At 35.1% G+C, this 140,378-nt stretch overlaps 14 protein-coding genes, 1 long non-coding RNA gene and 1 pseudogene across 33 annotated transcripts in view; 9 read left to right on the top strand and 7 right to left on the bottom strand.

Moving 5' to 3' along the window:
• The window catches only part of LOC122305409, a 4,109-nt gene extending 2,272 nt beyond the window's left edge, over positions 1-1,837 (bottom strand). The window contains exons 1-2 of one of the 3 annotated variants that reach the window (XM_043117938.1): positions 1,029-1,837; positions 58-144 (exon numbers count right to left, since the gene is read on the bottom strand). In XM_043117938.1, coding sequence (XP_042973872.1) covers positions 58-144; positions 1,029-1,358 — 417 coding nt within the window. In that variant the 5' untranslated portion in view covers positions 1,359-1,837. The remainder of the gene's footprint in view (positions 1-57; positions 145-1,028) is intronic. The other 2 variants (XM_043117940.1, XM_043117939.1) reach the window with 2 other exon arrangements.
• Positions 1,838-15,985: 14,148 nt separating this feature from the next.
• LOC122305407 lies at positions 15,986-29,915 on the top strand. 4 transcript variants are annotated; one of them, XM_043117936.1, is made up of 19 exons: positions 15,989-16,199; positions 16,452-17,135; positions 19,049-19,249; positions 19,418-19,501; positions 19,656-19,715; positions 20,341-20,385; positions 21,361-21,560; positions 21,648-22,151; positions 22,516-22,612; positions 22,720-22,899; positions 24,266-24,355; positions 25,085-25,147; positions 25,315-25,389; positions 26,331-26,381; positions 26,787-26,864; positions 27,189-27,323; positions 27,946-28,053; positions 28,182-28,247; positions 29,468-29,915. In XM_043117936.1, exons 2-19 carry the CDS (start codon positions 16,779-16,781, stop codon positions 29,540-29,542), a joined length of 2,469 nt encoding a protein of 822 aa, XP_042973870.1. In that variant the 5' UTR covers positions 15,989-16,199; positions 16,452-16,778; the 3' UTR covers positions 29,543-29,915. The 4 variants fall into 4 exon arrangements, 2 of the variants coding, with proteins under 2 accessions (XP_042973870.1, XP_042973869.1); XM_043117935.1 differs by having other exon boundaries at positions 15,989-16,257; XR_006241136.1 differs by lacking the exon at positions 29,468-29,915 and having other exon boundaries at positions 15,987-16,257; positions 27,189-27,307.
• Positions 29,916-30,238: 323 nt separating this feature from the next.
• Positions 30,239-31,220, bottom strand: LOC122305408. Its single transcript, XR_006241138.1, has 2 exons — positions 31,000-31,220; positions 30,239-30,684 (listed from the first exon to the last, which is right to left on the bottom strand). It is a non-coding gene; the product is annotated as an uncharacterized LOC122305408 (long non-coding RNA).
• Positions 31,221-33,209: 1,989 nt separating this feature from the next.
• LOC122305406 (tyrosine decarboxylase 2-like) lies at positions 33,210-42,002 on the top strand. 3 transcript variants are annotated; one of them, XM_043117932.1, is made up of 13 exons: positions 33,210-33,384; positions 33,608-33,728; positions 34,006-34,078; positions 34,283-34,513; positions 35,122-35,285; positions 36,485-36,625; positions 37,447-37,506; positions 38,363-38,527; positions 39,603-39,659; positions 40,278-40,342; positions 41,082-41,205; positions 41,404-41,541; positions 41,649-42,002. In XM_043117932.1, coding segments are annotated over exons 1-13 (1,464 nt in total). In that variant the 5' UTR covers positions 33,210-33,382; the 3' UTR covers positions 41,772-42,002. The 3 variants fall into 3 exon arrangements, 2 of the variants coding, with proteins under 2 accessions (XP_042973866.1, XP_042973867.1); XR_006241135.1 differs by lacking the exon at positions 41,649-42,002 and having other exon boundaries at positions 40,505-41,205; positions 41,404-41,454; XM_043117933.1 differs by lacking the exons at positions 33,210-33,384; positions 33,608-33,728 and adding an exon at positions 33,811-33,874.
• Positions 42,003-53,537: 11,535 nt separating this feature from the next.
• LOC122305404 (ABC transporter C family member 5) lies at positions 53,538-64,618 on the top strand. 2 transcript variants are annotated; one of them, XM_043117931.1, is made up of 13 exons: positions 53,538-53,693; positions 53,983-54,037; positions 54,239-56,500; positions 56,617-56,937; positions 57,040-57,126; positions 58,247-58,942; positions 59,077-59,241; positions 60,397-60,691; positions 61,343-61,557; positions 61,711-62,016; positions 62,505-62,568; positions 62,677-62,916; positions 63,842-64,618. In XM_043117931.1, the coding sequence occupies exons 3-13, from the start codon at positions 54,383-54,385 to the stop codon at positions 63,952-63,954; spliced, it is 4,620 nt and encodes a 1,539-aa protein (XP_042973865.1). In that variant the 5' UTR covers positions 53,538-53,693; positions 53,983-54,037; positions 54,239-54,382; the 3' UTR covers positions 63,955-64,618. The 2 variants fall into 2 exon arrangements, with proteins under 2 accessions (XP_042973865.1, XP_042973864.1); XM_043117930.1 differs by lacking the exon at positions 53,538-53,693 and having other exon boundaries at positions 53,749-54,037.
• Positions 64,619-66,359: 1,741 nt separating this feature from the next.
• LOC122305403 (NADH dehydrogenase [ubiquinone] 1 alpha subcomplex subunit 9, mitochondrial-like) lies at positions 66,360-73,115 on the top strand. The gene is made up of 12 exons (XM_043117929.1): positions 66,360-66,593; positions 66,699-66,795; positions 67,233-67,297; positions 67,508-67,593; positions 67,786-67,870; positions 67,978-68,048; positions 69,462-69,593; positions 70,622-70,737; positions 70,879-71,002; positions 71,131-71,199; positions 72,014-72,134; positions 72,777-73,115. Exons 1-12 carry the CDS (start codon positions 66,497-66,499, stop codon positions 72,914-72,916), a joined length of 1,203 nt encoding a protein of 400 aa, XP_042973863.1. The 5' UTR covers positions 66,360-66,496; the 3' UTR covers positions 72,917-73,115.
• A 4,539-nt stretch (positions 73,116-77,654) lies between these two features.
• On the top strand, positions 77,655-80,512 carry LOC122305401 (xyloglucan galactosyltransferase MUR3). Its single transcript, XM_043117926.1, has 2 exons — positions 77,655-77,812; positions 78,004-80,512. Exon 2 carries the CDS (start codon positions 78,228-78,230, stop codon positions 80,025-80,027), a length of 1,800 nt encoding a protein of 599 aa, XP_042973860.1. The 5' UTR covers positions 77,655-77,812; positions 78,004-78,227; the 3' UTR covers positions 80,028-80,512.
• Positions 80,513-86,096: 5,584 nt separating this feature from the next.
• Positions 86,097-90,529, top strand: LOC122304976 (annotated as a pseudogene).
• Positions 90,530-93,914: 3,385 nt separating this feature from the next.
• On the bottom strand, positions 93,915-96,183 carry LOC122305402 (photosystem II reaction center PSB28 protein, chloroplastic). 2 transcript variants are annotated; one of them, XM_043117928.1, is made up of 3 exons: positions 96,021-96,183; positions 94,713-95,177; positions 93,915-94,273 (listed from the first exon to the last, which is right to left on the bottom strand). In XM_043117928.1, the coding sequence occupies exons 1-2, from the start codon at positions 96,091-96,093 to the stop codon at positions 94,714-94,716; spliced, it is 537 nt and encodes a 178-aa protein (XP_042973862.1). In that variant the 5' UTR covers positions 96,094-96,183; the 3' UTR covers positions 93,915-94,273; position 94,713. The 2 variants fall into 2 exon arrangements, with proteins under 2 accessions (XP_042973862.1, XP_042973861.1); XM_043117927.1 differs by lacking the exon at positions 93,915-94,273 and having other exon boundaries at positions 94,364-95,177.
• A 5,012-nt stretch (positions 96,184-101,195) lies between these two features.
• LOC122305399 (bifunctional TH2 protein, mitochondrial-like) lies at positions 101,196-107,367 on the top strand. 2 transcript variants are annotated; one of them, XM_043117921.1, is made up of 7 exons: positions 101,196-101,656; positions 101,731-101,839; positions 103,521-103,811; positions 103,919-104,333; positions 104,443-104,709; positions 104,967-105,375; positions 105,530-107,367. In XM_043117921.1, exons 1-7 carry the CDS (start codon positions 101,454-101,456, stop codon positions 105,819-105,821), a joined length of 1,986 nt encoding a protein of 661 aa, XP_042973855.1. In that variant the 5' UTR covers positions 101,196-101,453; the 3' UTR covers positions 105,822-107,367. The 2 variants fall into 2 exon arrangements, with proteins under 2 accessions (XP_042973855.1, XP_042973857.1); XM_043117923.1 differs by having other exon boundaries at positions 101,201-101,656; positions 104,967-105,748.
• Positions 107,368-107,578: 211 nt separating this feature from the next.
• Positions 107,579-111,361, top strand: LOC122305398 (MDIS1-interacting receptor like kinase 1). The gene is made up of 2 exons (XM_043117920.1): positions 107,579-110,614; positions 110,849-111,361. The coding sequence occupies exons 1-2, from the start codon at positions 107,950-107,952 to the stop codon at positions 111,253-111,255; spliced, it is 3,072 nt and encodes a 1,023-aa protein (XP_042973854.1). The 5' UTR covers positions 107,579-107,949; the 3' UTR covers positions 111,256-111,361.
• A 132-nt stretch (positions 111,362-111,493) lies between these two features.
• On the bottom strand, positions 111,494-116,285 carry LOC122305400 (auxin-responsive protein IAA11-like). Of its 2 annotated transcripts, none has more exons than XM_043117924.1 (5): positions 115,486-116,285; positions 113,471-113,808; positions 112,756-112,891; positions 111,858-111,919; positions 111,494-111,768 (listed from the first exon to the last, which is right to left on the bottom strand). In XM_043117924.1, exons 1-5 carry the CDS (start codon positions 115,851-115,853, stop codon positions 111,722-111,724), a joined length of 951 nt encoding a protein of 316 aa, XP_042973858.1. In that variant the 5' UTR covers positions 115,854-116,285; the 3' UTR covers positions 111,494-111,721. The 2 variants fall into 2 exon arrangements, with proteins under 2 accessions (XP_042973858.1, XP_042973859.1); XM_043117925.1 differs by having other exon boundaries at positions 113,471-113,805; positions 115,486-116,284.
• Positions 116,286-118,546: 2,261 nt separating this feature from the next.
• LOC122305397 lies at positions 118,547-123,121 on the bottom strand. The gene is made up of 4 exons (XM_043117919.1): positions 122,962-123,121; positions 122,335-122,469; positions 119,233-119,420; positions 118,547-119,027 (listed from the first exon to the last, which is right to left on the bottom strand). The coding sequence occupies exons 1-4, from the start codon at positions 123,117-123,119 to the stop codon at positions 118,819-118,821; spliced, it is 690 nt and encodes a 229-aa protein (XP_042973853.1). The 5' UTR covers positions 123,120-123,121; the 3' UTR covers positions 118,547-118,818.
• Positions 123,122-124,299: 1,178 nt separating this feature from the next.
• On the bottom strand, positions 124,300-128,151 carry LOC122305396. Of its 3 annotated transcripts, none has more exons than XM_043117917.1 (3): positions 127,498-127,805; positions 126,802-126,887; positions 124,300-126,311 (listed from the first exon to the last, which is right to left on the bottom strand). In XM_043117917.1, exons 2-3 carry the CDS (start codon positions 126,854-126,856, stop codon positions 124,708-124,710), a joined length of 1,659 nt encoding a protein of 552 aa, XP_042973851.1. In that variant the 5' UTR covers positions 126,857-126,887; positions 127,498-127,805; the 3' UTR covers positions 124,300-124,707. The 3 variants fall into 3 exon arrangements, with proteins under 3 accessions (XP_042973851.1, XP_042973852.1, XP_042973850.1); XM_043117918.1 differs by having other exon boundaries at positions 127,664-127,801; XM_043117916.1 differs by lacking the exon at positions 126,802-126,887 and having other exon boundaries at positions 127,664-128,151.
• Positions 128,152-129,617: 1,466 nt separating this feature from the next.
• On the top strand, positions 129,618-131,714 carry LOC122305395. Its single transcript, XM_043117915.1, has 4 exons — positions 129,618-129,883; positions 130,023-130,861; positions 131,109-131,281; positions 131,395-131,714. The coding sequence occupies exons 2-4, from the start codon at positions 130,082-130,084 to the stop codon at positions 131,522-131,524; spliced, it is 1,083 nt and encodes a 360-aa protein (XP_042973849.1). The 5' UTR covers positions 129,618-129,883; positions 130,023-130,081; the 3' UTR covers positions 131,525-131,714.
• A 577-nt stretch (positions 131,715-132,291) lies between these two features.
• LOC122305394 (nuclear transport factor 2-like) lies at positions 132,292-140,104 on the bottom strand. 6 transcript variants are annotated; one of them, XM_043117910.1, is made up of 9 exons: positions 139,654-140,104; positions 139,448-139,582; positions 137,613-137,925; positions 136,745-136,995; positions 134,849-135,752; positions 134,565-134,686; positions 134,409-134,483; positions 133,451-133,526; positions 132,292-132,687 (listed from the first exon to the last, which is right to left on the bottom strand). In XM_043117910.1, the coding sequence occupies exons 1-9, from the start codon at positions 139,690-139,692 to the stop codon at positions 132,596-132,598; spliced, it is 2,007 nt and encodes a 668-aa protein (XP_042973844.1). In that variant the 5' UTR covers positions 139,693-140,104; the 3' UTR covers positions 132,292-132,595. The 6 variants fall into 6 exon arrangements, 5 of the variants coding, with proteins under 5 accessions (XP_042973844.1, XP_042973843.1, XP_042973845.1 ...); XM_043117909.1 differs by having other exon boundaries at positions 133,445-133,526; positions 139,654-140,078; XM_043117911.1 differs by having other exon boundaries at positions 133,445-133,526; positions 134,409-134,468; positions 139,654-140,075.
• Positions 140,105-140,378: the final 274 nt, after the last annotated feature.

Raw genomic sequence — 140,378 nt, 5'->3', positions numbered from 1 at the left:
ATTGGACTAAACAAGCACTGTCTTTTCTAGGTGCCAAAGCTTAAAGAGTGAGCTAACCTGTTCACAGTGCCTTTCATGGGGTGTAGAACTAAAAGGATATTTGGCACAATGATGACGTGGATGAGGGTAGTCTCTGCATGCAATCTGCCACAGAAGGAAATAAAATTTAGTTGGCATCAGAGACATGGTGCATGGCTTTGCCTAACTATTTTTTCTTTTAATGCTGAACCTTACTGGAAGTAGGGAACAATACTATGAAGTAACAAGGTCATGGGAATGCAAATATAAAGAACTAAAAAAACACACTATACACAATTAAAGATAATATGGCCCAACAAACATGTGCCCCAAAGACAACCAAAACCTTCACAAATTCCTAATCTGACTATTAATTCAGTCACAGGCATAAATATTAATCAATGGCATAAGAATCAGGTAGTTACCGTCCGTTAAATATTCGAAATAAAAATATATATTCCCAATCTTAGCATGTTGGGGGGTTAATAGAAATACAGGTAGAAACTACAACTTTCAGAAATATATCAAATCATTTTCAAAAGCATTTATCTTGAGCAGTCTAAATTGCACCCAGATATGCGCGCATGTAAGGAAGTTCGTTTAAAATGAATTCAACTTGCCCTCGTTTTTCATCCTATTCCTCGATTTGTTAAGTAATTAAAATAACTCTTCGCCCAAGTAGGAAATTAGTAAACGAAATGGAAAAAAGAAACGACAAAAGATTAGTGGACCTCTGATAGAGTCCATTGTTACAAATCTAAAAGTTACCCATTACAACAATTTTAATAAAACCTAATTAAAACAGAAACAGAAACTCTGTAATTTGAAGAGCTCATGCTAAGACTCAATTACTACAAAGAAGCAGGTAAACAAAGAAAACAGGAAATTCCCTTTCTCAGAATTAAATAAACCCCACAAATAATCAATTGTTAGTCTAGTAAATGAATTTAGAAAAAGAAAGCATGTAATTTTCTTTTACACTCCCATGACGTTTCCAGGCAACCAGTTACCTGCCCCTTCTCCCCAACTACATGCAATTCATCAGACCCTCCCACCGCATCGTCCACCACCGATACCGGATTTTCCGGGTCACCCTCCAAAATCACACAATCATCGTCCGTATCCCCCGCCGCCGATTTGGAAGACTTTGACTTTCGGTTGGGGTTGATGGACTCCCCCAGCACCACAACATCATCGGAATCATCGCCAGGCTCTTTATCATCAGCGCCGTCCAAGAGCTTCGATATCCAATCGAAGTCGTCGCCCTCACCGCCCTGGGGCTCACTCAAACCAGTCTCGTCGTCGGAGCTTATGTCCAATATCACGGGCATGGAATCCATTGAAAATATTCTTTCCCAAAAACAAAATCGCCACCTAGGGTTTCCTAAACAGAATCGAATTTCTCATGCGCTTTCTTGGGTGGATGAAGATTTCCCGAGAAAATCTCACAGTACCAAAAAGAATAAACATGAAAAAACCAAATTGTGCACGAAAAATTTGGAAGAAAAAATCTAGAGTTTCGAGGGGCTTAGGGCCATTCTGGTGGACAGATTTTAGGCTTGGTTTTCGATTTGGACGAAAGGGCAAAGGGTGGACTGAGCAAGTGTTGTGTGAGACGAGAAAATCGAAACGAAAAAACGAAAAAACGAAAGTTAAACAAGAAGACTGGCAATGCTCACTTTATCAAACTTGGGTTCCTAGATGGGCCTTATCTGTTCTATTTGAGCCCCAGTTTGTACAGAATGCAGCCCATCTCCCAGCCGTAAAAACCACGTTTTCTTCTCAACTTCGTCGTCTTTTCTTCGGAAACTTTCGTCGTTGATTTATTTCCTTTGATAAGCTATTGACTTCAACCACCATATAACGCGGACGTTCCTTCTGAGCTCTCGTGGATTTTGATTTTTGATTACCCTCAATTATGAGACATGAATAACTTGTACAGGGGTTACAAAGAGAGAAGTAAAAGGCCCAGACCCAAGTTCCGTTAAAATAAAAAAGAAAAAATAAACACCTTATAGAAATATTATAAGAAAATAAAGAACAACCTATAAAGTTTATAGAAATTAACTAAGTGATTCAAATGACGCATAGTAACTTTGTTAGCAACACCACGCACATTCCAAATTAGAAAAGCATTCATCAATCTCTTATCTGAGTTTTTGTGATAGAGATTTCGTCAGTTATATGGTTAATCTTTTTACCTTTATTCTTGATGTTTTCCACAAGTTTAGAATCAGAGTGAGTTGTTTTATATTAAATCGAAAGTTTCAACTTTCGTATAATTATATATTTATATATAGATTTTGATGATAATAAATAAATTTAAAAAATAAAGGAATATTAAGTTTAAGTTATCTACACAATAAAGTCAAATACATTAAAAAATCAACCATGAGCAAGAAAATAATAAGGTCACATTAAAACTCATAGAATAATATTGTAAATCTCTTAAAAATTTAAAATTATGATTAAGACTTAAAATTAATATTTTATGATAAATCATAAAAATACATTTTTCACATATGTATGAATATTTTGAAAATTAAATTTGAAAATTTTGAAAGATGATTGATTGTCATCTTTCACATCTATATACTTTATTTGAATATTTTCAAAAGTGATTTATACTCTTTTTGACTTATGCAAAAGATAGATGATTTTGTTTAAAAATTTTAAAAAGTAAATAGTATTCATTTTGACATATGTAAAAAGTAAAAAGATTAAATTTGAAATTTCTGAAAAGTAAATGATATTGTATTTGACAAATAAAAAAGAAGAAATTTTTATTTGAATTTTTTTAAAAATGAATGATGTTATTGAAAAAGAAGAAGTTTTTATTTGATTTTTTTGAAAAAGTAAATGATGTTATCTTTGACATGTTAATCTTTTTAAATTTGAATATGAAATCTCATATGCCTATAAATAGATCATTTGAGAGTTTCAAATTTACAATACCAAGAGCATACAACATTAATTTAACGTTTTTATTCTCTTTTCTCTAAGTATTGAGTTTTAATTCTTATTCATTTTAAAAGAGATATAGTTAACACTATATTGTTTTTATTTTACTCATTGAGAAGTGTTCTCTGATAACTTACCCACTATCAGCTCTTAAATCAGTAAAATGATATATATAACCCTTGTGCGTGTAGAAAGTATTCTACACAGGGAATAATTGAATCATCACGTGTAAAGTGATTGTAAGTGTAGAGGGTGTTCTACAAAGATCCTTTGTAGCGGTGTTGTTCAGATGTATAATAGATTTCTATCTCCACATGAAAAAAGTTGAATAATAAATTTGAGAATCCTCAAGTGGTAGCTTGAGATTAGGACGTAGGCAGTGGAGCCGAACCTTATTAACATACTGAATTTGCTTCTCTCTTACCCTTACTCTTTATATTTATTGATGTTTTGTATTTTGTTTATATTCCACTTTTTTGGAGAAACAATTACTCATTTTGGAAAGTTAAAATGAGAATATTTTTTCAGGCTCAAAATCGAGAAATCTGGAAATGCATTATAAATGGATCTTATATTCTAACAAAAGTGGTTGATTGAGTAAATGTCAAAAAGGAAGAAGAAAAGTTTGATCGTGAAGACGATAGATTTTATACATTGAATTTAATTGTTACGAATTTATTATATAATGCTCTCAATGAAAATGAGTTTAAAAGAATAATGATTTGCGCTAATGTAAATAAAATTTTGGATAACTTGAAAATTACTTATGAAGGAATTTCACAAGTCAATGAATCAAAAATTTATATTCTTACTCATGAATATGAAATGTTTAAGATGAATCTATTTCTAATATGTATATTCATTTTATTAAAATCATAAATAACTTGACAGATCTTTGTAAAATTTATTTCAAGATGGAGATAGTAAAAAAAATTTTCAACTCTCTACCAAAATATTGGGAATTAAAAGTGACAACGATTCTTGAAACTAGAGACCTCAAGAAGCTCGAAGTAAATGAACTCATTAGGTCACTTACCACCTATGAGTACACATTGAAAATAGGAGAAGAAGAAGGAAAACCAAAAAAGAGTTTGGCACTTAAAGCTATTCCTCATGAAAGTGAAAGTAATGAAAATAAGAAAAATGACAACAAAGATGAAAAAGTTGCGATGATAACAAGAAAAATTAAGAGGTTCTTAAAGAAAAATAAAACTCTTCTGAGAAAATCTTTCAAAAAATTTTCTAAAAAAGATTAAGGTAAAAATGATTATTTAATTTGTTATAAATGCAATAAGCCTGAACATATCAAGTCAGATTGTCCTCTACTAAAGAAAGATCGAAACAAGGGCAATAAAGTAATGAAAGTTACATGAGATGATGATTCAAGTGGCTCAGATGGTGAAGCAAGTAATGAAGAATTAGTAAATTTTTGTCTTATAGCTAAATATAACTTTAAGTTAACAAATCCTGATAATATTGAAAACCCTTCATATGAAAAACTTGAAAAATTGGGTATCAAGTATACTATTTTAAAAAAGAAAAATTATGTTTTAACAAACGAAACTGATGTTTTAAGAAAAGAATATATCATTTTAAAAGATGAAAATCTTGAATTGAAAAAGAAAATAACTGATTTAGAAAATATCGTTAAAAACTTTACGAACGGTAAAAGAAATTTTGAAAAACTTCTTGGTAGTTAAAGATATGTTTTTAAAAAGGCAAACTTGGTATATATGACAAAAAAAAAAATACAAATCTTATAAAAAAAATTTTAATAATCATTCTACATTAAATTTCAATATTTTAAATTTTTTCATAAAAATAATTTTATCAAAAAAAAAATACTATTATAATTACTTAAGTTTTTCATATATGCCAAATGCTATTTGTAATTTTTGTAATAGAAATTGTCATAATTATCATACTTGTCATATTAGAAGAAAATATACAATAACTATTAGGGTCATATAGATATATAAAAATCTTATTTCTTCTAATACTAATAAATGAAGGACCCAAAGAATTTGGGTATTAAGAAAAATCATTTTAATTGTTTTTATAAGTATGCATGAAGTTCTCCATAAGTAAAAACAAATGGTTTTTAGATAATGGATATTCAAGACACATGACATGAGACAAAACTAAATGTTTTGATCTTAGATAAAGAAAAAGGATATGCAGCATTTGGAAACAACTCGAAAAAGAAGATTGTGGGAATAAGTAAAATTGGTAATGAATCTTCTCTCATAATTGAAGATGTTCTACTTATTGAAGGTCCAAAACATAATCTTTTGAGTATAAGTCAATTACGGGATAAATAATTTACAGTTATTTTCAAAATGGATAAGTGCATTATTTTGAATAATCACGATTGCAATGTTTGTTTTATTACTTTTAGAAGCAACAATGTTTATACAATCTATTTTGAAGAAATTGCCTTATAAGATACTATTTATTTTTCAACTCAAAATGAAACTAGTTGGTCATGACATAGAAGACTAGGTTATGCCAACATTGAACTTATTTCCAAACTTTTAAAAAATGATCTTATGAGAGGTTTACCAAAGGTAAATTTTCTTAAAGACAAAATTTGTTATGCATACCAATTTGGTAAACAAAATTTTCTTTTAAAACTAAAAAACATATTTCTACTACTAAACCACTGCAATTGATATACATTGATCTTTTTTAACCAAATAGAGTTGCAAGTTTAGGAGGAAAATATTATACATTTATTTTAGTTGATGATTTCTCTAGATATACTTGGGTCATAAAGATGAGGTACATAATGTCTTTACCAAGTTATGCAAGAGAATTCAAAATGAAAATGGTTATACTATTTCAAGTATCCAATGTGATAGGGGAAAATAATTTGTTAATAAAAATATTGAAACTTTTTGTGATGAAAATGATTTTGTGTGTAATTTATCTGCTTCTCGAACTCCTCAATAAAAGGTGGTAGAAGAGAGGAAAAATAGATATCTTTAAAAGATGGCAAGAATAATACTCAATGAAAACAATTTATCTAGTTACTTTTGGGCCAAAGTATTAAATACTGTATGTTATACTATAAATAAAGTTAATCTAAGGTCTAAACTAGATAAAACCCCCTATGAGCTTTAGAATGAGAAAAAATTTTACATTGGTTACTTTCATGTATTTGGATGCAAATGTTTTATTTTGAATGATAGGGATAATTTAAGTAAGTTTGATGAAAAATCTAATGAATGTATCTTTTTCGAGTATTCAACTAATAGTAAAGCTTATGAAGTATTCAATAAAAAGACTTTGACTGTATAAGAATCTATGCATGTAGTATTTGATAAATCTAATTATCTACTTTTCAAGAAATCTGTTGATGAAGAACAAGAGGTATAAATAATACGAAAAGTCTCAATCTCAACAAAGAGAATACAATAGATGAAGTCCAACATGGAGACATGAGGAAAGATTCTCAAAATTTAATACAAGATGCAACCAAACAGTGAAAATTTATGAAAGATCATCCAATGAAACAAATTCTGGAAGAACCTTCACGAGATGTAAGTACTCTGTCATATTTTAGAAATATTTATAATCATATTGCTTTTCTATCTTAAATTGAACCCAAAAATATTAATAAAACATTTCTTGATGAACCTTAGATTCTAGTTATGTAAAAAGAGCTAAATCAATTTGAAAAAAATGATATTTGGACACTTGTTCCTAAACCTAAAAATCATACTATTGTTGAAACAAAATAGGTTTTTAGAAACAAGAAATATGAGTTTGGAGTCATTATTAGAAATAGGGCTCAACTTGTACCCCAATATTTCAATCAAGAAGAATGAATTGATTATGATGAAACATATGCACCAGTTACAAGATTAGCTATTCAAATGCTACTTGCATATGCTTGTAATAAATATTTTAAGTTTTTTCAAATGGATGTTACAAGTGCTTTTTTAAATGGTTTTATAAATGAAGATGTATATGTTGAGAAACCTCCAGAGTCAATAAAAATAAAGAAAGAATTTTTATAAATACTTTTACATAAACTTGATGTTCTTAGTCTCATAATTGAGACGCTCATTCTTTTTATACAATATCATGTCATCCCTATCCATGAGAACTGGCAAGTGAAATGAAGAATCTAATAGAAATTTTAACTGTTTATTCTTCTGCTGAATGATTCATTTCCTTGTATGAGACTCTTGAATAATTTCCTAAAATATAATAATTTATTTTTTAAACTTTTTAATCTCATGGTTTCTGACTTGTAGCTGTTGGGAAAAAACAACAATAGAGGAGGAGTAGCGAGTCTCGAGACTCACAAAGTCGTAGATAGTATCGGAATTTGACTTATTAACCAAATTATTATTTTCTTACTGCATTATGACACTAATGGTAGCTACAGAAAGGACATGAGATTGCGGTGTAGAATATCTCATGGATGGATTTAAAGGAATGTTAGAAAAATGAGTTATTGAGAAAAGAATTGAAAGCTTAAAGTGAGAATATTGAAAGAATGCAAATAAGTTATAGAGATAAGAATAAGATTTGATGCGAATTGAATGAACTTTAAAACTGATTTTATATGGTATCAGATGAGTGAAAATGATTATTTTTTTTTTATAGAAACTCATAAACCTCAATCTTGTTTGTCAATAACATCAGGTGATTGTTCAAATCTCCAACTACACTTGTTGGGTCATGTGCGGCTCTAATTTTTCAACTATCTACAATTTCTACTAACACACCATTTTTTCTTCAGTCCATTTACTTGTTGTGGATCCTTTTAATGATGCCAAAAGTAGGAGAAGTTTTAGACTAGAATATTAATATTGTCTGATTTGCTAAACTTGTTATATATGATTGGAATTATATTTATACTTTTGCTTGAAAAATTAATGCACATTCTCAGAGGAAGCTTAAGTATTAATATAGGTTTTAGATTCTATCGAATATTTGTTATCATAAAAAAGGGGGAGATTGTTGAATTCAAGATTTCAAGTTTCATGTAATTATATATCTACACTTGAATTTTGATGATAATAAATGAATTCAAAAAATAAATGAGTCTCAAATTCAAGTTGTCTACAAAATAGAATCAAGTACATCAAGGAACCAAACATGAGCAAGAAGAGAACAAGTTCACATTAAAACTCATAGAGTAATATTGTAAATCTCTTAAAAATTCAAAATTATGATTAAGGTTTAAAATTAATATTTTATGATAAATCATTAAAATACATTTTTCACATGTGTATGAATATTTTGAAAATTAAATTAAAAATTTTGAAAGATGATCGATTGTCATTTTTCACATGTGCATGACGTGATTAAAGGTTTGAATTTTGAAAATATTAAAGATGATTGATTATCATCTTTCACATGTGCATGCTTTATTTGAATTTCTTATAAATGATTGATACTCTTTTTGACTTATATAAAAAGTAGATGATTTTGTTTGAAAATTTTAAAAATACTAAAAATAATTGATTGTCATCTTTCATATGTGCATGCTTTATTTAAATATTTTTAAAAGTGATTGATACTCTTTTTTACTTATGTAAAAGGTAGATGATTTTATTTGAAAATTTTAAAAAGTAAATAGTATTCCCTTTGGCATATGCGAAAAGTAAAAAGATTAGATTTGAAATTTATGCAAAGTGATAATGTTGTGTTTGACAAATAAAAAAAAGAAACTTTTATTTGAATTTTTTGAAAAATGAATGATGTTGTCTTTGACAATTGAAAAGAAGAAGTTTTTATTTGAATTTTTTGAAAAAATGAATGATGTTATCTTTGACATGCGAATTCTTTTAAATTTGAATTTGAAATCTCATATGCGTATAAATAAATCATTTGAGAGTTTCAAATTTACAACACTAAGAGCATATAACATTCATTCAAAGTTTTCATTCTCTTTTCCCTAAGTATTGAGTCTTAATCCATATTCATTTCAAGAGAGATATAGTTTGCGCTGTATTGTTCGTATTTCACTAATTAAGGAGTGTTCTCTGATAACCTACCCACTATCGGCTCTTGTATCAATAAAATGGTATGTATAACTCTTGTGCTTGTAGAAAGTGTTCTACATAGGGAATAATTGGATCACCATGTGTAAGATAATTGTAAGTGTAGAGGGTGTTCTACACGGATCTTTTTGTAGCAGTATTGTTCAAATGTGTAATAGGTTTATATCTCCACCTGAAAGGAGGTTGAATAGTAAATTTGGGGATCCTATAGGGATAGCTTGAGGTAAGGATGTAGGCAATGGAGCTAAATTTCGTTAACATACTGAGTTTACTTCTCTTTTATCCTTACTCTTTATATTTATTGTTGTTTCATATTTTGTTTATATTTTATATTGTATATTTAATTTATAATTGTTAATTTTTAAATACAACTCAATTTATCTCCCCTCTTGTGTTAGTCATCTAGGCAACACTTTCGTTGAGTGTTTTCCTTCATCTGGTATAGCTATGGAGGGGTCCAAATTCAATTCATTAGCAACCATAGAGAAGAATTAAAAATAGGCACAACATCCGATAAATGATCATTATTAATGGAGTCGAGTCTAAAACTTTGATTCTTATTAGTATCATTTGATTTGGCCTCAAGAGTTTCAATCTCAGTTTCATACTGAGGACATGGATGCTCAACCATGAGAATTGCTTTCTCTTTCTTACTATTTCCTGGGGTAACGAGGGGTTGTAAAACCCCTAGTGTAGGGTCATCCTCCTTATCAAAGGTGATAGATTCTAAGGCATGGTTATTTGTAGGTAAAGCATTATGGTTCTGATTAGCAACCATTTTATCTTCAGAGGTTTTTTGGAGCTCATTTCTTCTCAACAATGGAAGCAACTTGTTTAGAGTTATCTAAAGTCGATTTGGAAATTTTGGATAGCACCTTTCTACATTCAAAGAGAGCGTGTCTTTGGAGTTTGCAATTAATTACTGTAATAACTAAGATATCTCTCGTATTCATTTTGTTGCCAAAAACCATCATCCCCCACACCTATCCATATGGCATTTTCCTTATGAACAAAGAGATCAATTTCAATACAAACCCTAGCAGCTGAGGGGCGTGTGTGATTGAGTGTGGGTAAATCGGCAGTTAAGAATTTTCCTAGTGTATTGACAATGGCTTTCTAGAAAGAGTTGATATAAAAATTCAAAGGAAGTAGAGGTAATCGTACCCAAACATGTGCAATAGGCAATTCTGCTATGGGATTGAAGTCCTTAGACTATTTGAATAGTCTGAACATTGCCCCTTCCATTGAGTGTGTGTCTCTAGCCTAGGCTTTTGCTAGATCATTGGCAGTTTGCATCTTAATCAAAATGTGCCATAAGTCAATCAAGCCAACAATCGGTCGATGTGAGAGGCCCCATTTGTTAATAATGTGATTTCGTATGGAGGCCTTCTTGTGGAGAATTTTGCAACCAGTGGATACTGTAAGGGTGCTTTTGAACGTTGGACTTCCATAGGAGTGAAAAGCACAGTTGGCTTGCCATGTTTGGTTTAGGCTTGCTTCAAAGGCAGTTCAGTGTCAGATATTGAGATAGAGGATGGTTCAATATCTTATGGAGGATATACAGCTAGGTTTGGCCAAACCTAACTAGAAGGCAACCTCCTCCAACGGTACTTGCATTGGTCTTTCAACCTAACACCCTTTCTTCCAAGTTTTGGGATCAGATCGAATTAATGCATGTCATATGGCATTTATAGTATTTACTCATGCTATGGCCCATTTTGTATTGATCATCTAGCTTTAAGCCCCAATCCTATGTAGGGATGTTCAACCGGGTATCCGGGTATACTCGGGCCGGAACCGGGTTGAAAATCTAGACCAGGTTCTGACCCAGTTATATTCGGGTTATGATTAAGTCTGAAATCTTGATTAACCTGGGTTTATACAACCTGAAAATCTGGGTTCCAGATAAAAATTGATTTTTTATTTATTTATTTATTTTTTATATATATATACTGAAATCATTCCGTTCTTAATTATTTTATGATGAAAAAATGTTTATAAAAACCCAATATTTATTGCAATTTTTTTCAAAAAATGTTGTTGAAATGCAGAATTTTTTTTGTTATATAAAAGCTTATATTTTTTGTATCATTGTCCATGATGATAAAAATATCAACTAATTATAATTAATACATAAATATAAGCTAACGCTATAAACAACTAAATATTCATATATGCATGCATCATAATGCAATCCACTACATATTCCATTATTTGCTATTTATACATTAGAAAATACAAAATTACAATATATAAATTATAAAATCATATGCATTTCCATCAATGATTTAATTTCTATACCAAATAGCAACTTCAAGTGATTGGACCGAAAGAGATCCTGCAAAAAACAAAAACTTAAAGAGTAGATCTATGGGAAGACTAAGATATGGTTGGCTGAACAAGCATAATTTATGAGTGAAATAAAACAAAGTTGGCTTCTTTCTTTTACAATCCATCTAATCCTCTAACATGCTCTTGTATTGAAGAAAGTTATCGCCTAGACTTTGGATTCTTTGATAGATGACATCCAAGTAGAAAGAATCAACCAAATTAAGATCATCTTCATGTCAAAAATTCTTTTTTTATTTTTTTGTTAAGGTACTGGCGGTGATTTTAGACTACCAAGTTTGATTGATTGTGGTTGGTTTGTTGCCATAGCTACTTTATTCCAAGTTATTTTTTTTTTAACCTCATTAAGCTACCCCTTACACAAAAACCAACCATTTGAATATGAATAGAAAACATAACAAGTCACCCTTTGAATTTGAATATAAAACATAATAAGTCACATAAAAATCAATTCCAAAAAATGCAATTTTCACAATAAAGTTTCCTTGTTAGAAATTTAGCTATGGGACAATTTACTTTGATCGATTCCCAGATTTTATTCTAAGTCTACAAAATTTCCATATCTTGAAAGCCCGAAGACTAAATATCAAAACATAATGTTAGAGGGTTGTAAGCCTTTAACATTAATATATAGAATATATTAAAAGTGCATAAAAACAAATCTAAATATTCTTATATTAGTTGAAATGCAACTCTATTTGATATGACACTCACGAGGCATGAAGTTTTTGTGTGTAACGCCAAAGCAAAGTGATTAACTTTGATTTGATGGAGATGGGCATCTTGATCATCAAAAGCATGACCAGGCAAGGCAAGTCACATGAAAAAAAGTAAAATAATGAAACATTTACAAGGCAATGAGGTAGCGCAATTAGGAGACACTGAGAGCAAACTGCATGATTAGTTATTACTGGACAAACATCAATTTCTCAGGATTAGGGTTGCAGATGGTATGGATCATATCTAAACATTTATGTTGTCTTTATATACCTTCAAAGATTGCAGAAATTTCCATGCAAAGATTGCAGAAATTGTTTCCATACATAAGGCAATCTGTCACCTTAAACACGTAAATATTTTTTTTAAAACATCAGTTTTGCCCAAACTCAATATAAGATATATTCTAAAACCCAAATCAACATAGATCTATATAAGATATACTCTAATACCCAATGCACAAAAAGGAAAAAAAAATCAAAATCAACAAATAGAGAACAAAAGAAACAAAGAGAGGAAAACATACCCAAGGATGAAGATGACGGCACGAGGATCTAACCCATAAACTGACTAAAGGAGTTCTTCTTAGATCTGGGCAGAGTAGGAAAAAATGACCCATGTTAAAGGGAAAAAAAAAAACGGATTGCAGATCTGCGAGAGAAAACGAAAGAAAATGAGAGAGAAAGATTGGGGGATTAACCTGTTGGGAGTCTTGGGTGAAGGAAATTGCATCAACTGGTTGAGCTGGCACACGTGTGTCTAGAGAGATATGGTAGTAGGTCGAGAGAGATCGAGAGATATGGCTTTGTGTTTTATTATCTAATTTTTTCGCACTTTCTTGGGGAGTTTCTCTGGCTTTCTCTCCGAGGCTGGGTGGGGTGGGGGAAAGAGGGTGTCTGCTTGTCACCATGGCGGCAGCGACTACGGTTTCGTAGCTAGGGTTGAGAGAGAGAGAGAGAGAGTGAGTGAATTGGGGGGGAGGGGAAGGACCGAAGGAAACTAGGGTTTTTTTTTTGTCTTTATATACAAACCCGGTTAATCGGATTAAAAATATGGAACCGGATTGTCTACCCGGATCCGGACTGGTTAAATTCAGTTTTAATGATGCGGGTTCCCATTCGGATTTAATTCGGGCCGGAATCCGAAACCAAAATCTGGGTATACGGGTTTTGGATCGGGCTAGACAAAAATCCGATTCGGATAAATAGTTTTAATCCCATGCAAGCTGTTGAAACGCAGACTAAAAGAGCTTTAATTCTAACAAATTCATTGACGTGCAAACAACATACATATGGTTAATGATTTATATATATAAATATATATGACATGTTGGCTAGCACGTACATGTGGGAGTTGGTGCATGCAGTACTTCGACAGAATCTTTCTCGTGAAGTTACTGCATGCATGCGAGGGAGGCTGGAGCCACTTTGCAGAAGATTTAAGATTAGTTAACGTTTAGACAAAAGGAAAAATAAAGGAGGAGAAGGAACAGCCGCGGCGGAGGAGGAGTGAACGTACGACGAGTGGCTAGCAAGCATGCATGCATGCATGTGCACAAGCGAATTCCCGCAAGCCATGCTTGAAGATTCAGCTCCCTTGCATCAAGTAAATGTCAACACAACACACGTAGAAAATTAAAAATATATATATTTTTTCGTCTTCTGATGTTTTTTTTTTTAATTATTTTTTAAAAAAATTCTGTAGTACTCGATCGAAGGCCAGAGACAAGGTGTGATGATCATCATGTGCACCGCCAATTTCTTTATCATTAGTAAATGACATGCGCAGATTGATTGATTAATTAATTAATTGGTATATATATATATATATATATATAGTACTCTAGCTAGGTTGATCATGACATTAACATGAACTTTCAATCTTTGTTTTTTTTTTTTTTATACGTTTTTAAATGTCCATATATATGATGTTGGGTCAGCTGATCATTGTGAGGATCATGGGTATAACTTTGTTATAAGGACATTCTGTCGGATGATTTTTCTTCAAATCCTAACATTTCTAATAATTTTAATATTTAATCTTAAAAATAGAATAAATGATTTTTCAACATCACTTGCATTTCTACAGTGTTTTTTGGGGATTGAGGTAACTTTTCATAGTCGTTACGCTTTTAATTGTAGAGTTTTATTAAAAATATTTATTATTAAAAAGTTATTTATTATTTGGTAAACTTGTAACTAAAAAGTTAAATAAAATATTAATTGTTAGAATACTATTTTTTAATATTATTATTATTTTAAAATTTAAAAAAATTAAATTACTTATTATAATAATTTATATAATAATTTTAAAAAATTATAATGATGAAATAAAATGAGATGATTTCTCAATCAAACGGTCAGTGGCTATAAAAAAAATTTCGAAAAGATATAGTGTAAATATTATAATATTTATCGATGCTTTTAATATATATGCATGCGTAGAAAATCATTTCCAATGTAATTGCCTCATAAGCACGTAAAGCGATTGTATAGTTAATACAAAAGCTTGAGCAAACTTATAATATAAGTATGCTGTTCAAATCTCGATGTCATTTATTACTTTTTGTAAGGTACTGGTCAATGATATCTCTATGAATTTAGCAACAATAATGCTAAGGTAACCGACTTGGGTCTCGAAAGTGTCTATTGATATTTTTTTACTTATTGACTAAGTAAATATTTTTAATAATATTATAATTTTTTTTAAATATTTAAAGATATAAAAAAAAGGTATAAAAAATAAAATAAAAAAGGTATTATGCCTTATGGGTAGAATTTGTGGTGCTAGGATTATGATATAAATATTAGTGTTTAATTATTTTTAAATCCATATCTAATAATAATGGTTCAAAAACTTCGAATTGAAAGTTTGAGATTTTATTTACATTCTTGATGTGTTGATGAGTAAGAATTAGATGTGATTTAAAAAGTAATGAAATGTTCTTTTATAAGCAACGAGGTTCTTTTTTGGTAATTAATTTGTGTATGGAATTTGATTGTTTTAAGTGAAGATTATAAGAACAGCTTGGCTCAACGTATTTTGGGGTTTAAGGCGAGTACTAAGAGAAGATAATTCATTTAATCATTGAAAGATTTCATAATAATAAAATAAAAAAATAATATAGTTTGATATGATACGTTAGATTGTAAAATTATTTTTATTATTAAATAAATCTAGAGCAGTGCTACATGTTACATCTAGCACGAGCTTGGTCTCGAGAAAGAATAATTTTTTTTTTATTTTTTTGTGATTTTTTCATTCATTTTTGTTATATTCTTAAATATTTTTTTAAAAAATTCACAATATCACTAAAAAAATATTTCCTTAATTATTAAGTGAAAAAAATAAAAAATTTGATTGGTACACATAATCGGGACAAATAATCACGCCAAATTATAAATTTATTTTTATGATATATTTTATAAATTTATTGCATTTTTGCTAACACTTTGGATACATACGCTTTTTTATTAAAATTCAATCAAGTTCAATTTCTTGAATGAGTGAAATAAATAGTTTTACGATTTTACATATTCTTTTCTCAAAACTTTCTGTGGATGCCTTTCCCTTTTCTGGGAGCTTTTCTCCATGAAGATCTTAGGAGAGAAAAAATCTTCACAACTTTTCAACACTCTAAACTCTATATTTTTTTTAATTTTTATTATTTTATCTTTTATCAAATATTTAATATATAAATAATAAATAAAATAATTAAATTAATTTAAAAGGAATAAATTTAAAAAAATATTGAAAAAAATTAAAAAATTAAAAAAAAGTGAACTATCGAGATATTGGGAGGTTGTGTAGCAAATTCCTATAGGAGAATACCTTTAAGCTTTAAACAGCACCATAAAAGTTCTTTAGTTGGTATTAATTTGGGAGAATAATAATTAATGGTCTTAATTAGTTCGACGAAGAGGAAAGTTAGAAAAGAAAGGTTAATTTTATCAGGAACACGGGGAGGTCACGTCCCTCGAATCTCTATCTCACTGCTCTATTTCATCACCTACCTCAGTTGTCTTCTCCTTTCTTCTTTCAAAGCCATACTGCGCTCACCGTTTTTTCTCCTCCTCTCATCTCTTTAACTTCCCTCTTCTCTTTGGGAGAACCCTTCTCTCTCTCTCTCAAGCGGTAGTCAGAATTTTTCAAATATATTGTTGTTCTTATTTTGGTCTATATTCAGATTCTGGTATTTAATCTCTTTATGCGTATTTTAATCTTTATTCTACGTCATTAGTGTTCCTTCAGTTATATATTTTATATCTTTCACACGTTATGATAGAATATAGATAGTGAACTTTTAATGTTTGGATTTTCTCTGTTAATGTCTGTATTATTGTGTTTGTATTGAAACTTCCCCTGTTTTTGTTTTTGTGCTAACAGGCTTTCGACTACCTGTATCAACTAGTTTGAGTCCACATATGTCCCGTGTCAAAGTGACGACTTTCTGGATATCTTGAGCGTTTCCGAATATTTTCTGGATTTGGGTAGTCATTTAGTTGACGATCACGAAGAAATAACGCGTACCCATGTGAAATTTGGCCTTTTTTCTCATTTGGGTCTGCTTAATTTGGTCGATATCTCGTGGAATCAGTCAAGTTCGATGAACTGATGCTAGTGTTACGCTGGTCTTTGGGTTGTCTATTGCAATGGATTGAAGGGTGATATATTCCTGGAATGAGCGTAACAAGTTGAGCTAGGTGTTTAAAAATGGATACGAAGTCAGATGCCGAAGTGCAAGATGAGCTGCCTTCATCGCCGATGTTGGTATTGCAGAGTATTTCCGAGGAGGCTTTTACAGTGGCAGGTGAACCGCTGCATAATGTGTACTCAGGTAATTCGAGCTTCCCACCACCTGTGCTGGGGCAGGGATATCGACGCAGTCAAAGTGAAAATGTGACCACAGCTCCCAGACGTAATAATAGCTTTCAGAGATTGAAGAGCCATATGCAGAAGGCTTGGAAATGGGGTAGCAATTCTCGTGAACAAGATTGCAAGCAGAGTTTCAATCCTGAAATCTTGGCGTACCAAAAACGCCAGTGGTATCAGTTTCATACAAAATCTCAGGTATTTTGTCTTAATAATCCGCATTAAGTATTATCAATTTACTTGGTCGGTTACTTACTTTATATGCTGTCCGGGGTTGTGACAAATTTTAAACCAATATGGGGTTCGATTATCGGGGAACGTCAACTGTTAACACATGCACGGGACTAGGAATTGGTAAAAGTTTTCACATGTGCTTGCCGTGTGTTCTTAGTCATTTGCAACTAAAGTTGCTTTTGTTTATTTATTTATTCTGGAATGGGAACTTTGATCACTGCCACAATTTTGCTGTTCTTATTGTCTGCGCGACGTGTAATAAAGCAGGAATTTCTAAGTTATGATTGAGACACTGCCTTGTAATTATAAGTTTAATTCTTTTGGCTTATAAGATACTAAATTTGTGTGGGAGACCTTTGGTGTAGGAAGTTGATTGCCTATCTTGTGTTACAGATGCGCAGTAATACTTTGCTAGTAAAATCGAAAAAATCCTAGCCGAGTAATGGACAAGACTGCAAAGCATGGAACATTTTATCTCCATTCGTTTTCCTTGAAAGCATCAAGAGTAATGATAATAACGTACACAGTCCTCATTGCATACAATTATAACGTCAATATATAATAAATTTTCTATGCCAACTCAAAGGCATGAGAAATACTTTCTCGTTTATAACTGGAAGTTTTTAATATTGCGTGTGTTTTTTCTCTGTTTTTTTCCTTAGCTTTGGCTGGTAACCTCCTCGATCAAATATAGAATCTCAAAAACCCTTTAAATTGAGCAGTTTCCTGTCCATCTTCATCTTTAGTTCTGGGATATGCTTTATCTTTTTTGTCTTCTTTCTTTCTTCGTTTTTTGGTTTTGCTGTGACATTGGTGGAATATTCACCTAGATCAATGATGAATCTGATGGCTGGCTAGAGAGGGAGGCCTCGAAGTGGTAATGCCAGGAAAGCTATTCGTGTTTAGTTGTTATGGTATTTTCAGAAGAGGAAGAACAACTAAGCATATTGAGGGCATGGATCTTCCTTTTGTACATATTTAAGATGATGATTCAAAGGGTCTCTCATTTAGTGGCTTTATGCCACTCCTGGCTTCTCTATATCTGTAATTTCTGTTTCTTTGATTGGAAAAAAATCACTAACAATGTTATTTTCTTACTCAAAGAATAATGCCTTTAAAGGAAAATAAATGAGTTGGCAAAAGCCATGTTCATCAGATTTATATGATGACATACCCAAAGCAACATGCAGAACATAACTTGAGCTTTACTATAATCCCTCGTGGTCTACAACTAATTTTTGCGGAAGCTAAAACATATCTTAATGTAACAACCTTTTCATCTTTTATTAAATTTTTTCTTCCATTTTTTTAGTTGTACCGATAGATTTTAACTTTTGTTGCTTACATTTCAGTTAATTTTCCAAAATTTGTAGGGTCTTAGAATTATTACTGTTTTAGCAAAAATTTTAACGTTGGAAACACCACTTTATATTGTTGTTTATTATGAATTACTTAGTTTGATTATTTCTATTTAAAGTTAATGCCACATTCAATTCCCCAACTCTTCCAACCTTTCCCTGTTTTCACAAAAATGCAAAATTATTCTTTTGAATTCAAAGGAAATGCAGTAAAGAGCATCTTAACTATTGTTATTCTGAATTTTTGTTGAGCATTTCTGGACAGTGGACCATTTGTATTTCTCTTTCTCGTTTCAATCACATTCTCACTTTTTTTAGTTGTTCCTTTAATGAAAGCCTGATGCTTTTATGTTCATAATATCACTAAGTTGATCTTTGCTATCCTATGTCATGTTGGGACATTTATGTTTCAGAGGTGGCCATGCTGCTGGCTTTATTTATGTCTTTTAATCTGTTCTCATGCCAAAAATTTCATTTTTTTTAATCTGGCTAATTAATGTACCGAGGATATTATTTCAGGACCATAAAAAATATAAGGAGCCTATGTCATTATTTGAAAACTTCATTATTGTGGGGCTTCATCCAGATGCTAATCTTGAGGTTGTGGAGGATGCATTTGCTAAAAAGAAGAAATGGAAGTCAGAACTGGCAAAATCTGAAATATTAGATTTTAAAATGCTGCAGCATCAGGAGCCTTCAATTCCAACGTTGGAACCTCAGGTTGACTGCATGTCTAAATTCTTTCCTCAAAATTTTTTAATATCCTTAAAAATATTTGATCTGATATGTATGTGGTCATGCTATTTCTTGCCCCCTCCCCCCCCCCCCAAAAAAAAAAAAAAAAACACTCTGCACGGCTCCTTTTTAAAATTTTCTCGGTATCTATAGGTACTTTTCAATTATCCTCCTGGAAAGAATCCAGCATTGCATCTGAAGGATCTAGCTACCTTCTGTTTTCCTGGAGGGGTTAAGGTATGAGCTTGCTGATTTTCTATGATGTTATGCACATTTACCCTAGGGAGATTGTAACACTTAATGTTATTGTTTTTTCTTCAGTTTCTTGGTTTTGTGCTGGCATTTATTTATCACTCAAAACTTTTCTCATTCAAGGATTGTCATAATACAGGCAAGTTTGATAGAGAGGACTCCATCGCTAAGTGAGCTAAATGAACTCGTTTATGGACAGGTATGCCAAATATGTTTCCACCTTTGTGACATGTTTCTAATTATCTTCTGTCAGTTAGCATATATATGTTCTTTTCAAAGAGCACAATGTTAGCTGTCAGAATGTATACCATGGAGAAACCCTGCAGCTCTTCTTCTTCCTCTTCCTCTTCCTCTTCCTTCATTAATTTTTTCTCTACTCATATACCAGCAACTCAAGTTGGTCTTAAAGCTGAAGAAATCTTTTGTAGTTTAAAATATGATATTAGGATGAAATGAGGTTTTTCTTTGCTGGTGTTGTTATGTGGTCTTATTGTAATGAATTTCATGTGCCCGTGACTACATCAGATTTTGCTTCAAAAGATCCTTGAGGTGTTTTGGTTTGCAAGGTTATACGATCTCATCAGAGGCTCAAGAAAGTTTTCTCGTCCTGTTTTTTTTTTTTTTTCTATAAGTTGTTTGCATGGTAAAAATTTTAGATAAGCAGGACAGTTTATACAGAGGGTGCTGAAAACTAAAGAAACAATATAGTCTTTGACGTTTATTTTTAATCACCAACATATATGAGTATTTAAACCTTTTCTTTTTAAGGTATTAACACCTTTTACCAAATAAATGATGCCTTTGTTACTGTGAATTCTCAACAGGAGCAGTTAAACAGAGATGATTTAGCGTTTATTTTTTCACTTAAGGTAAGTATTGCTCTTTTTTGTTTTGTTTTGTGCTTTTTTTTTGGGGGGGGGGGGGGGGGGGGGTTTTCCCTCCCTGTCATTTATATATGTGAGCTGTTCTCTTACTTTTACAGTATGCTATTGATGTGGCTTTGTTAATTCATTTCTTTAGATCAATTTACATGATTTGGATTTATGACATTGTGCTGCCAGCATTTTATCATTTTTGAGTTAGGTCTTGTCTTGTCTTGAACAAGGGGAGTGAGTTCTTGTCTTGAATGAGGGTTGTATCCTTGTTTTGGCATTTAACATATCTTTCTTTGAGTTTGGTTATACTTTGTCTGTGGAAACATTTTGTCTTTTATTGCTTCTCCCTTTGTTTGAGGAAATCCCAAGTCTTCTTGTACTTCTTGTTACTTATCAACTTAAATCAACCATCTCTTCGTCCCAACTAGCTGGGGTTGACTACTGGGATCCTTGCATGTCACTTGGCCATGTTTAGGGCAATGTATTTACCTCCCTCACAACCAAGTCTTTCACCATTACTTCTAACCATATCAGTTTTGGCTGCTTGTTACTTATCAAGAATAATACAAGCCATTAGGTGCGTGGATTTTCCAGCAAAAAACATATATATTGCTTTGAACTTTCAATTATTTGAAAGAAGCTTGAAATAATGTGTGCCATATATGCTGCTTGTGTGTTGGAATTTTTAAAAGAATCTATGATCTGTCTATCTTTTGCGAAAAGGGGAAAAAAGAAAATGATCTTCTTTTGCATATCATAATGTGTATGTTTTTTTCCTAGTGTGAACCCATTTGTTGTTTTTAGCTTAATGGTTTATGCAAGAAGCAAGGGTGTGCGGTGGTTAAAAGTTTCTATGTGCCCTTTGCACTTGTATATGTCCTGTGTACTTCGGCTATGCCTATTTCTATCAATAAAACTTGCTTACTGATCCAAAAAAAAAAAAAAAAAAATCTATGTGCCCTTTATCAGGTGGCAGACAATGCAACATTATATGGTGTTTGTTTACATGTTCCTGAAATTGTTCAGAGGCCACCTGGTATCTTAGGCATCTCATCACCTCTTTCTCATCCAACTGGAGGATGCAGGCGTTTTTTGGTGTCTGCTCCTCGTTGCTATTGCGTGCTTACAAGAGTTCCTTTCTTTGAGTTACATTATGAGATGTTGAACAGGTTAGCTGAAATTTGTTCAAAACTTAAAATCATTTGCTGTTCCTGAATTTTCAGAGTTAACTTATGATTGTTTCTTTCTGGATGCAGTATCATTGCACAGGAGAGACTGAATCGAATAACAAAGTTTGTTAGTGAACTGACTCTTGCTGATTATGTTCCTTCGATAACCAAATTAAATGATAAAATGAATGGGAATGATGATTCCCCTGAGAGGGAGTCCTTTAATGATTGGATGGCTTCTGCCATTCCTGTTGACAGTGCACTGGCCCTCACTGCTGCTGCTGCAGGAATTATACCTGATGATGAGATCCCACCCTCTTCTTTGAAAATGTGGGAACTTCATTCCCCTGAAAGTTTTACCATCAGTGAGGCTTCAGATTCTAGCCAAGTTAGGGAAATGGACAAAGATGGTATTAAGAATTCGCCGTATCTTTATGAGTGTGCTTTGGAGGCCTCGGAAACTCATTCAGAACCTTTGGAAAGAACATTTGGATACCATGAAAATGGTCAAACTTCTCCGGAGGTAGAGACATCATTCTCCTGTAGGAATCCTGCACTGGAGCGTCTTGGGAGTTCTGAATCCTTGTTCAGGTGGTAGAGTTATTGTTATCTTACTAGTTATCAAGTGGGAAAAAAAAAATTATTCGTTTTCTTGCTATTAGCTGTTCTATTTCATTATACATAAGACTAAAATCAGTGGAATATTGTACACTGTGTTGTGTTCAGATGTGATTCTCACATGGCTAGTATCTGATAAATCTATACAATTTTTATTTAAGTAAATGTTTTATGATCTTTGTCCTAGTTCTTCTGTTTTCTCAGCCTTAGTCTTTTTTTTTTTTTTTGTGTGTGTGTCAGCTAACTTGAAAGTCCTCATCTTTGCTAGCATGTAAAGAACATTTTTTCCCCTTGAATCTCTGGTATAATTTCGGTAATTTATTGCTAATTTTGGCAGTCCAGTTAGAAGCATCACATCAGAGAATAATGATGATGAAACTTTTGCGAATGGTGATAAAGATTTTGGGGATGACTTAATAATGGAATGGGCCAAGGTTAGTTTAACATAGTTGCCCATTTTTACGCGTTTAGTCAATATAGGTGGTGGTATGACGGCCACTGATCATTCTTATTGTTGCTTTTTTCCCTCTCCATGTGACAGGATAATAAGAATGATTTGCTACAGATAGTTTGTGGATATCACACTCTTCCTCTTCCTGCACGAGGAAGTGAATTAGTTTTCCAGCCTCTTGAGCATTTACAGGCCATTGAGTATCGGCGACCTCCAGTTGCTGCCCTTGGCTTGCATGAAAACAATTTAGTTTCACTTGAAGCTGCTGAGGTATTGCTTTTGTTGATGATCATGTTGGAAGCACAAACACAAACACAATTTCTCACCGGCTGAAAGAACTTGAGTAAAAGTGTCTTCAATTCCTAATTTATTATTTAAAACAAAAGTGAAAGCTGAGGTTGAGTCTTGGTGTTAAGGCCCCCCCCCCCTTCTCTCTCTCTCTCTCTCTCTCTCTCTCTCTCTCTCTCTCTCTCTCTCTCTCTCTCTCTCTCTCCACGCACACACACCCCTATGTTGTAAATGAAAACAATGAACTGAATTGCATTTTTGCCTTTTCTGTTAAGCAACCCTCACCTATAGTAACGACTCAAAGGAGGCGCAAGTTACATTTAAGTTCGTACCCCAAAAGGACTAGTACTTACAATTGATGCCCTTGGAATCATTATAAAGGGCTTGAACTTCCTTTTTCCTCTCAAGTAATGTGGAATCCTATTCATCAATGTCCTATACACAATCACAATATGGGGTATTATGATCCCCCTTAGATCCTTGATATCCTTGTTGGGCCAAGTCCATCATAGGTGGCATGGCTCGAGTTCCATACGTCTGGTTGGAATTGACTCTGATACCATTTGTAACAACTCAAAAGAGGGCTTACAATTGATGCCCTTGGAATCATTATAAAGGGCTTGAACTTCCTTTTTCCTCTCAAGTAATGTGGAATCCTATTCATCAATGTCCTATACACAATCACAATATGGGGTATTATGATCCCCCTTAGATCCTTGATATCCTTGTTGGGCCAAGTCCATCATAGGTGGCATGGCTCGAGTTCCATACGTCTGGTTGTAATTGACTCTGATACCATTTGTAACAACTCAAAAGAGGCCTAAGCCACATCTAGATATGTGATCCAAAAAGACTAGTCTAGGTTTCAATTGGAGCCCCTTAGAATCATTATAAAGGACTTGAACTGTAATGACCCAAGTAAAGCCCAAGCCACATCTGGGTCATACTCCAAAAGGACCAGTCAATAGTACAATTGAAGCCTATTGAAATCATTATAAAGAGCAATTTCTCCCTCCCAAGAAATGTGGCAACCCATTTGCCACATTCCAATACACAATCATACAATGTGAGATATTACACTTGTATTAATTAGTACCAAATTGAAAGATACATAATGATTTCAATGTGTTGAAATTGAGTCCAATGCATATTCTAGAAGGGTCCAATAAGCTATTGATGAGATTCTTTTATTTAATATATGTGTGAATATGAGTCCGTCATGAGCTGGGAATATGTCTAATGCCTGTTTTTTCAGGAACCCTAGGTGTTTCAGTGCTTTCTAGCTAGTTATTCTTAGGCTTTGCTCCTTCATAATTTACTTACCAAATATTACTGAACTTAATAAAAGGTTGATGCAAAGTTGGCGGCTGCTGAGGAAGTTCTTGCACTATCAATATGGACAACTGCAACTATTTGTCGAGTGCTCTCCCTTGAAAGTGTAAGTGTGCATATCTTGGCTTGAGTTAAGAAGTGAGATTTCTTTTAGAACCTGCTCTAAGAAGTATTTTTGGTAAAATTTGTAAAACTTCATGGACTTGTCACCGTGTGAATTTTGTTTGTTATATTTTCTTCAGATCAATATTCTTTCTGATTTTATATTTCTTGGGGGATAGGGAAGATAAGCTGACAATTTTCGATTCACTATGCAATTTGATGTAAAAGGTGGAAAGCCTTAAAAAAACACAGATATCACTTGACAACCTATAAAAGTTGTTGAAACGATGCGTCGATGTCCCATGTACTCGGGCATTACCTAAATTTCTTTTGATAAAAGTTTTACTTGTGAAAAAAGGTTGTTGAAATGATATCAAGTGCAGCCCTTCAACATTTTGATTTATCATCATTGTTACAATGCAAAAATTGCTATCAAGAATGAGAAATCTACTAAAAATTGCAAAAGTTAAGAGGTGCAAGTGCAACCCTACTTGATGGCAAAAAACATGGAGTTGTCATCTACAAAATATGCGCTTCTTAATAAAATGAGAGAAGAAGAAAAATCTACAAAATATCAAGCTTTTGATGACATTGATATTATATGAAAAGTAATAAACTTTTTCAGCATTAAATCCTGACCAACATTTTCTTTAACTAACTTTATGTTCTTCACCAGTTGCTGCACTGTCCATTTTCATGGTGTCAAGAATCTAATAAATGGTATTTCTTTCAGATTTTGGCATTGATTGCAGGAGTATTATTGGAAAAACAAGTGGTAATTGTTAGCCCAAATCTGGTAAGTTGATTTGTTATTGGAATCCATTGTCAGCCAACATATCAAGAATTTGCTTTTGACTATGTTTTGTGCTTAGTTGTTTATTTGCAGCTATTTTCTATTCTGGATAATCAGGATGGGATCTTCTCATTTGATTTAGGTTTTGACGCAAAATTCAAATGGTGCAGGGTGTTCTATCAGCTATAGTATTGTCTATTATTCCCATGATTTGGCCATTTCAGTGGCAGAGTTTATTGCTTCCTGTAAGTTCGATGCACTTCATTCAGCACTGTTGTCTGTTATGGAGCAATTGTAGCAAATGGAAAGCACATTGGATTTAGCTAAAACCTTGAAATTGGACATAACATACCATTGTTCACTTCTTTCTCAAACAAAACGGTTTAGATCTTAAGCTTTGATGGGGGAAGTGTTTTGATACTTTTTAGCTCGGCATTGTTGTTGTTATCACACTGCAATAACACATTTCATTTGATGGGGATCAACATCCAAAGAGTTACACCTTGTTTTGATGTGTAAGAGTTGTTGATATGTCAATTTTCTTTTGTTCAGTTTCTATTTTTCACTCTGAGAAAAAGTCTCAAATGAAGATGTAAAGGTTCGGTTTTTGGTTTCAAAAAATTAGAAAGAGGCATGAAATTTCGGAGAAAGAAAGGAAGAATTTTTCATTTTCATGAAAAAATGTGAAGGGTTGTGACACCATTCAGGAGAAGCACCACCACCACCTAACACTGTTATTGGGTCTGCTACCACAATTACCGCTATCTTCATAAATATCAACAAAGTACACTGCCAACAAAAGTTGCCATTGTGGCCACCCATGCTACCACCATTTTACCAACCCTGCTGTTCAGTCTTTGTCTCCCTGAACATATCCAAGCCTCCCTCCATGCTTTGAATGAAAAAATACTTTCTAACTTCTGAAAATTGGAAATAAGATTATAATTAGAGACTGTTTCCTGTTTTTAGAAACAAAAACTTGGCTATATAAAGAAATGATCCTTAACTTCTTGATTTGTTCGTTCCTCAGTTAAATTACTTATCATTTCTCCTTCTTTTTGTATGTTTTGAAAATGCTTTTAGAATAGTGGGACATTATACTTTAAAATGTATTTTTTCACAGGCTTAGGTATATACGATTCTGTTTTGTTTACTCTTAACACTGAGCTTCTACTGATTTTTCTAGGTTCTACCAGGAAGGATGCTTGAATTTCTTGATGCTCCAGTTCCTTATATTGTGAGTATTTTATCTAAAATGAACGACACCTAGTTAGAATTACTCGTGTTGTCTATTTTTTTTGTGAGTTTTAAAGCTAGTTTGATTCCTGTGTTGGTGAGATTCTATCTCATGTTTTATGTTTTAATGGTGTAAATTAATGATAAAGTCCTTGAATTTCTTTATAATATCGAGTAAAATTGGGATTTGGGGTGGGTATTATGTGTAGTATCTTCCAAGAACCTGTGTGCTTTAGTATCTTGGATTATGATAGTGCTTTTGTTGTGTGAATTTCTTCTATTTCATGTAGGAAATTAAGATATACTGGAAGTTTTTACAGATTTTTGAAATTGGGGGTTCCAATTCCAAGTTTATTAGATAACAATAACCCTATTTCAATGTGGTCTTTTGGTGTTATATTTGCAGGTTGGCATACAACATAAACCTGATGATTTGAAGATGAAAACATCAAATCTTGTTCATGTTAATGTGCTCAAGGATCAGGTTGGTTAGGACCTTGGAGCATTCTGTTGTTTTAAATTATAAATCACTGATTGTGAAGTCTAATCTTCTCAGCAGCACAGTGGGAAAGTGCCTTTGAATTTTGTCATGATAGAATTAGAATCCAGCCCCATACCTAATTATTCTAATGTCCAGAAAATCTGAGGCTGATTATGCTTTGTAGTGAACAATTATATTTGTTTGCTTCCTAGTGCCCCAGCTTTGATAGGACTGTATGACTTGTGTTCATCATCTAAATGGTTGTTGGAAGTTTTACAAACATGTTAGGCTTAATGTAATCTTCATGCTACTTTGATTTCTGAGCAGGTGAAAATGTGTCATTTGCCAACACTTCCCCGGCATAAGGAGCTTGTTTCTGAACTGGGGCCCATCCATGCCAGACTTTCACACGAAAGTGCAATTGCTACAAGGCATCCCGTATATAGGTGCAATGAAGTACAGGTTATTCTGATCTTCCATGCTTAAAGAATTTGATGTTTCATCTTCAGACTCTGTTTTTATGGTTAGAAACTGCATCCTCAGGTGACATTACTAGACATAGAGGCAAGACATTTCTGATGATGGAAAACCTGGTTAAATTATCCTGAAGACCAAGGAACTCGCATTATTAGTTAAACCATGTTTGAAATTTAACCGCATTGCTCACTTAAGTCTGCTATTGAGAACTTATCATGTATGTTACATGTTTGAAGTGATGTTTTGACTTCAAAGTTCAAACCTGACATGGTCAGGACCACATTAGGTGCACCCCGGGGCTTACGCACCCGGGGTCATTCTATAGAATTTTTCTTTCATTTAATCATTACAACTTTCCTAAACTTCCAAACAAAACACACAAAAATAATTTCAACTTTTTCAAATCTCAAAACAAAAATTATATCCTGATAATATTTTAATTTTATAATATTTTTATTCAACTTTCTCTCTCATTTCCCAAAATCTCATAAAACATCTTAACTCAAACTATTTCACTACTATTTATAAACTATCTCATTACTATTAAATAGTTTGCTCTTCTTGCTTTATGCTACAGGCAGTATACTTATTTATATTACTGATGTAGGCTGAAGCTGCAGCTGAGTTTTTGAATGTCATGAGGCACTATATGGAGTCACTTTGCTCAGATCTGAGGTCTTATACAATAACTAGCGTACAATCAAACAATGACAGGGTTAGAGTAACTAAGCTCATTATCCACTTTTGTATTTGTAAACTTCCATTATCAGAACATTGCAAATACCATGGAGTGCCCAGCTTATTATACTTCTTTGACATGTATATCTTTGGTTGTCTTTTTAGGTTTCTTTACTTCTTAAAGACAGCTTTATTGATTCCTTTCCTAGTAGGGACAGACCATTTATCAAGGTAATTTTGCGTTCTTCATTTTATTTGCAATTTTTTTCTATTGTGGGAAGCAGTTTAGTCCTTTTCTTTGATGGAACGATGAATTTTGACCAAATGAGGCACAAATACATACCTTTATTTAGCTCAAGTGAAGTAATATGATATTATCAGCATCATGAGTATGGAACATAGGTAGGTTAAACTGAGACTTTTATAAGATGACAGGCAGTGCCTGTGAAGAGCAACAAGGTGTGGGCTAGAGAGTATCCATAGCCATTTTTATTTCATGCATCCACACGAACTTGGAATCTACTGTGAATAGAAATCAAGAAAACAAAAACAATTGCAGAGGCCTCAGTACTGAAACAATCAACAAATAATCAAATCACATGCAAAGCTATTTACATGGTTCAGCCTTTGGCCTACTTCCTTGGGGAAAAACTGCAAGAAAACTTGATATTTACATTGGCTACCTATTTCTAACACGTCCTATCTCTCTGACACACGCACATGTGTGGCTAATCTGTTGTTTTTTTACTCAAGAAAAGGTTGGGTCAGGCCAATCCAGGTCACTTCAGATGCTTGGAAGCAGAACCCCATCATATGGGGCTTATTTGCATGCATAGGGTCAATTGAGTGGGTTGCGTTGAAGACGTACAGTCATAATTTGTTCCAACTTCTTGGGCATTGTTTCTATTGGGTTGAGTTGAGGATGTACAGTCCTAATTTGCTTCAACTTCTTGGGCATTGTTTCTAGTCATTAAGAGGTGGGATGGGATTTGGGTAGGTCTCAGCAAGTGATAGATCATTGTTGTAAAATTATTGCAATACTTGACTGAGGGAGGACTGAGATTTGGGTTGGCTTAAGAATTTAGATAATGGTGTGTTGAAGGATGAAAGTACACTTTATCTGTGATGCCTCTTAAAATGTTGCAGGAACGACTAAATGAGTACTAGGTTTGCCTCACGCCAGGATGGGTCCTTCCCATCCCCTTTCATCTATATGGACTGTTGAACTGTTGGGATTGTTATATTACTCTTTTTAGTAGTTGTGGGCAGCATGTGTGTACTTTCTTATGCAAATTATTTCTGGATCAGTGATATCTGTCGGACTCAACACTTGTACAAGTACAGTTCATTTTAACCAAATTATTTAAATGTTGGATCTTCATATTTAGGTTAGTATCAAGTTATAAAGTTAATTATTTTTATTGCTTATGGATTTGGTTTGAATTTTGCAGCTATTTGTAGACACACAATTGTTCACTGTCCCATTGGACTCTCATTTGTCCAGCTTTGAGAGTGGGTACCTTTAGCTTAATCATGTGAGGTTTGCAATGAATCCATCGGTTCAAAATCCATAGGTCCAAATGAAGGTTCCATCAGTCCTCATGACTAATTGAAGGTTAATTTTTCTCTTACCGTTTGAGATGAACCCACGACAAGTTTTGGAGCCGTTGACTCTGAACTGCCATATAGCTGAAGCTTGTAACGATGAGTTGTAGCATAAATGGTTAAAACTATAGTTTCAAATACCATACATCAGTGTCCGTTGTACTGCCTAGCAAGAAAGGATCATAATCCCAATCCTTATGGTGTATCTTATGTAGTGCTTACCATCGGTTTGCCTTACACCAAATCTTTGTAAATAACGTAATAAAACAATCTATGAAGAGATAGTTTACCTGATACAACTATCTTTGGTTTATTTCTGAGAAGATTTCAATTTATGTGGAAAATGATGCTGCTTCTCTCTCTCTCTCTTCCCCCACCCCTCTTGAATGGATTCAAGACGAAGTTGATGTAACTGATTTGAAAAGTCTTACCTTATTTTCATATATATGGCTTCAGCACGTTATCACACACTTGCTCGCACAGCTTCACCATGATCTCATTTTACCAGTGCATTTGTTTTTGTATCGTATGTTATGACTGATATATGTATGCGCAGGCCACGGTCTAATGCCAATTTATGAGACAGCTTTGAAATATGCTAGGTTTGACACCGAAACACTGAAATCTGAGAGATGCTCTTCAATATATAACTACATCTAATTTTGGCTTTCAAAATCTGTCGTAGGGATAAAATTTTAATGAGCTATACGTTTACAAGTTGCCGAATCTCAAATCTTGAAATCTAAGCTGCAATATTAGCCGAGATCACAAGGAAAAGATACTTTACATTGTGACTGTTTCTCCTCCTATACCTATCAGAGTTTGGCTTTAGTGTAGCATCTCTTGGATCTTCCTCCATTCATGTCTCACCGCCTTGCTGCAATGGAACTCAAATAGGTTTCTAACAATAGCCAACTCTTTCGCGGTTTCGCCAAAGCCTTGTCTGGCCTGTTAGGCTTGTGGGACTTGTTTGAATCCTTCAATTCTTTCTCTTGCTGACACTTTTGACTTGGCTGATCTCTTAATAAAGGTGAAGCATGAGGTTGAGAATAACAGGTTTTGCCTGAAAATCATTAACAGATTTTTACCTTGGTACGCAAGAGACAAACACCATACAAGAGCCCCCCCTCTCGCCGAGGGTTGGGTCACATAATATCTTCAGCAGCAAAGAAAAGCATGCATGTAATCAATAAGTTTTCTCAATTCATACTTCGCAACCTACACAAAATAGCTTGGAAACGGAAGTTTTATTACTTTAAGAGACCCATAGGGCCATAAGACTGATCTGCTACCATTCTATTGTTGTACTTCATGCAAGAACTAGGATGATTGAACAATGATTTTCAGATTCTATAAAAGCATGTTATCTCATGTTTACCTGATGTGGTTTAGCTTTGGGTGCCAAGCACACTGCACAACACTACAAGAGGAGATATTAATCCGATTAGAAGTGGAGATAACATCCTGTTGGCACAGGAGTTGTTGAGGAACTACCACGGGAATACAGGCACTCCCCGCATTCCCTCCTCTCCCCGGTATCATGCCACACAGAAAGAAAGAGAGCATAGCCCCGGCCTGACTTGTGGTAGAGCTTTCTTATTAATATTCCTGATCTTCAAGTGTTAGAGCAAATTCAGTTTAGTCTAATTTTAAACTGAGTTTTTTCAGTCCCGTTTGATTGTTGGAATGCATTGAGATAAAATTAGTTCAGTTTAATTTTAAGCTGAGTCTAACATTTAAATACACAACTTTCAAATCATTAAATTCATCTAAGTTCAAAACCTTTTTTACCTATGAGACCCACAACCTTTTTCAACACAAAACATCTTTATATGCGGGATCTACAACATTTTTCAATTTTTTATAAATAAATCTAAACTCATATTAACATCCAAACACAAACTTTTTTTAGGTGGGCTCCTCAAAAATTATTTCATCATTTCAACTCATTACTATTCATAAAAAATTCAACTCGTTTCAACTCAACTCGGAAGCAAGCACACTGTTTGGTTAAATCTTAAAAGCATATAAACTCTCTAGTTCTACTCTGCCTTTCAACAAATGTCGTAGTTAAGAGAAATTAGCTCCAAAAAGTAAAGTTTTGGCTTGCTGTGATGCATCAAATTGTAAACATATTTTTACTATAGAGTAGGTTTAACCTATACACCTAACCAATCCTATGTGTGGAGTCTCCCATATTTCCCATGCAAGCTCAATGTCTCCTGCTGAATCTAGAACCTCATCTAATGCTAAATGGGAGTGTAAATTCCCTAGTTCTGAGGTTTCTTTCAATTCTGTGAAGAAGTAAATATTTGGATTCATAGCCATTGGATACCTTATTTTCCAGTAACCTCCACCAATCCTTTAGGGCATCTTACCCGTTTAGATAGTAAAAGTATTTCATCTCATCTAATTTTATTTCATCTCATCATTACAATTTTTTTAAATTTTTATATAAAATATAATAAACAATTTAACTATTTCAAATCTTAAAACAATAATAATATTAAAAAATAATATTCTAGAAATATTTTATTTAATTTTCATTTAAAACTATCACATCTCATTTTACTGTCTAAATTGCACCTTAAGAATTCTAATTTCATCTCCCTCTTCAAAAGAGGGAGGAAGGATGCCACTATTCTCCCAATGGCTGTATTTCGCTTTTTTAGTTGGAGCAATTGGTTGAAAAAGTGTGGAATTCTTGTAAAATAAAATTACATATTAATAAAAAAATAAAAATAAAAATAATAGTTTGAGATATTAAGTAATCAAATATTAATATTAATATTACATAAAAATAATAAAAATATGTATATAAAACTAAACATTTATAAAATTTAAAAATAGGATTTATTCATTATATATGGATTTAATGAGCTTATACGCAATTGATTTGTTTATTAATCGTGACATAGTGGATTCATCTGCTTTGACTCAAATTCATCTATATCAAATCCGAACTTGCTTATTTAATAGATTGTGTTATATATTGTCAAACATAATCGGGACCATTTGGCCTTTAACAATCTCAATTTTTATATATTGTTACAAAATATATTATGATTATTAAAAATAATTCGACATAAAACATTAAATTTACTTTAAAGTAAAAATATCATTTAATTTGATATATCCAATCCATATAAATTTAGGTGATGCTACACCACAGATAAAAGTCTTTGAAATTCTTTATCGATTGTGTAAATTTTTTTCAAATATTTTTTTTTAAATTCCTTAAATAGTTTGAAAAACTAAATAAAAATTACAAGCTCCTCAGAAAAATACATCCTTAACGATTAACTTAAAAAAAATAGGGCAATCTGTTAAAAAAAAAAAAAAGAAAAAAAAAGTGACTCCCCTAGGTGGGAGTAGAGTTTTCGAAAAATTTTTCTTGTCATTCTCACACTTCACATACTATATTTATTTTATTTTATTTTTTTATTTATTTTTATAATAAATATATAGTGTGTAGATGATAAATAGAATAATTTAATTAATTTAATAAGAATAAAATAAAATAAATAATAATATTTTAATATATAAAATATATAATGTGAAATGATACGTAGCATTCTCGCCCCTAATTTATCTGCACATCAAGTATATCTGCACAACATTTATAAACTCGCCGGTCGCCACCACTGGCATGCTATCTTCTCACGATTAGCATATGGCCAACTAAACCTGCCTTGGCCTTCAACCCCACTCTTCATCTTCATCATTTGTTTCCAAAACTCCGAGCTTCACCTCCAAAAACAATGTAAGTCACGATTATGTCTACTGTTTATGTTGGTTTGCTCACTTTTTGAAAAATTTTACCTTTGTGGACATGACTAATGGCTATTTCATTCGTGGGGTTATTGTTTGAGCGTGCTTATTTCATTTTTGTTTTTTTCTTTTGTGGGTATCTGTTACTGCATTTCTCATGTTTGTTTATGTTATGTTTATCCGATCACTTCATTTTGTCGGTGGATTGAGCATAGGGATGGTGGGCTAAGGCCAATGGATGCTGATCAACTCAGAGAGCATGCACATAAGATGGTGGATTTCATTGCTGATTACTACAAAAGCATTGAGAATTTCCCAGTTCTCAGCCAAGTTGAGGTCTTCTACAGTCCCCTTCTCGTTCTCTCTCATTTTTCTTTAGGTGCATATATATGAATTGATAACCAGTTGCTGCTATGAGGAAAGCCAGCATCTCTGATAGTAATGATGATCTCTCTTCCTTTGTGTGCAAGTATCCGAAATAGGTGCCAAAACTTAAAGATGTGAATGATTTGCCTCGTTTATGTATAATCTTTTGTATTTTTTGGCCTACCTTGTTTTTGTTGTTTGATAGAAACTTCTTCCTTTGTAACAACAATTTGGTCCTTCCATGCAGCCTGGTTATCTTAGTAGAATGTTACCAGATTCTGCGCCTAATCACCCAGAGTCATTGGAAGATATATTTAATGGTGAAGTTTCTCGACTTAATTTTTTCATTTTTATAATTAAGGCATGATTATGTACGTCACTTATTCTTCTAATACGTTTGGATAAATACAATGTGGGTTTTACTAGCGTTGTCAGATATCTAATGTGATTTTTACTTCCCTCTCACAATCCCTCAAAGAAATGGTAAAGACATTTTCATGGACAAATTCTTTCTGTGGTTGTAGACATTTCAGCAAAGATACTACCCGGAGTAACCCATTGGCAAAGCCCAAACTATTTTGCATATTTTCCATCTAACAGCAGCATTGCCGGATTCTTAGGAGAAATGCTCAGTGCTGGCCTTAACATTGTGGGCTTCAGTTGGATAACTTCCCCTGCAGCAACAGAGCTTGAAATGATAGTTTTGGATTGGCTTGCTAAATTGCTTAAACTGCCTGATGATTTCCTTTCAGGAGGTACGAGTTAATACAGTGTAAAGATAGAGCTCCTTCTCTCTCCCAATTCTTATTCTTCTTCTTCATTTCTCTAGTCAAATTTCTGTATCTATTCTGCTTGATATAGACAAGTAAGAGAAGGCGAGTTCTCCCATTGTTGACGGGGAGGTTGGATATTTTTTCCGTAAAAATGCATTAAGATTGAACAGTCGGGATTGCTGGAGTGGATAGAATGGTATGCAGTTTATTAAATTTAAAATTATGAAGATTGCTGAAAGGATCCACTGTCTGTCTTCTAAGAAAATTTTAGGGTAATTCAATGGCTGTGGACAAGATCATATTTCATAATTAATAACTCTCAAAACTTAGTGAATGAACCAAGTTAAGGGTCTTTAGATATTCGATTTTTATTTTTGAAGCAACTCAACATCAATGAGAAGCGATATGGTCTCCAAATAAATTAATAAGGTGGAATGAGGTTTACAACTCTATTTTATGATTGCATGTAGACTGCTTTTTAAAGTTAATTTTAAACCTAAACTAATGCATACAAGGATCTTGATTTTTTTTTTTTGGAAATTACTTTGCAGTGTATGAAGCTTAGAATTATGTGGTGAATCTTGTTGTAGGAAAAGGTGGTGGGGTGATACAGGGCACGGCAAGTGAAGCTGTTTTAGTTGTGCTATTGGCTGCTCGAGACAAGATGTTAAGGACTGTTGGCAAAAATGCTCTTGAAAAGCTTGTGGTATACGCATCTAATCAAACACATTCTGCACTACAAAAAGCTTGCCAGGTATCTCTATAAATGTCCAGAGCTGTTGATTTTAATGGCCTTGGTATCCATGACTTTCTTGTTTCCTTTTCTTCTTCCTAGATGGGCGTTACCTCATTTATACCGTCTTGTGTACTTGGGCTATGCCTATTCTTATTAATACTATCGTTTACTTATTAAGAAAAAAAAATGTCCACAGATATCTACATGATCTTTTTTCGTTTACATTCTTTTTACAAAGTTTTTATTATGTTTATGAGGGATGCTTCCTAACAATCATTCATGATCATGAATCCATATGCTAAAATCTTTAACAGACATAATAAATAAAATTTGCAGGATGGCATATAACCAAGTCTATGTTGTATTTCTTGGGATGGATGCATCTGCTAGTAAAATATCTCCATTTTTTGTTTTCTGAAATGATGCATAATCCTTAGCTGTCACTCCATTCTTCCTTTTGTTCTGTCTCTTTCACCAGGAAGGGTAGTTTAGTTATCTGTTGTGCATCCACAGAGCAGAATGCTCTCTCCGCTTCTCATTGCCATAAAGTCTTCTTTGGGATCTTAAAATACTTGGTTATGATACTACAAAAACAGATGGAGATAGCTCAAAGTTTGGGGGATTTGGCTATTGCCACATGACTACAATCATTATCTCTCTCTCTCTCTCTCTCTCTCTCTCTCTCTCTCTCTCTCTCTCTCTCTCTCTCTCTCTCTCTCTCTCTCTCCTGAATGGTTATTCCCAAATTCTTTCATTTCATCTCTTTGGATTCTTCCCATGTCAGGTCACTCTGAGCAAAACCCCTTCTTTTCCAAAGTGCTGCTACCCCTTTCATCCTCTCCTTACATACAGGCTGACATATTTGGTAGAATAGATATGAAAGGAATAATACTTGTTTTGGGGGTATGAAAATTGATAGAAAACTTAAACAAGTTGTCTTCTCCTGTATGATAGCATTAAGCACATGATGGAAACCACTATAGTGAGTTGTTTTATCTTTTTTCTGAGAACTGCTCGAGGCATAAACTGTGGGAAATTCTCAAGGGAGTTATAACTTTTGAGTTGCTATATAGCAGGAAACAATGAAAAGTTGCAATTATGATGGCTGTCTATATTAGTAATTTCTTCTTCCGTTGCTTGGTTATGGTTTGATGTTTATGTAGATTCTAATAATTTTATTTCATTTTTTTATGATTGTAATGTTTCTTTAATGACAGATAGGAGGAATCCAGCCAGAAAATTGCAGGTTGCTAGAAACGGATTCTACTTCCAACTATGCCCTGTCACCTGATGTACTTTGTGAAGCAATTGCACATGACATTGCCATTGGTTTAATCCCCTTTTTCTTGTGTGCTACAGTAAGAATCAGTACACTCGAATGTTACTTTCTTTATGTTTTTATAATTTTTCTTTTCTTTTCAGCTCTGCTCTATTTTTCTTAACGCCATATTTTGAAATCCCTCCCTTCCTCTTGGCACCTTCAACATGATTTTAATTGTTACTCCATTAAGAATTAAGTGTTTCTTTTACCAATACAAAAGAAAAAAATAATTCTCTTTTATTGTTGTTCAATTCTGTGCTGCCGCGAATGGTGTTATAATTTTGTGCCATTATTTACTTATTTGAAAAAAAATTATACCGTTACTTGTGACAACATTCATGACACTGCTATTCTTGCAAATCTTGATTGACTACTAGTATTTCATCATGCATTAGACTGGGGAATTTTTGGAGGCTGGAGATGAAAGGAAAAGATTGTTTTTGTCACAATCGTGAGTTGAGAAATTTTATGAGTTGGTACTTAAATCAAACAATGATCTGTTTACTATATCTTTGATTGTAGGTGAACATATTCCTTGTTAGGTTTTTTTATTTTCTCAGTTCTTTTTATACTTGTAACAAAAGATGTACCACCCACATCCAGGACAATAATTGTTATTCGTGTTATTTGCCGAGGATAGAAGGTTCATCGGAGCGTTGAATACTTGGATTTCGTTTGTGTTCTGTGTGTGTGTGTGTGTGTGTGTGTCTAAGAGAAACATTCTTAGGTAAGTGGAAGAAATATTGATTTCAATTTGTGTTAATAATAAATTCATTACTATAGCATTATAGTGTAGTTGTTAAATGATTATTAACATGGTAAACTCTGAAAGTTTGAGCTTTCTATTTATACTTGCAGGTTGGTACTACTTCATCAACAGCTGTTGATCCTTTGCTTCCACTTGGAAAGATTGCTAAGGTAAACTGTTTAACGAGCTGATGAGAAAATGAGGAAATCCTCTTTGCTCACTATATCAGTTTCTAACAAGAATAGTAGGAAACTTAAGAAAGCCGACAACAAGAACAGATAAATCTCCTTAGGCCAACTGAATGTGGATAAATAAATGGTCTAAAGAAACTTCAAATGTCAAATGCTTAAACTTGTGGTTTAGTTTGTCATTGGAAAGTCTCACGGCCAAGAAAAGTGATCCAGATTCTGAATCGAAGACAAAGTCGCTAGTTGCCAATTGTTATTAGTCTCAAGGTTTACAGTAATAAATTCTGTTACCTATCTTAAGCTGGATTTCATTTAGGAATAATCCAGTTCGAGATTTGGTATGCAGTAAGCACGAAGTAAGGAAACATGGTCAAAGCACTGTAACTTCGTATATTATACAAACTATTGTTTTGGATTCAAATCCTTCAACTTTTACTTGATAATTGAAGGGATTTATGGCCGCCGATCTGATGTGCTTTATCCACTTACTCTGGACTACGTAATTGAATTTCCAATGCATTTTGAAATAGGAGAAAATATAGATGTTATTTCAAACATTTCCTCTGTTGATTTTTATACAACTTGGGTGTAGTAGTAACCATGGTGCTGTGGGCTTAAAAAGTGTGTGACTCAACGATGTAATGCATGGGCTATGCTAATATTTTGGCATGAACTGGAATCAAAATGGATGAGGTGTGAAGAGAAAGTTGAGATTACAAGGAAAAAGTTATTTATATTCTCGTTAAAAAAACAGATATTCTTATGTGCAATAAAATGCAATTAATAGTCATTGAAATCAAAACATTTAACCATTGCAATGCATGTCCTTTTGACACAGAGCAAAGGAATGTGGTTTCACGTGGATGCTGCATATGCTGGAAGTGCCTGTATATGTCCAGAGTACCGCCACTACATTGATGGTGTTGAAGAAGCTGACTCATTTAACATGAATGCTCATAAATGGTTTCTAACAAATTTTGATTGTTCTGCACTTTGGATTAAGGTATGGCATCAGAGACTTGTACATACCATTAAAAGTTTCATGTACATACTGGGCTAGGCCTTTTCTTTAATTAATACAATTTTGATTACTTATCAAAAAAAAAACATAGCATTAAAAGCTGAAGTCCATGCCCCCATTTCTAATTGTGCTCATTATGCTGTCTGTATATGTGGACATTCTTTCATTATCCAAATTTTCTTATTGGTACTTACTTCTGTAATTCTTCGGTGACAAATCCTGAATGTTACTCTGTGTGTGTGTGTGAAACAGATACATGTTTGCATTGTGAGACATGGTTGAATCCTTCATTGGTGGTTACCAGTCCCTTCTTTGGAAGGCTAGGTCTGCAGTTGGTGTTTGCTTTGAAAGTCGCTTGATTTTTACAATAACAGTGAAAAAGAAAGATATGAGGGAAAAATGAACAACCTATGGGTAACTGAGTCAATACTTCCTTGGAGTAGGATGTTATTTTTTTTTTTGAAAATGTTTTGAAAATCCTACTTCCTTGGAGTAGGATGTTATGAAGCCAATTTTGTTTGAACAATGTATATATGCATTTAAAATATGTAGTTCTTCTCCATTTGCTAGCTACCAGTATTTTTTAGAGTAGAGATGATTAATCTTTCTCTTGTAGGTTTTTTAGCAGGAACTTTGTGGAAGTATATTGGGAGTTCGCCTAAAGATTTTAGAAGTCATCCATGTATATAAGCACGTTATTGTCACCAATGGCACTTATCTTTCCCACAAAAAAGAAATCTTTCCAAAAAATAAAATCATAAAACATTCAGTGCACAACATTTGGTTTCATAATGTCATAATTAAACTGATTGTAATAAAAATTACAATAATCATTGACAACGATCTACATCTCAGTTATTCCAGTAATCCTCCATTAAATGTTTACTGTTTCTAAACCCTTTCTAACTAGAATGTATTAGTCTCATGAAATTTGTTATAAACTGCCAGATGTAATTGCCTACCTTTTTTTTTTCTTTTTTCTTTTTCTTTTTTTGTGATTTTCAATCTGATTTGTTATATATGAAAATAATAGATTGTGTCCATTACATGACAACAGGACAGAAATGCCTTGGCTCAGTCACTGTCTACAAATCCAGAGTTTCTGAAGAACAAAGTAATATGCTTCTTTCATGGCCTTGATATGTTTTCCTTTAGTGTTTAATTAAATGTGGTCCTTGGCATATGAGTTGCCATCTAAAATTTGAATTGCTCATCTAATGATGCCAAGGTTTTTGACATGCCTACAGGCTAAGGGTGGCAACTTTCCAGTTGTCCCTAAAGAAAAGGATTTTCTAGAAGCCTTTTCTTAATTCATCTTATCGTGCCATCAAATCCACTGGGTCTTGTTTTATTTCCTGAAATCTTCAGTTCCCTTTATTTTAAATTTTAAGGCATCTGAGCCAAAGTTTAAACTACATGTCAATTAAATGACCCTGGAAAATTTTGTGGCATATTTAAATGTACGTTTTATAAATTTATCTTTGTTAGCTTGTTGTCTCAGTTTATGGAAGAGCCTTACTTTTTTTCTTTTCTATTCGGGAGTTGGGGGAGGGAATTAATTTTAGATGGTGCAAACGGAAACTTGGAAAGACCCTATGTATGGCACTACCGTTTTGAAATTGAAACTTCTAATTGGGTTTGGGATTGCCACATGATTTAAAATTATATTTCAATATGGTAAATTTGTTTATCTATTAACTTCTACCTTTGATGCTGCAAAATGATATTCCAGGCCTCTCAGGCGAACATGGTTGTGGATTACAAAGATTGGCAAATTCCTCTCGGACGTCGGTTTAGGTGTGAACATTTTGCCTCAAAATAGACGTTTTATGTTTTTCTTAAATTGCTATCCATCTTGTATGATCATATTCGATATAGTTCTGGCTTATTACCCTGCTTTGGTGACAACACCACTGAATAATAACCCTTGTATTCACATATTTTTGTGCCTGTGGATAGGTTGAGAAAGGGAGAAATGAAAATGTTGTGTCGTCTACTCTGGACTCTTTTAAGAGGCAGCATATGAAACTCTGACCCTTTCGTTTTCAATGTGGCACTATTTATAGGTTCTATTTATCTAAGCTTAACATAATGGAATTAGTGGACTATTAACTATTTAGTTCTTTGTTTAACTGCTCTTAAATGATTTAAACATTTGTGAGTTACAGGGAAAGAAGATATAAAATATTTAAACCTGACCTTTTATCTATTTTCCTCTTTAATGCATTTTCCTGTTTTCATTTCTAATATACTTAACTATATTTTTTTAAAATAAAATTGGAAAAGAATCTCATGTTTGATAGCTGATGATTTTTTTCATGCAACTCTTGGTACTGCTATTTTAATTGCCCTCTTACCTATTACTTAATATTACAACTGTCAAGAAATTATCCTCATTTGGCTTATAATTTTTAGCCCAAACTCTTTCAAGCAATTCATACATTTAACAAAAGCGTGTGCATGCGCGAACACAAAACCTTTGTGGTTTCAATCATTTTTATGATGCCAACTTAGCAATCTATATACCGGCTCCCAGATCATTGAAACTGTGGATGGTGTTGCGACTATACGGTATAGAAAACCTGCAATGCTACATAAGAAACCACATCAAGTTGGCTCAGCAATTTGAAGTGCTTGTTGCTCAAGACCCAAGATTTGAGGTGATCATGTTCTTTGCAAACTTGTTTGATTTGATATACTCCCTTCATCCCATTATAGATTATATGCTTTTCTTTTGCACTGTCCCAATATATTCTTCATTAGTATTTCAACGTTAATTTATGCAATTTTCTATTATACATCTCACCTGATTTTTGCATACATTGTTATGAATTAGTAGACAAAATTGACGTGTGCAGGTTGTTAACCCTCGGATATTTTCGTTAGTTTGTTTCCGCCTTCTACCTTCTCAAAACAGTAAAGACCATGGGAATGAACTGAACCATCACCTATTAGACACAGTAAACTCGACTGGGAAAGTTTTCCTTTCTCACACTGTAAGCTTATTCTTCTTCCTTGGACATTCAATTTGTTTTTTAACATCCGTCTGATGATTGCAGGAGTTGAGTTCATTGGTTGTGTTGTGTACATCCATTATATGCAGGTTCTTTCAGGTAAATACATACTACGTTTTGCGGTAGGAGCTCCATTGACTGAAGAGAGACACGTCACTGCAGCTTGGAAGGTTTTGCAAGATGAGGCCTCTGCCCTGCTTCGAAGTTTGTAGGAGAGGGTTATCCATTGTAATCCATTATTTGAGGCGCTTGATGACATCAATTTTTATGATTTTTTTTTTTTTTTTTTTTTTTAAATACAGTTTGCAATTAACTGGGCTTCAGCTTGAGGGTAACGGAGGATAGTGGTTGGGCCCTTTTAAGTGAGCAAAAGCCTACGCAATGGGCCTTTTTTTGTTGGATATGTCTAGTTAAAAAGTGAACGAACCAGATTTACTCGTTTATTCACTTTAATCAATCTCGTCCGTTCATTTGCATATAACATGACGCATCTAGTGAGAAAGAGAAAATCACTAAATGTAAGTCAAACCAAAATTTATGATAGTCATCAACCGTTACTTTAAAAGTGATGTTGCTTTTCATTCTAAATCTTGTTATCTCAAATTACATTTATCGAAGTGACACAACATTTTAAGTAACTATGTGTCAAACTATTTAAATAGTGAAATAATATTTACAGTCATGGAATGTGCAATCTTCTAATTTATTAAAAAAAAGTAAGTAAATACAAAATCACATGGAAAAACACTAAGTTTTTAATAGTAAAGCCTATTCGTTTTCAAAAGGGTTGCACGAAGCTAGTGCTTATGCACTCCACGACTATATCTACTATTACTCATTTAAATAACAACTACTTAAAATATACAATATACTACACTTAGTGTGATATAAGATGATAAAACCTGAAGAATAACAGTTATATATCTTCATTTTATTATATATCAGTATTACTCACCCTCCACAAAATGCTATTACATTTTTATTGGACTAATGAGAAATCACATTTATAAATAAGCCATGTGATATGGCAATTATTTTTTTACAAATTAAATTGCATGAATATATGCAAGGTGTCATTGCGTGCTAACCATCCAATGTGTATATGTATGTATGTGTATATATATATAGGGTCGTGCTACATCCACCGAAGGATATAGCCCGAGAATCCACCAAATAGGCTAGTTTTTTTTTTTTTTCATTCATTTTTTTATATTCTTAAATATTTTAAAAAAAAATCACAACATCACTAAAAAAATACATACTTAATCACTAAGTAAAAAAAAAAAAAAAACGCATCTTTCGGGTCACACTTTGGGTCCCAAAGCATTTCCCATATATATATATATATATATCTATACCTATTATATAAGTGGGAATCGCTGAGCTACAGTAATCTACAGTAACTTTCCCATGCTCCGTTTTTCCTTCCGTGTCTTGTTTTGTGTCTTTTTTGCCCTTCGGTTCTTATACCTTTGTGTCCGTGCAGTTGGGGGTATATTTGTCTTTTGGTGCGGTTGGGTCAGATATTACATAAGTTTCTTTGGTTGTTGGCCTTCCACAGTCTTCTCTTTTATTTTGTGCGTCCCTTCTCTTTCATATTCTTTCTCGGTTTCTTTATATGTATATATATTGGCTCTAATTCCCAGGATGCTTCGCTAATTCATTATTCGCAGTACTGCAATTTTCTTTATTCGGACAAATTGTATTAATGCATGCACAAGTGTCCCATATATGCATGGAAATCAGCAACCATAGATGACAGATGTCTGAAGATTGTGACTCATATCTGATAAAAAGCATCCATGCAAAGGGAACGTATCGTTCATGCAGCATGTAATTATCCCTAAGGGACCCCATCTCATGTCATTCTCCAAAAGGATAATTCTTTTTGTGCCAAAACCAAAAAGACCAATAGTCATAATTTATTGTGATCATTGATATATGCTTGACCACGACCAGATAGAAACAAAGCATCGAGGAGGAGGCCGATCGAGGATTAAAAAAAAAAAAAAGGAATAAACAAACAAAAACATTCATGATGCATGTATCATGATCACATTAAAATAAAGAGAAATCAGAAATTAAGATATATAGTGATTGAATATTACAAAGATATTGTCTCTTGGCATGATGTCATATAACGCGGGGAACAAAAACCCGAATATTCAATTTTGAGTAAGGATGAATTTTTCTATTTTGGACATATTCCAATGGATCTGCTAGCTATCGATATCTGCTAGCTTATCTGCATCTCATTTCTTGAATATATATATCTATATATACACTTGACTAGGATTAATAAAATGTTGTCGTTAATTAGCTATGATCGAGGAAGAGCTTTGCTATTTGCATGTGTCCGTCCATGCTTGCCTGCATACAAATACAAAGGGCTGCAGGAAAATCATATTTATGTACGTAGGACGCGGCATATGTATGGATGTTTTTATACATGTTTTCCATAAGGCTGCAACGGTAATATTAATATTACGTTGTAATAACTACGAACGTACACGCACAGTATAATTAATATTGTTTGGTTTTTGACAGTCTCGATCTGCTTGTTATTTATTGATATATACACATGAGTTCGAGTTTTTGTGTTGAAGACTTGGGCGCCTCATGACTTTTACCGGATCATCCGATGCTTGAAATTAACATACACTATTGACCAAAGCAAAACACTAATTATATATTATATTAATTGAAAGAAAAAGAAAATATCTACAAAAGAATTTAGAATATTGAACACAAAGCTAATGCATATATATCCCTTTGGCATATATGTGACGGCCAAGGAGACACATGTCCTAATTAAAGACTTGGGGGACCATATTTCATCAATTAAAGTACGTACGTAGGTCATGATCCAAATTGGTCGTGTTGAATACAAAGATATAATGTCCCTTTGGCATGTCTCAATTTGATCCCAACTTTCGAAATAGCAGCCCGTTAATTTCGTGAAAATGAAGGTACAACAAAAGTCCATATTCTTCGTTCAGACTATTCAATTTTTTGAGAAAATTAAGAGGATTTTTTGTTGGAAATATTCCTAAGACTCGATCTTTTATATATACATATATATATCCCTTTATATTATATCTTTGACATGATCAAGCTAGCATGATTCGAATTATGCATCGCCACAAGAAAATTACGTTCTAGAAACATGCAAAAAAAATCCTCGCAACTATATATAAAGTTTGGCTGATTCGGTCGGGAATTCAAAGATCAGACAGCTAGCTAGCACATGCAAGAGGAAAAAGAGGTTCTGGACCTTCTGGTGGAATTAATCAAGGACCATATATGTCACTAATTACATCAGCTACAGAACGTACATATAATTCAAGATTAACACATTACAAATTATGTGGTCTCCCAAAGCAAACATTCTTGAAGCTCACTGCACTCTTTGCCGCAAATGTTTCTACAGAATTTGATTCTTTAGATCGCTAGCTGTCTCTTCATCATGAGAAGTATACCCAAATAATGATCTGATATATATGAAATAACATGACTACATCATGCGCAGTACGTAATTTCTTTTGGCAGCTTGGGGGGCAAGGAAAAGTAGTATTTGCACAACTTGGGATCGATGCATATATATATATATATATAAGGTGCTTCTTATGTCATTGTTCCACTAATAACATTGCGGCATATCTAGTCAGTCATGCATAGTGGACATGCAAAGCAAATCAAATCAAAAAATCCAGTGGTATATATGCATGCACGTAACCCATGCATCTATCCTCAATCTTCCTAGGCTAGCTAGGCCCGGCCCTCTAGGCTATATATTATATGTTTCTTTTTTTTTTTTTTTGGATCATAAGCATTTTTGTTTGTTTTTCTATGGTATTTTCATCGGTGAAATCCACATTAATTAGTTTTCTTCCAACAAAAAAAAAAAAAAAGTCAATATATAAATATATTATTGTAGTCCGTACTGTCCTTGATTAATATAAACTCGTGTACGTTGTCCCTAGATCTCTCTCTCATGATCTCCGGCCAGCTTCCAAGAGGCAGTTTGGACATGTGGAAGATGCATATATACGAATATTATAAGTTGTCATTTTTTACCAAATTAATATTTGGGAATCTGTCACAACATGGCTGGACTTGGTTCTGCAGTTGAAAGGAACCTCTCCCAAGTCCCATGTCTTTTAGCAAAAACGAATACAGAGAAAACGTCAAATATGATGACTAGCTTGTTGATCTTTATGCTAGCAACTTGGATCTCAGTACTCATGATCATGATGAGTATCCTCATGATCATCAATTTGACACCATGCATGCATGCCAATATATATACTATATACTGATCGATAATGTTTTCCAAGTCATCTATCATGTCACTTTGTTGGAGGTGGCTGGATGTACCAGAATACACACACACATATATATATAGCAGTACGTAGGTACTACTAATATTGCCAACGACAAAGTTCATAAAGGGTCTATGCACTATATATATTATACATATGCCGACATGCCTGCGTGGAAAAGAACAAGAACAAGAAGTCAATATCCTCAGTACTGCACGAAAAATATACTTGGTTAATTTTGAGTCTTAGCTAGAGATTAGGTAACGTGCGTACGTAATAAGCGTCAATATATATATCTATATAAGTAGTCCTGTATCGATCGAGAAAATGCCAAAGAGTAATGTCATGCATATGATCTTAACTCTTTGATATTGCACCCAGAAGAAGTCCGTACAAGCTGATCGGCCTTCTACATTGTATAAATATATATAGAGAGAGATATATGGCCAGTTTGTTTAACTAAGATCACTGAAAATCAAGAGAGCGGCCGGTGCTACGTACGGGGCATGATCAGAAAGTCACGAGCAAATATATATGATGAAGATCAGGACAAAAATAGATCGATCGGTACCACTGCTTGATCGATCTGCAGAATACATGTGATGGAAAAACTCATGTGACTCAGATCACGATTTTTTTTTTTTTTTTTGTTGAATTAATTAATTATATATAGCTGTTTGGCTCGGAAGATCAATATCAATATTTGCGTGTTGCAGAGATAGTTGAAAAACCAGGCCACCTGTCAGAAACAGTACCAATAATTGAGATCGATGCCTACTTTTCATACTGAGAAAAAAAAAAAAAAAAACACAGAAATTAAGATGCATGTAGCTGAAATAACGATGATGAGATCATGAGCTGTCCTCCTTTCGTCCAAGTTTATGTGTCTCAAAGGTATTTGGTATTCAAAGTGCTTTCAAATTAAAGTTTGTATTCAAAATAAATCATTGATGCTACATTTGGTTATGCATGCATCGTACGTAAATATACTTATTTTGAAAAAAAAAAAATAGATTTTATTAATCTAAATATTGTATTTATTCATTTAAAAAAATACATGACGCTTAGTTACGTATTTTATGATTATAAATATTATTTTTTATTTTTATATCCGTTAGTCAATTAGTTCTTATAAAATAAAATAAAATAAGCTGATCAGATCGGTGAGAAATATCATAATTATGAAATAGAGATTTTTTTTTCCAATGTATTTTTTTTTATATTTTATTTTTCCAATGGGCTGAGATCATGTCATGTTTGAAATTATTGCCAAAATACTCAATATTTTATACTAAATAAATTATATATTATATGTAAAAATAATATTTAAAACAACATATAATATATATATATATATATATATATATGCGTGTGTAAGTCGGACTCTTGATCTTTGTGATCAGCATGATGTTTCCACTCAATGATCCACTGTTTATATATATTATCACCTTTGTTCAGAGAAGAATTAATATGACTAATTTATAACTTTTGTCGTTGGTCAGCAGTAGTCTAATTGATCAGAACCTCATGAGTTGCTGCACGCCACATGTAATAATACATTATAAATAATATTTATAGTCGTTGATATATAACTATTATATAATCTATTTAAAAATAATGAATTAATATAAGATTCACATGAAAAAAAATTAATTTTTTAATCGTAGACCTTACTCTTTTTTAAAATGATTACGCGACATTTACACGCTCTATAACTGTATATAACATTACTCAATAATATATACTTAAACTATATATACATGTGTGTCATAGATTCCCATCATAAAAATGCATTGATAGGTGCCAATTAATTGTGAAAATCCCAGTTAAGAATCTAATTAATTAGATCCAAATATACGTACACTATCTAGAATATTAATTTTGTTATATGCAGTTATTTTTATATATTATTTATGTATTCAACTGATATGATTGGTAAAAATAATTATTTTATATTAAAAAAATAATATAATTAATCACATTAATAAAATATATAAAAAATATATAAAAATGACTATACATATCATTTTTATAATAATAACAATACTGTTGTGGCGGCCAGGTTGCATTAAATAATAAGTAAATAAATAAATAAAACTAGCTCAAGCTGCGGCAGCACCTTATAAAATTAAAAAATGTAAAAGTCTTAGACGTTTCATGACGTACCACGTACGTCCAGTTACTTTATATTTGTGCTACAAAATTATTGGTTGAATCCTATTTAATTATCTCAGTGATTTAGACATATATTAATCATACAGTACTTTAAGAACTTTTTCAACGTATCATAATTGACCTTTTAATTAAAAAAATAATAATTTAATAAATTAATATAATTTAATATTATACGTTAACTTTTAAAATAAATTTTATTATAAAATATTAGATTTAATGTATTATATAAAATTATATTAATTTAATTTATAAATTTATTTAAAAAAAAATCTTTATTATTATAACACTTTCCATAATAAAATACATAGAGAGAGAGAGTTATCCTTTTTCTTTATGCAAAAGCATTTCTATTTTTAATATTATAGAAATTGGGACATGACGAGCATGAACTGGTAAATGCAGAGTGCCTGTGGGTGGGTGCATGCGACTACTAAATAAAAGGCTACGTACACGTACTCTCCATGTTGATTTATCACTTTTGCTAATGTTTTATAAAGCATTGACGTATGTACTCTCTGTATAGCACTAGTTTCATTTTCTTTTTTTCCTTTCTTTTTTATAAGCTTGTCTCAAAGGAAAAAGTTAGTTATACATAATTATGTATTAATATATGTATTAATTTAATATGATTGATCAAAATATATATTTTATTAAAAATAATATTAATTTAAATTTTTAATATAAAAAAATAATATTGACATATAGATTAATATACAATTTTACTTATACGTAATAAAACTTAACTTTAAAAAACAAAAAACTCTTTCTTTTGGTAAGTTCTTTGTTTCGTTGATGTGTGAGATACGTCAATACCTACGTACAACTTTAATTAAAAGTATCACAATAGAAATGTTTTCTCTTTTTATCAAATTTTTCGTTTTAAAATAATCATTTTTATGGTGAAAATAATCATTTTAGGAGAAGAAATTTCACAAAAAAAAGTAAAAATACATATAATGAAAGAGATCGCATAGACATGATATGATAATATTTTCTATGAGTAAATTAGAAGTGACCATTTTAAAAAGAGTAATACTATATATAATAATGGAATATGTAAGTACCGTGCAATCATTTAGAAAAAGAATGAAATCCATTATTAAAAAAATTAATATGGATCCCTTATTTATGAAATTTTTTCAAAATATGATTATACGGCACTTATGCACTCGCAAATGTAACTATTATTTCTCTTTGAAAAAACTGTGCTTCAAGAACATGATTGCCTCTACATATATATATATATATATATATATATATATATATATATATACACACACACACACTCACACTCTATTAATGTTCTTTTTAATGCTCAAGGAAATGTCTTTAAATGCCATAATTTATTCTAAATAAGAATTTAGATCACTCTAATATTCAATTTCCAGTCATTTAAAATGTTATAATATTTTTTCCCTTCCAATTTATTATCTAGCCTGTGTGGTGATAATATGTCGTAAAGAGTAACGATATACCTACAACTCTTTTTATTATTAAATATAATTATATAAATAATTGTAAAAAAGACTGAAATGTCTATCATTTTCTATGTCATAAGATGCCCCGGGAGCCAAATCACATTGAATTGGATTTCATCAAATATATATATATATATATATATATATATATATATATATATATATATATGTATGTATATAAAGACTCTTTTTGTAAATATAGTTCATCAAATATAAAAACACTAATAATTGAGTTTTATTCCTTTTAGATAAGCATCTTTAAGATTCAAATTTTTATGTATACATCAAATAATTGAGAATATTAAAAGAAAAAAGTACAAAAGAATTGAATCTGCTGCGTATATTCCACTAAGTGTCTTCATGAAGCTTCATTTTTCTTTTTTTATTTTAAAAAAAATGATTTTAGAGAAATGATATTTATGGTCATAAATCGAATGTATAAGTATCAGTCACTCTTTTTTAAAATAGTAAATAAATATGAGATTTATATAAAAAATTAATTTGTTAATAAACTTCATGCTTTTTTAAAAAGAGTATACGTGCGTGTTTTATTTCTCAGTTAATTGAGAATTTTTATTTTAATTTTTTTAATATGATACTTTTCATAATATGATAGACACAAATTAATGATTTCATCATATAAATAGTAATTCAAAGTACATGAGTTGGTGAGGATTGGGGCCGGATGATCCTTACAATCATCCCAAAATTTCCTAACTTAGATTCTAAGCAGTTAAATTAGGTGTCGAGATGAAAGTATGCTTTAAGATAAGACCATTAACCATGAAGAGGACGTTTCCAACACTGCAACTGTGATACACTGCACCCGTTTTGGATTAATTGTTAAGATTGAAAGAGATATTCGCCTCATACATCACATATTTGAATAAGAGTTGACTCTAAATTTTAAGGAAAACAGTAAGACAGGCAAGAATAATGAATTAATTTGATTGTTGATGTAGTTTCATTTGATCTGTTAGATTTGCTTTATAATAAAAGTAATTTTATAATATGACAAATCACATTAAGTCACGTCAGTTTGTAAAATTACTTTTATGTAATCCCTTTGTGACTAGAGTATTTCTCAATTCGATTACAACTTTGTTACGTCTAAAAAAGCACACAAATCTTGATCGTGGCCGGGACTCATGCGCTAGCTATGGAGGGTCGTGGATAATTGGATAGATCTTAAAGACATGAGACCGGCCATGAATCTAATATCGTGACGCGTGACATGTGTGGCGTTTGGAACTCTGATGGTGAGAAATACAGTATTATGGTCGTAGACCAACAATGTTCAATATAATAAAATTTTTTACATACTGTAAATCTATAATTATAGAAATGATATATATAATTTTAAAATATGTAAGTCCGTATATTCATTTTAAAACACTTGTTTAGCTAACATGGAGTGCTAAGTATTGAAGCATTAGTTTAGGAAGAAAGAAAAAGAAATTTTGGATTGTCACACCTACCATGTGGGGGTGGAGTGAATGTATGCACAGTCATGCTGGTCCAAGTCCAAGCAACGTTGAAAGCGACCGGTCTTTGCGGTCCAAGCTAGGTGGCTCGCTCGTGAGCAAACACATTGACACGGCGCTAATAATTATTATATAAAGAAAATATGGTACTACTGTACTGTTTTAGGTCGGCACTTGCGCGGTCGGCGCCACCAATCAGAGTTGAACAAAGAAAAAGATAAAAAGGGTTGATATCTGTTTAATCACGACCACGTATGCAACTACGAAGTCTTGAACATGTTTTTGAAGACTTTTGCATATGAATAATATTAGGTCTGACTTGTAGTTGTAGCTAAATTAATCATATATAAACTGATCGATCTTGATGTTATCTTATTTTTCATTGATTTTAATAGATGAATGAATCCCATTATTTGAACAGGACATTTATTGATGTTTCGATCAATAATATCAGTAAAGTACATAAAAAAATACGTAAAAATAATTATATTTAATAAAATTTTATTGTAATAAGAGTATTGCGTTTGTACTGTCTCAGTTATATTTTTCACTTTGTCTCGTTGAAAAATAAAAAAAATATATTAAAAATAAAATGACATTAAAAAACACAAGAAGAGAAAAATTGAAACCTTAAATTCCTTTTTTGTTTTGTATTCTTAATTTTTTTTAATAAGTCAGGTCAATGCCGCATAGTAACATTTCTCATGTAACAAAATAAAAAATAATTTTGTCACAATACTTTTACGAGCAATGATATATACAGTCGTGGAATTGTAAATGCCGCGCAATCGCTTTGAAAAAGAGTGGGATCCACGATTAAAAAGTTAGTTTTTTTTTTTTCCTGTGGTTCCCATATTAATTCATTTTTTTCAAAGCGAGTGTACGCCGCTTGCACAACCACGACTGCAAATATCATTTCTCTACTTTTATTGAATAAAATCAGCTAGTTTTAGCTTGTTGGTGTGCAATGGAACTTCTTACAATAACTATTGGATATTGTGTCTAAAGCATTTAGAAAAAAAAAAAAATGATCATATCCCAAATGAAGAGATCAAGTCTACATGATATTGACTATCTGATGCAGAAATTCATTTGATAGGAAAATTAAACCATCATGGCCATGGGGACATAACTTTTTCAGATGAAGCAAGGGATATATGGTAATTTACACCAATTTTGTGTTAAAAGTACTCAAGTCAAGCCTCGACAGGTAGCTAGGATATTTGAATTCATTTATGATAGGAATCCTTTCGTAATATTGGCCATTCTGATCTGATCTGTCTATAGGGTTAACTCCCACAGTCTGGGAAATGTTGATTATTAGAATTTATGAGGGTTCTATCTGAGGGAGAAGTGCATCTTGATGATCGATTGGCAGGCCGGGAAGGAATGATTACCTACCATGCATGTTTCAATAATGTGAAAATGCAAAGTTCCTTTCTAGAATTTATGGTGTTGAAATTATTGATATTTCTGGCTGTCTGCCATGTGTTACTTCCTTCAAAATTTAGTTACCTGATGATGTGCCGAGAAAAAATAAAACAAGAGAAGAAATATCAGTTACCTAATGGCTAACATCGTGACTTTTCATGAAAATTTGCATCAGCAGATCAATGGTCAACAAAAGCCGCCCCACAGCCACATGTGCATTGGAGGAGTAGTAATCGGGATTTTACAAATATATATAAATATATTATATAAAAAATATTACAGATCAATTCATGCATGCATGGTCAAATAAATAAATCTGGCCTAGTCATGATCAATATGTTTACCCTAGCTAGCTGCATATATACCCACAAAAGTATGGTGGGAGTATGGTGGGGATATGGTGATAAATATATGTTTACCCTAGCTAGCAGAAGGAGCCAAGGCAGGGATGATAAGTGGGGTAGCTGATACGTACTCATCAGCATGCATACAACAAATCCAACTGACATGGGGGGGCATACTCCCAACAGACTTTTACAGATTGAACACTGAGGTGACACACCACTTTTTTTTTCTGCAAAAGACCAGATGGCAGGAATATGGGGTTCTCATGCAATCTTTTAAGGTGCCCTCATGTTCATAAATCTCGTGTGAGTGCCCTCAAATCATGAATGAATCCAGGTATAATAATCAATTAAACCCAGAAAAAAAGGTTACCATTATGGCATCAGACTCATAACCCAACATCACATCCATAACACACTGGAAAGTGTATACAAACAAAATCCCATCTCTCTCTCTCTCTCTCTCTCTCTCTCCCTCACACAATGAACAGTGGAAAGTCTTCATATATTCTAATATTTCTTTATAAAAACATCTTGAGATTCCTATCATGATATCATTAATAAGGGCATCGACATATGTTAATAATATTCTGTTTGATTACCCATAATATTCTTTACTACTCTCTCAAAAACATAGACATAAGGATGCAGAAATAAAGCACTACTACTCTTATATTTGTCTATATATATATATATTAGTAAATCAAGCAACCGATATAAAAGAACACCAAAATCTGAGAAAACCCAAGTAAACCCACAAAAGAAAGCCACCCCCCATTCTCTGTCTTTACCTTGCATTCACCAGAAGGTCCAGAACTCTACCCTATTTTCCATTTTGGCCCCCCACATCCCTCTCTTCCTCTCTCACACGGTTCTGCCACCAACTAACAAAACAATGAGGTAGAAAAGTTTGATAAGTTTATCAAAACGCGCACACAACAAAATATATAGATATTTATTATATATACACCGATGAAAGAGAGAGAACACTCTTTTTTCTTTGGTGTGAGCTTTTCTCTTTCTCTCTCTAGATTTCTCAACATTAAAGCCTACAACTCATTCATCATTACCGTTCTTGTGGATTGCTAGTGAATTGTTGCCGTGTGCTTTCTTTCTGTGTCTGTGTGTGTTGGTGTCATTGAGGGGCAGAGCTTCTTGTGCCAATTTTTTTCCTCTCTATTATTCACAGGCTTGCCTCGGCAATCTGCACCGGCTAACCAAACGATTGTCGAGGACACAACCAGGTCAGTCTTTTGTTTTGTTATTTTTCCTAATGGGTTTCGCTTAGATTTTGATTCATCGTCCTTCTCTTTGTCCCTATCTATTCTCCCTATATATCACACACAGAAGTTCAATCATCTCTCTCTCTCTCTCTCTCTCTCTCTCTCTCTCTCCGTTTTCCATGTGGGTAAGAATTCATTTGTTTTTATGTGCAATGTGTCCAGAGATTCCTTCTCCAAATACACATTTTACTGCTTCGCACAACCCAGATGGTGAAATGCCCTTCTTCACAATAGAATACGATCGCTTAGCTCAACAACAACAGCAACAACACCGACTCACTGTTCTCAATCGCTTCCATCGCCCACATGCCAAATTCAATAATGGGCATGTCTCTTTTGCTCAACAAAATCCCAGCGTTATCATCAGCAGCACAATCGTCGAATATCCTTTTTAGTGCTATTAAAGGTTTGCCCATATTGGAACTCTCTTCAATTTGCATAAATTTGACACTCTTTCTCGTGTTCCTCTTCATCGTCTCGGCAAGGCAGATATTTGTGTGTGTTGGTAGGATAAGAATTATTAAGGACGATTCAGCTGCGAATGCGAACCCAATTCGGCATGGTATCGACGGAGAAATCCGCGATGTTAATGTTGGTGCGGGGTATAAAGCTACAGTCTTTTGTTGTTTCTATGTGTTGTTTGTGCAAGTTTTTCTATTGGGGTTCGATGGAGTTGGTTTGATAAGAGAGGGCATTAACGGGAAGTTTGTGGATTGGGCTGACCTGTTATTGCCAGCTGCACAAAGTTTAGCTTGGTTCGTGTTGAGCTTTTCAGCTCTGCATTGTAAATTCAAGGTGTCTGAGAAATTCCCGTTGTTGTTGCGGGTGTGGTGGGTTGTTTCATTTTCAATTTGTGTGTGTACTCTTTATGTCGACGGGAGAGAATTCTCCGTTGAAGGTTCAAAGCACTTGTGTTCTCGTGTTGTGGCAAATTTTGCAGTGACACCTGCTCTCGCTTTCCTTTGCTTTGTTGCAATTAGGGGTGTTACCGGCATACAAGTTTGTAGGAACTCTGATCTTCAAGAACCTTTGCTTCTTGAAGAAGAACCAGGGTGTCTTAAGGTTACCCCTTATAGTGATGCGGGGCTTTTTACCTTAGTCACACTCTCTTGGCTGAACCCACTTCTTTCAATTGGTGCAAAGAGACCCCTTGAGCTTAAGGATATTCCCCTTCTTGCACCAAAAGATAGAGCCAAGACCAATTATAAGGTTTTGAAGTCGAATTGGGAGAAATTGAAGGCTGAAACCCCATCAAAACAACCTTCTTTAGCTTGGGCACTTCTCAAGTCATTTTGGAAAGAAGCAGCTTGTAATGGTATATTTGCCGGTTTGAGTACTCTTGTTTCATATGTGGGGCCATACATGATTAGCTACTTTGTCGATTACTTGGGAGGTAAAAATACTTTCCCCCATGAGGGGTATATTCTTGCCGGAATATTCTTTTCAGCAAAGCTCGTGGAGACATTAACAACAAGGCAGTGGTATGTTGGGGTAGACATTTTGGGTATGCATGCGAGATCAGCTTTAACAGCAATGGTGTATCAAAAGGGGCTCAAGCTCTCGAGCTTGGCGAAGCAAAGTCACACCAGTGGAGAAATTGTTAACTACATGGCAATTGATGTACAAAGAGTGGGGGACTACTCTTGGTACCTCCACGATATATGGATGCTTCCCCTGCAAATAATTCTTGCCCTTGCAATTTTGTATAAGAATGTTGGAATTGCTTCAGTTGCAACATTGGTTGCCACAATTATCTCCATTGTCGTTACTGTTCCTGTGGCAAAGATACAAGAAGATTTTCAGGACAAGTTAATGGCTGCGAAGGATGAAAGAATGAGGAAAACGTCCGAATGTCTAAGGAACATGAGAATTCTCAAATTGCAAGCTTGGGAAGATAGGTATCGAGTTAAGTTGGAGGACATGCGGGGTGTGGAGTTCAAGTGGCTAAGGAAAGCCCTTTATTCTCAAGCTTTTATTACATTCATTTTCTGGAGCTCCCCCATATTTGTTTCAGCTGTCACTTTCGGTACTTCCATTTTGTTGGGTGGTCAGCTCACTGCAGGGAGTGTTCTTTCTGCTCTTGCCACTTTTAGGATCCTCCAAGAACCGCTCAGGAATTTTCCTGATTTGGTGTCTATGATGGCTCAGACAAAAGTTTCTCTTGATCGAATTTCCGGATTCCTGCAAGAGGAAGAGTTGCAAGAAGAGGCCACCATTGTCCTGCCGCGAGGCATTACTAATGTGACCATAGAAATTAAAGACGGTGTGTTCAGCTGGGACCCTTCCTCTCCTGCACCAACATTATCGGGAATCGAAATGAAAGTTGTGAGAGGCATGCGAGTTGCTGTTTGCGGTATGGTTGGTTCTGGAAAATCAAGCTTGCTTTCTTGCATCCTTGGCGAGATTCCCAAAATCTCTGGTGAAGTAAGTTGATTCATTAAAAGTTTCTGTTTCCTGCCTCTTGGCTGTTGGTTTTGTAAATTCTACCAGTAGTAGCAGTTGAAGATTTATAATTCTTTTTCGGTTGATTTTTTTTTCAGGTAAAAGTATGTGGTACTGCTGCTTATGTATCTCAGTCAGCATGGATACAGTCCGGCAATATAGAAGAGAACATTCTTTTTGGCAGCCCTATGGATAAAGCAAAGTATAAAAGTGTTTTACATGCTTGTTCACTGAAAAAGGATTTGGAACTCCTTTCACATGGAGATCAGACCATTATTGGTGATAGAGGTATAAATTTGAGTGGTGGCCAGAAGCAAAGAGTGCAGCTTGCCAGAGCACTGTATCAAGATGCTGATATTTATTTACTGGATGACCCTTTCAGTGCACTTGATGCACACACTAGTTCTGAATTATTTAAGGTTAGGCTTCTAATTTATTCATATGTATTGCAGTTCATATGAATGAACCATGCATGGGGAAGAAAAGAAGAATGGATGATAATATGTGATATGAAACTGCAGGAATACATATTGGCAGCACTAGCTAGTAAAACCGTGATTTTTGTGACCCATCAAGTTGAATTACTCCCTGCTGCAGATCTGATTCTGGTATGGAATTTGTCTTCCCACTTCATTTAAATATTTTGCTTATGTAGTCAGAGTTCTATGTTGCCATATAGGCTTTTTGGGGTCTTTTGTACTCAATTTTTTATAGGTTTCAGGCATGTCAAGCCACACCGGTAGTACATGAATTGGTTGATTTTAATGCATCATGGCCAAGTTGCTTCTTCAATTGCTATCCTTGTAGTACATGAATTGGTTGATTTTAATGCATCATGGCCAAGTTGCTTCTTCAATTGCTATCCTTGTTTCTTTGTTTGATTTACTTTTATGGTGATGACTAGCATTCCTTTCTTTTGAGGTTTATGTGATGTGGTGAGTTTTGAACCCATGGATATTTATCTTTGAGAGAAATCTAAGTAATTCATTAGTTCAGGAAGCTGAAGTTTTCTTGAACTGATGGTTGTTCTGTCTGTTTAAAACTTCCATTATTCCAATGAATCGTGATGTGAATGGAGTTTATTAGAAATCTTGGCAGGTAATAATAATTCAATTTGAACTAAATGACTAAAGAAAAAACTGAGTCACATTACAATTGGTCACAAACTTGCGAGAAGATTGCTGACTGGATGTATGTTTATAAGCTAGATTTTCTATATTTATTAGAATAAAAAATAATACATTCATAAAACAGTGACTATGTCCTCTGGTGTATAGATCCAATGCGAAGTTGGAGTTGAATAATTATACTTATTACAGATACAATTTTATCAGTAATTTTTTCTGCAATAGATTTTAGTAAAGCATGTAAACTAATTGGGCATTCCAACAGTCATCTGATAGAAATTCCAAGTGTTCTCTGCTTATTTGATTCTTTGACTGAAAACTCCAGTGCTCAGTTAAAGTTGAAATTTTAGTATCTTGCTAATAACATCAGACTATGGTCTAGCTCAAAGACTTAAATTATTATCGGCAAGTAAGTAGTCTACCTTTGTGAGTCACCTGGTCTTTGGGGTGCTTGACTAATTAGTGAAAGTATTTTTGTTTTTGATATGTAAATTAACCCATTCGCAATTTCATTTATATTGTAAATTTAGAAAGCCACATCAGCGACTGAGAATGTGGTGCTCGTCCTGCAAGGCTAACAAATGTATTTTCATATTTGTAGGTTCTTAAAGCAGGCCAAATAATACAAGCAGGGCAATATGATGATCTTTTACAAGCTGGAACTGATTTTAAAACTTTGGTCTCAGCTCACCATGACGCAATTGAAGCTATGGATATTCCCTGTCACTCATCAGAAGATTCAGATGAAAATTTGTCTCTTGATGGAACACTTATGCCTGGTAAAACATGCATGGCCACTGGAAATGGTATTGACGGTTTGGGAAAGGAAGTACAAGAAGTTGTATCGCCTTCGTGCCAGAAAGCAATTAAAGAGAAAAAGAAAGCAAAACGCTCAAGGAAAAAGCAGCTTGTTCAGGAAGAGGAAAGGGTAAGAGGAAGGGTCAGCATGAAAGTGTACTTGTCATATATGGCTGCGGCATATAAGGGCTTATTGATTCCACTAATAATTGTTGCCCAAGCACTGTTTCAGTTCCTTCAAATTGCTAGTAATTGGTGGATGGCTTGGGCTAATCCCCAAACAGAAGGAGATCAACCTAAAGTGAGTCCTATGGTCCTTCTGGGTGTTTATATGGCCTTTGCTTTTGGAAGTTCTTGGTTTGTCTTTGTTAGGGCTGCTTTGGTTGCTACATTTGGTCTAGCAGCTGCACAGAAATTGTTTCTGAATATGCTTAGAAGTGTGTTTCGGGCACCGATGTCATTCTTTGATTCTACACCAGCTGGACGGATCTTGAATCGTGTAGGTTCTTTTATTGCAAGGGAAAAATATATGTGCAACTTCCATTTCTTTTGCTATATACATATATAATTTTGTTTGTTTTCCTTTTTTTTTTTTTTCATGATCTAATGTCATGGATGACTGTGACCTTCCAGGTGTCAGTTGATCAAAGTGTTGTGGATCTTGATATTCCTTTTAGACTTGGTGGGTTTGCTTCAACAACAATTCAACTTATTGGCATTGTTGGTGTCATGTCAAAAGTTACATGGCAAGTGTTGCTTCTTGTTGTTCCTATGGCCATTGCCTGCTTGTGGATGCAGGTGAATTTTTGATTTTTTGCTCAGATTTTGTAATGTAAGGCTCTTAACTTTTTTGTCAAAATGGATCAGAAGGAAACAGCTAAATTTTTGCTTCCTTCTCAAGCACTGACCCCTTCTCCTTAGTATTTTTGGTGAACACAGTGTAATTAAACTTATTGTTAAACTTTAAACACTCAATTTTTTGTACAAAGATATTATAGCCTTGCTACGTGATCCTTGCTGATTCATATGGGATTCCTTGTGCCTACATCAATGCCTATTGAATATCATAAGCATGCTATTGCTGCAGTATGTTTTTTTTCAGCTATATACTTCTCTGATGAATTTGATCACTTTGAACAGGTTAATTCTTATGTTTTTGTCCTTGTTTACTTGTGTATATTGTTTCTATTGTCCTTAATTACATACAATATTTACCTGGTTCATGCCTTGTTTCTCCGTTAGTTTTCCCCCGCCCGGTTAATAATGTATATCAGTTGAACTTTGAGTCTTGAAGAATGGCTATTAGGCCCTCTGGAAAAATTAAAAAATAAAAAAATAAAAAATAAAAACCAAAAAAAGCACATTTGGAATAAGGCAAGTTTATACATCACCTATAAAAAAAGAAAAAGATATGGACGTTACCCCTTCAAGCATTTTGTTTCTTTATTTGTACTTTTTAGATGAAACACTGTAAGGTTTGAGTTCATAGCTATGCTTTTTGCTATTGTACAGAAACTGGAAACAAGTTTTGTCCTATGTGTTGCCTTCTGAACACACCACTTGCATCTCCCCAGCATTTGAAAAAAAACTAAATTTCAAGCAATTTTTCAAAACTTTCATTCCTTTTTTGGGTGTGATCCCATGAAAAGAAAAAATCAAATATCGCCTGCGAAAGAAAGAATTCCACTTCATTGTTAGATAAGAGCATCTACTATTTAAATTCTCTGTCAGTATTAACAGTAATTTCTTTTGACTTGAAGTTCTTATTAAAAGATTATATATTTTTTAACTGCCATTGCTAGAAAGGTTTGAAGGATATCTCCGTGTACTTGGGCCTTGCCTATTTCTATTAAGAAAATTTATTGTTTACTGATAGGGAAAAAAAAAAGAAGAAAAAAAACAGAAGAGAAAGGTTTGAAGGATATCACTTAAATTTATCATACCCTCTCGCAGAAATACTACATGGCTTCATCAAGGGAATTGGTTCGCATTGTCAGCATCCAGAAATCTCCAATTATCAATCTTTTTGGTGAATCTATTGCTGGAGCAGCAACGATAAGAGGCTTTGGACAAGAAAAAAGATTCATGAAGAGGAATCTTTACCTTCTTGATTGTTTTGCTCGCCCATTCTTCTGCAGTCTTGCAGCCATTGAATGGCTCTGTCTACGCATGGAGTTGCTCTCAACCCTTGTATTTGCTTTCTGCATGATTTTGCTCGTTAGCTTTCCACATGGGACTATCGATCCAAGTAAGTTCTCCAATGCCTGAATTTCTCCACCTATTCCCAGGAGAAATTCTATATGAGCAATGGGGTGATGTGTTTTGTGAAATGATAAGGAAAACATGTTTTGATGTGCCATTTTCTTAGAAGTAGTTACTGGAGCTGACCCTTTTGAATGAATGAATTGGTGCCTTCACCTGCATTAAGGAATATACTCACAGAAAAAAGACAAAAAAAATAATAGAAAAAAATCCTTGATAAATGCTGTAATGGGACTATTAATTTATGCACTGCGGTATCTTTACTGTGGGGAATTTACTCTGTTATCCTAATTTAGAGCCCTCAATTATTAGCACCTATATTCATCACATCATATTACACATTTACTTATGTATTCAGTTTATGTCACGCATTCATTAGGCATACCGTTTCAAATGAGTTTTAGAGCATAAATGTTCTTTTGTGCATGTCTATGGTATCGTAAGAGAACCAATGTGTCTTCACCATATTCAACTTCAGCCTTCAGACGAGGCTTAAGTGATGAATAACTTCTTCGATATGTAAATAATATTTGAAGAATAACATTCATGAAGTGGAAGTTCCAAGGTAGGCTTCTGATCATATTTCTTAGTTTTTGATAATATAAGTTGCTAATCGTGGTTGCTTCTTTCTATCTAGGCATGGCAGGCCTTGCTGTGACATATGGCCTTAATTTGAATGCACGCCTATCACGGTGGATACTTAGCTTTTGTAAGCTTGAAAACAAAATAATTTCCATAGAGAGGATGTACCAGTATAGCCAAATTCCTGGAGAAGCCCCACCCATTGTTGAGGAATCTCGCCCTCCAGCTTCATGGCCTGAGAATGGAACAATTGAAATGATTGATTTAAAGGTACGCAGTTCAGTTTAACAATACCATGTGTGTGCTTTTTTCTGATTGAGGATAAAGAGTTTAATTGGCTTTGGAATTTTGTTTGTATATAGTTTGGTTAATTTATTGTTGAAGCCACCTTCTAATTTTCATTATTTGTCTCTCACCTTCAAGGTTCGTTACAAAGAGAATCTTCCTACTGTGCTTCATGGGATAACCTGCACATTTCCGGGTGGGAAGAATATTGGAATTGTTGGGCGAACCGGAAGTGGTAAATCCACTTTGATCCAGGCTTTGTTTCGACTAATTGAACCAGCAGGTGGGAGGATCCTGATAGACAATATTGATATTTCAACAATTGGCCTTCACGACCTTCGTAGCCGCCTTAGTATCATACCTCAGGATCCTATCTTATTTGAAGGAACCATCAGGGGCAATCTTGATCCTCTTGAAGAGCATGAAGATCATGAAATTTGGCAGGTTTGTATCAGCAAAAATATAAGAATGGTCATATTTTTCAACACTCAAAAGTCAAATTCACCTTTGTTACTTGATGGATATTGAATGACAATGGAATTGTTTATTGTAGAAATTTTTTTTGGTTCAAATGGAAGCTTATTCAGTGTACCTCCTCTGTAACTTGTGGGTGTCCTAATAACCATTTTATTTATTAAAAAATTGTAAATCTGCAACTCAGTAAAATTACTGTAACGATGCATTTTAATAAACTTTGTGGTTAATGCCTGGCTTTCCAGAGTTTTCAACAACATTTTGCTAATTCATTCCTTAAAAAAGAAAATCTTACTGAATCCCTAGGGTTTTTGAATGTTGAAATTATTTGTATTTCATATATGTGATGATAGGCCTATATTATTTATTGGGTTTTCCTATATTTTTATTTTTTGCATTTTTAATAAAACCTTGACTACTTATAAAAAAATTAATTATTGGATTTTAATCTGGTACAGGCACTTGATAAGTCTCAGCTTGGACAGATAATTCGTGACAAAGAGCTAAAGCTTGATACACCTGGTATGTAGCTAATACATCACCCACTATAATTCGATTACCAATTCTTCCATTTTGCTGCACCTTTGTATTGTGGCTAACTAATTGATTGTACTTCTTATCAAATTGCAGTGCTTGAAAATGGAGATAATTGGAGTGTGGGTCAACGGCAACTTGTTTCCTTGGGTCGGGCTTTGCTTAAGCAGGCAAGAATACTAGTGCTTGATGAAGCAACAGCATCAGTTGATTCAACCACTGATAGTATCATCCAGAAAATTATTCGAACTGAGTTTAAGGGCTGTACTGTATGCACAATTGCACATCGTATTCCAACTGTTATTGACAGCGACGCGGTTCTGGTCCTCAGTGATGGTATGTAAAGTTACACTCATAATTCATTATTTAATTGCAACCTATAGATCTGGCATCAATTTGGTGCGGGCGATCCACACTCAAGAGCTTGTAGTATATCATTTGGGAAATGATATGATATCTAAAATTCGGGTTTCCATCTTGGGTTATGGACAATTCAGTTTTTTTTAATAGGTAAAACAAATTTTTATTAATGTGGAAAATAGGTATAGCCTGAGTACACTTGGTAATTTAATTTGTAGAGGTATACCGTATCTGTTAAGGAAGGATTATGAATGTTACATGGAAAATGAGGCTGGAAACGTGTAATGTAGTCCTGACAGTTTCAGTCATGAGAACATAATTGGAAATGTTTCAAAATCATGGAAAGTTGAAACCGTATCCATTGCATTTGTTTCATTTTACTATGATATTCCCATTTTGGTGTGTGCTTTTTTCTTTTCTTATGAGCTGTCTATACGTACAATTTTTTTTTTACAAGTCTGTCTATACATACAAATGAAAATGATTTTAGTCAGATGAGTATAGATTACACCCCACAAAGTCCCCCTCCCCTAATTGTGTCTGCTGGTCGCACTATTCACTATGAGCAATTAGGGTCAACTATAGTTCACATAGATTAGGTGACTAAGATTTTATTCGGGTATCTATAAGAATCTAGAATCATCTACATACTGGTAGGAGCTCAATTTTCATGAAGTTTTTCACGTGTTTAAGGTCTTTCGAAGATTTGGCTGTCCTGTGCACTGGATGCAGTTGATTGCTCCTATTACTCTAGATTAAAAGAGGCATGACTATATTGTTTGTTTGCCAAATTCATACAGGAAAGTGAAAGTAATTTGCATTCCTTGTTACTCTTCAGAATAAAACTGTAGGGAAATGTGCATGTGCTGTGCTCATGAGACTTGGTTTGATATTTTTGCAGGTCGAGTTGCAGAGTTTGATACTCCAGCACGACTATTAGAGGATAAGTCATCCATGTTCTTAAAGTTGGTAATTGAGTATTCATCACGGTCAAGCGGCATACCAGATTTTTGAATTGGATGCCATGCTTGAGAAACCCCTAGTCAAGGCAGCAAGAGCAGAGGACACCCAAGCTGAACCAGCCAAGGCTGTTTTACTTGTTGCTGCTGCATCCGGCAAACTGAAAGTCAAATGGGAGGAGCAAAGGTGCGTGTTGTGTTATTAAACCAGAACCCATTGGAGGAAATTAGCTAGCGGTTCAAAGTGACCATGAGTTCATTCACTCCCTTAAGCAGGGCTGGGGAATTTATGCACAGTTGGCATATTTTGTAATCGAGAATAAGTTGAGTTGGTAGAGGTAATAATAATTACACACAGGAGAAAATGGGCGGGTAATTTGTATTTAAGGAGGTGCAGTGAAGTAGTGTTTAGACTGAAGCGACAGTTTCTGATTTTGTTAGGGACTTTTTAGAGCTGAACTAGGCAAAATCTATCCCACAAAATTTCTAGCAAAAAATGCAGCTTAGACTATGGTTTTAGACTCCACATTCAATTTCATTTTTTTAATAATGTAATCGTTTTTTTAGTTTCTTATTTGCATATGTAACTTACTCCGAATCACACGTAATCCTCTCTAGAGGGGCGATGCTCATTGTGGAGTTCAACGGAGTGAATCCCCTTATCATATTTGTAATGATTCATATGGTGCAGCTTACTCTGAGGCACTTTGGCCAACAAACTCTTCAGTACCTCCCCCCTCTCCCGCTTGCCACTTTTTTTGAGCTTGTAATTTTTGGTTGTGCTTTAGAGGCAACCGTAGACCCTTTTTTTTTTTTTCCCTTTCTGTTAAATGGTCAGAGAGATAGTGCAGTGACCTCTAAAAGTGTTAACTTGAATCTCATTCTTCTATTTCATGGAAGCTGCAAAAGCTTCCAGGAATCACTTCCAAGGATGACTTCTTGTAAGTGATTCATGAAAGGCTTTGCAGCTTCCTTGCAATAGAAGATTGGACCTCCAGTGCCTTACTTTTTTCTTTTTAATTATTATTATTGTATTTTTGTGATTACATTCTTGTATTTTTTTTTTTACTTTCTCGAAAACAATGGAAAGATGGTGAGCAATTTTAAATGTATAAATGGAATATGGAACTCATTGTTGGTTGGTAATTCAGAGCCAGTTTTGGTAGCTAATATTCTACTAGGATGTTCCTTCTATAAACTTTGGCTGACTACTCTTTTCTGCCTTCCAACAACTTATGAGTACCTATCTCAAATACGAGATGCCTATACTTTCAGTTTGAGGCTGCGATATGTTTGAGATTATGCTTAAATTAATTTTCATGCTGGAGCATAACAATTAGAAGTTCTGTTTTGACTTGCTTGTATTTCCCACCTTTGCCTGGAGAGCATCACTTAAGTCCCAGAATTCCTTAGTTTGTTTGAGGGACAGAGAGCTTAAGACCTCCATTAGTTTCAGAATTCTCTTCTGCAACACCATTTCCCATTCCAAGCATCTGAAATTGAATTTAAAAACTACACAATCAGTATCGAGCACAAACAGATGTAAAGCAAAATAATAATAATAATAATAATTACAAGTTTTAGCATTGAAGTTGAAAGAGAGAACAAATCTTCTGGATACTGATCTTAAAGCATGATCTGCTTGATGTAGTGACTACAGAAAACCATGCTCTATTTGTTGAAATTTTTCAAGAAAATATGTCATGACAGAAAAGTAAAATTCAAGCATACAGCATCACAAAGTGAATAACTGATAATTGATGGGGAAGCATAAACAGCAAAGCTACCATTTTCCAATGACTCAAATATGGGGTGCCACTCACAGGAATTTTGAGCAGACATGTTGGTCCCATAGCCTTTTTTTATACATTTGGGGAGGGGGATTTCGAACTTCAAAGCTCCATTTTGGAGGCTGGGGGTAATACTAATCAGGCTACGGTTCTTTGACTTCTATCATTATAGAGTAACCTGAACCAAAAAGCCATCCGTATACTATGATTGAATATTGCACTCCCGAGGACGATGATAGCATATAAACGAGAAAGCGTAATACTACGTCCTATATCTTCATTCCAAACATTTAAAAAAAAAAGGCTAGAACTCATTTAATTTATTGCAATGAAAAACTCAAGCTAGAACTTGGGAGATTGAACTTTTATTACAAGAATCCATTTCCTTTTTATTCCATGATTTATCTTCATTTAAAAAAAAATAAAAATATAATATTCTTGACACAAATTCAATATGGAAGAATGAAGTGCGTGTCCAATTATTTTGTCCTACAATAAAAATCTAAAAATATCTCTCTCTGAGTCACTTAGAGAGAGAGAGCCCATTAAAAGCAACAAAAAGCCCATTAAAAGCCGGTTTACTGGGCCGAAATTTTTGCTCAAGCCCAGCCCAGCCCGTGGTCACCCTCAGGGCCTCAGGGACCCAAATCGAACTACACACCTTGTGTATGTTAGCACTTTCGACCATCTCCGCTCTCTGCCTATTCTTCTCCTCCTCCTCCTCCTCCTCTTCTGACTCTGAGCATCTATCTCTCTCGCTCGCTCGCTCGCTTTCTCGCTGTGGGTTTGTAGCTGAGGACGCAAGCGATGCAGGCTATTTCGAGGCGTTTAGGGGGCCAATCCCTCAAGACCTCTTCGCCTTCAACCTTGTCACTCAAGTCCATCTACCCTGTCTCCGACCACTGTAAAAATCGCACTCCATTTCCTCGAATTTCTCTCTGGATATTTTATGATCGTAATTTTTTCTAAGTAATGAGATCAAATTTGGGTGTTAATTATTGTTTTGAAGGCTACGGAGCTGATCATCCGCGCTACGGATCTAGTTTGGCCACTAAGGGTGTGGGGCACCTCATTCGCAAGGGCACGGGTGGAAGATCATCTGTTAGGTACATAGTTATCGTTTAATTTAATTGGTTGTTCGGAAAATGAGAGAAAATCGTGGTTGTGATTCTGAGAAATGTAGAATGTCAGAGATGAGTTCTCTCTCTCTCTCTCTCTCTCTCTCTCTCTCTCTCTCACACACACACACACACACACACACACACTTTCTCATATATATATATATATATATATATCTATCTAGAGAGCGTGAGAGAGAGAGTTTCACCAATGTGTGTTCGTTTTCTTTTTCCTGATATATCTCAGAAACAAAGCATAAGTTTTTGTTTTCTAACGACAAAAAGAAACAAAAAACTTTCATTTCGTTTTTTGGTATTGGGTTGAAACAATGCTAGATTAGATAACGCAGTGAACGAATTGGTTCATACTGCTCTTCATGCGATTGCTTATATAATTCTGAAAGGAAGAATGCTGCGTTTTGCAGTGGCCTTGTTGCTACGGTCTTTGGAGCTACAGGCTTCCTTGGTCGCTATGTTGTGCAACAACTTGGTGAGTTGAGTGTACTGTTGATATTAGCATATGGAATGCATGGAACTTGCTTATGTGTGTTTTCGCCATAGAAATTTTCTTATATTTGGGCACATTTCTAATTTGAGTTTTCCTGAAAATGATTTTTCAAAAAAGACATGCAAGCACTTGTGTGAGTGAGTGAGAGTGGTGCGGTCAGTGGTTTGTGCTGATACTTCACTTTTCATTCAGCTAAAATGGGATCTCAAGTATTAGTTCCTTTCCGAGGTTCTGAGGATTCCCATCGCCACCTCAAGTTGATGGGTGATTTGGGACAGGTAGAGTAGTTGATAATGTTTTCATATGTCTTTAAGTTTTATATTTTATGCTTATAGTATTTTTTGAAATTCACTCTTTTATTTTGGATGATGCTTATCAAAAAGTATTTTTTCAAAGTTCGAATTATGCGTTGAGCATTCATATACTCAGTCTACTACATATCTTGTTTATCTTGTTGTTCACTTGCTCAGATTGTACCAATGAAATACAACCCAAGGGATGAAAATTCCATCAAGGCTGTAATGGCGAAGGCTAATGTTGTTCTCAATCTGATTGGTAGAGTATTTTTGTGTGTGGTTTTCTGTGATGTAGCTTTCTGTTAAAGTTCTCTCAATCTTGGAGGTTGTGAATGAACTTATAAGAGTAACTACCCTTGTTGACAGGAAGGGAGTACGAGACAAGAAACTTCAGCTTTGAGGAAGTGAACTATTCCATGGCTGAACAACTTGCAACGGTAGGTTCCTGCACATATGTTGTCTTTATTTTATAGCTCCTATGCACTTCAAAAACTATTGCTCACATTGGCCACACTAGCTTCCATAATCAGTAGAAAGTATTGATATCAGGCCAATAAGCCAAGTGAAAGGAATAGCTGTTGGTTGTAGATTAAGCAGGGTTTGATACTGGAGCATCAATAACAAGAGAGAAAAATGTAATCTGGGATATTCTAGAATATGCTTGAAGAATGTGAACCGCTTCCTTGGGTAAGATCCTCACAACAAATAACTTGAGGAAAAGAAGGGTGATTATCACAGATTGGTGTTGCATGTGTAGGAATGGGGGTGAATCTGTAGACCATCTTTTTTTACACTGTGAGGTAGCTTGAGGGTTATGGAATGAGATATTTAGTAGACTAGACTTGGGCTGGGTTATGCCTGATACAGTAGGGGTGGTTTTGGCTAGTTGGACAAATCTGAGAGGCATTCAACAGATCAAAGCTATATGGAAGATGATCCCGATTTGCATCATGTGGTGTGTGGCAAGAGCGTAATAAACGGACTTTCGAGGACAAAGAGAGATCTTTGGAGGAACTAAAAGCATTCTTTTTTAGAACTCTTTGTACTTGGGCCATTGCTGTTAATTTTAATGGCCAAGATTTTCATGATTTTCTTGTATCTATTGATCCTACGTAGTAGGGCATTCATTGTACTGAAAATGGCTTTTGCCTATTCTCTTCATTAATATACTTTGATTTACTTATCCAAAAAAAAGAAAAAGAAAAAAAGAATGTAGCCTTCTTAAACTGGGTCTACGTTTTACTGTGGATATGATTTTTCTACTTCTTGATGAGTTAAGTAGTTGAACCAAATCCAAAGTAAAGGTATGATTTAACTACTAGCTGTTTACTGTGGTTGAGAAGAGTGAATCAAAGAGAAAAAATAAAAATCCTGTAAGGGTTCTTTCCCCGGAGAAAGAGGGGGTTGTGATATTGGCTTTCTTTGATGCTTTAACATGTCAACACCCCTTCACAAGAATTTCATGATAAATTACGTGTAATTTGAGTGTCATTTATGTTTGTGCAGCTTCATAGGGACTAATTATTAGTGATAGGATCTGGATTAGTTCCTATAATATGCTCTAAAAGTGATGCCCTGTTTGCAATTAGTAGAAAGTGGAAATTAAATTCAGAAACTGGGTCGAAGATTGCATTAGCAGTTAAATTATCAGCCAAAAAACCCTCCATTGCTGGGGGCACGCGGCACCCACCTTCAGGAAAAAAGAGTAGGCACGATGCTTATTTCTATATGTACCTGAATAGTGGATTTGTTAGAGAACTTTTGCAGATTGGGTGTTTGATGATATTTCTTTTTTCTGTGGGACATAGATTTTCTGTCCTTTTCATTCTCATCCATATTAACTTGTGCAGATTGCCAAAGAACATGGTGGTATCATGAGATTCATTCAAGTTTCTTGCTTAGGGGCATCTCCATCTTCTCCATCTAGATTGCTAAAAGCTAAAGCTGCAGCAGAGGAAGCTGTTTTGAGGGAATTACCAGAGGTAAAACTTATTTTTACAGAAGTTAAACTTTATTAATAATCGAGAGTTTTATGAAAATTCTTGTAAACCAGAGGAATAGTAACTGATAAGCCTATGTGTTGGGCAAGCTAAGAACAGAATGGGCTTCATCTTTATATTGCACTTTTAATTCTCAAGGTGGGTTTGCGATGAGGCATAGTAGTATATCAATTGTATTGGGTTCAGAGGAAAAGGGGGCCTGGGAGCAAGCTGCTTACTTCAAATTTCATGTCAGAGCCCAAACATAATATTTGAGCATTTAATCTGCAAGATTATAACATTTTTCATGTCATCCATCTTTGTAATATGCACTCTTTTTCAATGTGCTTATGGGCTTAAAGTCCTTGCAAAACTTCTTATCACTCTCTCTCTCTCTCTCTCTCTCTCTCTCTCTCCTGATTCTAATAATATTTTATGGTTATCGTATACTAAGAAATATAATACCTGATGATCATTGCAAAAAAGTTTGACAAGATAATTTATGCAATGAATTTATATCAACTGCAAGCAAAAATGTAATATATTTGTGGTTTAATGGTGGTAGAATCTATATGTATAATATTACTTGCAAAGATAGTTGAAAGAGAGAAAGAAAAAGATACGAGAAAATGTTTGACTGGAAGAGAACACCAAAATTAGGGTTTTCCTACTACTCAAGTATTATTTAAGAAAATTTTACACATTTATATTTTGGGACATACTCTAGCCACAAAGTGATTACACAAAAGTAATTCCACAAACTAACGTGGCTTAATATGGTTCGTCAGATTGTAAAGTTACTTTTATTAAAAACAGATCTAATGGATTAGATGAAGCAACATCATTTTGTGGGATTGTTTTTGTGTGATTCCTTTGTGGATGTAGTAGTACTCTTATAATTTTTACTCATTCGGTTGAACCTTTACTCCTTGGGTTTGAAAGGAAATATGCTCACATGGCATGCCACGTGGATAATATTGGATGTCGCATGCTACATGTCTAAGAATTTTTGACGTGCAATTCCTGTACAGGCCACAATTATGAGACCTGCTGCAATGATTGGTACTGAGGATAGGCTTTTGAATCAATGGTCATTCTTTGTAAAAAAATATGGCTTCCTTCCACTCATTGGGGATGGATCTACCAAGTATGTCTTGTATCTATCATTTACAATCTGGTGATGAATTATTTTAGTTAAAGTTTAAAACTTTATCATTACCACTCATGGCAGCTGTGTATTATTTTTAAATTTTTTTATCGACATTTTCCTGGCAATGCTTTTTTGCAGAATCCAACCTGTATATGTTGTTGATGTTGCTGGTGCAATTGTTGCGGCCTTGAAAGATGATGGCACGAGCATGGGAAAAATTTATGAGCTTGGTGGACCTGAGGTCCTTACTACACATGAATTGGTAAAATTCTCTTCCTCATTGGTCTGGCTTTTTTTATAGGTAAAATAAAGTTTTTATTAATAAAATAAATTGTTCTGGCTGTTGCATTGGTATGATCTGATTTTTACCGAGATTTTGTCACGCTGTAGGCAGAACTTATGTACGACATGATTCGGGAATGGCCTCGCTATGTCAAAGTTCCTTTCCCTCTTGCCAAGGTACATAGCCAATATATTAGGGCTATTGGAAATGAATCTTTTGAATGCTGTCGTTCAGTGACACTGATTTGCTCATTTTTAGTTTCTGTTGCTTTAAATGTGGGTTTGTTGACCTTTATTGAGAATATCTGTGAGTGATTGAGTTATCAAACATGAAAAGTTTGTGCTGAACATCTTGACGTATCATGATGTACAAGTAACCCTTCTTTTGTTTTGTTTTTTTTTTTCCCTGAGCAAGTAATCCTTCTTGATTATTGGTATAAACACCTTTTCTAAAATTCAATAATTTCGTTAAATTTATCTTCTTCTTCTTTTTTTTTCCTGGAAGCTAGGAATCTATTGGATCATCTACTTCCTGGGTAAAGACTGCTTCCATTGTGCTAGCAGATGACATGGCCAAAAATCTACATGACGTGTCCCAAAATTTATTTTCTGCTTGGGATTTCACTTGTAACAAAGAGGCAATACTGTTTTCCTTAGAAGACATATACCGGATATCCAGTGGCAGTCCAGATTTTCCTTGTTGTGGCCCTAATTATGAAAATATACAAGGCTAACACACGTTTGAAATCATCTGTGTTAACTATAATTTTTGTGCAGTTTTTATCTGTGTCTGGTGGCTGTTGCTTAGTCATGGGTGCTATTTGCCAATCAGCCATGATTAACCTTTTTTGCTGTCATATATTTTGAGGCATGGGAAATGTCTGTTTCTGATTGTGTGCGCGTATTATTCAGTCTTAGATGCAGGAGTGGGTTTACCATGTGTTTTATATGCTAACTTTCTTAATTACTTGATGTGAATAAATGTTTTCAGGCTCTTGCAATGCCACGAGAAATACTTCTTAACAAAGTTCCCTTTCCATTACCCAATCCTGAAATTTTCAACCTGGATCAGATCCTTGCATTAACTGCAGATACAGTCGTGTCAGAGAATGGTGAGTTCAAATATTGTTTTCAAATAAGTGTTATCTCATGCAATGTTTTGAATACCGTTTTGCTTACGGCACTAGAACGAAATATTTCGGTACCTGTACCGTTTCGGGATAGTCTATATATAATAAATTAATTATATATGTATAAATTATATTTCAAATAATATCAATGCCAGTCTTAAAAAATTAAAACACATTTATAAAACTCAATAATATTTCTAAGTTAAGAAAATAGTCTTCAGATGTGAGAATTGGAGTGAAAATTATGAAAAAATAGAATTTTTACATTAATTATAAAAATTAATTAATTTCGGCCGGTATAGGTACGGCTGGTACACCAAAAACCAGCCGGTATTAACCGAAACAGGCCTGTACGGATGGTATTTGACCCGGTACGAAACAAATGATTTTTTGTACTGGACGCTATTCTGGTATGATAAATACCGGCCATACCAGTTGGTATGGTCTGAAATTTAAAATATTGATCTCATGGCCTTTCATTCTTCTTTTCGTGCCTTCTTGTCTTATGATATTTTTTTTTTTTTTGGTTAAATAGTCTTCCCCCCTTTTTTTAATAAGTTAAATAGTCTTTCCTTTTGGTTGCCTTATTCTGTTATCTCTTGATTTCTATGATTGGATCTACAGCTTTGACTTTCAATGATCTTGGGATTGTGCCTCATAAGCTGAAAGGGTACCCTGTTGAGTACCTTATCCAGTATCGTAAGGGCGGCCCCCAATTTGGCTCTACGGTCAGTGAAAAAGTCTCTCCTGATGCATGGCCATGAGGTTCTATGGGTTTCTATCCTAAATGTTTTTAGTTCGTCTGGTTGAAAACATTGAGACAGGCTTGTAGTGCCTCCAATTTCGTTTAGCAAATTGAAAGAGATTTTTGATTGAATGACTGCTGTATCTTTCATTCAGGATGTAGAATTCACATCTGAGATAAAAATTATGATTAATAAAAGTCAAGATACTTCGTCTCTACACATGGCATGTACTACAAGAGTTTTCCTATAGTCAAACTCAGAACTCCTTCATAAGGAGAAGGTACAATAGACTTTGGCAGTCAGTTTCTTTTTCCCTCTTTTGCTTATAATAAGAAAATGAAAATTTTATGTGAAGAGTGCTTCTTTTGCTTATAATAAAATGATCTTTGGACTTATTTTCTGTCTATTTGTTGACAATGATAAAGGTGAATTGCCATTACGTCATGTTAATTACGTATTGTTGTGTTTGCAACATGGAAGGAAGCATTATTTCTAGTTCTGTTGATGCAATTTTTTTTATCTCAACCAATTCATTATTTGATTGCATGTGCCAGAGTTAAATTTGTGGACTACCTATCATCAATGGAATGTCATTAAAGTTAATGAGAATTTAATAACATGTCATTCCATGAGAGGATGAGAAGCGCTTGTCTATATTCAAAGACTACTTGATAATTACTTGTTATCGGCTAGGATCAGATCAGTGAGTGATGGTCAAGGTAGAATAGTTTCAATGATGGGTTTTCTTTTTGTGACAACACTCTGACAACATCCTATGTTGGAAAGCTTGTGGCACAAACTGTTAGTGGAAATTGGCTTTCCTTCTAGTTGGAGGAAAGACCTTTGCTCATAATACAAGCAAGGAATAGAACAGGATAAAAGAGGAAAAATTAGTCCTTCAGAAGTTTCATTTTAAACCCAGAAGAAGGAAATGCAAATCTCAAAATACCAATAGGCCATAGATCGATCAAACTTTATGGCTCCGGAAGCCATGCATAGCTCCTTTGAGCATGTCAACTTGAAGGGAAGGAACATTGGGGCAGCAATGTTCATGCCCAATGGTGACACTAGAGGCGAGTCCCATGATTGTTGCTGCATTAACATCTACATAAACAACAATATTCAAGGCGTAAACAACTCCATTTTGCATGGGAGCGAAGTGAAATTGAGAGATCCTGGAGTCAGCTTGTTTTTTGGAGACGTCAAGCTGGATAGAGGATCTAAAACAAACAAGAAGAGAGTGTGCCAAGAGAACAACATATTGGGTGTCGGACTTGGGTTTTGTTTAAGGTTTTTATTTGTAATTTTCTCGCTGTTTTTATTGATTTCTTTGCTATAAAACTTGGGGATTCGAAACACAATCTAACCGTTTCTTAGAACCTCCTCTTTTTTCCTTTTCCTTTCATTTGCTCAAATCTTATTGTTTTATATATAATTTGAAGATTGATATCATTGAGAACATTCAGGTCCTACGTGCTGAAACACAAACGTGCACGTCCCTTTCCCACATGCAGATGTAATACCAAGTCCAAGAGTTCTCTTATTCCTTGACAAACTATCACCACAAGTTATAAACATCAATACAGCAATCCCACAAATAACGTTTATGTCGACTTAAAACATGTTAGTGGCTTCCCACTCTCACAACCTCTTAAATGCTTGATGCCCAACTCCCAGGCAGAAAGGAGCTCCACAACACAGGGTGGTTGGCAGGTAGCATCTCCAGTACATAAACTTCCTAATTTCTGCCAATTTAATGGCCATCTTTGCCCTTTGGGTTCTTTTTCTCAGACCCAATTAGGTTCTAAATCTTGCAGCCCATATTAGTGAAAAGATTTGTCTTTTTTCTTTGGCATGACTTTGCATCTTCATATTTTTGCTAGTATAATTGAGTTCAAGGTATAGAAATTGAATTGTGAATGAAGAATAAAGGCCTTTTTTGGTCGTTTATCAATGATACTGTAGCCTAATTTGTCTATCTGTGATGCAAAGTGGCAAACACTCTGTTTTTGTGCTCAAGGAAATAAATAAGTACATATATCCATGGCATATACAAGCACTGCTTGATCACTAATAGCCAAAATATATGAGTTTTTGAAGTTAAACAATAATTATTATTGAAGTTACTCGATCTGATGCAAAAGGCTTCATTCTCAGCCGGACCCTGTTGAGCTTGTCACGATGGACGGCTAGGGTGTTGGTTGCAATTGGCTGTTCTAATTTTTTTAATTTTTTTTTCTCTCTCAATGATTATCAGCATATTCACAGTTCCCTAAAGTAACAAAAGTTTGACTAAAATAGTGCTGATTGCGCATATGATTGTGGACAAACCATACCATACAGAGAGCATAATTATGGGGCAAAAGCATTCTAAACTAGTGGGTTAGCTATCTGAGCTTTAGGTGATATAAAGGGTCGAACTTTCCATTCAAAAAAACAAAAAAAGTAATCAAAGAGAGGAGAGAAAAAGAAAATAAAGGAATTAAGTGGAAGACGCTTTTTGTAATGACACTTCTATATATGCATAAAGGCATGGCATTTGCCTGACCTCTTTTAGAACATAGAAAGCACTAAGCCTCCAATTAACTCAATCAGTGTAGACTTTGCGGCATTGTGCTTATCCAAAGCTCTATGCATCACATTGGATTGGCATCCTTCATTCTTCTCTAGAGATATATTTATTCACCTGGTTAACTACTAAAACTAAAGGTTTTTTAAATTTTTGGTGAAAGTTTTGCTAAGCTTCACGTTATTGTAGGTGAAGAAAGTTTGCCTCTTACTTGAATGGAATTTGAAAATTGCCATTATAAGTCATCAATATTTTCGATTTCTTCTCTAAAATAATACAAATTGAAACCAATGCATGTCATTTAGTCAATGATTTGGTTTTAGTCCAATTTTGATGAGAACCTGATGAAAGTTGAATCTCACCATACATACATATATTTATCACAAAGACACAAAATGATCTAAAAGGTCGATGATTTTATATCCGAATGTACATAAAATTTAAGATTTAAGATTCAGGTAAGAGAGGGCGATCAGAGTAGAGAAAATGATGAGATTAGTCTTAGAACAGACAAGTGGCTTGTACTCCTCACCCAACCCAAGTTGATTACCACTGACTCTGTCTAATTGCATAATCAAGAGAGAATGATCTCCAAACAATCTAACTCGACTTGTCATTGTTCCATATAAAAAGTTTATCTGAGATTCTTGGACCCCCCACATTTGAGGTTAATTTTTTATGAATAGTTCGCTTTTTACAGTGAATGAACAAGACAGCGATCAATAATCAAACACATAATGTAGTTTCATCTCCCACTTGTGGCTCCACCTACTACCTATGGAACATATATTAATTCCTTTGTCTGTATGTAGACCTGAAAGGTATGGTGTGGCTAAACTACTCCTTACTGTAAGGATCCTGCTGCTCTCATGCCAGTTATATACAGTAGTCACAAACCTGAAGAAATTAAGTTCCATATACATTCTCTCATTACTTAGTTTGATACAATCGCTTTATGACAAAACTTAAGAGTTTCCAAATATTATTCTTCAAAAGCCTTCTTTTGCAGGCTTTTGATGCTTTGGTGACTTCAACAGTTTTGAACCCACTACCGCCTTGGCTTTTTGGATTGTTTTGAGTATTAAAGATGCTTTGTAAAGTAAAAGTTGATTTAATCTGGGGTGAGATGCTTTTTTGGATTAGGACTTAATTAAAAGAGGACTTTGATATGTTTTATGTAATGTTTTAAGAGGGCAGGTAATTGAGAAGAGGTCAGAAAACTCTGGATTTTACCGAGTCCTTTTATATTTATTTAAGTGATGAGAATGACCAACTCATCTCATTTTATTCTTTTTGAATGAATCATTCAATTGTTTGTATGATGCATCTAAACATTCACCTGGGATTTTTTTTTTTTTTATCTTCTCTCTTGTCATCTACTTCTTTTTCATTCCTTATCATTTTCCATGTATTAATAAATGACAAAGACACTCTTTTTGTAACTCATAATTTATTTCTAACAAAAGAAAAATTTTCAATTTCTCAAAGATTATATTTTTTATATTAAGAAAAATGAACCGTATAGTAACTTTTATGTATTTTTTATATATCTTTTTAATATAATTTATTAAAATAAATATTTTATATTAAAAAAATTTATAAAATTAATTATATTAATAGAGTGCATAAAAAATATGAAAAATAATAATAATACATATTTACTCTCGAAAATATGAAACTAATATTATCCTTAGAGCTATCTTAAAGAAAAATTATGTCTTTTTTTTTTTAAGGAAGAAAAATTATGATTGGTAGAACCATTCTAGTGTATAAATACAAGTTCGTTTTGAAACGGCTGGAATTAACCCTTGCGGGTGTCGTATCCCTCACCTCCATGCACCGTCCGTCCTCCCCGTGTACTACCGTGAATGGCAACAGCCTATTTATTTTGAAAGTTTTATTACATATAAATAAAATCGTATATTAATTTATATATTAATATTAATTTATTTATATTTAAAATTTAAATTAATATTATTTTTAATAAAATTTATTTTTAACTAATCATATTAAATTAATACACCCATTAATTCACGGTTACGTTGTAAATAGATTTTTCCTTATTTTGGCTTTTTTCCAACTCATGCAACGCAATTTCAGGAAGGAAGCATCGTCAGTTTCCTCACACCGACACGTCAACTCCTACAAAGTCCACGCGGCGCAATCTAAACGGCTACCGACATCGGACAAACTCCCAGCGCACGTCGCTAACCTGCGCACCTCTCCTTCCCTGTTATAATCCAGCAGACAGCCTTCCACCCTCCCTCCCCGTCTCTCTCTCTCTCTCTCTCTCAAAACGAGGTTACTTCCGAAAGTCATCATCTTTCTCATCGTATCGAATCTCAGTAAGTCTTTCTTTCTTTTTCTTTTTGAATCTTTCTCCCTTACTTTTGTTTCGTTAATTCTGTCCGTTTCGATCTTGTTAAAAATCTTCAATTTTAGCTCCAGAAGAGTTGTAACCGATCGAACCGACTTGGCCATTCGTCATGATTCGTACTGATTTGTTTGCTAAAATTTTTCTTTCATTTTGTGCTAGATTTGTTCGTGTATTTCCGCTATTTTCTGTGAGAATCTTCTTGATCCGGTCCTCGCTGGCTTAGCTCCAACAGTTGACAAGGCTTTGTTCCTCTCTGGAGCTCATTTTTCACCCAAAACTAGGGTTGAGGTCAAGTGCTGAGTTATTTAATTTGGGAGTTGAATTTGCTTGAAACTTTGATGCAATGTGTAGTTCTTAATCGTTTGATTGGGATTGGGAGATAAATGCGACGCCGTCCGGCGTCGAATGTTCCCTCGGAGCAAATGGAGAAGGGAGCGGGAAAGCATCACAATACCCGGATTTGTTTCTTGGCGTCTTTGTCTGCGATGTTTTGGATTCTGTTGTTGTACTTTCATTTTGTTGTGCTTGGAAGTAGTACTGTGAATGAACCAGTGACATTACAACTCGATCCTGTTAACGCCGATTCGATCCCTACCCATGCGACCGATGCCCATCAAAGTGAATCCCATTTGAAAACTCCTCCATATCGTAGAATTGAGAACCACCCGAAATCGATCCCTGACCATGAAACTAATGGTTCTCAAATGAACCCCAGTTTGACCTCTACACCCAGTCGCGTGGAGGAGAATTACCCGTTTATTAGAGCCTTGAGAACCGTGGAAAACAAGAGTGATCCCTGTGGTGGGAGGTATATCTATGTTCACGACCTTCCTTCCCGGTTTAATGAGGATATGCTAAAGGAGTGTAGGAGTTTGAGCCTTTGGACGAATATGTGTAAGTTTACGACTAATTCAGGGCTTGGCCCGCCGCTTGAGAATGTCGAAGGGGTATTCTCTGATACTGGCTGGCATGCCACGAATCAGTTTGCGGTTGATGTGATATTCAATAATCGGATGAAGCAGTATGAGTGCTTGACACGTGACTCTTCTATTGCTGCCGCAGTTTTTGTACCCTTTTATGCAGGATTTGATATTGCCCGCTATCTTTGGGGATATAATATCTCGAGGAGGGATGCAGCTTCGCTTGATCTGGTTGATTGGCTTATGAAGAGGCCAGAATGGGGCATCATGGGTGGCAGAGACCATTTTCTTGTTGCTGGGAGGATCACATGGGATTTTAGGAGACTAACGGAGGAAGAATACGATTGGGGTAACAAGCTTCTGTTTTTGCCTGCTGCAAAGAATATGTCCATGCTTGTGGTGGAATCGAGCCCATGGAATGCTAATGATTTCGGTATTCCGTATCCAACGTACTTCCATCCGGCAAAGGATGCTGATGTGTTCATTTGGCAGGACCGGATGAGGAAATTGGAAAGGAAGTGGCTTTTCTCTTTTGCCGGTGCCCCACGCCCTGATAATCCCAAGTCAATTAGAGGGCAGATCATTGATCAATGCAAGAAATCCAACGTGGGCAAGTTGTTAGAATGTGATTTTGGAGAGAGCAAGTGTCATTCTCCAAGCAGTATAATGCAGATGTTCCAAAGCTCTCTTTTCTGCCTGCAACCTCAGGGCGATTCATACACAAGAAGATCTGCTTTTGACTCTATGTTGGCTGGTTGCATACCGGTCTTCTTTCATCCAGGGTCAGCATACACGCAGTATACTTGGCATCTTCCAAAGAACTATACTAAGTATTCTGTATTCATTCCAGAGGATGATATCCGCAAGAGGAATGTTAGCATAGAGGAAAGGTTGCTTCAAATTTCTCCTGAGCAGGTGAAGATTATGAGGGAGGAGGTTATAAGTCTCATTCCTAGGTTGGTATATGCTGATCCTCGCTCTAAGCTGGAGACTCTTGAAGACGCCTTCGATGTTGCTGTAGGAGCAATTATCGATAAAGTTACAAAGTTGAGGAGGGACATCATTGAAGGTCAAACTGATGAAAATTTTATTGAGGAGAACAGTTGGAAATATGCTTTATTGGATGAGGGGCAGCGTGAGGTGGGAGCTCATGAATGGGATCCTTTCTTCTCAAAACCAAAGGATGGCAGTGGGGATTCTGGTGATTCATCTGCAGAAGCTGCTAAAAAATCTTGGAAGAATGAGCGGAGAGATCGATCATGACCGAGAGGTAATGATACGTCGATATAATTTCTGGTGATGTCTAGAGCACGGAGATCACAGCTTAGAACAACACCGCCACCTTGAATCTTGAAGAGTGCTGGTGTGAACCCTGGTAGAGTTTATCATCAAGTGTACCGACCCATATCCTTGTTCAAAGCTAAAAATTAGACGTAGTCGATGCTTCTTATATATTTTTATAGAGGTCGTTTTACTTTCTGCATTTTTGAATCAGTTTATTGATTCTTTATATGGTAGCTGAGGTTTTACCATATCGTCAACTTTATGTTATTTTCCAATCAAGCGGCATACAGGAAATAAAAATGGATGATCAATAACCATCCTAAAGCTTTAGTTTTAGGAAGTAAGGTTTGATTGTAACTTTACTCGTTTACATGAGTTTTATTTTGCTGGTGTTTGGAGGATCAAAATTGGAAAAAAAATGCTTTTAAGTCCTGCATAATTAAAGTGTTGCTCCAGTTCTTCCACTGTGCTTTATGCACTGGTTCATATTTTCTGTAGGCGGTAGTACGGTTAAACAAAAATCTGCTAGGCATTTTGTTAGTTCTGCTTTGATGGGAACTTCTTGGACAAAAAAAGTTAACCACTGCACAGCTTAAATGGAAATGAATGGAAGGAGCGATTCAATCCAGTGGATTTCCTTGCACAAGATCACCATTCATATCGAAATTTGCTCTGTTTTCTCATCTCTAGATGTGCATCATCTACTGCAAAGATTAGCTAGTTATTACCTGGCTTATTTGTTCCATAGGAAGGATTGTTTAATTTTCTGGAGTGTTGAGTGCTGAAATGGTCGTTATATGTGGGTGTAGATGGATTTTCTGCCCCGGTATGGAAATCTCCCTGTTCCATTTTCGTTTTGTTTGTGATAGGTTTTGACTTTTGTCACTGCTATTCTTGCTATGCTGAAGCTTATTTACTGCTTCTTAGTCGCACATCCATGGTGTTCTTAGTCCCAGAAAGTTATTACTTATCCCTCTGCAATACATTCTATTCATACAATTTGCTTCACAGAGTTATTAACAGTTAATCATTTGCGCCAAAATGTCCCATTTGTAATGCTAGCAACACCTTGAATCTGAAGGAAGTGTCCTAATTTTTTTATTGGGCTCCAAAATTGGACCCAGCTTTTTTTTTTTTTTTGAAATAAACATTGCTAGTTTATTAATCTTCAAACAGAGTTACATCATCTCACTGAGAACAGTGGATAAAATACAGTTAGGAATTTCTTCCAACTCACATAGATCTTCATACAACGCAAGAGCATTTTTAGCTAATGAACTAGCTACTATGTTGGCCTCCTTGTTGACTAAGTTGACAGACCACGGCAGACATGAATTGAGGATGCCCCTTGCTTCTTCAACAAGAAGTACCCCTTGACTCTAATATGTGGCTGCACCTCTTAAGATGTTTAACACTCTCTGAGATTCCCCCTCCACTGTCACTGTTGAGGTACCTACTTCTTTGCAGAATGTTGTAGCTATCAATAAAGTATATGATTTTGCAATGAAATGGTCATATTTTAAGGTTCTTGTAGCTCGCAGAGTTCCAATTACCTGACCACATGAATCTCTTATAATAGTTCCAATTTCCACTTTTGTTGCATCTTTTCCTGTGGCTGTACCTCGGTTAAGTTTATAGGACCTCTCTGGTGGTTTCTTCCATAAACTGAGTGTTGGATCTGAGTTGCAGACAGAGTTGGTCTGAGCCTTACCCGTGGCTTCCTTGAAATTCTTCATTTTCATTTTGGCTGCTTGAACAATTAGTCCTGGAGGGGTGAAGGAGTTTTCATAAATCTAGTTGTTTCTTCTGAACCAAATTAATCTGACTATGATTGCTACTTCTGCTAGTTCTTCTTTGCTTAAGCTCTTTATCATTTGTTTCCAGACCTTACTGAAGAAGGTTTCATTTCCTGCCATTTTCTGAACTTTAATACAGCCCTGTCCCCACACATTCTTGGCTGCTTCACAATTCCATAGCACATGGATTCATGTTTCAGGTGTCTGCTTGCATATTAGGCACTCCATACTCTCAACTACTTTCCTTTTGTACAGATTTTCCAACGTGGGAAGGGCATCTTGGCATGCTTTCCAGATGAACATTTTGATTGAGTTTGTGGCTTTTAGTTGCCATATGGCTTTCCATTCGAGAGTGTATTCCATGCTCTTTGAGGATTCACCTTCCTTTTGACTGATCATCTCCTTATGTAGGAGGTAAGCACTTCTAACATTGAAGAGACTATTCGATGAGCTTGCTCACACCTGCTGATCTTCCCTGTTTCCTAGGCTGATGGGAATTGCTTTAATCTTCTCAATCTCCTCTGAACTAAAAAGGGATCTAAGGGAGTTTCCCTCCACTGCTTCAGATCAGAGTCGATTAGCTCAAAGACCCAATTTAGATTACTCTCTCCTCTTCTATTGATGGTTTTGTAAGGTATTGATGAGGCGATCCAATGGTCCTCCCATATTTTGGTTCTTCTACCATTCCCTATTCTCCAAATTAGCTCTTCTTTTAGTAGTTGGTTGCCTTTCATTATACTCCTCCAAGCCAATGAAGGCTAGTTGCCCAATTTTGCCTCCAGTAAGTCTGAGTGAGGGAAGTACTTGCTCTTAAAAACTTGGACTAGAAGGGAATCTGGGTACTTTAAGATGCGTCAGCTTTGCTTTGCTAGCATAGCAATGTTTAAGCTATTAAGATCCCTAAACCCTAGCCCACCATGTTCCTTTGCTTTCCCCATAAGACTCCATTTCACCCATTGAATTTTTGTGTGGTCTTCATTGTACCCCCACTAGAATTTTTTCAGAAGAACATTAAGTCTTTGAATAATTGACTGAGGAAGAAGGAAAATGCCCATGAAGTAGGTTGGGATTGCTTGAAGAACAGCTTTAAGCAATATTTCTTTACCTGCTGTAGACAGAAACTTTGTCCTGCTGTAGACAAAAACTTTGTCCTCCAATTTGTAACCCTGGCCCAGGTTCTGTCAATGATAGAGTGGAAGGCTGCCACCTTTTTCCTACCCACCATAGATGGGAGGCCCAAATACTTCTCAAAGGATCCCTAAGATTTTACCCCTGCCAACTGAAGGATCATTTGCTGATTTTCTAGAGGAGTGTTTCTACTGAAGAAAATAGAAGTCTTCTCCTTGTTTAACATCTAGCCTGATCCCCTTTCATAGGTTTCTAAAATTGGACCCAGCTAGCTCCATAGTGTGGGATAAAGCCAGTGTTGAAGATATGTCAAGTTTTTTTTTTTTTAAAGTGAATGGGTATATATGAAGATGCCGTTTTTGGGGCCCGACATTGTCATTTTCATTATATTTGTATTTCATTAATGGCACTTTTATAAATATTTGATTAATGGCAAACTTGTAAATATGTATTTGTATATAAGGCAAGTGTGTTTTTGTGAATCAATGAGCGCAAGTCACTTTATCAAATTGAATCCGCGATCTGGAAAGAAATATAATGGGTTTTCAAACCCTAGTCTTATCAAGATCAAATTAGATTTTAAGAAGATGATCAAGTATGTTTTATAGTGTAATTTTGTTAGAGGATAATACAATGAAGTCAATCCATATTTTGTGTAGTGATCGACGGTTGTAAGTGATTGTAAACTCAAGTTTTGATGATTTTTTAATAATAAAGACTCATAGATTGCTCCTATCGAGGATGTAGACCATTAGAGTCGAACTATGTAATTTCTTATGTTGATTTTGTATTTCTTTTATTATTCTTGCTTTTATTTTGATCTTGCATGAGTTTATACTGTGATTTTGAGTTTTTAACGTGTTTAAAATAGACAACTAAACCGATCATGTTAATCATATATTTTTCTTAGTGTTTTGGTTGTATGTTGTTCAATATTAATTGCATATTACAACCAGTTACATTAATTTGGTTCTTTGAGTATTTGTCTGTGAGATGTCTAAAATTATAACAAGTGGTATCAAGAGCTTAAGCTCGATAGGGATTACGAGGTTCGATATCAAAGAATTTGATGGAAAAATGAGTTTGGGCTGTGGAGGATCAAGAAGAAAGCCCTCCTCACTCAATAGGGTCTCCAAGAAGCTCTTCTTGGAGAAAAGAAAATGGAATCTGTTGAAAAGAATGATAAGAAAGAAATCTTGAGGAAGGCTCACAGCGTATTCATTCTTTCTCTCGGAAATAAAGTTCTGAGGTAGGTAGCCAACAAAGACTCTGTTGCTGGAATCTAGCTGAAATTAGAGTCTCTGCATGACAAAATCTCTAGACAACCGACTACATAAGAAAACAAAGCTCTACACATTCAAGTTATCCATAGGTATATCGATTTCTGACCACCTCAATGTTTTTAATAAAATTATTTTAGATTTGACTAATATTGATATTAAAATTGATAATGAAGATCAAACAATTTTATTGTTGACTTCTTTGGATAATTCTTATGCTAGTTTGAAATAGACCATGATGTATGGGAGGGAAACATTGACCTTAGATGAGGTTCAGGCCGTATTACACTAGGAAATTACAAGCCATGTTTGAAATATAATCTGAAACTAGGGAGGGCTTGACTGTGAGGGGGAGAGCTGAAAAAAGAGGTCAAAATGGAAAGAATAGTAAAAAAAAAGTGAGAAGTAGGTCTAAGTCTAAAGGAAGCAATGAAAATGCTTCATATGTCACAAAGATGAGCATTTTCAAAAGAGCTTGCCCTAATAAGAGATCTAACACAGAAAATGGGTTTAAAAAAGAGGGGGATGTCTCAGTTGTGAGTGATAGGTATGAGAGTGCCAAAGTTCTAAATGTGTCCGAGGATGATTCAGGAAAAGAATGGATCCTTAATTCAAGATGTTCTTTTTACATGTGTCCTAATAAAACATGATTTGAAACTTTCACTAGTTTAGATTGGGGGTTTGTGATGCTTGGTAACAATAAGTCTTGTAAAATCCAAGGTATAGGGTCGGTGAGATTAAGGTTCCATGATGACATTGAAAGACTTTTAATTGAGGTTAGATACATACCTGAATTAAAAAGGAACCTAATCTCACTAGGTGTGTTAGACCAATCTGGGTACACTTTTAAATTTGAATCTGGATCTTTGAGGGTTGCTAAGTGTTCACTTATCATGATGAAATGAGTTATTAAAAATGGCTTGTATACTCTCATTGAAAAAACTATTATATGTAAGGTTTCTTCTATCCTAGAGAAGGGTGAGGATAAGGTTATTTTATGGCACAAAAGGTTAGGTCATGTGAGTCAGGACTTTTAGAACTCCATAAACAGGGGTTGCTAGGTAAAAAAAACAAAAAATAAAAAAATTTGCCTTTTTATGAAGATTGTATCCTTTGGAAAGCAAAAAATGTAAGCTTTAAAATAGTCACTCACACCACAAAATAAACACTGGACTATGTACAGTTGGATCTTTGGGGTCCAGCTCGGGTCAACTCACATGGAGGGAGAAGTTATTTCCTCTCTATAATTGATGACTATTTCAGAAAAGTGTGGTTGTACAATCTTAAAAATAAGATTGACATTTTTGAGAAATTCAATGAGTAGAAGAGCTTAGTAGAAACTCAAGTAGAAAGGAAGATTAAGAAATTAGAAGCTGATAATAGGCTTGATTATCTCTCAAGTGAATTCAATCAATTATGTCAGAATAAGGGTATGGCTAGGCATAAAACAATAAGGGAAGCCCCTCAATAGAATGGTCTAGTCGAGATGATGAATAGGACCATATTGGAGAGGGTTAGATGCTTACTGTCAAACTTGGGACTTCCTAAATCTTTTTGGACTGAAGCTACCACAACTGCAGTCCATTTAATTGATGAGTCAAGGATACAAAAATGTATCATTAGTAGAGATGTAGTCTTTTATGAACATAAAATGAATCGGGTTAAAACTAAAATACTTGAACCCACTCAGGATACTAACCCTGAGGAGATATATCTTAAAGTGAAACAACCTAACAATAATTTGAGAAAATTAGAAGGCCAAGATACAAAGACTCAAAACTTTCACTTTAGGTGATAAAGACCAAGGTGGAGTTAGTTCATACAGCTTGGTCAAAGATAGAAAAATGAGGGTTATCAAATCCCCTAAGAGGTATGGTCAAGCTGAGCTAACTGCTTTTGCTTTGACTGTAGTAGATGAAGTTGTAGAAATGAATCCTAGATCTTTCAAGGAAGCCATGGAAAGTATTGAATCTCATAAAAGGGTACAGACCATGGATGAGGAAATGAATTCTTTGAAAAATAATCATACTTGGGAAATGGTTGTTAAGCTTGAAAATTTTAAGTTGGTAGGGGCTAAATGAATCTATAAAAAGAAAGAGGGCATACTAAGAGTTGAGGGTCCTAGGTATAAGGCTAGGTTGGTGGCAAAGAGATTCACTTAAAGGGAAGTGATAGATTTTAATGAAATTTTTTCACATGTTAAATACAATTCAATAAGATTAATTCTATCATATAATGCTTATGAAGATTTACACTTAGAGCAATTAAATGTAAAAATAATTTTCTTGCACGGTGAATTTGATGAGACTATTTACATGCAACCCCCTAAAGGTTATGTAAATGAGTCAAACATTGATCATGTCTGTTTACTTAAAAAATCATTGTACCCAAGGCAATGGTACAAAATATTTGACTCACATATGTTGGACAACGGATTTTAAATGAGTCATTATGATAGCTGTGTGTATTTTAGGCATTCTATAGACCACATTATCTATCTACTTCTGTATGTAGATGACATGCTTAAAGCGTGTAGGAATGCCGATCTAATTGAGGAAGTCAGTGTACGCTGAAAACAGAATTTGAGATTAAGGAACTTGAGCCAGCTAAGATGATATTGGGTATGGAAATAGTTAGAGATAGGAAAAGAAGACTTCTGTATCTATTTCAGAAAAACTATATCACCAAGATCCTCAATAGGTTTGGAATGTCTAATTTAAAACCTGTTAGCACACTAATAGGACATCATTTAAAATTGTCCATAAATTAAGCCCCTAAAACCGAGGAAGACATTAGATTTATGCAAGATATACCATATGTAAGTATGGTGGGAAGCATCATGTATGCTATGGTGTGCTCTAAACCTGACTTAACCTATGTTATTAGTATGGTAAGTAGGTTTATGAGTAACCCTGAGAAGCCACATTGGCATACTATGAAGTGGGTATTACAGTACTTAATTAGAACGCAGTGTCTAGGTTTGAGGTTTAGAGGGGATGTGCAATATGGGAGTAGTTAAAAGGATTTGTGGATTCTGATTATGCTGCTAATTTGGATATCAAAAAGTCATTGTCTGGGTATGTATTTACAGCATTTGGAGGGGCTATAAGTTGGAAAGCTAATTTACAATTTATAGTTGCTTTATCAACAACTGAAACTGAATATATTATTATGACAGAAGCAATAAAAAAGGCTATGTGGTTAAATGGTTTTTCACATGAGTTAGACATATTTAAAGGGGTTATTACAGTTCACTGTGATAACCAAATCATTATACATCTTGCTAAGAATTTAGTATACTACGAAAGATCTAAACACTTAAGACATTCGACTTCCTTTTGTGAGAGATGTAATAGCATTTGGAGAGGTTAAAGTAGAAAAGGTTCCAACTGAGGAAAATCCTTCTAATATGATGACAAATTCCTACTAGCTACCAAGTTTAGGCATTGCCTAAATTTGATTAATATGGGGAGCTATTAGAGTTTGGATTACTTTGCCGGAACAGTTTAGAGGAAGAAGAAGATCACTTTATAAGAGATAATGACTTGGTGGAGATTTGTTGAAGATGTGTCAAGTTTTTTTTAAAAGTGAATGGGTGTATACGAAGATGCCGTTTATGGAGTCTGACACTGCCGTTTTCATTATATTTGTATTTCAATAATGGCACTTTTGTAAATATTTAATTAATGGCAGACTTGTAAATATGTATTTGTATATAAGGCAAATGTGCCTTCGTGAATCAATGAGTGCAAGTCACTTTACCAAATTGAAGCTACAATCTTAGAAAGAAAAGGAAGGGGTTTTCAAACCCTAGTCTTATCAAGATCAAATTGGAGTTTGAGGAGATGATCAAGTGTGTTTTATGGTGTAGTTTCATTAGAGAAAAATACGAGGAAGCAAATCCATATTTTGTGTGGTGATCGACGGTTGTAAGTGATTGTAAACTCAAGTTTTGATGCATTCTTCAATGATAAAGATTCCTAGACTGTTTCTGCCGTTGATGTAGACCATTAGAGTCGGACCACATAATTTCTTGTGTTGATTTTGCATTTTTTTTATTATTCTTACTTTTATTTTGATCTTGCATGAGTATATATATATATACTGTGATTTTGGGTTTCTAACGTGTTCAAAATAAAAAACTAAACCGATCACGTTAATCACATACTTTCTTGTTGTTTCAATTGTCTATTGTTCAATATTAATTGCATATTACAACCAATTACATTAATCTGGTTCTTTGAGTATTTGTCTGTAAGTGGTCTGAAATTATAATGGCAAAAAATTCTATAACATCGAGTATGAAACAAAGATTTACAAGATTTGAATCTTAATGGGCTCGAGTATTAAAGCTATAACCAAAACATATCGTGAAGCTTAGAACAAGCGGCTCTTTAAGCTCCCCCAAGAAACCAGAGCCGTTGTCTGGCTCTTGGGCCCCCAACAACTGATCCCCGTGATGAAAAGCTCTTTAGTTTAACGTGTTTCATTATTTTGACAAAGAACCCTCCCGTTACTTTCTCTACTCTTATCATTCTTGTAGCTTAACTATCTGAGTCTGAGGTTGAGTCCTTGAAAAAGTTTCCCGATGTTATTGCAGTAAGACCTGAGGGGTGGCTTCAAATTCATTCTACATATTCTTACAAGTTCTTGGGGACTATACCCCACAAGAGGAGGCCATAAGAGGAGGTGCTTGGTATAATTCTGGATTTGGTTGTGGAACAATAATAGGAGTACTAGATACTGGAGTTCTGTAAATTATAACGGTAAACTTGGTGCAAGGTTCTTTTACTAAGAATCACCGAGTAGCTTCAAAGTTATCGTCAAGATATATAGTTCAGGAGTATATTTCCCCAAGGGATTCCCACGGGCATGGAACTCACGCATCATCAATAGTTGAGGGAGCTTCAATTCCAATGGTGAGTGTATTGGTAATAGAGCTGTTATGGCCAGGGGTATGGTTCCTGGCACCCACATTGCCACGTACAAAGTTTGTTGGTTCAATAGATTCTGCAATGAGAGATGGAGTTGACATCCTCTCCCTCTCTCTCTTAACAGCTTCCCTATGCCAATTTTTTAAGATACCATTGCAACTGGCAGTTTTCCAGCAATGGAATATAGAATTTCAGTTATTTGTACAATAGGAAACAGTGGCCCCATACCAAGCTAGGTTGCCAATGACGCCCCTTGGATTGCTACAGTTGGTGCAAGCACACTTCGATCGAAAATTTATACCTATACTTCGAATGGGTAACGGAGAAGCCATCTATGGAGAATCCATGTACCTTGGCAACTGGTTCATGACAGCTAGAAGAGAGCTTGAACTAGTTTATGTAATTGGTGGGAAAAACGCAGGTAGAATTTGGAGGAACTGTTATAGGGAAATCCAGAGCTCTCACAGTAGCTTAGTTTTCAGCAAGAGTTTTACCAACCGGCCTTAAATCCTCAAACCAAACGTGATTGCTCCTAGGTCAACATCATTGCTGCTTGGCCTCAAAACTTAGGTCCTACTGGCCTTCCTGAATATCCCAGAAGAGTGAATTTCACTGTCCTGTCAAGGACGTCTATGGCTTGTCCCCTTATCATCCACTCAGCTTATCCCAAATGGAACCCTGCTATTGTTAAATTTGCAATTCTGACAACTTCTGATGCAACTAACCATTTAGGAAAACCAATTATGGATGGGGAACAAACTAGCCGGAGTTTTTGCCATTGGAGCTGGATATGTTAATCCTGGAAAGGCAATCAATCTAGGGTTGATAGACGATATCAGCCCAGATGAGTATGTCACTCATCTATGCACACTTGGATACACAAGATCGGAAATTTTCACCATCACTTATAGGGAATGTGAGCTGCCACTATCTTCTGCAGATGAACAGAGGTTTTATCCTTAACTACCCCTCTATTTTTGTTCTCTTCAAGAGGAGAACAACCGGTAAAAAGATCAAAAGGCGATTAACTAATGTGGGGAGTCCTAACTCCATCTGTAGAAGTAAGGGCACTTGAGGAAGTCAAGGTGAAAGTCAAACCTAAAAAGTTGGTTTTCAAACACAAATCAAAGTTCAAGTTATAGGGTGTGGTTTATATCAAAGAAGATAATGGGAAAAAAGAGGACATGGCTTTTGTAGAGGGGGATTTGAAGTGGGTGCATTGTAGCAATAGTTTTTACAGGGTTAGAAGCCTCATTTCAGTAACTTGGAAGGATAGGTAGTGTAACAGCCCGCTAGAAATTCAATTAAGGAATTTCTATTGACTTTAGGAATCTCGTGAAAATTCCGTAAGTTTACACGAATCGACTAATCGCATAAATTTTAGCCTGTCAACATAGTTAGTGTTATCACTCACTATGGTGCTAGAAATGCAATTTTAATTATTTGAGATAGTTAAAAGTGTCAGAATACATTATAGTCTACACCACTAGGCTTAATTAAATATTTAGAATTTTTCAGTACTAAGTTTATTACGTTTATTTTTGGAGTGAATAGTAACCTCGGTAAATGTACTAAACGCTGTGTTTTCAAAATCACAGTGTGAAATGTCCAAATTAGGATATCGATATTTTATTTAGACACTTGGCAAGATCTTAACCACACATAATGAATAGTATTAGGTACTTGGCACAAAGAGAAACCATTAGATGGAATTGTGAAGGAAATCAAGGTGTGAGATCATGACACCTAAGCAAAATACACATTTGGAAAATATCTTAAGAATAGAGATTTAAAATACACATAGAAAGATTTTAGCCACCTTACTCTTCCAAGTCTACTCCACATTTGGAAAATATATTGAGCTGATTTTTATAGATATTATTGGATAGAATATTTTGAGATAATATTTTATAGATATTTTGGGTAGGAGAAAACCACACTCAACTCTCAACTCCAGCCTTATCATCTCCCTTATCTCTTCCATAAGCATCTCCAGCCATCACCCACGAACTTATCTTCATTTACACGTTTCTTTAAAAGAATATCAAACATTCTCTCTCGGACAGCTTTTAGGAGTTCTTTTGCATGCCCATTTCGAAGCTGTTGTAAGTGTTTTATCATAAAGTCTCCTTCATATAAGTTGTTCCTTTTTGAGTCTAGTTTACATGGATATCTTATTTGCCCCATTTGAAGATCATTTGGTCAGTCAAATATTGTGTAAACTATAGAAAGGTCATTCTGGGAGATAAACTGGAGAATATGTTATAGTTTGGAGTTTTTGACCAAGCTAATGGATAGATATTGGTCCGAAATTTTTATGGAGTATTGTTAACATGTATATATGACTATTGGTTGAGGATTTTTGCATGATTGAAGGTTTTGAATGAAATATTTGCTTAGATTTAGAAACTTAGAAACTGGAAGAAGAAAAACAGTTTCTATTTTGAGAAAGTTTAACTCTTTGGTGGTCTAAACCTATTCTAATGACTTTGATAATTTTATTGGAGGATCCTAAGCATCTTATATACATGTTATATTATTATTTTGAAGATATTTGATGTTAGTTTCAAATATATGAAATTTTATACAAAGAGATATTCAGATAAGCCAAAGTGTGGATGTTCTTGGCTAAATTTATGTTTTGGTTAATTTTTAACCATGTGATCTTGAATTAGAAGCTTATATATGTTTTAGGACATCTTTTTAAACCATGTGATGGTTTGGTTTGAAGATCACATATTTATAAGTCATAGATCAAAAGGTTGATCAAAACAAGTTGGAAACAAAAATCAATAGAAATAGCATATGAGAATTTCGGCCCTATGGAGTTTTAATAGTTGTGATTAGTTTTAAATTTTTCTAAATTGATATTTGAGTTGAGGATAAAATTTACATGAGGCATGTAAATTTTGGTGACTTTTGGAGTTAGTATGCAAAATCCTTAAGTTATGGGTAAAACGGTCATTTTCCTACATATAGAAAGTAAAATGGAAATTTTACTCTTTAAGTTAGTATTTTTCCATATTTCAAATTATTAGTGATTTAGTACTAACTTTTAGAATCACTAATTACAGTTCCTCGTGATCGCGCTTGAGGTTTTATAAGAAACGCGGAGATCGAGGTAAGTTAGCTTTTAACTTACTAGCAGTCTACTGTGTATGTATGCTAAGTAAAAGAACTACAGTGTATGTATGTATGTTATCATATGTGTCATGCCATGTCAAGTTATCATGTAATTGTCTATTATACAGAATTTATTCTGTCATCAATTTTTATCTGTTACATAATATATTCTGTTATGTATTACTGTACATTACAAGTACGTCATGCTAAGTATGTCATCTATTACATATATATCAAGTCATGTAATATTCACTGTTGCAAGTATGTCATGTTAAATATGTTGTCTATTATATGTTATGCCATGTTACGAAATGTTTCTATCTCAAGTTGGTCATGTATTTCAAGTTATGTTCAAGTCACGTTTCATCTTGAGTACATTATGTTTGTGTAGAATACATGGGGCCACAACAACTGTGGAGTATGTATTTTACTACAATTGTGATGCGTAGAATACATGGGGCCACAACAACTGTGGAGTATGTATTTACACGTATAATACATGGGGCCACAACAACTGTGGAGTATGTATTTTTCATGCTAAGTCAAGTTTGTGTAGAATACATGGGGCCACAACAACTGTGGAGTATGTATTTTTCATGTTAAGTCAAGTTTGTGTAGAATACATGGGGCCACAACAACTGTGGAGTATGTATTTACACGTAGAATACATGGGGTCACAACAACTGTGGAGTATGTATTTTTCATGTTAAGTCAAGTTTATGTCGAATACATGGGGCCACAACAACTGTGGAGTATGTATTTTTCATGTTAAGTCAAGTTTCAGATCAAGTTCATGTCAAGTCAAGTTCAGTTCATGATTCAATTTAAGCTATGTCAATTATGCTATGTTGTACGCTAAGTTATGCTTTAATTACTTATGAATTTAATTATGCATTTATGCTTTTACTGTCATACATATATCATTAGTCTGTATGGAAGTTTTTTGTTAACTTGTTGAGATTTGTAATCAAATCTCACTTTGGTAGTCCCAACTACCATTCCCCCCGAATGGTAGATCTTGTTACAGGACCTGAAGGAGAATCAGGAGCTGATCAACTAGACACAGTTGACTAAGTGACGGTGCGACATAAATGTTGATATAGTAATTAACGTAAATTACTACTTGTACGATTGAGTTGCATCTCTACTACTTTTTGGATCATAACCATTTTGGACTAGTGTTGTGATCTTAGTTGTTCAATGGATTTTTATGTATGAAGTATGTTTTAAGCATTTGGGATATTTTCAATTTGGTGCATAGTATTGCTAAAGAAAAAAATTTATCCGCTGCGAATATTGCATATTGTTAGATGCATGTTAGGAATATTGCATCTTATATGTCATGAACGGGGGCAGGTAACCTTGTGTTGCATGTCTCGACGCTTCAAATGTCCGTCCGATCCCAAACGGAATTTGGGGGCATCACAGGTAGTAAGGCTAGTAACAGTGGTAGCATTACTACAATTGCAATCATTGTAGGACAGATAACCTATTGTTATTACTCAGAGGATTTATGTTCATGAAGATTGGATGTTGGAGTTTCGATTCCAAGTTTTAGTTGAAAATTTTGAAACTGCACCTTTTTTCATCCCACATGGCAGACACTTTTCCAAAATTTCAACCCTTTCTTAAAAATAGAAACAATGTTTGGACCTAAGTCCTTCACTCTTAACAAGTTAGGATCCATCTCTTAAGGAAGCAAAAGAGGTGGGTATGGATGAGTATGAACCATTATTCCCTTTGAACCCAAGATTTTCGTTTATTCACTGTGAAGCAATAGAAACAATGTTTGGACCTCTCTTCATGCTTTCACTTTGAGAAAGTTTTTCCTTCTTTCCCTCTAATCCCAAGATGGGTTCTTTGGATTTTATGAAGAGTTATGTTATCTCAGCGAAATAGATTCCGCATCTTCAATATCCACTGTCTTCGTAATGCCAAGTTTAATTTGATGCTACTTCAAGAATCTAGAACATTTGCCAAAAAGAAAAGGAACAAAATATAAGCAGACATATAAGAAGACATGATAGAAAAGGAACAAAATATAAGCAGACATATATAAGAAGACATGTTGTGCATCAGGGCTGCATTGAGAAAAGAAGACCTAAAGATGAATTGTCAATAAATGCTCTTGATACAACAGATTGAATCGTTGATCCCTATCAATTTCAACGACACAAAAGGCAATAACAGAGTAATTAATTTGAAAAGCAGCTTTCTCCAAAAGAAACCAAAAACTTTTAACTGAACATTGTAGAAGAAACAGTGCAATTCGTTGAATGAGAAGGAGCATGTAAGCAAGTATTTTGCATCACACGAACCAAGTCTTCTCAAGTTTCACTAGATAAATTACAAAAACCCAACATCATGAGAGGTGAAAGCCGAGCAAGAGAAGAGATAAGTGACCTCATTTCTTGATGAATTGCAGGCCATTCTCGTTAGAGTATCTCTCCATGAATCTCATGAATCTGTCCCACTCTCGAGGAGTCCGCATTATGTACTTAGCTTCAATCCCAGCAGGCTTCCCATTCACAAACTTGGCACTCACATCAACTGACTGAAGAACACCTTCCTCATCAATCATGTAAAAACCAGTAATATCACCAACTTCACCGGATGAATCAAAAACTGAGGGTTGATCAAACCTGAATATAGCCATACCATTTGTGCCATCTCTTGACTTGGTTAGCCTTACATCTGGTATTGTCTGTTCATCGGTTCCTTGGATGAACTGGATCTTTGGTTTTGCCATCATTGTAACAGGACGATGGCAGTTTCTTCTTACCGGAACTAGCCTTAGACGAGGCATTCGAAGAGATTGACCACTAAATGAGGACAGTGCACTTCTATTAACAAACCATGATACTATGCCTACAAAGAATAAGTTGTCAGATTCAACATTGATGGATAAACGTTTCTACCGTTTCATATCTGTTAGTGTTACAATAACATGTCTGAATATGAATTTTCCCACTCGAAACATTCCTGTACACCAAGCATCAAGTTTGCTCAAAGAGGATTTTGATAAAGGGAAATTACAACAAGACTCCAACATGGGATTTGGGTGCCTCCATTTTAAGGCTGGTCCACTAGATTAGAGGGACAAGCAGTTACATTTACTGAAAATTAAAGGGATATTGTCGGAATTCCTATCCTCCTCATTACTTTTGACGTATTCTGTTGTTTCCTTTTGTAGTTTTCCCCCACAAGAAGGATGCTTTTTTTCTTTTGCATGGTACAATTATTTCTTCGCAAAGTTCATTGCCAGTAACGTACTCAGCTTGGCCTAATTAATCCCCGAAACGTCAAATTCTTGACTTTCAGTAGCATTATTCTATAAATTCTTGACTTTCAGTAGCATTTTTCTATTCAACAATACTTCGTTGGCTTAATGTATCAGATATTTAATGAGTTTAAAATCGACAGGAAACCATGAACTATCAAACCATTAGATTTCCATATTTCACTCATATCCACTTGGACAATACCAAGTAACAATTTCAAGCAGACCCATATACCCATTTCACCTATATATCTTCCTTCACCCTTGGCTCACCCAATCTCTAAAAAAATAGGGTAGTAAATAGCATAAGGAATCAAAAGCATGCCAGATTTAGAGGAGAAGCAACGTATAATGCAGCATTAATAAACCCGCCTAGCTAGGAATCTGTCAAAGGAAAGTCAATTTAATAGAGAGAGACAAGAATAGTGTACCTGAGGAAGACCGTGGTTGCTGCAAATGGTGGGAGACTGGGGAGGCCAATGCGAGAGAATGCAGGGTTGCCATTGTCTCTAGAGAGAGAGAGAGAGAGAGAGAGAGAGAGAGTGTTATAAGAAAAAAAAAAGTAGATGTGGTTTGTAGGCAGTGTGTTGTGTAAAAAGGACAGCCATTCACTTGGAAACACTCTCAGCTAGGCTAATTGGATTAGCAGGAGAGAGACAGCCACAACCACCGAGACCTTCTTTTCGGTCTCTGCACTGTACCATGCAGTTTCTCTCACAACACTATAACTGCACACGTGGCATTTTGCCATTGATTGGGCAGAATGCCATCCAATAGATCTTTCTTTGGATAATATCAACCAAAGCCCACCCTAGATTTTCTCAGATTCTGTAATCCAATTCCACATTAGAGATTCTTTGAATTTATCATCTTAAAATTACATAATGAGTAGTCCATTGCTTTGTAAAAACCCTTAGACCTCAATAATAAGAGTGATGAATATATAAAGTTTTTTTTTTATAACATTTATTATTTATTTAGCGTTGCCCGAAATGCTTATAAAGATAACAATAAATATTATAAAATTTCTTTTATATGTCTATTTCTATTTCACTTAATACTGCTTGAACTTGAAAAAACCTTCATTCAATTAATTTAGTTATGCATTAACTTGAGTTTGGCTCGATCAACTTTCATTGAAACTAGACCCATTAAAAGAAGAATTCTTATGTTATAATGGGTCAAATAAAAAACCATTAGTCTAATTTTTAAAGTCACATTCAGTTGGTACAATATTAACTATATGATTTAATAGCAATGCTACGTACAGTCGTGGAATTGTAAACGCTGCGCAATCGTTTTGAAAAAAAGTGGAGTTCACGATTAAAAAGTTAGTTTTTTTTCATGTGGATCTCATATTAATTCATTTTTTTCAAAACGACTGCATGCCGCTTGCACAATTACGACTGCAAATATCATTTCTCATGATTTAAAATAGATAAATTTTATTTGTAATTTTTAAATAGAGATCGTACGTGCATACCCTTTAAAATAATGATTTTGAGTTTTAAGAGCTCTAAAAGAATTTAAATTTGAATTCTGAGTTGACCAATCCTAAAAGTATATATCCTTATAAGATGTGAATGGTACATAGGATTTGGATACTGAAATGAAAAGCTTAATTGATAGACCAATTCAATATGGTTGTGCCCATCCATCTTGACCCCTCTCCCCAACCGAATATATTGAATAGGAGGATCTTGAGAGAGACATTACTAATACAAAATATACAAATATTATTCATTATCCTCTTAATTATGGAAGTTCTATAATTTTTTTATGATTTACTAGTCATTTATAAGAAATTATGAAAGTGCAATTATTACACCATGTTGGCAAAGATGATTGATTTAAGTGGCAATTAGGGATATGATATAAAATCACCACTTATTCTAAAAGTTTCAATTGATAAGAAGATGTAGATTTTATTATTTATTTTGAAATTTTTAATATACTCCAGTGGTTAAAATCCAATGAACGATCATTTACACTTGAAGCACATCACACTCAAAAAGAGATCACAAATATAAAAATTCACTAAAGAATTTTCTAACCAAAATATGCACTAGAAAGTGTTCTAGAAAATATATAGATCTGAATTTTTGTAAATCCTAACCAATAAAATCTCTTAAATAAACAATTTGGAAAGTGTTACAGTTGAAGTATAATTATGCTAACAGGTAGAATCTGTCACGACGACGTCTCTTGACGAATTGCTGACATTTCGCGATAATTCTCTTCTGTAGTGAATGATTTCTGTTTAACTTCTGTTTTGGATAAATGCAGATCCTCACGGACTCAAATTTTACCTAAATAATATATCTAAATAACCTATAAGAGTTTTAGATAAATTCAATATTGTTTAAAGATAAAGTCGACAATTATTTTACATTCATACAAAAATTACAAATATAATAATAAGATAAATCTTATCATTTAGTTATCTAATCTTAGCCAACTTTTACCTTTACATATTTTATATATTAACACCCTACCTCACGTGAGGGTCAGACTCTTCCTTGGTGGATAATCCAACATGTGGAATATTTAATTACATGAGAGTAGAATGTAAATTCAAGGTTCTAATTTAGTACCTCTATTTTAATACTATATGAAATCACAACGTATCTAAAAAGTTTAAATTGATAAAAAAATATTTTATTATTTATTTTATATTTTAATAGATGATGTAATCCTCGCCTTCCCCCTCCTCCTCTTAAAACAAATGATCTTCATTTCTTCATTCTTTATTTAATCTTTTTGTCCTAATTTTCCTCTCTATATTTACGATTAAATTACTCAAATTAATTACAGATAGAGACCTTGCCTAAAAAAAACATACAAGTCGAGGTATTATCTTTCTAGCTATCAACCTTAAATTCCATGTCCCTACGCATTGTAAATATCGAAATGCATGGTAGCCGAAATTAAAGAAAAGGAATTGGGTTTGAAAAAAATACCCTCTTCAACAAAGAAAAATGGACCGACAAGACAACTTCAAACCTTACTAACCTTTGAAAGTTCCCTTTCATCTTACATATGAATACGTGCGTTTTTTGCGCGTGTATCTTGAAGCACTTATGCATCGAATATTGCTCTCTACATTATGATGTGATAAGACCACAAGAGCACCATCTTCCTATAACCCTACCTATATCGCCCCTTCAACTATATAGGCGGATTCATATCTCAGTTATATATAATCGTAAAATACGTAATTATTTTTTAAAAAAATCAGATTTATTATTAAAAAATTAATTATTTTTTATATAAATTATGTGTTTATTTATTTATTTTTAAATAATTATATAATATTTACACAATCACGACTCTAATTATCATTTTTCCTCCTATAATAAGTACGACTATTATGCAATTTCATGTTCAGATCATCATCTTGACTCTAGCACTATATGTAATGGCACATGATTTATTAAAAATCACATTACACAAAAATATATATTCAAATCAAAAAATCATTTAAAATATAAAAAAGAGAAAGATTGAAATTTTAAATTCCCTCATCCTTTTTATATTGGTGCTTTTAATTTTTATAATAGACCACATAGCATCGCATGATATGTCACACCAAAAAGATTATTTAAGCGGTAAGTTTTAGATGATCAAGTAGTATTATTCCTTTTAGAATACTCTACACCAAAAGTGCATGAATGATAAATATAAAATAGATTTTACAATATTTAGAATTATTTAGAGTAAATTTTAGAACAAACATTAAACGCTCAATAAATATTATAAAATTACTTTTGTGTGTGGATCTTTGCATTATAGGCCTTGTAGTTAGGATAAAAACTCTAAAAAATTTAAATCTATTTTGTATTCTCTACGTCCACTTACAAATAAAATAACTCAAACAAAAAATAAAAGCATCGGCCACTAAAAACCGAACTTAGGTTGCTATGTCCATTTATTAGAAGTAGGTCTCTACTTATTTATTTCAGAATAATTTCAATGCTTGAAATATTTAAATAATTTAGTTTATTCTTTTTTCTCATTATATCAAATCATTTAAATAAATCTTAAAATAATTATATTTAAAGTAGGGGTGTAACCGGTCCAGTTTGGTCCGATTTTGAATAAAATTTATGACCGAACCGGTATATACCGGTTTTACATTTTTCAAAACCGATTACGCACTGGTTACCCTCCTAAACCGGTATTCCGATTTTACCGATTTCCGGTCCGGTTTTATCGGTTTTGATGTACTATATTATATATTATATAATATATATAATATAGTATATAATACTATAGTGATAATATATTGTAGTATATTATAATATATTATATAATGATATATTATATTATATTATAATATATAGTGATATAGTATAAGTATAACTATTAATATGCATTATATAATATTAGTATAACTATTAATATAATAAGTAGAATTATATAAGATTTAAAATTTAATATTATATTAATTAGTAATTTATCATATAGTACAAAACTATTTTATATATAGTTATATATTATATATAAATATTATATACAATATAAAAAATTAAAATATATATAAATCGGTTCGGTCCGGTTTAAAAAAAAAAAATTGAAACCGGACCGATTTTGACCGGTTTTAGAAAAACTAAAACCGGTACCGGACTGAACCAACCTCGGAACCGGACCAATACCACCGATTTGGTCCAGTCCGGTCCGGTTTACCGATTTATCAAATTTTTTTTTTTGCACTCCTAATTTAAAGAAATGATATTTACCGTTGTAAATATAAAAACATCACGTAATTTTTTTAAAAAAAGAAAATAAATATAAGACTTATATAAAAAACTAATTTCTTAAATTTAAATTCTAATTTAAAAATAATAATTTTATATCACTTGTACAATCCACGACTTTTGTAACTCTAATTAATTCTCATTACTATGACCAACTCCAAGTCCAATTAAATAAAGTCTTAATTAAGTAATATCTATTATCTAGTTTGCCTTTATAATCAACAAAAAAAGAATTTGTTACTCATCATTTATACACATCATATTTAATTTATTTAGTATTTTTAAAATTTTTTTGATTTTATTTTTTAAAATTAATTAAATTTTTTTATTCATCATCTATATATTATATATTTAATAAGAGAAAAAAATAAAAATAATAAAAAATTATATATATCATATAGTGTAAAGATGATGAAGATAATTTTTCCACAAAAAAAGAAAAAACTTGTAGAAGTGTTCGTACGTAGTTGTATGATTTATATTTGAGCATTAAATGCATGGAGGCCACGTACTTGACCCGTTCATATATACATCGTCCACGCGGTACGCACTTTATCCTAGTCAGCAATCCTGTGGGCCCACTATCCTACGTGTTGGCCCCACTCGGACATACATACACTTCTAATTAATAAATGAAAAATTTTATTTATTATTTTTATACTATATATTATATATAATTTTTATTTTTTTTATTTTTTTATTAAATATATAGTATATAGATAATAAATAAAAAATTTTAATTAATTTAAGAAAAATAAAAAATAAAAATAAATATAGTTTATTGTGCGAAAGAATAAAGAATAACAAAACTACTTGTAAATTACCAATCTCTGCCCCTCCTCTTCCCACTTTCACGGTCAGCCTTCCTAGTTGACCGCCGGCCTCTCTCTCTATTTTCCCGCAAAATTGGAATCGTATAAAACCCGAAAACGTGAAAAATCAAATCCATTTCACCAAACTAACGCTCTCTCTCTCAAACGCCGAGTGTGTTAGTTAACGCGTCCATTCTTCTTACGGCTGGTGATTTTTTGAAGCTTTGGAATTTGGAGGATCGTCGTCAGCTCGCTGTCAGTGATCGCGGAAACGGCGTTGTTGAGAGGGACAGGGATGCTAGGGGGGCCGGGGCCGACGTCGGTGGTCGTCGACGAAGGAGCAATTGCGAGGCCGTTCTGGATCAAGTTCCGAAGCGACTCCGTCTTGGCTCTCTACTCGCCCTTCGTCCTTTGCTTGGCGTCCGGTGACCTGAACTCCAACGCTTTCCTCCATTTTGTCTCCCAGGACGTCCACTTTCTCAAAGCCTTCGCTCTGGCGTAAGACCCTTCACGATCATAATACATATATATTTAAATGTTGTATTCGGAATCTGATGATTTTTGGATTGCAGGTATGAGCTGGCGGAGGATTGCGCGGACGATGATGACGACAAAAGCGGAATACGTGACTTGAGGAAACGCGTCGTGCAGAGGCTTAAATCGCACGATACTCTTGTTCGAGTATGCTTAATTTACTTTACCAAATAAACATCCTTTTTCTGTCTCCATTTCTTTTCTTCATTTCTTTCTTTGTACCTTATCTTTTTAAGTTAAATTTACTTAGCAAAACATATTTCAAGTTAATTTAATAAGTGCGCCGTGTTATCCATTCGTGGCACGACCTTATGTCCTGTTTGCCTGCATAGGAAACTGAGCCGATAGAAGAAAATTAATTCTCTGTAAGATTCCAGCTTCTTCTTTTTTCCTTCTCTGCATGTGCACCTAATCAGATAAAAAAAAAAGCAGAAAAGGAAGATTAGATTTTGTTTTACTACGAGAAATCTGAGACTAAAGAAGCGAACAAATTATCCTAGGCTAAACATCTTCTTCTTCTCCTTTTTGCCTCCCTCACTTGATCAGATAGGGAACAAAAAATGGAGGATTAGGGAAGCAATTGGAGATTTATCGATCCCTCTCATACTTGTTTAACTAGGCAAAACTTGGAATTGGACTCGGTCGTTATGCATTTCTGACTATTTTATTTGAGAAATGATATTTGCAGTCGTGGTTGTGCAAGCGGCATGCAGTCGCTTTAAAAAAAATAAATTAATATGAAACCCACATGAAAAAAACTAACTTTTTAATCGTGGACCTCACTCTTTTTCAAAGCGATTGCGTGGCGTTTGCAATTCCACGACTGTATGTAACATTGCTCATTTTATTTTTTCTGTTCATGCTTGTTTCTTGATGCTGAATATTCTGCTCTCTTGCTTTTCCCATTCCCAGAGTTTTAATGAATCATCAATTGGATTTTTTTGTTTCCCCATCTGTGTAAATTTTATACACAGAAAAATATATATGATTCTTCGATGTGCCAGTGAAATATATCAATGTAATCTTTTAAGTCACGCGTGATGATGATTTCTATCATAGCTTTGCTTGTGATTATTTTTTTCACTCCCACCACAGCTTTGATTATGATTACTATTTTCATTTCCACTATCATTGTATGTGATTGAGTTACAGTCATCATACTAATTATCTCATAAATAAAAGAATCAGTGGGGGTATGACATATGAAATGAATTGGCATGACATCTATGTCTATATCTAGCCGTCAATTATGAACCAATCAGTGAATGGAAGTGTTATTTTTGCGTTGATCTTTGTCATGTTGAACGTTTCTTGATATACTATGAACTAAATCCTTATCCGTTTAAGTTTTATTTCATTTTGCTGGTGATGGAATTAAAGGGAGCAAGTTTTCTTCATGTTAGTAGGATGAGGGTTATGTTGATCAGCCAATGTCCACAGGCAATCTTTCTACCAGTAGCATCTGGGACGCCTTCCCCATGTTGAATGTTTCTTGATATACTATGAACTAAATCCTTATCCTTTTAAGTTTTATTTCATTTTGCTGGTGATGGAATTAAAGGGAGCAAGTTTTCTTCATGTTAGTAGGATGAGGGTTATGTTATCAGCCAATGTCTGCAGGCAATCTTTCTACCAGTAGCATCTGGGACGCCTTCCCCTCTCCTTTTTTTCCCTTTGTAGCGTCGGTATTGCATGGGCTTGTTTTTCTCTTAGGCCGGTTATCACTAGGGTTGAGAAATACTGAACGTCACTCTTTCTTTGGAATGCTTTTTTGTTGCCTGTATTTCATATCCTTGCTGGCTATCATTTTCAGTGTACTTATTTGCAGGAATGGGGCTTTGAACTCCCAGATGAGAAAGTTTCCAGCGATGCAACAGTCAAATACACAGATTTCTTACTGGCAGCAGCCTCTGGGAGAGTTCAAGGAGAAAATGTTCCTGGTAAAATTGCAACTCCTTTTGAGAGAACAAAAGTTGCTGCTTATATTCTTGGCGCTATTGCACCATGCATGAGGCTCTATTCCTCTATAAGTAGAGAGATACAAGCTGTTCTAGTTCCAGCTGATAACAGTCACATTTACAAGAAATGGGTGGACAGTTATTCTTCGGAAACTTTTGAGGTTTGTGGTGTTATCATCTGCACTTTTATGTACCTTTTTGCTCTGTATGTGCTGAAACTTCAGGGCAAATATGTCATTAGCACCTGTAATCTTCTTTCTCGATTCAGGAATTTGCTTTGCAAGTCGAAGACATGGTGGATAAACTTAGCATTTCGTTGACAGGGGAAGAGCTTAAAGTCATAGAGAAGCTTTATTATCAAGCTATTAAACTTGAAGTAGAGTTTTTTGCTACTCAACCAATCTCTCTGCAAACCATAGTTCCTTTGGCTCGTGTGCTTGACCCTGCAGAACGTCGTCTTACCATATTTTGTGACTTTGACTTAACATGCACTGCTTTTGATTCCTCTGCTATATTAGCAGAGATTGCAATTATAACAGCACCAAAGGCCAACTCAGATGGATCCGAAACCCAACTTGCTCGTATGTCATCAGCTGACCTGAGGAGCACATGGGGTGTTCTTTCCACCCAGTATACCGAGGAGTTTGAACAATGCATAGAGAGTATCATGGATAGCAGAAAAGGTTTGATAACTGATTACTTCTTGATATTTGGCTTCTAGTTTGAGTGTAATATGCTGAAGACTTTTCAAAAGTTATCAAATAATGACTTTACTGTTGTGTGTCTTTCTAGTGGAAAACTTCAACTATGAAGGTTTGAAGAAAGCCCTTGAACAAGTTGCGGAGTTTGAGAAAAGAGCAAATACAAGGGTGGTTAATTCAGGAGTACTGAAAGGTTTACATCTAGAGGACATAAAACGGGCTGGGCAGCGTCTCATTCTTCAGGAAGGTTGTAGAGGATTCTTTCAGAAGATTGTGAAAAATGATACTCTGAAAACTCTAGTTCACGTGCTTTCATACAGTTGGTGTGGTGATCTCATTAGGTCAGCTTTTTCATCAGGTATAGTTTTTGAAGTTCCACTGTGTATGAAGTTTCACCGTGTAGAGATATTCCCATGTATAAGATGTGTGAAGAAATATTATTATGTCAAAAGAAAAAATGAAATATATATTGATCTCTTCAAACCACCCTCAGATTCATTTGGTAAATTAGGCTTGTTTATATGAACGTCCTCTTTCTCCTTCTTCTTTTTCTTTCCTTTCCTTCTTTTGTGTTAGCATAGATGGTTTTTATTCCTTTTCTATTTCACCCAGCAGGGGATCTAGACGAGTTAAAAGTACATGCAAACGAGCTTACTTATGAAGAATCTGTGACTACGGGTGACATTGTTATGAAGGTGGAGTCTCCCATGGAAAAGCTTCAAGACTTCAATGATATCCTAAATGAGTGCAACAGCAGCGGCAAGCACTTGACAGTTTACATCGGAGGTTCAGTGGGGGACTTGCTTTGCCTTCTTCAAGCAGATATAGGTATTGTAATTGGTTCAAGTTCAAGCTTAAGGAGGCTGGGAGATCATTTTGGTGTCTCTTTTGTTCCATTATTCTCTGGTTTGGTGAAGAAGCAGAGAGAACTTGTCAAAGATGGCTCGTGTAATTGGAAAGGGCTATCTGGCATTCTTTACACTGTCTCGAGTTGGGCTGAGATACATGCTTTCATTTTGGGATCGTAAGTACCTCGTGTCTTCTTATTTGTTAAAAAAAAAAAAAAACTCCAAAATGAAATTCTTTACACATTAGGACATACGTAGATTACAAGTGAAGTGGTGGCTACTTTTATTCAAGGACCAAGGGTCGGCCCTTATTCTTTTTTTTTTCTTCAGGGTCTGCCACCCAGAAATATACAGAAGTGTGACTAGAGTTGAAAAGAAAAATTATAGTGATGCTAGGTATAGTCAAATTACGCAAACAGTCTCTCTATTCAATTCATTAATCAAATGTATTCATGTTCAGCTTTTCTTCAATATTTTTTTTTTCATTGTTGTATCTGACTTTGAAGTTTCAAACTTGTCCATCAATCATGATAAAGATTTCAGTGGCAACTTTGTCGGAAGCAGAGTAAGAGATCATCTGTCAATATTTGTGCTAATATTTCTGAGTGTGTCTAAATTTTGAAGCTCCTCTACCCCTCAATAATTGCATATATTTATGTGAGATGTGTAAACTGGCTGGCATGTATCAAGATTACTGGTACTGCTCTCTGTAACTTGGGTGATGTCAATGGCAATTTCAGATTCCTCTTTATTTGAGATGCCTCGAAAAAAGATCGCCTAATTAACAGTCGTTTCGAGATTAGGATGAGCTCTCTGTTTTCTTAGCCCATAACATACAGATCCATTTCTGATACTCTTCGGCCCAAGATATTTTAACATAATGAGACCAGAAAATCTTCAATTTCTTTGGGCCTTAAGCCCACCAAAACCAAAATAAATGAGATTTTATTATTATTATTATTATTTTAAAAGAAGTATTGGTCAGATTTGTCGTCTCTTTAAGGTAGGTCCGAGATGTATGAGTGGGGTCCAAAATTGGAAATACATACTACATACATTGCATGTGGGTGTTCACGATGTGGAAAGAGTGGGCATAAAGCCATGTGGAGGCACGTAAATAAGCTTTACCTTGCCATCACCTTTTCTCCAATAAGGGGTAGAAGAGAAGGATGTTCTTCCCAACCCAACCCGATCGAGGAAGCTGCCTGCTGTTTCCACATGGCTACCTTTTCCAATATCTTCTAAATTTCTAATACCCATATCGCAACCACTATAACGGATAATAATATATTAATTAAAAGTGCACAATTTCACCCGATCTAGTTTTTTAATTTTTTAATTTTTATGTTTTCAATCCAGCAGGTCCACATGTGTGCATGTGAAAATAGAAGACAGGATAAAAATAAAATATTAGTATTTTCTGAGACAAATAGCAGTTGAGGGGCTCAGACCCATGAGTGATGTGCATTACTTTATTCTATTTCCTTCTCTTTTCTATTATTTTTTTTTCTTTTAATATATATTTTGATATGTGAACATGACTCCCTTTTGACTTTTGATGTTTTTAAGTTATGGGTAGATTTCATGATCTCCCTCTAATACTTTCATGTTCTGCTTTGTTTCTTTCTATTTGGAGAAGAAAAAAGAAACCATGGGAAAAGAGAATTTGTTCTTTCAAAGGGAAATTAACAAACATTTGGTGTGGCCCATATCAATGTATCATTTGAAAAGAAAAGAGTTTTGTCCTTGTTTTTATTTTTATTTTTTAATGGTTTTCTTCACCTTAATAACATGGAAAGATTCTTTGCTCTCAATCATATAGCTGATTAAGCTATTAAGGCCAATTAAGCATTAAGTGGATGATGAGTAGTGTCCTATCTTGGGTTTCTCTTAAAATATTTACAGGTGGATGTGTACTTTTCCTTTCTTTCTTGTGGAATATAAAAGTTTTAAGAGAAATATTATTTATGGTTTCTTTTGTATAATCGAAAGAACTAATTATAAATTCCCCTCATCACATGGGTCTGATATTGATGTTAGGTTTATGATCACATGGACATCAATTATATTCTGGCGCCTGTGTTTAATCTTTACGCTTCATGATTAGGTGATTGTGGGTCCACCTTAAGCATCATTTCTGAATCTTTGTCATACTTAGAAGTTACCCTTTACCAGTTTGCAACTCTTAAAATCATTTTTGAGCATGCAGGGTTTGATCAGTTCCACTTTCACATGACTCGTGTAATTAAGGAGCTCAAAGATAAATATATATATATATATATATATTAGTGGTGGAATAAATAATAAAATGAACCAGAAGCACATTGTGCTGACTCACTCAAGTTGACAATTATGAAAGAAAGATCGAAAGAAATAGAAGAAGAAACAATGCCACCATTTGTAGGAATACATTCCATCCCCATGTTTAATGTCGGAAGAACTTCCAATAACTCCAAATTTTCTCGTCATTACTCACTGATTAACAGCTGTTGCAGTACCCAAGACCCCACGAGCCCTCATAGATGAAAATAGGAACTAATCATTTAGTTTTATTAATATTTATATACCAACCCATCTGCATTAATCAGTCTTCTTTCCATTACTGTTGTCTATTTCTTCATAGAATTATGAACACTTATACTGAGTCTCCCACGTATATAACTCGCTTAACTCAGCCATCTAACGTTCTAGCTAGCTAGCTTTCTTAGCCAATGAAAATGGTGGCAAACTGATATACTAAACAAGAAAAAATGAAGAAGAACGAGATGCAACTGAAACCCCAGTTGTGGTTCTTGTTCTTCTTCTTGTATTGTTTTTACATTGTTTGCTGTTGTTTCGGTATTGCTGCTGCAGCTGATGAGGGTGAAGTGAGTGTTCTACTTTCGATAAAAGCGGGTCTTGTTGATCCTTTAGATAGCCTTCGAGATTGGAAATTGTCAGGCCATGCAGCCCACTGTAACTGGACTGGAGTGTGGTGCAACTCCAATGGCAATGTTGAGAAGCTAGATCTTTCCCGCATGAATCTCAGCGGCCTTGTATCGGATGACATCCAACGGCTGAAAAGTCTCACTTCTCTCAACTTGTGCTGCAATGGGTTTTCGTCGTCATTGCCCAAATCCCTTTCCAATCTCACAGCATTAAGGAGCCTTGATCTCAGTCAGAATTCCTTTGTTGGAGGCTTCCCAGGAGGCCTAGGAAGTGCGGCTCGTCTTATAACCTTGAATGCTTCAAGCAACGATTTCTCAGGTTTTCTTCCTGAGGATCTTGGAAATGCTACTTCCCTGGAGAGCCTGGATCTTAGAGGGAATTTCTTCGAAGGGTCAATTCCAAAGTCCTTAAAGAATTTGCAGAAGTTAAAGTTTCTTGGCCTCTCTGGGAATAACCTCACAGGCAAAATCCCTGGAGAACTTGGGCAACTTTCATCACTGGAGAGGATTATTTCTGGGTACAACGAGTTTGAAGGCGAAATCCCGGTGGAGTTTGGAAATCTCACCAATCTCAATTATCTTGATTTGGCATCTGGCAATATTGGTGGCAAGATTCCAGCTGAATTGGGGAGGTTAAAGCTACTAGAGACAGTATACTTGTATGGGAACAATCTTCAAGGCAGCATTCCACAAGCTATCGGCAACATTACTGCATTAACTTTGTTGGATTTCTCTGATAACTTGTTATCAGGGGAAATTCCAGCTGAGATAGGTGAGCTGAAGAATTTGCAACTCTTGGATCTAAAGTGCAATCGGTTGTCGGGTTCAGTTCCTACTGGACTAGGAGGGTTGACTCAATTACGGGTTCTTGAGCTGTGGAATAATTCTTTTTCGGGGCCATTGCCAAGTGATCTTGGCAATAATTCGCCATTGCAGTTGCTGGACGTCTCCTCCAATGCACTCTCTGGTGAGATTCCAGCAACCTTGTGCAGTGGGAGCAATCTCACAAAGCTCATTCTTTTCAACAATGCCTTCTCGGGGCCAATTCCTGCTGCTTTGTCAGCATGTCTGTCACTTGTCCGGGTTCGAGCACAGAATAATCTTCTTTCTGGGACAATTCCAGGAGGTCTTGGAAAACTCGGGAAGCTTGACAGGTTAGAATTAGCAAATAATAGTCTCACTGGTCAGATCCCAGATGATATTGGTTCTTCTACGTCGCTTTCTTTCATTGACTTCTCTAGAAACCGCCTCTATTCTTTGCTTCCTCCCACTATTCTTTCGATTCCAAAACTGCAAACCTTCATAGCTTCAAACAATAACTTGGAAGGTAAAATCCCTGACCAATTCCAGGACGGGCCTTCACTTTCTGTGCTTGATCTCTCATTGAACCATTTATCTGGAAGCATTCCAGCAAGCATTGCTTCATGTCAGAAATTGGTAGTTTTGAATCTCAGGAACAACCAGCTGACAGGACAAATCCCAAAAGAAATTGCCATGATGCCCACTTTGGCCAATCTCGATCTATCCAACAACTCTCTTACTGGTGGAATACCAGAAGATTTTGGGATATCTCCGGCCTTAGAAATGCTCAACGTTTCATACAACAAGCTACAAGGTGTTGTTCCAACAAATGGTTTACTAAGAACTATAAACCCAGATGATCTTGTGGGAAATGCTGGTCTCTGTGGTGGTGTACTCCCTCCATGCGATGGAAACTCTGCATTCGCATCAAGACATGGGAGTTTGCACGCAAAGCACATTATTGCTGGATGGATCATTGGAATTTCATCATTTTTAGCAATTATATGTGCTCTCTTTGGTGCTCGAATTCTGTACAACAGGTTGTATTCAAACGGAAGTTGCTTCGAAGAAAGATATGAAACAGGAAATGGGGAGTGGCCATGGAGATTAATGGCATTCCAGAGGCTCGGTTTCACAACTGCTGACATTCTGGCTTGCATCAAGGAATCAAATGTAATTGGTATGGGAGCAGCTGGGATTGTCTATAAGGCTGAGCTGCCTCGACTAAATACCGCTGTGGCAGTCAAAAAGTTGTGGAGATCTGAAGCTGATATTGAAACTGGAAGTAGAAATGATCTTGTTGGAGAGGTGAATCTCCTGGGGAGGCTAAGGCATCGAAATATTGTTCGATTGTTAGGATTTCTCCATAACGACACTAATGTAATGATAATATATGAGTTTATGCAAAGTGGCAACCTTGGGGAAGCCTTGCATGGCAAACAGGCAGGAAGGTTGCTTGTAGATTGGGTTTCTAGGTATACCATAGCACTTGGAGTTGCACAAGGGCTTGCTTATCTCCACCACGATTGTCACCCACCAGTCATCCATCGAGACATCAAGTCGAATAATATTCTGCTTGATGCAAATCTTGAGGCAAGGATTGCCGACTTTGGGTTGGCAAGGATGATGATCCGGAAGAATGAGACAGTTTCAGTGGTGGCTGGATCATATGGATACATAGCTCCAGGTCAGTTCCTATATATTTTAGCCAAATTGATCCTGATTTTGTTTCCTCTATTTAACCAATCAAGGAGCACTATTGATCTGTGAATTTCTTAGCACTTCAAGATGAGAAAGCAGATTAAATGGTTAGGATAACAAGATAGTCATCACTATGAGTTCATTCTATAAAAGATTACAAAAAGAAACTTGAACATGTCTGATCTCTAGCGATTCTGTAATTTTTATGCTTCCACTGCAGAGTACGGATACACCTTGAAGGTTGACGAAAAGATCGACATATACAGCTTTGGAGTGGTTCTACTGGAGCTTCTCATCGGAAAGCGGCCACTAGATCCCGAGTTTGGGGAGTCTCTGGACATTGTTGAGTGGATACGAAGGAAAATTAGAGACAACAAATCATTAGAAGCAGCACTAGACCCCAATGTAGGAAACTGCAAGCATGTTCAAGAAGAGATGCTCTTAGTCCTTCGAATAGCTCTTCTTTGCACAGCCAAGCTCCCAAGGGACAGACCCTCCATGAGGGATGTCCTGACAATGCTCGGAGAGGCAAAGCCACGGAGAAAAAGCAGTAGCAACAATGATGGATGTACAACTAACAAAGAGAGGCCAGTCTTTAGCACATCGCCTGTAAACGGCCTGCTCTAGGAACAAAATTGAGTTCCTCCCACTCAGCTGTCATTTTGTTAAAAGTTGGTTCTTTTGTATGTAGATTCTTCTTTTTTTCTTGCAAATAAAGCTTCACTTTCGAGAATTCAACATTGTCATTATTGAGTTGTTTTTGTCCACCTTCGAGTATATTTGTATAAAATATCTCCAGTAGAAGAAACAAAAAGGAAATTAAAACAACCCCATTCAAGCGTGCAGAAAAGCAGAAACGCTCGCATTGAAACGCAAACAAACAATATTTACTGAACTGTGCATGTGTATATATAACGGTAAAATATTGAATAAAAAAAAATTATGCATATACATATTTGATAAAGAGCAAACCAAAACAAACAGAAGCCGTGGATCAACCATTACTTTTCAAAACGCTTTTACTACGCAGTATCCTCTCTCTTTTGAGTTTCAAGCCAAATCTCGCTTGTTGCTGAAGTTTCCAAAACCAGGTCTAGATTGGCTTAGTTCTTTGCCCATTCGTTTCCTCTGACCTTGGAGCTGCGTTAAGAGTTTATTTTAACAGGATGGTATCAAGTGAAAGTGCGGCTTCCAAATGTCAACCTTATTGTTGATTGCAGTCTACTTACCAAGTCCATTAGCTTCAGATGTCCTCATAATTCTTAGCCTCCTGACGGAGCTAATGAACATCCTGAAAGCAATTTAAGAATCAAAGAAAAATTATGACAGTCAGAACAGATAATGACTTGTAACAAGGACCAAATAGTAGAGAATAAAGACTCTTTAGCCAGTAATGCATTCTCTGCCTTGCTTTATTCATGTATTTGTTTTTTCATTTTTCCTCTATTCCTTTTTTTTAATGGCACTGGGTATCCAAGAACAAAGTCCAGTCTAATCCAGCGGTGCACAGGCCCTCGGCAAAAAGTTTCTTGCACACTAGGTAATTTAAGGGGAAATTCCCCTAGTCCGATGGCCCTAGAAATTGTTTGCACCCAAAGGTTCGAACCTTAGTCATGGAGGAAGCATACCACCAAGAACAAGGCACTTACCACTTGAGCCAACACCTAGATTTCCCCTATTCTATGTCTCCACATTCTCTATTCCTTCATTTGTCATGGAACATAAATCCTTGGATGAAAACTAGAATGTTCGCACACGAAACCTAGAAGATATATTATCAATTAGCACTTTTCAATCAAGATATATACATTTTGAACATGCCCTTTTCCAAATAATTCAATGAGATCAATACCTTCAAGTAATTTGCATCCCAATCTTGCATGTTACTATTAAACAAGTCCAGCTCACGAGTTAAAATTATGTACCGTTATTGTCATATTACTAAAGCAGCCACTACCTGCATTATGGCTGTGGTAAATAGGCAATGCCAAGGCAACACCTACTTACAACTTAAGTAGTAGTGGAACATAACAAAATCACAATAGCCAGAAACCTATCCCCATGAAGGCAATTTCTTAGGCCAAATAAATAAAGTGATCAGTTTATAACGAAACATATTAGACATACCCCCAAGGAACATCTCCAACAAGCATCCAGTCACCCTCTTTGTCTTCGTATGTGAGCACAAATTCAGAAGATCCATCCAGCAATCTTGATGGTCTTGTTGCTTCTACCATCATGTCATGTTCCTCTCCGCTTGATCCTAGTCACAGATTGGAGCCACCACCACTCATTAAAAGAAAATAAACACGCTTCTACTTCATGCCTATAAACACAAACTTGATCATCTAGATAACAATGATGAAGGATTTCATGCATTGGAACTTCTTATATTTCAAATTTTTCTATAATCCTAAATTATCCTAAGTTTTCATTGCTTCAAAATTTAGAACACTTTTGATTGTTGCTCTTCCTACATGAAATCTACAACTTATTGCCATACTTTTGGCAAAAGGCTGCAAAATTTAGGAATCCTTTGTTATTTTATCTTAATTTATTTTTTGACAAGTAGGAATCTGTTTTTAATTTGGACAGAAGCTCGTGCCGAAGTGTTAAATTACAGCCCAAAACCTTTGCTCATTAAACAAGTAAATTAATACACAATCACTCTCATTAATAATCAAAGATTTAACAACCCATGCAATACTTTGTTTTCTGAGTCTCATCCCAGGTCAATTAGAGATTCATTTTGCCGAGAGACGTGTCTTTTGAAACCATAAAATGAAAAGGGTTCTTAACTCTTCAATCTGAAACTCAAAATACAAGGTATAAAAACACTCACGTATTGAATTCATCATTGTAGATGATGTCTGAAACATATCCTCCAGTTTTTGTGTCAAGGTTCCATAGCAACTGTGTGAGTTCAGATCAACCTTCCTTCCAATAGGTGTTCCATCCATATTCACCTTTACAAACAGAGAGCTTCTTGAGTGTCCCTTCACTTTAGCATTAACATTGCTCTTGTCACAGGAATTGTTAGTTTCTTTTCCAACTGTAGTATTAGTGTTTCTATTTTTCCCAATAAGTGAGTTGAATACTTCGGTGACTGGTAATTTTGTTTGGCTGACCATGCTATTCATTCTATATGCTCTTACAGGAGGCCATCCCACAACCTGACTGCTTTAAGAATTTAATAAGAAGAATCCCATCAGTGAAGAAAATGAAACAAATATAAATAGGTTGCTGAAATGCAATCACCAAAATCAATCAGTTGTAGCACAATCAGAAAGATCCAAAGTCAAAAAAATATCGATACCAGAAAAATAACGAAGAATGAACTGTTTGCACAGGGCAAGATTTTTCTGATTCTTAAAGATATGATTAGATCCCAAAAATGATGGCAGAAATCAACCGGCTATGGTTCCAACAAGCAATAGGCTCCCATGGAATAGGCATGATACTGCCAAAAATAAAGTAGGAAAACACCTCAAACAACAACAAAAAACTGCCTACACCCAACTTGTCAAACAGGGTGGACCAATCCTGACTGTCAAAACCATGAACTTGACAAAACCTTTGGACATGACCAGGAAACCATTACTTCTGCTAACAAATTGATTCAAGTCAAATACATGCATGCAACAACAAGAAATAGGAAGTCGATTGTGCTATTTTAGCAATAAACCAACAATAAAATAAGTCAATGACACCAGATCACTCAAAGTACAGCGATAACTGCCCAATAAGGAAGCTCTGGACAAGGTTGCATTTGAAACCAAGTTCATGTAAGATCAAATTGCAGTCGTATTTGGTGGGGCGATGAGGGCAACATCACCCTGAGATTTTCGATATTTGTAGGCATGATTAAATGTTCCCATTCCAACGTGAAAGAGAAGCAGACTGGGCTTGTATTCAACTCTTTGATGGTTGTTTTGGGTGACAATTGGGGAATAAATTTTTGAGAAATGATACAATTACAACTTACAACTCTTTTATTGTTCATTTCAAACTAATCATTGCAAGCATGCCACTTTGTTAAAAATAACTTTCAATTTTACAAAACTACCCTTCGTTTAATATAGAGTTGTAAGAGAGATATAAGTTAATCACTTTCCTAAATGTTTTACTAGATTCCTCAATTTTTTAGCCCAATCAAGAGAAATAATGGATCTTCCAATGGATAAGGGAAAAGCAGGGTACAAACCCCATGGTTGCCATAACGTATAATATAGGATCCATGCGGGCAAAGACTCTCAAGTGACCCAATGTTATACAAAGGCTTAATATTGGGCCAAGTGACACATTATCTTTCTGAGAATTAAGGCCTACCAAGCAGATGTAAAGATAATTAGAAAACAAGAGAGCAGGGAAGCAGCACCTTTTGAGCTTCCAGTGTGATACAAAGATGCCCAACGTAGGTGGTAATTAGAATTGTATATTTAATCTCAGATATGCGAATTGGATTAGGTATGGGAATAAAACCACAAAATAAAAGCAAGCAAAAAGCCTCGTATGCTTATCAGCATCAGATCCATCAAATCCAAACACTCAAAATCACAATCACAAAATTAATCTGTGATATATAAACCAAAGTCAGAAAAGAAGATTGGAGAATAACATCCTAGTCAATAAATGAGAAGCCGAGTTAAGTATATTGATTGATAGCAAATAAATTTGATAGCTTGCAGCTATAGAATAACAGAACAAGGCATTAAAGCAAACAAACTTAGACTCGATTTAGTAGAAAGCACATAGCCTAAGGAAACAATGAAAATACTAAACCTAAACATTATGGATTCAAAAAAACTCCAACAAAGGAAAGAAAAGGCATATCCAATAATCCAAAGATCTTACTACCTGGTACCATTAGCAGCAGCAACAGAATCAGCACTTCTCTTGGTCCCAGATGAAACATTAGCTCTGCTCAAAGAAGAGGATGACGATGAGGATGAAGCTGAAGAAGCTGAAGACGAAGAACCCACGTAAGGAAAATCCTTGGCCGTCAAAAACCGAGCATATTGACCACCCCTTGAACCTTGTTGTGCCTTACAAGAACCACCACCAAGACTCAACCCAAGACCCAGCTCAAGCTCAGACTCCTCCAGGCAAGAAGAAGAATCCTCAGACGACAAAACCAGGTTGTCATCCTTTGAAACCGTGGACATCGACACACCACTCGTAATAGACCCTCCTCCTCCAGACACCACTCCACCAACACCCTGCATTGAAATATTTGTAGCCTGAAGAAGCCCCTAAGCACCTAGACCCAGAAAAGACTTTCAAAGAAAAAGAATTAAGAGGAAGGCAGCAGATTATAGAGAAGAGGACAAGGGGGTTTAAGAGGAGCAGGGCCAATAAAGGAAGGAAAAGGAAAAGGGAAATAGAGAGGGAGACAAAGGGAGAAGAAGAGAAACGTGTGGGCTCTGTTTGGTGGTGAGTATTTGGGAAAGAAAGGAAGGAAGCAAAAGAAGAAGAAAAGAAAAGGTCGGGTGGGTGTGGTGGACGTCGTGATGGGGACGGAGGAAACTGGAAAAGGATGTGGTTGTGGGCACTAATGCTGCATGGCCCCACCCTCTTTGTCTAGTTCCTGTGCAACCATCTACATATCCTCCTCGCTTCTACTACATCTTCCCCTTCCCCTACCAAAGAAATGTTTTTCTGTTTTAGAAATGCTTGCTTGCTTGCTCGCTCTTAATAGATTTTAAAAATAAGAAAATTATAAATTATATATATTAAATATTTGCATTGTAAAATAAATTTATTGTATCCCATCAAATTACATAATTATTTACATTTATTTTTTAAAAAAATATTTGACATTTGTGTAGATTTAGTACTTGATTTTTACTTTTATATTTTGAAAACATTGATCCTAATCTTGCCTACCATAGCCTAATCCAAGACAAGTGGTACCGACTTGCCACTTGGATTGGTTTGGGATGATTTTTAGGTTTACAAATTTTTAAATTTAAATTTGATTTATATACGTAAATTTAGAATAATTATATTTTCAAATTAGTATATAGAATATATTCATGATGATAATATTTAATTTATAAAATTTAAATTTAATTTTTATATCAAATTATAATCAGGATTTGATAATTTTTTTTAAACTTTTTTTTTTTGACTATTTCTCATCTTTCTCTCTTTTTTTCTGTGATTGCATTATATTATGGGTAATGATACACTAACCATTCTTTTATCACTATTTTATCACTTGTAGTGTATTTATTTTTTTATTATTTTCTTTTAAATATTTTTTTAACATCTTTAATCATTAAAAAAAATTTTAAAAATATATAATTTTAATGATAATTACTTGTTTAATTATTAAATAAAAAAATTTTAAAAAAATTAAAAAATTAAAAAAAGTGATAAGATAGTAGTAATACTGTTATTATTCTTATATTGTATATGCTTTGTGCCCTGCATCTAGTTGTTGGCGTTGAATCTAAGTGCGATCCATTGCATCGATATTCAAAAAATGGATCCTTTTTCATTTAACCTTAATTACTTCTTAACAATAATTATTGCTCAAGTGGTGACTGTTCAATGTCTCCAAAGAAAGAAATACCCCCAACGACAACCCGACAAGATAGGGCCCAATTCATCAAATGTCTCGACACTTTTGGAGTCAAGGCCCACCTGGGCCCCGCTTCTGTAATCACGAATTTCTCAACACGTGGGGCTTCACTGCCCATCGGATATAACGTAGCAGCCCAACGGAACCCTTGGGCGGCCTTTTTTGGAGTGAGTCCCCGCAACTTGATTTGAGGTTCCGAGTTTCATGCGCCGCCCCCCCCCCCCCCCCAAAAAACCACAAAAACCCAACGTCCTGCCGCGTGGCTAATTCCTTCGATAGACGCGCACTATGCTGTTTCGCACCTGGGGCGCAGTGTCTCCCGTTGACCTCGCTACCCGCAAACGTGTGCACACATAGGGGCCACGAAGGAACAAAGAAAAGGCTTTGTAAAATCTGGTGCACCTATCTTGAATTTCAGACACGTTTGTAGTTAGGATTTTAAAATATATAAATAAAATCACGTATTAATTTTTATATTAATATTAATTTTTTTATATTTAAAATTTAAATTAATATTTTTTTAATAAAATTTAATTTTTAATCAATCATATTAAATTAGTATATATATTAATGTATAATTATACTTACAATTAGATTTTTTTCTCGTAATTAGAAGGGATCCCGTAATTTTGCATTGAAAAAAATATATATTTTACTCCAACCAATTTTAAACATAATTTACTTAAATTTAAAACTCTTAAGAAATTGTATAATAATAACAATAATAATAATAATATTATGAAAAATAAAATATCTAAGAATCAAACTAATGTGGCGTTAGCCGACTCCCCACCGTTTGCACCACTCCACTGGACATAGAATAATTGTATTTCAAATCTTTTTATGAGCATGTCTCCTCCGGTCCCAATGGTGATGCTGATTTGTAAACCAATCTTGAATGAGTCAGGTCTAAGCAATAAAACAAAGTCATTCAGCAGAAGAGACTTTTAATCCTAATTTGCTTCTCTTCCAATCCACATACAGACACATTCAGTTTTTATGCATTTGGTTACAAAAAATATAATTTTGTCCCAAACATGGCCAAAATTCTCCAAAGCTTTGTCTCACTCCAAATGTCAAAATGGTCCCATATTATTATGTTTTCAACATTTCAAAGCTTTGTTTGTAATACTTTTCTGGGTTGGTCTTGTCTTATCCACTTGTTTTTAATGTTTCCCACACGGTTTTGTCTTTACTCAAAGAATATCATCACAAACTAGGCTTTATTCCTCAATCAATATGCCAACTATATTGCTCATCTGGGCTTTAAACCCAAGCAAGTGTTCCGCCAATCCAAACAACAACAGGCTACAGCCCATGTTGGTCGTTACCTTACAATGCCAACTAAACATATTGCATTATAGTGTGGAGAGGAAAAATACTTGGATCTCCCCCTTCCTTTTAGGTTGCATTTACATGCCAACTGATCTCATCATATTTCTCAACAAAAGAAAAACAAAACTGTTTCACATAACTTATTTCATGAACAAATCAAGTATGGAGGTCCCCTCAGTTCGGTTTACCAATAATGGAATGGAAGAAACTTGGGTGAGCAGAGGAATCAAACAGGGAAAAGGGTTGCGGTAATCAATAGTATATGACTCTCATTTTTGCTCAACGGAAGGAATCTCCGACTCCTTCTTCGACTCTTGAGGCTTGCATTCGGTGCATGCTGTACAAGCTGGAGAAGGGAAGTCAGACAGACTAATCCGCAATGCCTGATGCTTCTCATCATTTCCAGGAACATGAAGGAGAGCATCCATGATTAGAATGTCCCAATCACGAGGCCGGAGAAATGATAACCAAGATTCATCTGTTAAGGAAACAAACTGATTCTGTCAACTAAGTAAAAAAAATTAATGTTTCAAGTGAAATAAGTAACTGAGAAATCATGCACTGAATAGAAGAAACAGAATACCCAGAGTATTATTACTATCAATATTTTATAATCATACGACTTTCCAAACAGAAGCATTTTGTTTGACTATCTAAACAGCATATTGAAGTCGAGTGCAAACCTCCATTACGGACTGCCTTCAACTGAAAGGTTCCCGAGCCTTGTGGTCCAGACACAGGAAATGTACAAGATACAGAGTGCCTCTTATGAGTTACTGCAAGTGATGCATTGTACCATGGACCCTTTAAAATAGGTTCCCCAATGGCATCTATGACTGCCCGGTTCTTACTTGCTTTCTCCAAGGCTTTGCTGCAAAGTTTTTAGGCAAATGATTAGCAACCTTACTGTCAATCCTTTTTTTTTTTTCCCCCAAGTACAGAAAATATTGAAGATGGAGACAGGATTTAGGATGATGACATAAAATCATGTATAGTGGAAAGTTTCAATATATTCTTTTTGATAGGTAATCAAAGATATTATTTTCATAAAAATAGGTAAAGCCCAGGTACACAGGAATTATACATAAGGAACGCCTAGCTAGAGGTCACACTAGAAAGAAGAAGGTCATGGACAGAAAGTTTCAATATTATAGAATGTTCATTTTAAGTAACTTCGTTTGCCATAACACAAATTATATAAGACAAAACATTATCAACCAAGCCCAAAAAGTAGCATACACACATATCATTCAACTCAGCTAAACCTTAATACCAACTAAATCGGGGTCAACTTCATGCACCCTTTTTCAATAAATTTGGGTCCAGATGTTTTTTCATGATTCTACCATACATAAGATCATACTCTCCCTCACCTCCTCTTTTATCGTATCCACTTTTCCTAATTTTACCCATGTCATTTTATGCATCCCTCCACTACACACGATGGATTCAACAACAAAAATATTCCGATTTCAGTAAAGGACCGTTAATAAAAACTTATCTCACTTATCAAAAATACCAAGCCCTAGTTCTAGGATATTCCTATAGGTAGCCCTACCCCATGTACACAAGTATACGGGACATTTAAAAGAAAAAGCACAAATCTTTCTTTCATTTTCTATGAGTGATAAATATATCTGAACCTAAAATTTAAAGATGAATATGCCACCATCGGTAAAAGTGTTTTTGCATTTCAAAGTTCTCAAGACTAAGAGCATGTTTGGGATTGAGTTTGAAAGTTTAAAAAGTGTTTTTAATTGTTTAAAAGCTCTTTTAAAGAAAAAATGATATCTTTGGTAAATTTATAAAAAGTGCTTTAATCACCTAAAAGAACTGAAAATCTACTTTTTTAAAAAGCACCAAATTGAAGCTTTTATCGAAAAACTCCTTCAGATAACTGTATATTTTAAAAAAATTAATATAACTAACTTTAAAAGTACTTTAGAGACATGGTTACCAAACAATAAATGATTTTTTAATAATAGAGCTTGTCATTTAAGTTATAAGCTATAAGCCCTAAAATTATAAGCTATATTTTCCACCGCAATCCCAAACATGCACTAAGGATGAATAGATTGTAATTATAATATTCTCTTACTAACATGGGTAAATTTTCTATCATTTTTTTGTAAGTAAATTTTCATCATGGCATCAACTAAATCAATTGGTACACCTTGCAATGGAGAATGATTGGTTAAGTCTCCAATATTTTTAGGGATGGCAATATGTTACACGACCCGTTAACCTAATACGAATACGACACGATAATAGCGGGTTAGGGTTTAGTCTTAACGAGTTCAGTTCAAAATGGGTTGACCCGTTAAGACACGATTGCTTAATGGGTTGATAACGCTATAAACCGTTATGATACGTTAAGAAAGTTAAAGTTACAATTATACCCTTCTACCCAGAAGTAAAATTATTAGAATTTTAATTTCGATATTTTTATTGTTTAGATTGTAATTTTAGACTTGTAATTAGTTTAATAATTTTTATAGATATTGTGATTTTAATATTTATAGAAAATTATGTTAAATTTAATCAAGTCAAACAGGTTAATTTCATGCTTATTCAACCCATTTATATAAACAGTTTGAAACGGGTCATATTGTTTCGTGTCAACCTATTTAGTAATATTCACTAATGAGTCAAAACGGGTTGACACAACACGACATGTTATGTTAATGGATCGTGTTAGGGTTTGAGATTTTGACACAATAAGCTTAACGGGTCGGATTAGGGTTTACCTATATAGTATAATATATATACTTTGACACGACACGGACACGACACGAACACGACCCGTTAACACGATTTGACACCCTAAGTATTTTCTTTATTTTCCAAGTCCCTCATTACCGTAATAGGCTATATCCAAAATCAATTGCCTTGTCTCTCTCTATTTGGAAAGTAAGGGGAAGAAAAGGATGAGGTAGTAATGGCAGCAATGTTGAAATAAATATATGACCTTTTAAGATACATTTGAACTGTGATTTCAACAAAGAATAAAAACCTCGAGGATTATATATATTCACTATTTGATGCCACATGAAGTTAATTCTGATTGTATGCCTTTTAAAAGAAATAGAGGACAACACCCAAAATTTTATTTAACAAACCCTCACTTCCAGCAGAGGAAAATCATGTACAAAGATTTTTTTTTTTTTTTTTTTCTGCGGATGTCTGGGCCAGCTTGCGCACACCTCGACTAATCCCATGGGGCCCCTGTGGATGTACAAAGATAATGACTACTGAAAGGGACGAGACAAAGTATCTATTACAAGATATTGTTATGTCCACCTAGTGTTCTATGTGAAAAACCAATCAACTGATTTCAGGCTCTTTATAGACAACATAAGCCTCTGTAGTTTGTATATGCCAACCTCATAGTTCTCACTCCTCCATGTGGATAAACCCCAAAATCATTTAAAGTTTTTGCAAGGAAATGGGTGATTTTTCCAAGAATGATCATTACTTTACCACTACCAACTGATCCATCAAAAGTAAACAACAAGTTATGTCGTGATTGATGAACAGATCTACCACAAATTTGGTGTACTGACTACCAGTTTTTTCTAACAATTTAGAGCTTAAAGAGGCAGTGGAAGATGATAGGGAGAAAAATAAATACCAAACTCATAAACAGAAATACAGAAACAAACCATTCAAATTAGAAATATTTTCTCTAAATATCTAATTGCTACCATGACAATATTGATGTTATCCACTTCATCTAAAAAAATCTATAGAGAGGAAAAAAAACTCCTGAATGCAATGCCACGTACCTGCTACAGCTATGATAAATAACAAGGTCATCAAGAGCACTCAGAGCAACACCACCCGTTACAGTAAACAAAACAAAAGACACCGCCTTTCGAGCCAATGACTTGCTGTTATCTTCATAGGCAGGCTTCGCGGGGCTGCAGCACAAAGTCTTAATAGTTATATATCATCGATTTTCAACTTCCGTAAACCAAATTGACTGGTGTGAAATCTGGAATCAATCGCACTTATAAATCAATCGCAAAATACAAATAGGTCAAATCAGAAATCACAAAACTCAGCCTCCAAAATCTCTGTAGGATTGTTCTCTTCTGCATGTACCATTTCTCCTAAGTTAAATTCTACCTTTGTTTACTGAGTAAAAACAAAAGCATCAATTAAATTAGCTTTATTGCCTTGTCTTTTTATATATTCTCCTCATTTAGAACAAGATAATATAACACCCTCCACTCAACTGAGGCTGCCCGAGTGAAAGAAGGAAATATTAAATAACGAAGGACCCAGATCAAGATAATTCCCAAGAAAACGGTTTTTATACGGTAAAAATCATAACTTGACTGATTTGTTGAGATCTTCGTAAGTGATCAACACCCAGAGAGAGAGAGAGAGAGATGGCAAGTATTGCGTACCCTGAAAGCTGTGACTTTGAGGATCTCTTGAACAGGTTAATCAATCTTCTCCCTATCATTTTGCTCCTGTAGCTCTGTGTTGCTCTAAAGTCTAAAACCCTTCTTCTGGGCCAGAGGGTTTTTTGGCTAGGTTTGACATTTGTTTCTTGGGGCAACATCCTACGAGTAATTGTAGACTTATAAATTTTTTATAATTTTTTTAATCATATTTTAAATATAGAATATTTCTACAAAAGGATACTATTTAAAAATTTTATTTTATAAAAATAATATTTATTTAAAATATAATTATTTAAATAATTATAAAAAAATAAAAAATAAAAAATTGTACGTGCTGCCACTTTTTTCAGCCAAAAGTGGCAAAAATCCTATTCAGTTATCGTTGTTCGAGTACGAGGTTGTCTTAAACCTTCTGGTTATATTGGCAAAGTATAGTGATCAATGTGATCATAACAAAAGATTTCTTTTTCTAGATTTATTCTTTTTTATTGAGTTATTTATAAGAGCATTGCTAGTAGGCTGCCCAACGGTTCTCGCTAAGCCACCCAACAATTATCGCTGGGCGTATTGTTAGCGTATTTTTTTTCTTTTTATTTTTCTTTCAACAACTTTTTAATATCATAAATCATTAAAAAAAGAATTAAAATATATATATACAATTTTACCAATAGTCACTTTTTATTATTAAAAAAATTTAAAATAATTGAACAATAACTTTGAGAGATTTCACTAGCATTTTTCTATTTATAAATACATCACGTCATTAATGTAAAAGTATGTTACATTGATAATAAATAAATAAATAAATTATTTTTTAAACTTGATTTGTAATTAATGTGATCCCATAATAATTTAATAAATATTACATTTACACCAACATATAATTAACTAAACTCAATTATTCATTCTTTAATGAGAGAATTGCAAGTGAAACGTTGCCTTAAAAATGTAAGCCGAAAAGGATGTTACCCTTCAGCCCAAATCAACCCACCCAAGTTGGCAAGCACGAGAGGGAGCATATTGAAGAATTTCATTTGACCTTCAGAAGTCAAGTCTTAGATTTTGTTTGGGAACATAACTGTTCTCAGATATTATCATACTACTTTAATATTATTCACAAATGATTCATTACTATTCATAAATTATTCATTATTATTAATAAACTATTTAACTACTATTCATAGGTGATTTGAGATACTCTTAACATCCAAACAGTAGTAGATCCAGTTTCGCAATAACTGGATTGGAAAAAATATGTTCAAATTGGCATATGATCCAAATGGTCAGTAACACCTTAGCTTTACAATGCCTAGATGTTTGCAATGCAAACAACTAAAATATCAAAAAATTCTCTCAACTTTACTATCAATCCAAACATCTGTTACAACATTCCGATGAATCGGATATACATACAATTATACAAATACACACATCAACAATCCAAAAACATTACATCAACAATCCAAAACTCGCTCAATGTTTTTTATGCGTATAACATCCGTGGCTCAACTACTTGGGGCTAACCTAAACATAAATCTAAAATACACCATTTCCAAGGATCCTTTGTTCAACTGGAGCGCTATGCTGCAATTCTATCTAAACATGCTTATACAAGAGTATTGACAAATATGTACGGCCAAACAACACCAGCCTTCAAACAACACTAGATAACCTTGTGTGTGTATATGAACATAAACAGCAGGAGATGAAGAACCAACAATCAATCATGGAGGTTTTCCGAAAAATCTAGCTTCTTTCATCTCCCACCCAGTTGTTCTTCTCCTTTGGCCCAGTAGGACCTTCCTCCCCATACAGCTCCACGGGCAACTTGTCGAACATGCTCTCTACCGAATAACGAATCAACACAGGCAAATTCTTAATTATTTTATCCAGTTCAGTTCTCGAATCATAGATGAGAGTTGGACCCCACTCTCTCATAAACTGCAACCAGAAAGGTTCTGTAACAACCTCATCTCCAAGATACTCTGCCGCAACTAATTGATAACGGATGCTTGAATCTACATATAAGTTACTTAGAGCACAGTCATTCCTAACTCCAATCCCAAGCTTTGAGGAGCCCTGGAGATAGATTCCTGGATGAGGGTAGCTTGCGTGCCCACTTTTTGATGAGTAAACAACAGCTTTATTCCCCTCTATGTACTCCAAATCATAAGCATTTACCCATTCACCCCCGCTGTGCTGTGAGAAGTATATACTCCAAAGCTCTCCAGTGAAGTTGCATATACGGAGTGTGATATGCTCCCAGTCACCCACATGCTGTCCCATCTTACTTAGAGCAATATTCACTAACCCGACTTTAAGCGTAACTGGTCCATTGAAGGGGCAGAAAACCCACATTGCAATGTCAGTAAAAGTTCCTCCTAGAGCTGGCTTGACATGAACGTAAAGTTTTGCACTTTCCAAGTTTCCATGTTTGACACTCTCTCTCCGATCATCACCTGGTAAATCAATCCAAAACTCCCCGTCATTCTTTCCCCCAGCTGGCAAATTTGAGCCACTTGCATCAATAGCCTCACCATCTAGAAAGCCAGCTCTGAACAACCGTGCTCCATTTTTGAAAAACCATGGAACAGATGATGGCAAGAAGACCTCTTCAGGATGAAAAAATACAGTGGGTCCATAGTGGTGGATTAGTGCATGAATCTGATCAATGTTTGGCATTGCAGGTAAAGTATGACTTAGATTCTTCAAACATGCAATATTCAGCTCTTCTCCAGCGTCCCAGTAGCTACCACAGAGAAATGTCCCTACAGGAACTCCTCTCCCCAGCATTCCCCGGCGAGAGGGTCTCGTATCCCAAACTCGAAATGGATAATTTGGTAATTTAGAACTGGTACCAAGTAAGAGGCGGTAAATTTCACATTTGTCGGTTAGGTCAGCTCGAACACATCTCACTTGATCCAACTCAGGCTTGTCTGGCTTGTCAGTAACCAAATAGCCCATGGGCTTGTAACCCTCAGGTGGCTGAGGTAGCCAAACATAACAACATCCACCATTATTTTCCTTGCTTCCGTAATCAGAACTCCATATTAAGGCATAATCAAGGGGCTCTTGAAGAGCAGGTGACTGATCAGGGTCACAAGCATGGGCGGTTTCTGACAGATGAGTATCTACTTCTCTAGCCACAAGAACAAATCCTCGTAAAGGCTGGCTGTTAGGTTGGCAGTAGTGGCCAAGGCAATAGAAACCATCAGGTATACCCACCGGTTTATAAAATGCAACACCCTTATTGTCTTGTATCAGGTTAGAGCCCCAAATTAACTCAAAGCTGGTGATTTTAATAACTTCTAATTCTCCAAGACTTATTTTTCCACAGGCAAAACTTCCACCTAAGAAGGCAAGGATGCAGTAAAATAATTTAACAAAGTAAACTGAATTTTCACACTAAAAAGAGATTAAAATGCACAATAACCTTGAAACATATTATGATAAAGTACAATGCCCTTGAAACATGAAATCAATATAAATATCCAAACCAACAGTAATTGAGCATAAATGACACAAAGTGCCAGCCTAGAAAAAAAAAGGTTATGGAACAAACAGACAGATCTCAAAGTTTATTTAGTTATCAAAGGAAAAATCAAAGTGCTAACAATGCCGGTGAAAGCCCCAGGTACTTGGTAAGCAGTGCACGCCTTTTACGCTTTGCTTGTGGTAAGCAAAGTGCTCAGCTCTGGCACTTTGTGCTTAAGGTGAGTTTTTACCAACAATGTGCTGGAGCTCTGAAGTTATAAATCATGTTCTTAGAATAATCTTAACTGAAGAAAAGAAATCCGATATCCAATTTGACAGAATGTAGGAATTTCTCAAAGAGTTTACAATTTCTGAAGAGACACCCTGCTCCACGAGCTTCAACAGAACAAAAGCTAGCCATCAAGGAACATAAAAGTCTTTATATAGATATTCTGGGGAAAAAAAAAAAAAAAGTCACAAGTTCATATCAATTTAATAGAACCTCTTTCGCAAGGAATGATCCTACATTGTTCCAAAAGTACACCCGAAGGAAAATAAAAGACATCAGAACGTTTTCTCTGTTCCAAATAGTTAATCATGTCATCAAAAGCGTACAACGGGTGCCCCCTCTGAAATGTATGATCAGCTTTGAATTTATTTTTAACAAAAGAATACACTTCAACAACAATCCAATTCACCTAAACAGTAGAATAAAAACAATTCAAGATTAATTGGTATTTTCCCTTTTACCCTTAGCAAAATTCAAATACAAAATGGCCAGCCGACAAAACAATACGAAGTTGCGAACCCTATTGCCAAAGTATAGAATAAAGCGGAATAATAAATAACGGCGCCTCTCGCAGAATTGTCATATTCTCAGGGCAAGCGAAAAGGGAAACACAAGCGATCAAGCTCAAGCTCAGATAGTTAGACGAAGTTCAAGTTGACCCCGAACAGTAAGAGAAAGAAATTGCACATTTTTATAAATATCAAATCCCTCTTTGCAATACATGATATCGGATTAACACATAGTTACTCAGCAAAAAAGACTAATAACAGTACCCGTAAGAAACAAATATGATCAGGCAACATCTTCAACCCATGATCCATTTCCACAATCAAGCCATAATCCAACAAAATCCAGAAACACCCATTAATCAGAAAAGCAAAATCAACAACCACAACTGACCCAAAACACACACTCCAGCGAAACCCAAAAGCCCCGTACCTTCAGGCCATATGGGAATCGGAGCCGGCAGCGAGAATGGTTTGGGCTCAGGAGGCGAAGACAAATCGGTGACCCTGTTCCAAAAAAAGCAATTGCAACCAAACATCATCGCCAAAAGCCCTCTCACATACAATAGAACCTTGAAGAAGATGTCTCTCAAAGCTTTGATCTTTGAAGCCCCTGAAACTGAGAGTGACAGACGGGTCCGCAACCCCACCCCCATGTTCCAACAGCCGATGAGATTGAAGGGGTCATCATGTCGTGGGGCCCTCTTCTCATGCTCTGCATGATGGACTATAATCGTTGTAGTTGCTAACGATTTCTGTCATCTCCCTTTGAAGCTCTCTTTTTTTATTTATTAATGTTTGGGGTTGGTTTTTTGACTTTTTGTCAGGTATAAACTATTGAGTTTAAACAGAATAATTATCCTCCTGGATTCGCCGAGACAGAAATAAATCATTAGAGTCGAGGTAGATATTTATGAATGTCAAATCCAACATTTCTCGCATTTCTCATATAATTATTGTATAATTTTCGAAAACTAATAAAGCATGTTCTCTTTTAGATAAGAGAGAATGGACATGTCGTATGGGTGGAGGGGATGGGTTCTTTGAAATTTGTTGATGCAATTATGTTTAATGAGAAAGTTAGTTGGGACCAGCTGTTGGGTTGGCTTTGCCTTCCTTGTTTGGTGTATTATTATGATGTGGTGGTTAAAACTGCTGAGATGTTGAATGACTTTCTCGAGAAAAATCTTGAGATGTACTAATACTGCTACTAGTACTGCACCAACCATGCATTAATTTACACTTTGACCATTTTAATTTGTTCGCCATCTTATACCATTTTAGAAATAATTAGCATATAATATATGTTAACTTCAGTAATCATGTATTAAGGTATGTTCAAGCGGCCAGGGAAGGGTGGGAAGCAAAAGATCAACTTCACCAGTATGATATTTTCTGTGTGTCCATATATATGGGAAGAAGAATACGAAGAAGAAAAATATCTTCCATCGCATTATTGCAAAATGTTCAATGTAACAAAAATCTTCAATCCGTTGTACTCTTGCAAAAGTTTCTATTAATTATACGAGTAATATTAAATATAGTCATAAAATATAAAATTATTATATATTTTTTTTAAAAAGAAAGTATTTATTATTAAAAAATTAAAATTTTTAAATATATTTTATATTTATTTATTTTTTTAAAAATAAATATACAACGCTTATAAATTTTATCATATAAATAACATTTTTCAAATTATATATATATATTAATCCCAAAATACGGTGTCCAAGATTACGACAGGTAGGATGGTGATGAGAAATATTTGTCCGGTTACTCACACCCACACAGGAAAGAATCCAACTAGGCTTTCTTCGGACAGTGGAATAATATCAGATTCTACGGCTATTTAATATTTTATAATTATTTTTTTATTTAATATTTTTTTATTTTTTTATTATTATTAGGTTAAAACTCAGCAACTGGGGAATAGTTTAAATCCAGATGAACAGTTTTAGCCACGTGTATGGTTGAGAGTCAAAGATCAGGCCAGTCCCAACAAAGAATTCTTGTGATGAAGGATGTTTTCATGTACAGGTAAAACTCGTGTATAAAGTCGACTCTGAGGTCACCTAAAATCATTTGAGATCTCACTATCCAAACGTAGTCATTACCTCACTCTCCAAACGTAATTAGAACTTAGCCACGCGTCCGGTTGAGAGTCAAAGATCAGACCAGTCCCAACAAAGAATTCCTGTGATGGAGGACGTTTACGTGTACTGGTAAAACTCATGTGCATAAAGTCGACTCACAGCCTGCATGACGTAGCAATAGCATCCATCCAACTGTGCATATGCCTCAGTGGCCCACCCGCACCAATTGCATGGAAAGGAAGGCTCAGGCTGTCAGGTTCCTCGTGTGAATTTTCTTGAAGCTAGAGAACAAATTGATATTTTTCTCCCCCAGCTGGCTGAGCAAGTAGATCACTTCTTCTCCTCCATTCAATGTTTTTCTTTTGCTTTTCAAGAGAAACGCATTGGTCTTTCTCTTATAAAATGGAGTTCTGCAGACAACTCTCTGGTTCAGTTTCTATATTCTGAACAGCTCTTCTTTTCTCTGTCAAATTTTCTTTTAGCTAGGCTTTGATTTTGTCCATTGTCATAGAAAGTTCTCTGAGATCGTTACTGGCCTCTCTTATTTCTCAAAAGTGGTAAATTTTCTTCTGTTTTTCCATTATTCTGTACCTTATATTGAAGAAAAGTGACATTAATTTTACTTTTTACTTTCTGCTTTAGTAACTAGAAAAGATTAGCTCTTTCAAGTTGGCTCTAACTCTGTTATCTGCACAGGGCTCTATACCCAAAACAAGCGGCTACAACAGCTGAAGTTCTATTATCAAAGAAGAAAGATGCTGCTCAGAAGTTCTTCAACACCATTACTCGGATCCCTCCACTCAGAAAGTCCCAACAACAACCTCAATCACTATGAAACCTGTATTACCCTCAAGCACCCACCACCCACCATCCACCAAAGCCACCACAAGCTCTCACTCCACCAAGCTGGGTCTCTCAACCTCTCCTCATTCTCTCGCAACACCTCCCCAATCTCTCCCTCCATTGCTGACCTCGACCGGAATAAAGGCTTTCGAAGAGCTCAGTCTGAAGGAAACTTGGAAGGACTAGCCTATGCTTCTTGCAGCAACAAGTTCTTCATGTTGCAAACTATACCATCTACGAGAGGTGAATGCGAAGATGACGAAGAAGAAGAGGATGAAGAAGAAGATTATTATACAGAGGATGATGAAGAGAGAGATGAGTTAGAGGAAGATGAAAAACCACTGTGGAGGAATGAAAGAGGTGAAGAGATGGTCATGGCGATGGAAGCACAAGCTCTTGGTCTAGAGAACAAAACAAGAAACCTGACTCTGACAGAGGAGGCCAGTGTTAGGGAGGAAATTTGGAATCTGGGTTTTGGACGTGGTCAAGGGATGGAAGGAGGGCCAGGTGTTGGTGTTGGTGTTGGAGGAGGCGGCGGAGGCGGTGGGGGCAGAGGAGAATTCAACTCAACAGGGTCCGGTGGGGATTGCGGGGACAATCAAGGAGGGGTTGAGGAGCATTTTAAGAGGATGGTGGAGGAAAATCCTGGAAACCCTTTGTGTTTGAGAAATTATGCTCAATTTCTGTATCAGGTTAGTTTTACCATATTTATTTGTTAGCATTTGGACATATTGCTTTTCTCATCCTGTGCAATCATTAGGCTTATAATTGCTTTTTTCTTTTAATTTTTCTAATTTTTCAACCATGGATAACTAACCGTATACTTCAGAAGCCTAAACATTTGAACAATGGGACGATTTCGCTTAATTCTCAAGTTAATTGGAATTATGTTTCATCTGGGCGTTAATAGTAATGCTTACAATCTTATTGTTTTGACAGTCCAAGAGAGATCTTCAGGGGGCAGAAGAGTATTACTCTCGTGCAATACTAGCAGATCCCAAGGACGGTGAAGTTCTATCACAATGTGCTAAGCTAGTATGGGAGCTCAGTCATGACCAAGATAGGGCTTCAAGCTACTTTGAACGAGCAGTTCAAGCTTCTCCTCAAGATAGGTGTGTATCTAAGAAAACTTCATACATTATAATGAAAAAACAAAATTATTTTCTAAAGTCAGGCTCTGCATTTGTATGTCATGCAACTTAACTTTAGGATTGTTGGTTTTCAGCCATGTTCATGCAGCATATGCAAGTTTTCTCTGGGAAGCAGAGGAATATGTGGATGAAAGTGTTGTGCCAGAAGAGATCCAAGTCATGCAATCACATTTTCATGGAGCTGTCGCTTCTGCAAGTGCTTAAAAATTGGGTTGTGGGAGCCTTGTGAGCAAGGCACATAGGTTTTGAACCTTCTGCAAGTTCAACCTTGAGAGAGAGAGAGGATGGCAATTCTTTCTGAGCTATTGGCTGGTTAGAGGATAGCATTATTCAAGAATAAGAATGGCCTTCCTATCGTGTATGTGTATAGACATTGTTTATGTATACAGGTAAACTGGCAATGGAAGCCAGAGTTCATACTCAATGTCCCATATTTGATTGCAAAAGTTTTCGCAAATATATAGATACAAAAATTATTTAAGCCTAAGCTCTAACATATTCCGAAAGGACTTCAGAGGAGGAAAATCTAACATACTATACATGCAAATTTTTATGGAAACACAGCTAGTTTGGATAGGCTACAACCACAATGGACAATATGCAATTTTTCCAAATATTACCCTGCTCGGAGATTCTATGAAATCAATTTTTAAAAATATCAATTACTACCCCTACTCTGAAATTTAAAATTATTAATGCTTCCCTGCTCAGAAATTAAAATAAATAAATTAAATCGAAAATTGAAAAACATCAACTAACACCATGCTCAAGAGACATCACTTGAAATTTTGCTCAACAAAAAGGAAGAAAGAGGATTTTTCAGGACCTGTATCACCTCTTTTTTTCCCGGCATTTGCTCTTGCACAGAGTCCAAAAACAGGCATTTTGATACATGAGATTGTCCAAGCGCATCTACTCTTTTACCTTATTTGTAATTGATTATCGCACTAAACAGAGGAAATATGGTGGTATAAGCACAATGAAAAGAACATCAACGATTCCTCTTCATTCATCATGAAACTAACGAAATGTTTGTCACTAAAAAAGAAAAAAAAAAAAAAACCGTTTGTGACTACAGCAGGAAACAACAGAAACAAGCTTCTTGACAATCCAATCCCGTAAAATGGCACATCTGAAAAACTACGACATATTTCCTGGAACCATTAGAAGGAAAATGCTTGACCCATGAATGATTGCCAAGGCTTTTTCATCTCATCATCACTAACCACACTAATAAGAATCATTTCCTGTCAGTCTGTTGTATCCACCACCATCCTAATCACCTCCCGGGTAGCTTCCCAGTAATCCAAAACTCCCCCATGTGATAGTCATTTGGTCACTTCCTCTTCCTCTTCCTCTACCCCTTCCTGGTTTAGGCATTTCAAATAGATGTTAACAAAAAAAAAGGAAGACAAGTGGCTACTCCAAGCATACCATGCCACATGAAAAGTGAATGATACTAACACGAAAGTTCAATTAGGTGTAATGATTATAACTGCCAGTCAGGTCTCCAGGTTTTTTTTCCTACTCAAGGAACACTGTTTTTAAGATGAGTTATGCTATATACAATCACTTTTGCGTAATCTATGTGCACTCCACTGATGTGATTGGCTGTATCAATTTTCGGTTGACATGAATCATAAGACAAATGATCAATCACAAGTGGTTATATCACAGCAGCTATTGTTTTCTGAGTCTGAAACCAAGGAGTCTGCTGCTTGTTCTTCTCAACACGCTAACAACTATGACACTCGTTACCGTCATCACTACCACAAGTACAGACGAAGGGCCATCACGATATGATCACTACAGCTATAGCAGCTACCAGTGTGTCCAGTAACACCAATGCTCCAGCAGTGGCAACACGCCACCATCAAATCCATCGTTGGAAGTTGCTCTTTGAATATATTCCAAAGACTTTTTTCGCAGTTTTTATGTTCCAGGGATATAATTAAAGCCCAAATTGACATAAAGAGAAATTGCAAAATTCCAGATTAAGAATTACACTGCATGCAATTATAAAGTGAATAACCAAGGAATACGTTCATTAAAGTACATTTTTTAATTCAACGAATCATGCTGGGTTAATAAATACATCTCATCCGAGTAGTTTAAGGCACATACTTCCACCTTGATAAGTACTGCTCTCGACTGGCATCTTCCTTAGAATGTAGACTTCACTTCCAGCCAATTGTATTGGAGAGGCCTGCAGAGGACCATTTGATGCAAGCTAATATCATCTTACAGGCTTGACAGTTAAAACATAAATCCTTCCAAAATTCAATAGATTATTGAAGACATTATTTACAACCACAAGAAAGGCTGGTTCTTTTAGGCACATAAAATATTCCCCCAGCTTCAAAAATATAGTCCCATTTGACAAAACATATATTTGAGAAAAATAATATTAATTAGATAAAATCCATCCAGGTACCATGTTTTGTTTTTTGGTACTATGCTTCTGATGAAAAGTGAAGCAAGTATATAAGAGGATGAAAAGGATATTATTGGAAATTGAAGGACTTTTATTTTTGGACTTGTGAATATGGAAAAATAACATGGGACATCCCCAAATGGCAGTGTGGATTATAAATATGGGACAGAGGGGGTAACATATTAATGCAGTTTACTGGGAATCGCAATCAAAGAAACCAAAATAAATCAATAACATAGTTGATCTCTAAGCTTCGATATATAGAGAGAGTAGCTGTCCATGTTACATTCATCTTATAATGTATATATCTGTGAAACAGAGTTGACATCACACAAATAATGATCTAGTCTCGATCAAGAGCTCAATCTGGAAGATAAAAGCAGTTCATAAAGAAATTAAACAAGGTGTTTAATGTTTTAAAAAGTAAATAAAAATTGCAAGAATTACAAGCTTAGATTTCTATCCACATTTATGTGATTGGCTTAAGTGCATAATGCTGCCAAGTCAACAAAGGACCCAATTAAAATATTTGTGATTGGGTAGGCAGATGGCTGAGGTAAAACGAATGTCATCAAACAAACGGATTTTTCACCTCAATGCCTTGAATACTTTCCTCTACTAATTAAACGTGGAGAAAAAAGAAGAAATAGAAACCTCGAGTGCATTTTTTACGCTAATAAGGTCTTCAAACTCGACAACAGCACGGCAACTTTCCTGTACATACCAAGGCTACTTGAGCTTCTCTAAAGGTTATACAAAAAAAGAAAAAAACCCAAACAAAAAAGTCAAAAAGTAAAATGAGAAACTCACATTCTGTGACGTAATCAAGATGCCATTGGGTATTATGTGGCCGAATTTCTTGAATTTCTTCCTGATTTTTTTCTTGGTAATAGTAGGAGGTAAGTTCATCACATAGACAGATTTCGGTTCACCTGGAGGGATGATTGAGGAAGGATCAACTTAGAACTTCAAAAACGAAATTACTGAAAATTTGACAAAAGCTCAGACAAATGAAGAGGATGTTCTGAGGTTTTTAGGGTCATTAAGACAACATTACCGAGTGAAATGTTCAAAACATGAATCAGGAAATTGACCTTCTTTTTCTACTGGCAAGCCCTCATCCACTGCATCTACCCCAGCTTGAGGCACTAATGATAATGTAGAGCTTGAATGCTGAGCAGCAGGCTGTGGCGTTTGATTCCTCTCTGAAGTAGCAGGGGAACTTCTGTGTAAAGATTCCGCCACATCAACCCTAGCTTGAACCCTAGCTCGAGGCACTAATGACAATGTAGAGTTTGAATGTTGAGCAGCAGGCTGTGGTGTTTGATTCCTCTCTGAATCAGTGGCGGAGCTTCTGTGTAAAGATTCCAAAGCATCTACCCCAGTTTGAGGCACTAATGACAGTGTAGAGTTTGAATGCTGAGCAGCAGGCTGTAGCCTTTGATTCCTCTCTGAAGTAGCGGGGGAGCTTCCATGTAAAGATTCCACAGCATATACCCCAGTTTGAGGCACTAATGACAGTGTAGAGCTTGAATGCTGAGCGGCAGGCTGTGGTCTTTGATTCCTCTCTGAAGTAGCAGGGGAGCTTCCGTGTAAAGATTCCACCGCATCTAACCTAGCTTGAGGCACTAATGACAGTGTAGAGTTTGAATGCTGAGCAGCAGGCTGTGGTGTTTGATTCCTCTCTGAAGTAGAGGGGGAGCTTCCATATAAAGATTCCACTGCATCTACCCTAGCTTGAGGTACTAATGATAATGTGGAGTTTGAATGCTGAGCAGCAGGCTGTGGTGTTTGATTCCTCTCTGAAGTAGCAGGGGAGCTTCTGTGTAAAGATTCCACCACATCTACCCTAGCTTGAGGCACTAATGACACTGTAGAGTTTGAATGCAGAGCATCAGGTTGTGGTGTATGATTCCATTCTGAAGTAGCTGGGGAACTTCTCTGTAAAGATGGCCAGGCAGAAAATGATGGTCCAGGCTGTCCTTTAGATCCTCGCAACTAGTAAGTTTCCACCAAATAACATGTAATAAATAAGAAAAAATCCAACACCAATAAAGATATTCCAAACTTTTACCAATCACTGATGACTCCATTATTAGTAATTGAGAATATATACATGAATACCAAACACAGACAAATCTGTTTCTGTAAGTACTAATGAAAGAAGCCCATCCCTTCATGTTGACCCAAATGCATGTTTCTGTTCTGCAAATCGTGTCAAACTTGCATTAGTCTACAACTCCCGTTCCTCTCTCACAGAAGGTCTTTGCCCATCGATTCAGCAAAAAGGTAAAATAGAACTGAAAAGACTAAACCTGTTCTGTTAATAATGACTCAAAACTTCAAAGCTCCAGCTGTGGAAGAGTTAAGGGGAAGGGTATCTTTGTCATGGAAAGTGAGGGGGTGAGTAATGCTGATAAACTCCTTAGGATTTGAAACTTGCTTAAAGAATTGAAGGTCCATATCATATGCCTCCAAGAGACAAAATTAGTGATATGACCAGGTGTGTAGTCTAGAGTCTATGGGGGTGTCAATATGGTGATTGGTATTGTCTAGGGTCCCGGGGAGCTTCTAAAAGGAATTTTATTTATGTGTGACTGGATGCTGGCAGAACAGATAGAGAACTTTTGTAGGGAAGTTTATGGTGGCTCTCTCATTTAAAACGTTGTTGCATCAATAACGTTCAATGAGAGGCTCAGGATTGTGTAGCTCAAGTGATAATTGTCTTCAAATCATTTCAAGAAATTTTCTAAGAATGCAACATATGAAGAACAAATACACAAGTGAAATGCAAACTGGAATAAACCTTAGCTAAGGGAATATAAAGCACATACTGCAGGTGAAATCACAACTGTCCGCACATGTGCACAGGCATATGGCAAAAGACAAATGCAACAGTGCATTTAAGAATGCACTCAAACAGAAACAGGTGAATAGTTAAACCGCTCTCAGGCAAGCCACACACACTCTAATAACGGAAAGGTGCATACAACAGAAGCATAAGTTTTCTTTGGATCCTCTCCCACATGTTCTTCCATGGCCGGAGCTGGGGGCCCTTCTTGTACAATGTTTGCCATGCTTTGAAATGAAGCAGACACGTTCTCCTCTACAGGAGTTTCTCCAGCAGTTTCAGTCCCATAACCCTCTTGCTGCTGTTGCTGTGCAAGACTACACTCACCAACTGGATTAAGGACTGCATCCACAGAGTCATGCATATCTTGCCCCCAAACAAAGTCCGAAGCTTCCAAAGTCGCATGGTTAAAAGAGAACAAAAAAAAAAAAAAAAGAAAATGAAAGAAAGGAGAATAGCAAAAAGGTAATCCTGTCTCTTATTAAAGAACCTAAACCAGCTAGATGCCAACAATTGAGAAAAAGAAACATTTTGCAGAGATTAAGGAATAGACTAATGCTAGATACAGGCCTCGCTAGTCATGCAAGTTCCATGCAGTCCCTTTGAAAAAAAGCGGGCCAGCCCCTCTATAATAAAGTTATGAAAAAACCACTTTTTCATGGTGAGATCCACTTTTTTTCAAATGAAATGCACAGGACTTGCACCTACTAAATAACAACACACTAAAAACTGATAACTGATAACTGGTAACTGGTAAAACTGATAACTGAGCTGAAAGGCCCAATAATAGCACACTAAAAAAATTGTTTGCTAATTTGAACGGACATCCGCATCATACAATGAGTCCTATATACATATAATTGCTTAAAATCACATGATGAACCATGCAAATCACAGGCAAATTAAACTTCCTGGATTCCTATTACGATATTCTGCAGAAGAGTAATTCAACCATTTTTGTTTGATAAGTAATTAAAACAAATCTCATAGCAAAGCAGCGGCATTACCATGTGGCTCCGGAAGAGCACTAGAAGAATTCGGTTGAGTATCGAATATGCCTCCTAACAGAATGGGTGCTTGATTTTGGTATGCACTTGCATCATCATTAATGAACTGAAAGATATCATTGAGAATAAGGTAACCATCTCCCAGAGGTATAAGAAAAATGATTTGAACAAATTTCCTCTTTTTATTGAAACCCCTGATTTTAACCATTCCTGAAACAACCACCAAAACACCTCCATGCCAAGAATAAAGAGAGTTCGTGGTCTGGATCTCAATTGCAGCAAGATTTAGTGACATGAGAAGTCTATGAATTTTCTGCAGAAGGTAAAAAAAATCAACATTATTAAAATGGAGAAAACATAAAGCACATTAGGCAAGGGTTCTCTAATGTCTGAGGATGAGCAAGAATAATTGAGAAATATAGCTTAACTAAAGGGTTCGTTATGTTTCGGGAGAGGGAAGACCTTCCAAAATAGGGTGTAGCAATTGGAATTTGAGTATACACGCAAATTTACAAATGACACATATTTTAATGAAACAAATACTCTTTCAAAAAATGTCCTATAGAATAATAGAAGGACCAAGGTGCATGGGTTCATATTTGGGGGAAAAAAAAGAGCTCAAATTTAGCGATTCTTTTTTTTTTTTTGGGGGGGGGGGGGGGGGGGGGGGGGGGAAGATGAAAACTGTGCACCTTTTGCCCCGTTTAATGAAATTTTTTACTTATAGAAAAGCTTATACAAATTAAATACTTCCTTTTGGAAAATATTATCTCCTAGAATCAATCCAACAAGGAAAGCACATCATCTACTGTAGGAAAGAAAGAGAGAATTTTGGAAATATTTGTGGTATGACAACTATCTGTTGAGTGCTGTGGAGTCTGGTCCACACCGCTCGAGCGGAGGCATTGGCCGCTCGAGCGAAGTCAGGCAGAGTCGAACGCTCGATGTTGGCTCGACAGTGAGCTCGAGCAGGAGGAGTTCGCTCGAGCGGAGGCATTGGCCGCTCGAGCGAAATCAGGCAGAGTCGAACGCTCGACGTCAGCTCGACAGTGGGCTCGAGCGGGATGCGGAAGGGAAGTTCGCTCGACGCGCGCTCGACACGCCGCTCGAGCGAACATACGATTTAGGGATTCCGCCGTTTGAACTATAAATATGATTTTTGCCTCTTAAGTCTGTAACAGAGCAGCTACGAAAACACTGTGGATGAACAGTGTTGTGACCCATCTTGTAGTGTGATTCCTCAATAATAAAAATCCTCTGCAGCTCCCGTGGACGTAGGCAATTTGCCGAACCACGTACATCTTGTGTCGTGTGTGATTGCGTGTGTGATCGTTTTCTCATTCGGTGTTATTTTTCAATACATTGTCATCATTTTTCACAACACTATCCCCTCAAATGGAAACCATGGAAAGAATTTAAACTGGCACCATACACAAACAGATTCATCTTCATGAAGTGAAAAATCCTGGAAAGAGAAGCCATTCCTCAGTCATATTCCTTTTAAATTGGTTTTTTGAAAAAAAATACAAACCCCGAGTGATAGAATTTAACCAAAGTTGATTCACGTTTCCTCCAACAATTCAAAAAGAAAAATTCTAATGATGAGGTGATGGTGCCTATTGATCTTTGAATTTCTTTTATTTAAAAAAAATAAAAGATGGTCCAAAGGTGATATATATATATATATATATATAGCATTAATCAATCTAACAACAACCCACAAGAATAAAACCAAAAAGAAGCAAAAATGAAAAAAAAAACGTTATACATTAACATAAGCATGCTAACAGATATGTATTGGCAGCTATTCAGATACTGTTCCCAAAGGAAATTACCATGAAATCATTGGCAGAATTGCTTGAATTGCCATCTACCAGAATCATGGTGCTGCCTAGGGAGTAGAACTTATGCACAAGATCGGGCTGAACCAGAAGAACCGGATAGTATTGATTGGTAAAGTTCGACCCCACCTGCAAAACCCAACACAACCCCTTATCACCCATTAACGTAAGCTCCCATATACGAGTGTGTGAGTGCCAACCTGCATGGCACTGCCATGGCGTAGGTACCAGGAGGCCATTTCCAGAGTCTCTTCCTTGCTCTGTTTCTCAAGAAAATCAGGCAGTGGATGCACCAAGAGGGAAAAGGAGCACCTCCGAAACCCTAATCTTCAAGAACCAAGCCGGTTTTATGGAGGTTTGTCGCGTCCAATAAGAGAGTTCACAGAACCAGTTCTTTGGAGATTTAAGGGCGGGAAAAAAAAAAAAAAAAAGGAATAAAGATTCCAGGCGAGAGAGAGAGAGAGAGAGAGAGAGAGAGAGAGAGGGAGAGAGAGTACTAAGGAGATCAAGAAGGAAAATGAAATAAACAGAGTATCGATATGTTAGCCGAGAGAGAGAGAGCTCTTTGCCAAACTTCTCCAATTCGCTGGTTTTTATAGTTTGCTACCAGGGAAATACAGCGCGAAACCACGGCAGTCGGTTTAGGTGTTAGCACTTACAAAGTGCTGCCCAATCACGACCGTCCATTACAATCAAACAAGGATTACTTTTAACGGCTCTGGTTCATAGTTATTTTCTTTAACAAATTTTATATGAAATATGCTATTATGCCGACTGAATTTACCTCTCATTTTAACTAAATTGTTTTATTTAATGATTACGAAAGTGTTTTTTAATGTATTAATATATTTTTTTATTTTTTAAAAATATTAAAATATATTAAATATGTTAAAAAAGGAAAATACCAATATGCTGCTTCTCTCTC

This window comes from Carya illinoinensis, chromosome 3, assembly GCF_018687715.1.
Source record: "Carya illinoinensis cultivar Pawnee chromosome 3, C.illinoinensisPawnee_v1, whole genome shotgun sequence".
In the NCBI taxonomy this organism is placed as follows: domain Eukaryota; kingdom Viridiplantae; phylum Streptophyta; class Magnoliopsida; order Fagales; family Juglandaceae; genus Carya; species Carya illinoinensis.
The sequence above is the reverse complement of the archived record's forward strand: the minus strand, read 5'-3'. Positions and strand labels throughout refer to the sequence as shown.

Excerpts from the sequence above, each read along its gene's own strand:
- LOC122305402 (XM_043117928.1), bottom strand. The coding sequence starts at position 96,093 with ATGGCAACCCTGCATTCTCTCGCATTGGCCTCCCCAGTCTCCCACCAT. Across the intron at positions 95,178-96,020 it reads GCAACCACGGTCTTCCTCAG|GCATAGTATCATGGTTTGTT; the intron begins GTACACTATTCT and ends TATTCTTTGTAG.
- LOC122305406 (XM_043117932.1), top strand. Across the intron at positions 36,626-37,446 it reads CCTTTTTCTTGTGTGCTACA|GTTGGTACTACTTCATCAAC; the intron begins GTAAGAATCAGT and ends TTATACTTGCAG. Across the intron at positions 38,528-39,602 it reads GTTCTGCACTTTGGATTAAG|GACAGAAATGCCTTGGCTCA; the intron begins GTATGGCATCAG and ends ACATGACAACAG.
- LOC122305401 (XM_043117926.1), top strand. The coding sequence starts at position 78,228 with ATGCGACGCCGTCCGGCGTCGAATGTTCCCTCGGAGCAAATGGAGAAG.
- LOC122305397 (XM_043117919.1), bottom strand. The coding sequence starts at position 123,119 with ATGTTGCCCCAAGAAACAAATGTCAAACCTAGCCAAAAAACCCTCTGG. Across the intron at positions 122,470-122,961 it reads TCAAAGTCACAGCTTTCAGG|CCCCGCGAAGCCTGCCTATG; the intron begins GTACGCAATACT and ends TTTGTGCTGCAG. Across the intron at positions 119,421-122,334 it reads ATTTATCATAGCTGTAGCAG|CAAAGCCTTGGAGAAAGCAA; the intron begins GTACGTGGCATT and ends AAAACTTTGCAG.
- LOC122305404 (XM_043117931.1), top strand. The coding sequence starts at position 54,383 with ATGCCAAATTCAATAATGGGCATGTCTCTTTTGCTCAACAAAATCCCA. Across the intron at positions 59,242-60,396 it reads TTGCCTGCTTGTGGATGCAG|AAATACTACATGGCTTCATC; the intron begins GTGAATTTTTGA and ends ACCCTCTCGCAG. Across the intron at positions 62,017-62,504 it reads AAGATCATGAAATTTGGCAG|GCACTTGATAAGTCTCAGCT; the intron begins GTTTGTATCAGC and ends AATCTGGTACAG.
- LOC122305394 (XM_043117909.1), bottom strand. The coding sequence starts at position 139,692 with ATGGCCTCCTGGTACCTACGCCATGGCAGTGCCATGCAG. Across the intron at positions 137,926-139,447 it reads ATTCTGCCAATGATTTCATG|AAAATTCATAGACTTCTCAT; the intron begins GTAATTTCCTTT and ends TACCTTCTGCAG. Across the intron at positions 133,527-134,408 it reads GCGTAAAAAATGCACTCGAG|GCCTCTCCAATACAATTGGC; the intron begins GTTTCTATTTCT and ends GGTCCTCTGCAG.
- LOC122305407 (XM_043117936.1), top strand. The coding sequence starts at position 16,779 with ATGGATACGAAGTCAGATGCCGAAGTGCAAGATGAGCTGCCTTCATCG. Across the intron at positions 19,250-19,417 it reads TTCCAACGTTGGAACCTCAG|GTACTTTTCAATTATCCTCC; the intron begins GTTGACTGCATG and ends CGGTATCTATAG. Across the intron at positions 28,248-29,467 it reads GGGACAGACCATTTATCAAG|CTATTTGTAGACACACAATT; the intron begins GTAATTTTGCGT and ends TGAATTTTGCAG.
- LOC122305395 (XM_043117915.1), top strand. The coding sequence starts at position 130,082 with ATGCTGCTCAGAAGTTCTTCAACACCATTACTCGGATCCCTCCACTCA. Across the intron at positions 130,862-131,108 it reads ATGCTCAATTTCTGTATCAG|TCCAAGAGAGATCTTCAGGG; the intron begins GTTAGTTTTACC and ends TTGTTTTGACAG. Across the intron at positions 131,282-131,394 it reads CAAGCTTCTCCTCAAGATAG|CCATGTTCATGCAGCATATG; the intron begins GTGTGTATCTAA and ends GTTGGTTTTCAG.
- LOC122305400 (XM_043117924.1), bottom strand. The coding sequence starts at position 115,853 with ATGCAGGGTGTTGGTGGAGTGGTGTCTGGAGGAGGAGGGTCTATTACG. Across the intron at positions 113,809-115,485 it reads GCTGCTGCTAATGGTACCAG|CAGTCAGGTTGTGGGATGGC; the intron begins GTAGTAAGATCT and ends AAATTCTTAAAG. Across the intron at positions 112,892-113,470 it reads TACAATGATGAATTCAATAC|GATCAAGCGGAGAGGAACAT; the intron begins GTGAGTGTTTTT and ends ATCTGTGACTAG.
- LOC122305403 (XM_043117929.1), top strand. The coding sequence starts at position 66,497 with ATGCAGGCTATTTCGAGGCGTTTAGGGGGCCAATCCCTCAAGACCTCT. Across the intron at positions 67,298-67,507 it reads CTATGTTGTGCAACAACTTG|CTAAAATGGGATCTCAAGTA; the intron begins GTGAGTTGAGTG and ends CTTTTCATTCAG. Across the intron at positions 70,738-70,878 it reads ATTGGGGATGGATCTACCAA|AATCCAACCTGTATATGTTG; the intron begins GTATGTCTTGTA and ends GCTTTTTTGCAG.
- LOC122305399 (XM_043117921.1), top strand. The coding sequence starts at position 101,454 with ATGCTAGGGGGGCCGGGGCCGACGTCGGTGGTCGTCGACGAAGGAGCA. Across the intron at positions 104,710-104,966 it reads TAGGTCAGCTTTTTCATCAG|GGGATCTAGACGAGTTAAAA; the intron begins GTATAGTTTTTG and ends TTCACCCAGCAG. Across the intron at positions 105,376-105,529 it reads CATGCTTTCATTTTGGGATC|GGTCTGCCACCCAGAAATAT; the intron begins GTAAGTACCTCG and ends TTTTTTCTTCAG.
- LOC122305396 (XM_043117916.1), bottom strand. The coding sequence starts at position 127,886 with ATGGGGGTGGGGTTGCGGACCCGTCTGTCACTCTCAGTTTCAGGGGCT. Across the intron at positions 126,312-127,663 it reads GATTCCCATATGGCCTGAAG|GTGGAAGTTTTGCCTGTGGA; the intron begins GTACGGGGCTTT and ends TTGCCTTCTTAG.
- LOC122305398 (XM_043117920.1), top strand. The coding sequence starts at position 107,950 with ATGAAGAAGAACGAGATGCAACTGAAACCCCAGTTGTGGTTCTTGTTC. Across the intron at positions 110,615-110,848 it reads ATATGGATACATAGCTCCAG|AGTACGGATACACCTTGAAG; the intron begins GTCAGTTCCTAT and ends CTTCCACTGCAG.